The following is a 144,179-nucleotide window of genomic DNA, read 5'->3' on the forward strand; positions in this document are numbered from 1 at the left end:
TAGGGCAAGCCTGATTAGGTTTTAGGGGGCATCCATTGTACACACAGCTCTATTGGAGACCAATTGTACCATCATGTGCAATGTACATATGCCTAGGGCTTATAGTTATGTATATACATACAAGTTTATTTATACACTATATGTATTCAATGAAAAGAGCTGAAATCCTGCAGTCTGCAATGTGGTGGGTGGTGCCAGCTGAGAATTTCAGAACGCTCAAGAAGTTTCTATTCAGATATTGCTTTATTTCCTATTTGGGATAAAAAGCTATGGGCCCAGACACAAGAATAATATATTATGCATGCTGAGACTTTAGCTTTTATTCAAAATATATAATTTTATAGTGAGTGACATTTTCTAGAGAGATTTATTAAACAGCAAAAGCAGTGCCACTTAACATCATGTAGAAAAACATTGAAGCACTGTTTTTCTGAGAAGCAGGTTATTTGATTTTCAGCCAGAGATGCAGAATTTCCCCACAGGTCCTGAGCAGCCTGGGGTTTGGTTTAACTGTTTCTTCCACTCACCACAGCAATCTTTCCCACAAACTGAGCTCTGAACATCAGATATGGCCTTATCTCAGAGCTTTGCCTCTGGCTGGTGTGCTGATAACTGCCATAGCCAACCAGCATCACTGCAGAGTTCATAGAATCATAGAATGGTTTGGATTGGAAGGGATCTTAAAGATTCGTATTATTTGCTCCATAATTACAGATTAAAATATTCTAAGTGGACATGAAGAAGTAGGAACAAAGACTTGTCTGGTGTACACCATGTGTATTCGAAGAACATTAGACATATTTCTGCTGATGACATCTTTTACTTTCCCTGTGACCAAATATTTTGTATCTCAGTGTTACCTCCATAGGCTGCGTTTCTTGCTCCTGTGCTCCGTCTCTCCTGTGTCCCCTGCCTGGACACTGCTCCTGCTTGGCCTGGCCAGAGGCGAGGGTGCTGGAAAGGACATTTCCCCTGGCTTACGGACAGGGCTTCTCTTCAGCCCCACATATTTGCTTTCTCACACCAATTGGATTTTCCTGAATTCTGGCCCTCTTAGACGTTGAATGAGTGCATAGATCCTCTTCTAAAGAGCTGCTACTGAGCCAGGCATTGACCAGCTTTATTTTTCAGGTGATTATTTCCTGTCCCATCCCAGTCTATTCTAATTCTAACAAAAGAAGGAACTTTCCATTTGTCCCCTCTCAACTGGACACTTGCCTTTTTCATACAATTTTTCCAGTTCATTTGGCTGAAGGCAGACCAGAAAATTTCCTCCACAGCCTCCTACACCAAATCCAAAGAACCTGGCTAAGGCAGAACACACTGTTTCACCAAATGACATGCAGCCTCATATTAAAAAACTCACATGATAAGAATTCATTCATATCTCTTGGTATAGAACAGATTAAGAGTACTTATATTTTATCCAGCTCTCTTCCAGCTTTGTGTGTTCTGTCTGTTACATTAAGCTCACAGCAGCTGGTTGGGGGATGCTGCTTACGCTGTAGCTCTCACTGGGGTTACCACACCACCCTCACTTGAATAGGCTGTAACAGGCTGTGATTTAGCCTTTTTCTGAGATGCAGGTTTTTCAGACCCCTCTGCATTTTGCAGCTCTTTCTGAATCAGTTATTTTTAATTCTCAATTAGTTCATGCGAGATACAAGTAGTTACTTCTTAGTGATAAGAAATTACTACTTCTTATCTATTTCTTCAGTAATCCAGTAGAGCAAATTAAGGGCAGCCCTGCTGTCCTACACAAATAGATGAGCATCCTGACATTGACCTCACAGCAGCATCTTTGCGTACGGTACATATTGAACATCCACTGCCTGAAAACAGGAGTTTCTTAAGCCTCTGGCCTGCAGTGGTGTGGCAGTGCTTAAACAGTTGCAGAAATTTCTCTAGAAAATGAACTTTCTTCAGTAGTCCTGAGCAACTTGTACCTATGGTGTTGCTCCACCATCCCAAGGTTGAGCAGGCAACACATGGGATAATGCCACACTTCTATTTTTCCTGAAAAAGGAAAGAAAAATAAATTAGTGACTTTACTTAATCTCCAAGGATTCCAGCTTTCTGGTCATCAAAAAAAGATGGAGTAAAAAAGTAAACCATTTAAGGGCAAATGCTGTTACAAGCCCACTACAGAGAGGCTTTTCCACTGGAATTCTTCTACATAGCTGGCATTTTATCTCAAGATAGGTAGGTAATTTTTCACTGGTCAAGGGTGCAGCTGTACAAAGAAGAACATTTTTCTTGCAAGGGTTACAAGGTGATAGAATTTTCCTTTAATTCAGTGCACAAAGATTAAGATTTCAGTTGGCAGACAGTGAGAAATTAGTCCAATTTGCACAGTAATTACTGGTTACAGGTGCCACAGGTGTTGCTTCCTGTACTCACTATGCCTCATTTCCTCAGAGCATTTCCTGCTATGCAGCATTAATTTAACCTTGTTCATAATCTCAGGCAGTTTCAAAATATCTCTGCCAGAGCTACTCCCTTCAGCTTCCTGAATTCTGCTGTGTCGGAGGCTTTCACACTGTTTTTTGCATGGTGTATCATGTCAGTGATTGGTTTCTTACCCTTTCAGTTTATTTTAGCTGTCCCTAAAAATCACTTCAATCACCCCACTTTTGACAGAAGGCATCTCTGACGTTTAGACTGGATCAGTTAAGTGAGCCAACAGAATAATTATTTCAGTGCTGAATATTAGATATTGCTCCAGGACACTGATGCCTGGACTCTTGTCCTGATGGTTGTCACAAGGACATGAAGACAGCCCAACATAGCTGATGGAGACACTTGAATACAACATGCCCTAAGCTCCACTGCTAAGAGACAAGTGGTGCTGGCAGCAAATGCAGCACGTATCTGTTCCCCTCCAAAGTCAGGGACTCCAGAGCATCCTCACAGACGTGCTTCTGAAATCTCCCCAGAGCTGCACTCCTCCTTGACTCCAACTGCCTTTCATTAGCAGTCGTGGGGGCATAAGGTATCCTGCTGTGACATTTTCTTGAAGATTTTTGCTGCTGTATTTTCAAAATGCAGTTCTGGTTGACACGCTTCCTGTCAAAGTTAGGTTGATACAGTATCACTCTTCTCTTTACGCTGATATTGGAGGCAAACCTCTGATCAGAACCATTATCAAGACTGTTTAATAGTGTTCTGTAACAATTTATGTGCAACCAAACCGCAACTGAAGCCAAATGCCCTTTTGTGGAACAGCAACCCTGTAAACTTTGGTGTACCTCTAAAGAGGAAGGATGAAAAATCCACTCTTCATAGGGTGATAAAGATAATCAAAGCTGGGAAGTTTTAAGTGTATCCCAGGTTCCTGCACAGAAGACAATAAGATTGATGCAAGGAAAAACCTGCCTCTGTGCTATTTTTAATTATGATATAGTTTTGGTGTTCCCAGGCTATTGTGAGATGAAGAGCAGTTTTCACACCTGTGTCTGGGCAGCTAGATTTGTGACAGGAAGTCTGAAGACTTGCTCAGCTGTCAGTACTGAAGTTTGTTCGGTTGGGTAGATTCTGCGTTCACTATATATATCCCTTGAGCGAGCTTGGCCATACACATCATTGAATCAGAGTAAGACTCTTCCAGAAGCTGGAAGAAGTAACAGCCTACAGACGTTGCATCGCCCACTTTTGCCATATTTTGTTTCTAAAGCACGATAATGGCTGCAGAGTGCTGAGTGTCTGAGAAATCATTTCCTTGTGCCAACAAGAAACAGTTCTGTGTTTTGGTCACAGAGCTGGAAGATGTTGAGGAATAGCACTGGTTTTCTCACCCTCTGACAAATGTTCAACAATCCACTGCAAAGTGCTGAACTCAAAGATGAGCAGAGTTGTGGGGTCATAAACCAGAATGGCCATGCAACATTCTGCTCCCCAGCATCAGGAGGAATTTGGAGACTACATGGTGCAAAGTTCAAAGCGCTTCTCCACTTGGTACTCTTCCTGCGCTGCCAGGTGACCCAGACGTCAAGGACTTTCTAGACCAAGGCAAAGGGAAGATTAGGCACAAGTGCTTAAGAAGCATTCTTAAAGATTGCTCAGTGGAAACAAAATGGTTGTCTTCAGGCCTGAGGTGAAGGAGTGTCAAACGCAAATGCCTCCCCAAACCAGATGCTTGCAGGGGTCACTCCCACCTGACTTGTCTGAGACTGGAAACATCAGCAGGAAGGTCTGCCTTTTGCCATTGTTTTCTCATTGCTGGAGCACTTCAGATGTCAAAAGAGGGTATAGAAGCACAATACTGCTGAAAAGCCTGCACATTAGTTGACAACATCAGGATACATCTGCACAATGCTGCATCTATTCTCCTGCCTGCAGCCATCAATACTTTCTGGTATAATTGATTCCATCAGGGTGATGATGACAGATATAGATCATTCCCAAGTGCAGCAGATGCATGTGATCTAGCAGTTTTTATACCAGACTTCCTTTCCCAAATCTGAACATGGATTGTTTTTAAAAAAGAGCAATGCAGTTTAGAGCTGAACAGCCTGTTACGAGCATAATCCCTGCACCCCAGCATTAGTGATAAGCCTTTGGAGCTGCAAACAACCTAAAGGCAGGTAGCAATATGTCCACATCAGGATATCAGGTAGTGGTTTTGGATTTGCCTCTCCATTAAAGACATTATAAGTATTTACATATTCAGATGGATGTTTTTCCCTGTCTGGTTTTCTAGGTTTCATGTAACAGGAATTCTGTATAGAGACCACTTCAATTACAGACAGGAGCCATAGTAACTTATTGAGGTTCCACCTTTCAGTTCCAGACCTGGTAAATGCAGGTCCTCAACTTGCTGCAGGGGAAGCAAATAGTGGACCCCATCTTTGCAAACAAAAGGATTTTTAGGGAAATGCCAGCCCACCCATCCATTTTAGTCCCCTTCTTTTGCCATACCTGATGGGAGCCGAGACAAATGTCTGATCTGCACACTTGCAGAGCTGGTGGACATGACATTGGGTTGCCAGGGATTGCTATACGATTTATTCAATCTGCTTTTATTACCATTTGCTTGTTTGCTTGGTTTTTTCCAGTCATTAATGGGATGACCTGAAGACTGAAAGGAAATCTGAAAATTCATTTAAATGACCTTCAAGGAAATGTGAACTGCTTCAGAAAATCTGCCTCAAGTTTCCACCATCAGCTGGTGAGCAGGCAGATGAAGTGTAGAATTGTCAGGCACTGGTATTTACATATTAAATTATTCATCTTAATTAGTATCTAAGGCTTTGCAATATTTGTTAATTTTATAAGAATATATTCAATTTTTCTTTCAAGGAAGCAAAGAGCATTGAAATATTAAAAAATGAAATAAGGAAAAGGATATGTTATGCTTCTCATTCTAGGCATATTCACTGGAGACACACAAAGTTTTAATGTTAATGTCTCTGCATCACTACTCCCTGCATGCTAAAGTAGGTTTGGAAATGCTTGAAACGTTAAAGATTTTGCAAATTCTGAAACCAGACCATTTTGGAGCTATAAATCCTGATCATCTGGAATAGTTGTTCTTGTGTAAAACCTCATGTTTTCTTGAGAGACTGAGCTGAATATTTATGCTTAGCACATCAAACACAAGGAAGGCACAGAGGTTCACTTGTCTGCAGTGGGTATTTGAGAGTTTACTGTTGGTAATTAAATCTGGAGATTATAATTAGTCACTTACCCACACTGGAGTGCCCACTTTTTCCTCATTTACCTTTCTAGCATAGGACTGGTATTAACTCACCAGTTGCCCTGGAGCAATGTCTTTGTAAATCCAGCTTTTGTCATTTGTGGTTTAATTATGCCCTGGTGGCTCCTGTGTCCCCGTTGCTTTGCCGGTACATGAACTGCTTCACACAAGTTCACACCCTGGTGCATGCTCTGATGAACTGAAAAGGAGACTTTGGAAAGCATCTTCCAACAGTTAGTGCCTTGAACAAATCCCCCAAGCCTTGACAAAAGGGTGTGGGACGGCTCTTGGTAACACAGACCCTGTGTTTGAAGCTGGAGTTTGGTTTGGTAACACAGACCTTGTGTTTGGAGCTGGAGCTTGGTTTGGTAACACAGACCCTGTGTTTGAAGCTGGAGTTTGGTTTGGTAACACAGACCCTGTGTTTGAAGCTGGAGTTTGGTTTGGTAACAGACCCTGTGTTTGGAGCTAGAGTTTGGTTTGGTAACACAGACCCTGTGTTTGGAGCTGGAGTTTGGTTTGGTAACACAGACCCTGTGTTTGGAGCTAGAGTTTGGTTTGGTAACACAGACCCTGTGTTTGGGGCTAGAGTTTGGTTTGGTAACACAGACCCCGTGTTTGGAGCTGGGGTTTAGGTTTGCTCATAAGTGACGCACCAGTGGCCTTGCTACAACTCAACCCGTTGTTTTAAAGAGAAATAAATGCACCCTGTCCATGGGAAAGTGAGACTGAGGAAGGGGAGCACAGAGGACCACGAATGAGGTTGTGAGCCAGCAAACAAGCAAAGGAGGGGAACAAGCATCCTGGCCAGTGACTGAGGAGGCATTTGAGGATGGCCTCAGAGCCAGGCATGGAGAGAATACATCTCGATGTCTCTGAGGAGCACACTGATAGCTTTGGGTGGCTGCTAGAGCACAGCCAGTTGTAAGCAGCACATGGGGATGGCATTTTTTGCCAGGAAAACTCTCGACAAGGCAACCTTTGCGGGATTTCAGACATGCAGAGAAAAAGCACTGGTGCATTCTCAGGCATGGTGCAGTGACACCCCAGAGCTGCAAATCCAGCTGACAAGACACCAGACCCAGTCCAGGGCTGTGCTGAGCCATCACAGCAGCGCTGCTGGCCCATCAGACCTAACACATGAATGCAAAGCCAGGGGGAAAGGTGGAGCAGCTGACAAAAGAGAAACCCAAATGTACTGGGAGAATCTGGTTCTCAGTTCAGGCTGCAATATCTGAAAGATGAAAAACACCTCCTGGCACAGAGGGTCTGCTAAGGGCTTGGAGGTGACCTGGTGAGGGGTCTGACTGCTTCAGCAGGCAGGCTGTGCCCCTTCCTTCCCACAAGGCTGTGGCAGAACCCTCATCCTCACTGCTACCTTCACCTTTCCAGCTCAAACCAATCCGCCTCCAGCTCTGCTCTGCAATGTCCCAAATGTTTCTACATGTACAACCACTACCATAGCCGCACAGACCAGCCACCAGTCATTCCTGCCCCACGCTTCCCAGAGCAATGGCAATACCGCAAATAAGGTGCTGTCCAGACCTCCCCACAGATACCCGAAATGCAATCCCTCTTAACGTGTGCCTTGCAATTGCTGTTTTCATTTTCCCAGTTATGTCAACATTTTAACTCTCACAAAAGAGAATTTTGTAGAAACCTGCTTTCACCAGTTTTCTGTGTTTTTCATTTCCCCTTAAATAAACACCTTCCTCGTACAGTGAAACAAAAAAAAAAACAGGGAGAAAAAGAAGAATAAAATGAACATAAAACCCCAAAGCCCAGCCTCTCCACAAACACCTCCAACAACCAACAACTATTTGTGGCTCTTGTGACTCCGATAAGCCAGAGCAGAACATACAGCTTTATTGATTTGGCTGTTGCAGGGGGATTTGTAAACATTTTCTTGGCTCAGAGGAGGCTTTCAATGTCTCGCTTGGTTTTACTGCTGCTTGCCAAAACAGAAACAAAATAATTCAAGGCTTTGTTTAGGAAGTTTAACCTGTCATGTACTATTCTGGCCCTCATGTCACTCCTGGACTTTCTGATGACTGAGTGGCAGGTTTGGAAGACACAACAGCCCATTTCTCCTTGTTTTGCCTTTCATGTCCTGCCTCTCATTCAACTTAACAGAACATGAGCAGAACGCATACATGTAAAAGCATCGGAACACTGCACAAGTCACACCTACACCTCACCCTAAAAGCAAACGCCTCCTTTCAAAATTGCATTCACCCACCTGCAGAATAAATTCTGCTCTTGTCTTCTCCTGAGCTCTCATCTCCCTTTCACCTACAAGGCACAGTTCAGCAACCATGGGCAGCACACTTTACTGCCGCAACACACAGCACATCTTACTGGTAGATAACACTGAACAGCAAGGGAGCACACAGAGACGGATGCCAGAAAACATGCGAGAATATTTAATTCACACAGGAATATCTAATACCACTACTAGCAACACAGTCAGTGTTGAACTGTAGAATGCCAGAAATAAGGACTGTTATTGTAACTGCTGGGAACAGAAACTGCCTGTAGCATCTTGCCAGGGGTCACTGCTTCCTAATTGGTTCTCTTAGGTATACAATGACACAGAACCACTGCCCCGGCTTCAAAAATGCAGATACAAAAGTCTTGCATTGAGCCCATCTTTCTGCTTCTGAGCTAGGACACAAGGGATGAGGATTCAGGGACGTTCTCAAGCCATGCACCTAGAAGCCTCTTTACATGGGGGGTGCTCCAGCATTTTACCCCAGACACAACTGATTTAAAGTCTTGCTGCCATAGGCAACTTTTCTTCATTTGCAAGCAGAAATAAATTATAATCTTGAACCACTTCTCACTCCTGCTCTGTAAACCCAGACTGACTATTTTCATGTCAAAAGAAACCCAGTCTTGTCACACCAAGATGGAGAACAAGTCTCCCACAACAGCTATGAACAAGTGTAATTCCTCTTCCCTATATAGGATGAGTAGAGAAACATTTTCTCTGGAGGAAGGTGAATGTTTGGCTGTGTGGGGGAAATCCAAACACTTGAACTGCTGCGGGATCCCTGCTCAGCCGGAGCTGTCAGGCTGCCTCCACCTCCCCTCTGAGATGAGCATCTTAACATCACTAAAAATAGAAGTTAATGGTTAGGTATTATACAAATAACAGCTGGAACAAGATGTGGTTTAGCTACAGAATTTCAGCTCTTCTAGAGGAGAGGAAATTGATTGAAAGGAACCTGTTTCCCCACACCTAGGGTATCCTTGCCAAGCTGGTCCCCTTTGCCCATGTTATTTAATTCTATAGCATCTATACCAGGTGTGTTCTGCTATCACCTAGGTAAAGCATAATTTGTTTCCTTCCCATCACAATATAAACTGTTGCATTTTTTGCTTTTGTGTGCATTTGTATGCTTAAATGCATGGTTTAAATTATTACAATTGTAGCAAAATTATTCTGAGTCAGTATGTTGTTTTACTTAAACAATTTGCGCATTAAGAAATGGGAGAAGCAGTCTCAGCCATCATACCAATAGCATCTGCAGATCTTGGTCCCCAAGGAGCCAATTCACTATTCCTGTCACACCACAATTCCACCAAGGAAATCCCCCCACTCTCACCATGCTACACAAAGGCAGCACATTAAAGAAAAGTGGAGACTTCTCGCTTCCTATTGTGTCCAGTGCAGGGTTTGCAAACCTCAGAACCTACCCATCCAGCATTCCTGTAGTTCTCTTTCATAATTTAACTAGCAGCAGGGATTGGGCACAATGGAGGCCAGGCAGGAACACAGGGATGATGTGAGGTGGGAAGATGCACAGAGGTGCAGCAGAACCCACACCAGCCTTGCAGCCCTTGGCTTGGCACACAAGCTCCAGCCAGGCATCACCTCCCACTCACTACCCCAAGGTGTCAGGAGCCTCCCTGCTCTTACTAATCAGTGCAATTAATTTCTAAACTGAGGGCAGGGACAGGTCTGAGACACCCTTCTCAGCAGGTGATTCCTTATGGCTTACCTCAGCAGTGACGGCAGTGCTAAGCCCTCACCTCAGCCACTGCTGGCTGCAAGTGGAATGAGGAGAGCCCCACTTCATACAGCAACCAAAGAATGGTCTTGCATTCTCCCTGCCCTATGGACACCTCTGGCTCCACAAACAGCTGTTAAAAGCAACCAAAGAGAAGGAAAAAAGCTAGAGCAAAATCAAAAAATAAACACTGCATGGGAGCAAAGGAGAGTACAGCTATGACCTCAGGTCAGGGACATTCAATTGTACCCATTAATACAAAGACATAGCCTTTGCCTCTTCCCTACTCCTGTCCAGCTGAGTCTGAACACCAAAACTTCTTCTTCATATAATGATCTCTGACCACCATTTGTATGTCTCATTCCTCAGCTCCATCTTCTGAACTCTCCGTCTTTTTTGTCTGAGCTTAAATAAGCATCATCAGTGATATATCTGTATCCACCCATTTCTCTCTCTGTCTGCCTATGCTGAGTGGCTAACAACACATCTGTCTGCTTTTGCCCTTGCCAGGAGTGCAGGAGAGTGTGTGGTGCTTCATCCTGAATTTTGAGCCTTTTTTCTTCTCTAACCCCAGCCACATAGTTTCACTGTGTTTAATGCATGGGACAGACGCAAGGACTCACTCAGCAATCAGATCTGCCTAAGGCTGAGGGCAGCAGTGAGTAGAATAGAGGTGTCCTCCCTGGCAGAATTCCTCGCTCACCCCTCAAGGCACCCTGGACAAGCCAGCAGGCCAGGGATTCCTCTGCAGCATCAGGAAAAGCAGACTCAGCTCTGTACTCACCCACCCTTTCCACCCCTGGTCCCAGGTGCAACAGTCTCCTACAGCAGGAGTGACCAAGCTTATCTGCTTCCCTGGGCATCCCTCACATGGTTGCAAAGCCAACCCCAGAGTGGTCTGATGGGGCAGGAAGGTGGCAACTATCAAAGCACCACAGGCCAGGTGATAGCCAGCAAAGGGCAGCCTGGCTGATGGCACTGCATTGCTGCATAACCAATGGTGGGCTTACAGTGAGCTTGTGTTGAGGTAATGCTGGGGGGAAAACCATGGCTTCAGGGAGCTGTTTTGATGGGGAAGCAGCCAGCAGCAGTGCTGATATGAATCACTGCCAATTACCAGGGTATCTAAAATTACCTGAAACATCTACACATAGTCTGAAGAATTACAAACTAAGTAGCAGGCAGTTTTCTCCCTGGTGCCAGCAAGCTGCAGGCATGATTTGATTTGGTTTTATCATTTCCAAGCAAAAAAAACCACTACGGTTGCTCTGCCTGGGTTGTACCAGCAAATGCCTTACCAGGCTGCAGCCGCTGTCACAGAGCTCTTCCTCTGCCATTGTTCCGCTTCCATGGGCTACTCTTGTGATTCTCCCTGCTACCATACAAACATCTTGTATGCGTATCCAAGTGCTTTTCAGACCCCTTCCTCACCCCACTTACCAGGGTGAACACTGCAGGGGAGTGAAGGACCGTCGCTCTCTGGTGTCCCCTGACCCTTATGAGTGTTGAGCCCTAGGAGTGCAGCCACCACTGCCACAGCACTAACCCCAGGCTCCTGCAAGGGCTTCCCAGGAACTAACCTGGTTAAAAGTAGGTGATGTTTCTGAGCTCCCACATCATTTCCCAGATCAGACACAATTCATCCATCACAGTTCATTCCTGGATGGGTATCTCGTCCTCTTCTTCAGGCAGGAGGAGCGCTACTGAGCAGGCAGTGATTTGCCTCTCCAGGACCTTTTGAGGAGATGCTGCAGCACTGAGACCAAGCTCTCTTCTCCCCCATTCCTTTGCTGAGGCTGCACAGGCCAGCACCTTGACCCTGATGGGGACCCCACAAAGTACAGGCCTCAGCAAAGAGCAGGGCACTTTGTCCTGGTCCTCATGCTGCAGTCTGCAACCAAGTGACATTGTCCACCCCCTTCAGGGTATCTTGCTCTCACCCATGACACCATAACACATAGTACTAGTTTCTAGTAAAACATACATGGACAGAAATGTTCTGTAATATGTTAAAAATAAGCCTATATATTTTTAGAATAGGTAAATCAATAGGAAAAATGCAAACTCTCAGTTAAACATATATATTCTTGTTAGAGCCAGCCACTACATCTGTATCGGGATAGTTCTATGACTAAAACATAACAATTCAACATCTTTGATGAAGCAAATAAGGAGACTTCATGAATCTAAAAGACCAAATTATTAGATTTCCTGGCACAAATAAGTGTTTTGAATGTTTTCACCCCTTTACTGGAAATATTCAAGGAATGAATTTACAAAATGTATTTGTAGAAACCACACAGAAGCATGCAAAAGAGCAGATGGAGCCAAAATATAGAAGGGGCTGAAGGCACCCTCAGGGCATTCCTGTTTGCATCCTCAAGCATTCACGGGGAAAGATTTCTTTTAGTCTTTGCACTACAGATTCAAAAATGTAAAACTCACTGAAAAGATTATCTGTGAGAAAAAAATAACCTGTTTAATAAAATTACACCTCTCTGTCAAGGAACAGAAACACAATAATTCAACATGAAAAATCAATTATACCATGGAAAAGGCAAAGCTCATGAATGCAACGTTGTTAAAAAGTGTTTTCACATACTCTGTGAAGTAGCTGTAAAAGCAGATTGTAAGTTTTTAGAAACATGGTTGTTAGCAGATGAAATCTCAGCCAGTAGCAGGCAACAGCCAAGTAGTAGGAGCATTATCACCACCGTCCCTAATTTAGGAAAACATTCTTGAAGAAATCGCTCCAGCCAAATGTGTGTAACATTTGGCTCTGATTTAAATCTCACCAAAAGCAATATGTTATAGGCAAGGCAGGATGGAATTTGAGATCTTTGCTCTTAAAACTACCAACCTTAAGTTTCTCTCAGTTTGGCAGCCACCCTTCATAGCCTTTTCACGGGACAGTGTGAAGTGAGGATGTGTGTGCTTTTTGGGGCTCAGCTTTCTTTTCAGACCCCTCAGGGCCAAGGCGAGAGCTTCTGGCTCCCTGAATCCCTCCAGCCTTATGCAGTGTTTCTCTCCCAAAAGCTCCTGTGCTGCTGGAATCCTCCAGCCCAGCTCTGTGCCTGTTGCATCGCAGGAAGCAGCTGCCTTGGCTCAGGCTCTCAGAGCCCTCATTCTGGCTTTCAGCTCAAGCTCTGGCTTTGAGAACACCCAGCAGCTTTCATATCTTCAGGACAGATTCAGATTTTTTGTATCATGCTTTGTTATGGAGATTGCCACATTGCAAAGCAATTAAAAATTGAACATAAGCAATATAGCAAAAATGAAACTACAGTCTCTGTCTTGAGGACAGAGAGTATTTCCCCACCATTCCAAGTTATTTTGCGATAGTGGCTCCTCCCTGGGAAGACAGGCCTTTACTCAGTATCACAGACAGCAGGTCTGCCAGCTCCTTTCTGTCTGGATAGTCCCATCTGCATGTTCAGGCTGCAGGATACCCCCCTCATCCAACTGAGAACTGTGAATTGGAAGCAATAGAGGCTTGCTGAAAAACATGTGGTTCTTCCCATTCACTACAACAGCCACATGCCAGCTCCCCCTGGAACAACCTGCATCCCCCAGGTCTGCTCCAGACTTGCACAAAGGGATGCACAATGTGATGTTTCTTCAGCTGCCATTCACCAGTGGGCAAGGAGACAGGGTCAAGTACTCAGTCTTACCTGGAGTTCACACCCTCTTCAAACCCCACAGCTGTGTTTACACAGCTGTGAAGGAACACAGTGGTCCTTTGTCTTACTTTGAGATGGCAGTATTTCAGCCAGGATATAGAGACAAAAGTATGAATACGTTCATGTGGTTGAGGCAAATATTAGAAAAGGCAGTAAAAGCATTATACAGCACAAAACTCTTACTGACAATTCATACTGACAATTGTGTGTGATAATCACGCACACATATAGAAAACAGGAAACTTAAAAACTTCATTAAAAATATGTTCTTTCTTTCACACTTAGGTCTACCTACAATTTTAGGGAAAATTTGGTTTAAAAAATACAGCATATCCCTATGCCTCTAAAGAACTCCAAAATAAAAGCAGGAAACAGGTTCTAAAGTGTTAATGCAGAGGAAGCTCTTTGCGACACAAAATTATTAATTTGTGCTATGACTGCATAATTAATACTTGGTCTCATCTCATTCTCTTTTAAATGTATTCCCACATTGCATAGAAGTTGTTGGGTAATGAATTAAACAGTTTGATGTTGATGAATCACAATTTTGCCTACCAATATTAAAATAATGCCAGAGGTATGTTTTTCAGTTTGAGTCATGAAAGTTTAAATTGCGATACTGTCAGAAATGTAGATAACAGTGCAAAACCAGCCTCAGTGCAAAATCAGAAGAGCCCAAGTTTTGTTTTCAGACATGGGTTTTTTGACTGTTTTTATTTGATTTCTTCCATTCAAGCAATGACATGAACATACGGTATCTTGCAAAACTTCAGACTTATCAATAATAGCATCTGAAATGGAGAAATCCAGTTACTCAGGAAACCTCAAGTCATAACTAGTTTGTTCCTTGAACTATGATTAATGTGGTAAGTGATACCAGATGGTAAATGCTTTGAGAAGCCTCTGCACTCAAAAGAAGTGTTAATTGCTTTCAAAGCTGCAGCAAAAGGATAACAGAGAAGGAGCAAGTCTCAGCCGAGTGTTGAACAGACATAGGAGCAAAGGGCACCTCAGCACAGTCTCTGCCAGGAGGACCAGTGAGAGACCCCATGGCACTGGGTGCTCCCAACTTTCAGGCAGGACCAGGGTCTTCTGGTGCAGCTGATGGCCATCCTGCTTGACTCCCACCTGCTACCCACACACCACAAAAGCCATCTCCTGTCTCCAGAGGAGGAGGGTAACTGCCAGTCTAAAACAGATAAACCCTTTATGCTCCCTGTGATAAAAGACAGAAAACACTGGCCTGATAAGAGGTAAGCCTCATACTTGTCCATATTTTGCATCACAATGCCTTTTAGGCACTCTGTCAGTCTGGCAGTGTTCATAGACTTTTGTGGCAGGCAACACTTCTCCATTAAACTTAACTGCTGGGCCAGGCTGTTGCTGTGATGTTCTCCACACAACACCATGGGCTTTGTGCTATAAGCAGTTTTCATCAAGGGGACTGTAAGAGGAGGAGGACATATGGCTGCTAAAAATTATTTGATAGGCAAAATACTTTCTCACAAGCTGAGCATCTCAGCAGGAAAAGGTAGAATAGGCCATACCCCTTTCAACAGCTCGGGAGACCACTGAGGAATCTTCCTGTTCTGCATGGCAGACAGCAAACCCTACTGAGACAGCCACTTGCACATATAGTCATGCTCTGTTTTTGCAGACCTACACCAGGACCCAGCAGTAACACAGACCATAATGCACATGTGCATTTTTCTGCATGCCTGGGAACACTGCAGCCGCCCCCCCCCCCATCCAGTTTCTGAAGGTACACTGTGTTACTCTGGCTGACCTTCACTTCAAAAATGCTATTGGGCTGTCCACAGGAGAGTGTGTTAACTTACATTGTGAAGGTAAAGGCAAAAACAAAGACAGAAGTGAAATTCCCAAGTCATGAATAATATCAAACAAGGGACACCAGTGTGAAAAGACACACCACTGTGGCATGTCTGCTCTGCAGCATGAGTCCAGCAGTGCAGGTAGCAATGCCCAGCCACGCAGGCAGCAGAGCCCATCTGAGGGTGCCTGCTTGGCCCCTAGCCCACTAGGGACATGAACCGCAGCCATCAGCAATCACTGCTCTCTGCCCTTCAATGCTAACAGCCCTGGCCACCTCAGCACCAGCCATCTCTCTTCTTTATTGCCCAATAAATGCAGTTCTTGCACACTTGCAAGTCATACACCTTGCTTCTAAGTCTCTGTGAGTAACAGTGCCCAAGGAAAACCCAGACAAGGCAGAGGATTAAAGCTGAAAGCCCTTGAGTTGGAGGGTGGAACAGGTCTGAGAACAGAGCTCAGGGGTAACAAAACTGGGACTGAAGCTTGTTGACTCTGATCAAGAGCCACATGGAAAGAGGAGGAAAAGCCTGGGAATGCCTGGCTGCCTGGGGAAAGCTGCCTCCCTAAAGACCCCTGCAGGGCTTAGGCTAAATGGGGAGATGAGGGAGTGCAATTCACTAATGATACCAGTGGCAAGAAAACGGAGGTGTTGGTTTTGCACAGCCTTAGCTGAGGTGGTTGAAATTCATCAAGTCCCAAAGCCAGACAGGGCTTGTGGACCAATGCCATATTTAGTGGATTAGAGAGGAAAAAAAGCCAAAAAGTTTAAAGACACAATTAAGGACATTCAAATACCATCAACACCACCTTTCTGAAGAAAGCTGACCTAGTGTGTCAGATGGAGACTTCTCAGAGGTACAAAATAAACAGTTGAAAACCAAAGTAGAGCAGATATGAATCCCCAAAGCAATGAGAAATTGCTGCTTCATCATGGATATCCTCCAAGGGAAGAAGCAAATAAATGCAACTAAATCATAACATACCACAAATAAAACACCAGCAATAAATGTAAGCTCTCTGTGAGGCTCAGCACCTGCGAGCTCTGACTGTGACTGCTGTCATGACACACAACTGCCACTCTTCATGTTGTGAAGAGCAAACCAAGGACATCTTCAGATCCAATCAGGAACACAACAGGATCTAATATTGATTATAAATGCACATCTATCAGGCTGACAATGCACAATCCACAGGGAAGCAGGAGGGCTCTCTACAACTATTTAAGACAGTAAGTGAAGCTTTACTTGGATTATTTTACAAGTAGAAAGAATAAGTCTTAAAAGCGAGTCTGATGAGAGGTCTGCCACTTCCGTAATTTCACTGCAGAAAAGTCAGTTCTTCTAAAAACTCCTACAGAGGTGAGGCTCTGAAGTGAGTGCGAAAGCAAAGTGGCTGTTAATGTACACTTAACCTCTACACCACTGAGAAGGTAATATCTGAGAGCAATTGCAGCAACAGCAGTCTTGAAAAATGTGAATTCATCTCCACAAGATGTTAGTTAAAACTTGAGCAGTCCCCATTGATACTTTTGGGGACTGCAGTGTTGGTCCAACAGCTCTAAAAGCAAAAGCTGCATCTGGAAAAAAGGTCAGTCCTTAGTTTTACAAAACTTGTTTTCTTTCTTCTGCAACACAGTGAAAGATGGAGACAGCTCCTTGCTTGCAAGGCATGATGTCCAGCAGAGTAGGAGCCCTTTGGCAGTGGCAAGAACGGTGCTGTCTGACCTGCTGTGATGCCCAGCCACCAGCCCAGCAGTCAGCTCTTCAGAGCACAGTGAGGATTTCAGTGCACGTATCTCTACAGCTCCCCTATACAAAGAAACACTGAAGACTGAGAAAAATCAAAGCCCAAAGAACATTTCAGTACTGCATGCTAGCACTTGCATTCAGCTTGCTCCCACTGCTTGGTGAGGTGTTTTTGGAGCAGTCCTGGGCTCTACTGACTGGACCTGCCTGCAGAGCTGCCCTAAGGGACTGTCAGACTGAAACACAAGGAGAAAACACACAACAGTGTCGGGGCAGTGATGGTTTGTGCAAGCCTCCAGCAAGGCTGCTGTTCTGCAGGGATATTCACTGAAGTCCTGCTTGGACTTCTTCCAAGGGAAGTTCCATTTCACTGTTGGGATTAGCATAGTACAGCAGGAAAGTTACACCTCCTGGATGTTACTTTCCTGGTTTAGTGGAAGGTGGTCCCTTCCCATGGCATAGGGGTTGGAACTATATTATCTTAAGGTAATTTCCAACCCAAACCATTCTATGATTCTATTTCAATTATTAAACTGTTCTTATCACATCCCATGGCTTCTTACCTTTTTTTCTTATTCTCCTCCCCATCCCACTTCGGAGATGCCATGAGCAAGCAGCTGTGTGGTGCTGAGTTGCTGGCTGGGCTTAAACCACAAGTGCACCCTTGCTGATAAAGGCAGCACATGCTGCTTCCTTTGTCAGGGCAGGAGCTTTACTAAAGACCTGGCTTTAAGGTTTCTGGCCTCAGCAAAGCTAGGAGCCTAGACAGTGGAAGAAATGGTCCGAGGAATGGACTCTCAGCAGCCACTCTGTTAAAATTGATTTTAGTACACATTGCCAGCTACCTGGTCCGCAGCTGGGGCTGAGGTTCTGCACTGCAAGAGCTGGCAGCTTGCTGTGACCTGCATCATGCTCCTGATACTATGTCCCTGCTGAAGGTCAGGGATGCAATGGAATATTAGGATTATTTATTATTATTAGGAATAGTTAGTAGTGAATTCCCTCTGCAAACCCAGGTCTGCAGCACAGACTTCTCCATGACAGAATTTAGTGTATCTGCAAGCACTTAACCAGGCTAACACCAGCAACCCACTTTTAGAAGGATTAAGGATCTTTGAACTTACCCCATAGGGAATTTTAATTGACATTTTAGTCCTAAGGATATATTAAGCAATATAAAACTCCATATCAATCTCAGATTTAGGAGTATTCTATTTTCAGTTACCTTAGGGATTACCTTTCATTGACACCATTACCAACATACATGATAGGGTCTAGGTTCTTCACCTACATTGAGGAAAACATTGTAGAAAGTACTGACTACTCACCATCTAAGTACATCAGATAGAAAACAATGTGATGTATCAGCTTCTATTAACATGAAAAAATATATATTAACTAATCACCTCAAATTTCTAACCTTGTTCGATAGTACTGTGTGAAATGATTTTAATAAATAGAAACTTTAGACAAACTGTGGTCCTGTATAACCAAAAGTAGATGTAGTTTTGTAATGTGCAAAACTATCAGACATATCAAAGGCAATCATGAGGCAGGGAAAGAACAGCCATGAAGTGAGCTACTAATGGCAAGGCTGAAAAAGCTTGCAAGGAGGAAAACAGGAGCTTCATTAAGGCAAGAGTGTTGAAATTACTGGGGTGTGATGTCTCCTGAGGAAGAAGGACCAACTGCCTTGTATCACCACTCTTCATGTGATATGTCCCCCATCTTCTGAAGCATGGGGGATTCAGCTCTGGGATCTCTCACTTGCTATCAAATACACTGCATCTGTAGTTAATCCACCATCCTGATGTATCACAGAAGAAAGATTGCCAGTCTCCAGTTCATCCTACTGTGCATTTCAGCCATCTTTCAAAGAGAGGGTCAGTAACAATCATTAAACCCAAGGAAAGAGGGAAACAATAAAAAGTCAAGATATATATTCCTCTACCAGCATTCGAGTCACAACTGCTCTGAACCACACTAAAATACAGCTGGCTGCAGTTTGTCCACTGTACCAAACCAGTCACTGCTCACCAGGCTCCTAGGGGAAGTATCCCCAGATGGGTAAGGAGCAAAGTCCTCTCAGCCTCAGAGCTTTGTCTTCTATGAACCAACCCACCCACCCACCAGCTCTCAGCTGTTTAGAGACATCCAATTCTGATGTAAAGATTTCAAGTGACAGAGATCCAGCTATAACCCAGGGTGAGCTGCAGTTCTGGTTAATCTCAGTCAGCCATCAAAACCTGTGTTTTATGTCTAGTCTGAGTTTATCAGGTTTTAGCTGTTAAAAGATGTTTATATTTCTATCTGCCAACTCTGCAAACCTCTCCAAGGCTCTGACAATTGAGCCAAGTTTCTTCCTGGGTATAGGGGAAGCATGAGCTGCAAATAATAGACTTCATATATTAAACTTAATCTTCAATCATACCTGCACAAACAGAATGCCTTCAAAGGCACTGGTAAGATATAATTGACCAGCCATGCAAGTGGAAACAATTGAAGATGCAAGAGAAGACTCAGCTCACTGCTCCCACTGTGTGGAGTCTGCAGCAGCATCACATTTTGTGTCACTCTGACACCAGGGTGAGACATCTTTCTGAAAGGTGTCCATTCAGCACATTAGTGCATCCATCTCCCCCCTCAAGAGGTGATCCACAGCTGACAAGGATGTTGGGTCCGCCCTCCATGAATGCAATAGCCCTGTGAGGATGCAGTAGAGGCAAGGGAGAGGGCACAAGACAGCATGGGCAGCCCTGTGAGGCAACTCGCCAGGCTCCACACACCCAGTTTGGCCCTGGCAGCTGGAAGACAAGCCACACTGATCTCCCCAGTGTGTCTCCATAAGCACCACAAGCAAAAAGCAGGGTAAGGGTCCTGCCCCAGGGCTGCTCACTGTTCACCCACAGCATCACCCAACAGACCCAGCTTCTCTAGACACTGTGATTTCCAGGTACTTACTCAGAAAAACACAGTCTAGCCAATTATTTTTGTGTCTGTGCCTTTGTGAAATGCTCCATTCAATCGACAAAATGACCAGAAAAACAAGTGAGGTGCTTCCCACCCTCCCCATGCCTTCAATTGGCAGCTTGCTCTGTGCACTGAGCTCTCCTGCAGCAGGGAGAGGAGATCCTTTGAACATGCAGTGAAGTGTTACCCATACCTGGAAGAAATCTTAATTGGATATAAGAAAAGATTTTGTATATTCAGTGTTAAGGAGACTAAGCCACTTAGGAAAGGATCAAACAAATCCTCTGAAAAGGGCCAGTACCGTTTGATCAGCACTTGGTGCCTTCAAATTGAGATTTTTTTTACCTCTGGTTTCTGAAGGAGGTGATCTAGTTAAACCTCAGGTTTGGAGCCTATTGTGACTGTTTATGTAAGTGGGAGAGTATTATCCCTACTGCAGGAATTACTAGCCTTGTATGCAAAACCTACACACACAGATGATAGGTGCGGTTTACAAACACAGCTGGGGGATGCATTGCAGCGTGTGAGTGGGGAAAGGCTGGGTTCACCAAGCTCAGAACCCGGGAAATGGGGCAGTGTTAGCTCCTTATCCTCACATCCCTTGCCACTTGGAGCAGGGAGCTGCAGTTCTGCTTTCAGGATGATGCACAGGTCTGCAACTGGCAACTGCACAGGCAGCTTGGGCCTCAAGATTCCCCCATGGCATGCTGCTGGTCTCAAGCACCAGAGGACCCCCTTCCAGCCTGGTATGCACCTGCGCAGCTCTTGAGCTGAGCACTAAGAGCACTGTAAAGGCAAGATGACACTGTTAAGAGGGCAGAATGAAGCTCGTTCCAGCATCCCTAGTTCTGCCTCTGACTTGCTGTGGCAGAAGCCATCCCTTCACACTGTGCCTTTCAGCAGTGAGCGCCATGGTCCCTGTGCAGAGCTGGGCCCTCACAGCACCAGGGCTTGCAAAGGCAGCAGGAGGCAGGCAGCACTCCCTAAAGGAGCTGGAGCTTTTTTCAAGACCTCTGCTTTCTGGCTCAGCAGCAAAGCTTTACTTCAGCAGAGATGGTTTCCTTTGAGAAGGCTTGAGCAATAACCACCACCAGTTACCAGCCTCAACAATCCTGACAGAGGTGGAAATCATCAGCACAGCCACCAGAAAACCCTTTGCAGGTTTGTCAAGGTAATCGCCTGTGCCCCTGCGAGGGGATGCCACATCTCCCTGCCCAACAGACCCCACCAGGTGCTCCAAAGCAACCCAAGGGTGGCTGAGGGAGGTGCTAAGTGGTCCTGGGTGCAGGGCTGCTGGGCTGACACCAGGACCACCAGTGCAGAACAGAACAAGCAGGGGACCAACTAGCCCAGGAGAATAACACCTGTCCTTCCTCAAGCAAGGAGAGCCAATGGGTCTTTCAAGATTAAAAATTCAAGTATAAGCAGTAGAAATAGTGGAATGCTATAGTAGAGCTGAGGACAGAACCTTGGCACTGCCAAAGGACAAGCCCCTGACAATTCCCTTCTTGTGTCAACGAGTGCAACTGAATTGCTCTTACAGAGTAAAAGAAGCAGCACTTCTCTGCATATACAGAACTAAATGCACTAACTCACCTGGAGGTAATTTTTAGTAGACACTGTCTCTTCTGCACACAGACAGTAGATACCACAGAAAATTAAGACCTGCTTTCCAGCCCACATACACTTCCCATCTTCACACACATGAGAAGCCTTACCTTGCAGAGCTCAGATTATTTATTTTCATATGTGCTGAGCTTGCAGCCTGGCAATTCATCAGAGTATTTGTTTCATGAATGTCCTGATCCCTCGAAGGTGCCAGGCCCTCTCCAGCCTCAGGAGGCAGCTTTCTGTATAAGCCAAGAGCATAGCAGGTATTCATAAATTCCTATGCAAGCATAACATATTATGTTAGAATAAGCAAGTCTCACTATGATCTCCAAACACAAGCAAGACCTAAAGAACTGACTAAGGGGAGCAAAAGCAGCTGGACCCAGTTTTATAGAATTACCTTTGAGGCTGGTAATTGCTGAGTCAGGAGATGCGTAGTTAGCTGGTTTAGCACACCTGTGTGGTCTCTGCATGTCTCTCCTTAACAGCTGAGAGTGCATTTGCAGGCTGCTGGAAGTTGTGTGTGTGTCTGTCCTAGTTTAAACCCTGTCAGCCATAAATCATGCAGTCTCTCTCTCACTTCCCCCCCCCCCTTTCTTGCCCTCCCCCTGTTCCCAGAGGGATCGGGAGGAGAATCAAAAGAATGCAACTCCCATGGGCTGAGATAAGAACAGTTCAGTAACTAAGGTATAACACAAATCACTACTGCTACCAACAATAATAATAATGGTAAAGGAAATAACAAGGGAAGAGAATACAACACCTCAGCACCCGCTGACCAATAACTCGCTCACCCTGCCTGACCAAGCACTGACCGATACCTCATCCAACCCCACAGTGATCTAGCCCTTACGGGTAACCCTCAGTTACCTCCTGGGCATGACGTGCTGTGGTATGGAATACCACTTTGGTCAGTTTGGGTCAGGTGTCCTGTCTCTGCTTCCTCACAGCTTCCCCTCCTCCCTGGCAGAGCATGAGGCTCACAAAGTCCTTGGCCAGACCAAACATTTGAGCAGTAACTAAAAACATCGGTGTTATCAGAGCTATTCCCAGGCTGAAAGTCAAAACCACAGCGCTGCACCAGCTACTAAGAAGGAGAAAAAATGACTGCTACTGCTAAACCCAGGACAGTGCCTGAAAGCAGTTCTGGGTGAAGCTCATTCTTCTGCAGGATGTGCTCCCCAAGCCCTTCTGTTTGTATGGCGTCAGCCCATGTTGCCCAGTCTAGGGCAGGATGATGCCCAGAAGTGACTTACTTGCGGAGTCAAGGAGCTTAGAGATCTGCGGCACCACCCTGACTGTGCAAGAACACATTACCAGTGTTGCAGCAACGTCTGCACTGCACTATGGCCAGTGTTGAGAACCATGGTGCCCACTGCACATCATGTTCAGGGATCTGCCAATGATCTCTGGCCCATTTAGCAGGTTCATATCAGAGTAATGTTGGGGAAAAATGTTACTTTAACATTCCGGTAAGTGAAGGAAAGGCTTAATTTCTTTGTTTTCAGATTAGCAGGGGGAGAAAGCACACCAGACTGCCCAATTTGAAAGAAAGAAAGAGAAAAAAGAAGAGAAGAGAAGAGAAGAGAAGAGAAGAGAAGAGAAGAGAAGAGAAGAGAAGAGAAGAGAAGAGAAGAGAAGAGAAGAGAAGAGAAGAGATGAGAAGAGAAGAGAAAATAAGAAAGAAGAGAAAATAAGAAAGAAAAGGGAAGGGAAGGGAAGGGAAGGGAAGGGAAGGGAAGGGAAGGAGAAGGGAAGGGAAGGGAAAAGAAGAAGAAGGGAAGGGAAGGGAAGGGAAGGGAAGGGAAGGGAAAAGAAGAGAAGGGAAGGGAAGGGAAGGGAAGGGAAAAGAAAAGAAGGGAAAAGGGAAGGAAAAAGGGAAGGGAAAAGGGAAGGGAAGGGAAAGAAAAGAAAAGAAGAAGAGAAGAGAAGAGAAAAGAAAAGAGAAAAGAAAAGAAAAGAAAAGAAAAGAAAAGAAAAGAAAAGAAAAGAAAAGAAAAGAAAAGAAAAGAAAAGAAAAGAAAAGAGAAGAGGAAGAAAGCACCTGTGCCTAATGCAGTGCCATTACAAAGCAGTAGTCTCTGAGCTCAGTTTATACAGGAATTTGGTCTCCAGCTGGTACTTAAATGAGGCATCATGCTCAGTGAATGCCTTTTTGGAGGCAGTCCGTGTTGGATAGGTTTTATATAAGTGTTTTAGCAGAGCAGACCTGAGTGCTGGGATGAAGTTGCTGCTTGCATTTGAAGTGTATGTACTGAAAAGCATTTTCCGTTCCCTCTTTCTTGGAAAAGCCTTCAGATGCACCATTACCATAATGGCACAGCATACCTGCTGTGTTGCACAGGCACACAAACCAGAGTGTTTCCTAAAAACGAACTAATTTATTGGGCACAGGGTACCGCACAGACAGGGAAGGAGGTCTTAGCTGAGCTTCATTCCTTCCATTATGAAGGCTCTTGCCAGGCTGCCCCCGGCAGAGCCTGCTTTTGCCACAGAACAACAGTGCCTCAGCAGCCCACGCTCCTCTCTTGGGAAAAGGAAAAGGGGGCTAGGCTGCTCTGCATAGCCACCGCACTGGAGCAATGTCATCATCAACTGAAACAGAGCAGTAGGGGATAAGACAAGGGGTTATGGGTTCAAACTTAAACAAGAGAGATTTAGGTTAGGTATAGGGAAGACGTTCTTCCTTTTGAGGTGGCTCCTTTTGAGCCCAGAGAACCTGTGGCTGCCCCATCCCTGGCAGTGCTCAAGGTCAGGTTGGACGGGGCTTGGAGCTGTCTGGTCTGGTGGAAGGTGTCCCTGCCTGTGGCAGTGGGGCTGGAGCTAGATGATCTTAAGGTCCTTTCTATTCCAAACCAGTCTGTGATTCTGTAAGTCCTAAAAAGCAGCTGCATGGGGCTTGGGTGCCGGCTGGTGTTAAACCATGACACCCTCACTGACTTACCAGCCTCAGCCTCCCTCTGTTTTGGATGAGCTGTCATGGGAACCAGCCAAAGGCAGGATGTCAGCCCTACCAGGAATACAGGCAGAGAGCAGCGCCACAGCTGTCCATGGGAGAGACAGTCAGTTTTTGCCCTTGGCATTGGAAGAACCACAGTGATACCAACCATTGAGCTGTCACTGCACCCCACAGCCAGTTTGCAGCACGTGCTGCACTGCACATGGACTGACACAGGTATAAAGGAGAATGACTGCCAGGATCATTCTTTTTTTGAAACCTTATGTCAGCTAGTATAGCATCATTCTAGATAATAACACGTCTCAGGCATTGCCTATCAGTTCTCAATGCAATTAATGAGTCTCTCCTGTGGCATTAACAAGTTAATATAAACACATCAACTGTCAGCTGAGGTACATTCCCTGCTCAACACACATATGGCGTGCACAGTGTCCTACACTACCACTACACAGCCAGCTCTTGCCCTGGCTCCAAGGCAGGGCTGGTCCCTTCAGGCTGGTCATTAGAGGAATACCTCAACCAGCTTGCACCAGCAACTCTCCTAAGCTGAGACAAGACTTACTTATTCCATGACACCCCTCTCCCATGTCCAGAGGGGACATTGCTGCATTGCTGCAGGCCCTGGAAGAGGACCGCAGCCTTTTGCCCAAGCTGGGATGCAGATTTGGTTGGACAAGTTCTCTGCTCTTTCAGTGAGCTACGGTGGATGAAGGCCCCTGAGGCTGAAGTGAAGTCCTTTACTGTTCAGAAGTGAGATTCTCCGAAGCACCAGCTGCTACTTCCAGCAGCACTAGGAATATCCCCACAGTAACACTTAAACACAGTCTTGGCATAGACACAGAGTACTGCATTTTCTGTCCCTTTTATTTTAGTCCCCATCCTGACTACCAAATAGTCACTGCACGCATACAACCCCTCCATCCAGGCCCTAGAGCAGGGCTCAGGGAGCACAGGTTCCCATGGCCTGTACTGTGACTTCATTAATTCCCATTTTTCTTAGGACTAGAACTCTTTTGTTTCTCAGATCCCATGGTGTTTGACTTACTGTGCCATCTCTTACACTCCTGACAGATGCAAATGGCTGAGATGCATTTTTCAAACAGTTTGGGGCCGTCTTATCACAGGTTTTACATCAATGAGTGGAAAGTTTTGAAGGATTTGCAAAACATCAATTCTGTGGCTTTGTCTTGTGTCTGTGTGTTCTTTACATGTACTTTACTCTGCATCTGTTTTCCTATCAAAAAAATTTCAACAAAAACAGAGTTAAACAAAACCTTAAATTGCAGATGACTTTCCTAAGCTCTTAGTCTTTATATAACTTAACATAAACCAGATAGTGAGAATGACTGATTATTCATACCCTTAAAATATGCTGTATTTCTTCACTGAAATGCCAACAAGAACAAGGAGAAAAAGAAAGCATTTCAAAGAGGAAATATGCCCCCAGTAGGAGGTACAGCTGTCACACCAACCTCTGCAAATCGCATTTTCTGTTTATGTATTCCATGTGTGTATATAACCATGCAAACAATTACTTTCACATGTTTACAAAACAATCCTAACAAATGGATTGTAACTTATGAATCAGAGCTGCTGTGGGTTGAAAATCCTTGCCCTTCAAGAGGATGCTGAGTGGTCCTGGGCAAGCAGCTCCCTCCTTGCACACAGCCCCTGCAGGGCTCCATCTTACCCTGCTGCTGTTCATCCTCACCCCCTCAATCATTATTCTAGTAATTTAGAAATATGAAGATAGTTTTCTACCAAGAGACATTCAGAAGACAAGCCCCACTCCAGGCAGATGACACAGTAATGATAATTATTGCCTTATATTAGCAGAAACAAAGGAGGAATGCCAAGATATTAAATACAGGACTGTGCAGTAAGAATTTCTGACAGGTTATTGCCATTGAACGGCCACTTTCACTGTCTAAAAGCTTTAGTCATTTCAAATAACAGAGAGTTTTCTCCATAATGAATTCAAGGACAATTAGCTGGAATCAGCTAGTAAAACCTAAGATACTTCAGAGGAAGTGTTATGCCTTGCCATAAAAATATATACACTTCATTTGTTATACTCAAAACTTGTTATAGGCAAGAAGGAGTAACACATCTGAGGTACCAGGAATTTATTGCCAGTCCAATTACCATTTTACCAACCTAATCAAAATATGAGAAGCAGTTATTATTAGTCCAGTTACAAGAGCACTAACACACTCCAAATTGCCTAACCATTATTATAAAAAATCTATTAAAAACACAGCTAACACTTTTTTAGGTAAATTTCCTGGTGTTTCTGCAAGGGGGCTCTGCTCTCACTGGTACCCATGGGCACCCCAGGTTGCTGGCACCCACCTACACCCTGTCTGCATCAATTGTGGGTTTACAGATGGGTCACTCAAGCCAGCAGAGTTCCTCATTAGCACTAGCAAGTCATAAATAAAAAGCAAGTTAAAGTACAGCCCAAATAAACTCAGGCAACAGGCACCCAAGCAGCCAGGCAGTTGCTGCACACAGGCCACCTCCATTCACACCACCCAATGCCTGTGCATGACTTGGGGCTGCCAGGTCAGTACACATTTATGGTAATATTGTAATGATATTGGACAGCACAGAAGAACAAGGAAAGCTCTGGCATAGGAGCATAGCAGGCATCAGCCAGCAGCCTGCCCTTTCAGATTTATTTACCGTTAATGATGTAAGACAATGAAAATAACCAGTCAGGTGTTGCTAGATGAGCAACAGGAGTTCAGAAAGCTTTTCACATGGGTGCTTAGCACTACAACATCACATTTTACATCTAAGCTAATTGTTGGACTAATTAGGAATTTTCTTTGGTTTAGAAATCTTTTAAAAACAATATACTCATAATTTTAGCCCAACTATTTTGGCAGCAGCATTTCAAAGAATGCACTCAGTGCAAACTGACTTGTCACATAGAATTATAGAATCATATCCACGGCAAAGCTTTCAGAGCTGCCTCGCCTTGTGCTGGCTCCAGGTCTGATCTACCCAGAAACTCAGGCAGAGGGTATAAATTTAAATTTTGTCTTTTAAGAAATTCATACTGTCTAGTACCATTGATATCAAAGCAACTGGATGTAAATTTGGTATTTGGTATGTATTCTCTTATGGAAAATATCTCCAAAGGGATGACTAAATTACTTTTCATTCCAGCTTGAATCTATGACTTTCTCAAACATCACATTGATGCATTTGCCTGCCTCTGGTATTTTTCACCCTTCCAAAGTCAGGAAATATTGTTAGTCCAAGTTTACTCGTAAACAGCCAGGGACACAGCATTTTAGCATTCTACAACGGAATAACTGTAAACAGCATGCCAGAAGTTTCTGCACAGAACTAAAACATTAAAGTAGTCCATCGCAACATGTTTCCAGCCCAGAATTACCTTTGATTCCACCCCATGTGAGGTCTCAGGCCAGTCAACAACCCTGATGACTGCCCCAGCACAGCCAAGGGCAGCTAGATGCTGTCTTCCACATTGTGTCATACCCCAAGGGACACACCAGCTGCTCCCTGCACTCACCCAGCCTGACTTTGGGGCCATAGGGCAACTCATGGCACAAGATTTATGTCTTGGACTTGAATGCAGCAGGAAAAAAATGAAGCCTGTGCAGAATAACAGCTCCAGCAGTGCAGTGACCTCCTTGTTCCCTTTGCTAGAAGCCAGTACCTTCCCCAAAACTGATAAAGAGCAACTAGTGGAAAGTCAGTTCATCACCAGACAGGCCAGATCAGGGGGATGTGACAGTACTCAGGAGCATGTGCAAGTCATCACATACAATCATAGAATCATAGAATAATTAGGGTTGGAAAGGACCTTAAGATCATCAAGTTCCAACACCCCTGACATGGGCAGGGACACCTCACACTAAACCATATCACCCAAGGCTTCATCCAACCTGGTCTTGAACACTGCCAGGGATGGAGCATTCACAACTTTCCTGGGCAACCCATTCCAGTGCCCCACCACCCTAACAGGAAAGAATTTCCTCCTTATATCCAATCTAAACTTCCCCTGTTTAAGGTTTAACCCATTACCCCTTGCCCTATCACTACAGTCGCTAATGAAGAGTCCCTCTCCAGCATCCCTATAGGCCCCCTTCAGATACTGGAAGGCTGCTCTGAGGTCTCCACGCAGCCTTCTCTTCTCCAGGCTGAACAGCCCCAACTTCCTCAGCCTGTCTTCATACAGGAGGTGCTCCAGTCCCCTGATCATCCTCGTGGCCCTTCTCTGGACTTGTTCCAACAGTTCCATGTCCTTTTTATGCTGAGGACACCAGAACTGCACACAATACTCCAGGTGAGGTCTCACAAGGGCAGAGTAAAGGGGCAGGATCACCTCGTTCGACCTGCTGGTCACGCTCCTTTTGATGCAGCCCAGGATGCGGTTGGCTTTCTGGGCTGCAAGAGCACACACTGAAGCCAGCTCATGTTCATTTTCTCATCAACCAACACCCCCAGGGCTGCTCTGAATCTCTTCTCTGCCCAACCTGTAGCTGTGCCTGGGATTGCTCTGACCCAAGTGTAGGACCTTGAACTTGTCATGGTTAAACTTCATGAGGTTGGCATCAGCCCATCTCACAAGTGTGTCAAGGTCCCTCTGGATGGCATTCCTTCCCTCCAGTGTATCAACTGAACCACACAGCTTGGCGTCATTGGCAAACTTGCTGAGGGTGCACTCAATCCCACTGTCCATGTCAGCGACAAAGATGTTAAACAAGACCTGTCCCAACACCGATCCCTGAGGGACAACACTCGTTACTGGACATTGAGCCATTGACCACAGCTCTTTGTGTGCGGACATCCAGCCAGTTCTTTATCCATCGAGTGGTCCATCCATCAAATTGATGTCTCTCCAATTTAGAGACAAGGATATCATGTGGGACAGTCTCGAACGCTTTACACAAGTCCAGGTAGATGACATCAACTGCTCTACCCCTGTCCATCAGTTCTGTAGCCCCATCATAGAAGGCCACCAAATTGGTCAGGCAGGATTTCCCCTCAGTGAAGCCATGCTGGCTGTCACCAAGCACCTTGTTGATTTTCATGTGCCTTAGCATGCCTTCCAGGAGAATCTGCTCCAAGATTTTGCCAGGCACAGAGGTGAGACTGACTGGTCTGTAATTCCCCGGGTCATCCATTTTCCCCTTCTTGAAAATGGGGGTTATATTTCCCTTTTTCCAGTCATTGGGAACTTCACCTGACTGCCATGATTTCTCAAATAGGATAAACAGTGGCTTAGCAACTTCATTTCCCAGCTCTTTCAGCACCCGCGGATGGATTTCATCATGTCCCATGGACTTGTGCACGTTCAGGTTCTTAAGATGGTCTCGAACCAGATCCTCTCCTACAGTGGGCCCAAGGTCTTCATTCTCACAGTCCCTGCGTCTGCCTTCCAAGACTTGGGTGGTGTGGTCACAGCCTTTGCCAGTGAAGACCGAGGCAAAGAAGTCATTCAGAACCTCAGCCTTCTCCAAATCCTGTGTAGCCAGTTCTCCTGAGAGCTTCCTGAGGGGGCCTACATTCTCCCTAGTCTGTTTTTCATTTGTTATGTTCCTGTTATCCTTCATAATTCCTGTCTTGCTCACGTGGGTAAAGTGCTTAACATAACCAGGCAAGCGCAACTCAATCTCCCTTTTAGTCCTAGCTGCTCACTTTCAACAACTCTCTGCCAGCACACACATCTTCCTACAGGTCCTTCCTCCTGTCCTATCCAGCACTGAGGGAGGATGCTCAGCACTATCCTGCTCCTCGAGCACCACTTGCTCCTACCGGTGCTCACACTGACAAATGCCTGTGCAATGGCACACTGGTTCCCATGTTAGGGGTCTGAAGCAACCACATGTGACATTAAATGTACAGGTGACAAAATTAATACTTGGTTTGCATGTCTCATGCATCATCATTTTTGCCAAGTCCATGTGTCCTAACACCAGAAGAGGTGCTGGGGGAACTCCTCACTTTAGCTTAGTTAAGACACTGAAGGCAAAAGTCCGCACATGAACAATGGCGACTTATTTTCTTAACACATTTGGATGGGTAAAACACATTTGCAATGACTTTGATAGCAAGAACAGCAGTGAGAAACATATGAGACTCGAACAGGTTCCAGACAGCAAAGGAACTGGAAAAAAAGCAAATTCTTTTAGAAATCAAACAGAAATACCAAGTGAGCTGGTTATCCCACTTTTGAAATACCAGAGACCACTCTCAGAGGAAGGCTTCAAGTACCCTTGCTAAAATAACCAGACTGATTCTCATGTAAATCTCCCTTTTTTACTGCTTTATTGATTCTGAATAGGGTGTAAAGATGAACATTGCTAAGATAAATTTAAAGCAGAGGAAGATATACCAAATAGGAAAAACTAAACAACCTTTTAGGGAGGGGGAGAAAAAAAAAAAGGTAAGAAAAGATAAGTTGAGATGAAAAAGAGAGCTGGTAAAAACAATAATTTCTTTTTCCACATCAAATAGTTACATTCACCATGGAGATAATCTGGAAAAGCAGAAAAAAAATCACTTCCTCCCTCTTATGCTATTATTTCTTAAATGTTTTTATTGCTTCAGACATGGACTTGCAGCTGTGAGAGAATGGAAAGAGGCTTGATATGAACAGCCACAGCATGAACTAAAGCCTATTTAATGGCAGCTATTAGTAAGAAAGGACAAGCGAGAAACCTGGTCCTCAGGCCACAGGTTGTTGGCACAGCCTGGGCCAGGCAGCCTCAGCTTCAGAGCAGCATGATCAGAGATGGTGGTGGGTTGGTTGGTGCTCTCCCCATCACCTCTGCCTCCCTGAGCAAAGGGAAGCACAGTGAGTTCAGAAGCATCTGCTTGAGGCTCTACCAAGGATGCTCCGAGACAGCAATGCAGAGCAGCTGGGTCTTGTCCTCTCCCACTAAGACACCTTGCATTTCTTGGGCTGGACCTCAGCAGGGTGATGGGAGTGGAACCAAGACACCCCTGTCCACAACACAAGCCTCCCCTCCCTCCATTGGACACTGCCAGGCCATCAGCTGTCTCTCCATTTTTTGCCAGGCTCCAAAGCATCTACCTGCTCAGCAGCAGGCAAACGAATCAGTACCCTGCACACTTAGCAGGAGAAAAATAATGAGGATTTAATGTAAAAGCACACTGCTAAAACATTGTAGATTCTGCTCTTCCACCTCTCTCCCCCTGTTTTGTTTTTGTCTCCTTTAAAGCATCAGTATGTGCTTAGAAACTGGAATGTGTGTGCCTGGGTCAGAGTGCTACTATTTCACCATGCAAGGATGGAATCTAACAGAAAAAAATCCCTTACTCTTCTCTAGTTCCTCCACATCAAAAAGATTACTAGCACACAACCCAGTACAAACCTCTGATCAGAGCTGCTCAATTCACAAGAGGTTTGTTTTTTTTTTTCCAATGAGAATAATCAACCATTGGAATAATCTCCCCAAGGAAGTGGTGGATTCGCCAGCGCTGGGACACTTAAGGTGCAGCTGGACAGGGTTGTGGACATCTAGTCATGTTTTGCTTATAAAGGTTGAACCAGATGATTCTTGAGGTCCCTTCCAACCTGGAATTCTGTGTTTCCATGAATTCTTGTTTTAAATTACATTTATTTTTTGATTTTGTTTAAGGAACCATGGGGGTTTGGGTTTTCAAAATGACCCCTCCATCCCGGCCCCCTGAGCTGCATGCATCAGGTAAACAGAAGGCACCAAGGGCTCGGACCCTGGGGCTAGCAGTGCCAAGCCACTGCCAGAACCAGACTGTGCTTCTTGCAGACTGGAGACACAATGAGCCTTCTAGGATCCTTGTTAATGATCAGGCTAAGGGGAGGGGGGAAGAGAGCTTATTAAAACAGAAATCCTGGACAACTTCATTGTGAAATCTGTTGAGCAAAAGAAAACCATCATGATTGAGCACCCACTCAGTATTCTCCAGTCTTCATGCACTGCTTCACAGTGGCCAGCACTGCTGTGCATGGTAATCAGTACTTTATTATAAGTGACAGTCAGTGGCTGTTGTTTCATGCCACAAACAGACTTTATGTAAAGCAGAAGGAAAATGCCTGAAGAACTGCAAATGCCTTTTGATGAGATCCCCGTAAGAGCCTACTAAGGACACTTAAATTTGCTCCACAGTTATTTTTGATATCAGAAGCAAGTGAGAAGAATGACTGAAGTGGCAGCAAGCTCCTCCCCGGTGCAGCAGACGTATCTGACCTCAACGGTATTCCAAGGACAGACAGCACAAGTGGAGGCAGCTCATAGGGAGGTACGTGAACACACAGGTGTGTGCTGTATGTTGAAATGTGAAGCTGCTACACATGCACGGTCCAGGACAGCTTTGCCTCCATCCATACAGAAAAACCCCAGAGCCTTCAACCTGGAGAAGTCACATGAGCTGAAACTCAACCACGTGGTGACCATGACTATTCTGAGAGTTCACAGCAGAGCATCACAGGCACTTGCCTTACTGTCAGTACAGTTTAATTATGCTTTAAAAGGGGCCTCAAGATTCATGCCCAGTTTTCACAATGCTTCCCACATGGTTTCCTTGTAGTCACTGTCAGCATCTTCCAAACAAGCCCAAGGTGACATACTACACCTGGAACAGTAAAAGGTGACAAAGGAAAGCCTTTTTAGCCAAAGAGCAGTGCTCGCCTGGTACACAAGCACTTGGGTAGTGGGGTCTTGTTTCACAGCTCCGTAAGTGCCTACATGTGCACCTTTGTCTTCTGAGGAGAAAACCACCATTCACTTAGCAGCTGAACTTACCATTTCCATACCTCCCTTCAAAAGGAATTAAGTGTGATTTAAGACTTTTCCCCTAGATCTACTTCAAGGAAACTTTGTAGCTGGCTCAGTGGGACAAGAGGCTTCATCTACTGGCTTGATCTTCATGTTGCATGCTGGGCAAATAGCTATTTAAAAGCACCAAAGGAGTAATAGTCCCTCAGTTCATTTGGTTTCCCTCCGAAGTTAGAAGACTTCTGCTTAAAAGGAAGTACTTTTCCTTATCACAGATGACAGAATCACAGGAAAACACCTCAGAGCCTCCTGCTTTAGCAGGACCTGTGTTGTCTGTGGCAGAGGTCTGCCATGGAAGAAGTTCCTGATGACCTGACAGTCCCCCAGGCAAGCTGCCCCAGGACCCCAGTCCCACTGCCTCAGGCCATTTGAGGTCTCTCCCTTGGGCCACCCACTCTGCAAATCCACAGTGCTTCCCTCCCCACCACAGACGCCAAGCAGATTATTCCTTTCTTCTTTCAATTGCGCCCCCTCCCCCACCTTTTTCCTTAAAGCACATTTGAAGACTATTACCATAATTGATAGCCCTCAGTCCCAAAATGTCATTTCTTGGTTTACATTTAATCCAAATATTAAACTGCCTGCTTTTTCCTGAGAGACTGTCTTTCACAGACTGCTGATCATGCTGTCCCTGAACCTCCCATCTCTAACAATAGAGCCACAGAGGGACCTGAAGCCCAAGGAGAACTCCCAGCCCCTGTAGTGCTCTGGGGAGCAAACGCAAGCTTGTCCATCCTGCAGGACCGACGTGTCCATGGCCTGTGCCCTCTCGCTGCCCTGTGGGGATCTCACAGCAGTCCTGCCTTCAGCCCATGTCCCCCACCACTGTGCAATGCAGCACTCCTAACCCTGCTTCTCACACTGCTTTCTTTAGCTCTGCAGCCTTGCTTGGATCATACACATGCTGTTTCGGATCAGCCAAAGTCCTCTCTTGCTCTCAGCTCACAATGCAGGCTGCATTCAACTCCCAGAAATCCATCTATTCTTCCTTCTCTGCCAGAGCAATGTTGACACCCAGTCTGGCTTATGGCCAAGGGCCCGGTACTCCTCTTGCTCTGGGCTGGGACAGGTGCCACCCTCTTGGGGACAGGATGCAGAAGTGTCCATCCTCAGCCAGCCTTGCCTAGGATTGCCCACTCAACACCAGGTATGAAACTGGGGTGTAGACTCTGAGGACAGTCAGCAGAGGCACTGAAACCCAAGTTCTGCCAGAAGACAAACCCAGATGAAGCCCTTGCCCCCCAAGCAGAGGGCTGTGTTTTGCCTGCCTGTCAGCACTCCAGAAACGCAACGGCAACAAAACCCACACATTCCTCCAGCACAAAAATACCTCTGTGTGGGCTGAGCCGAGTGAGTGCTCCTTCAGCACCAAATCCATGCCGCCACAATGGGCAGGCAAGATGTAAAAATAGGGCTGTCCATCTCCTGCTGCCTCTCTGCAGGCTGAGAGCTCAGTTTGCAGTGGGGTTACACGTGCTGAGGGGTGATCCAGCACTGGAGAGGAGGAAACATCAGCACTCCTGCCAGTGTAACTCCCCAGGCAATTGAGCTCCCCTTGACATTGGTTAACACAGGTTATCTTGGTGGTGGAGACAGAACCAAGTATTCCAAGTACTTGATGCCACAGTAGGAAACCTGTTAATCTCCAAATTGCACCAGGTATGGGCCAAAAAAAAAAGAAAAACCAAAAAAAAATAAAAATGAACAGGCAAAACAGTAGAAGGGGAAACAGCAGAGGCAGAGGTAGGAGCTGCAGAGCTGCTGCCAGCAGTGCCACTGGCCCAGGCGCCACAGGTATCAGGGCAGGAGGAGTCAGTGCCAGTCACCACTGGCATAGGCCATACAAGATAACCCATCTGCTTGCTCTCACACAGCCCTCAAACCAAAACCACCTCTCCCCTGGAGCTGAGGACACCAGGCAATTGGCCAGAGTCCTTCCTGTCATCTCCCCAGGGTCTGTTCCTCAAGCCTCCCTGTGTCTCTCAGTATGGCATTTACCTTGACATATATCAGATCATGATACCAGTCCCGCTGAGCAGGAAGTGACCCTGACCATGTGCTCTGCAGCACTGGCTAGTGAGCAGCTAAGAGCCTGCCCCAGCCCTGACCTCACACCTCCCCTGAAGAGTGAGAACTGCAGTGTTTGCTCTGCACCATGCAAATGTTATGCAGAGCCAGCATTTCATAAATTCCATCTGCCACCACACAACAGCAGCTTCTGCTGTTGTTTATTTACATGGGTGAAGGTAGAATATATTTAGCATCTGGATGGGTTTTCATGGAGCAAACACAGAAAGATCAGAGCAGAGCAAAGCATGCAACTTACCCAGCACAAGTGACACATGCACAGTGTGCTAGGACTAGTAGCTGTCCAAGAGGACCTGCCTGTGTCTCAACAGAAGGTCAGGTGTTTGCTACTGTGTGAGCAGAGGAAGGAACTCTCACTTGGTGTGTGCATGAAGCTCCAAGTCAGCTGCTGCACCCCTGGACAGGAGATGTCCACATGCACATGTGCTGTTGCCACTTCCTTCGGCCTCATCCCTAGCAGCCTGGTCAAACAGCATGCCTTGTGGTGTGCTGAGCACACAGGTACAGGACCCTGCACCCGTTTCAACCACAGCGAGCACAGCAGCTCCTGCAGCTCCTCACAGCCTGGCACCCATACCTGCATTTGTGGGGTGATGTTGAATATAAGCAAGTAGTAGAAGCAGCTTAACACCAGGAGCTAGCTCATGACACATGCAGAGCCAGCTGTGCTTCTCCTGGTGCCCCAGCTGCACCACATAGCCATGCATCTGCCAGACTTGCCAGGACCTGGCCCTTTGCAGCAGCACTGAGGGAACTGCACTCTTCCATGAGGCTATTTCTGAGTGTTCCCGTTCACAAGATCTCCCTTCAGTATCACTAAAATCCATGTGTTCTGAGGCATTTAGGGATGAAGCTGCACAGCTGAACCACACCAAAACCAGCATGCCCTTGCTGCAGAAACCTCCTCCCTTCACCTGCATTACATTTGTCCTGGGTTCAGCAGTAGCAGTCATTTTTCCCCTTCTTGGTAGCTGGTGCAGTGCAATGTTTTGACTTTCAGCTCGGGAACAGAGCTGATAACAAGCGATGTTTTGGTTTGGCCAAGGACTTTGTGAGCCTCATGCTCTGCCAGGGAGGAGGGGAAGCCAGGAGGAAGCAGAGACAGGACACCTGACCCAAACTGACCAAAGGGGTATTTCATACCACAGCACGTCATGCCCAGGATGTAACTGGGAGTTAGCTGGAAGGGCTGGGAGTCTGCAGGGTTGGAGGAGGTATCGGTCAGAGCTTGGTCGGGCTGGGGGGGCGAGTTATCGGTCGGCTGGTGGTGAGATGATGTATTCTCTTCCCTTGTTATTTCCTTTATCATTATTATCACTGGTGGTAGCAGTAGTGATTTGTGTTATACCTTAGTTACTAAACTGTTCTTATCTCAACCCGTGGGAGTTGCATTCTTTTCGATTCTCCTCTCCGTCCCTCCGGGAGCAGGGGGAGGGCAAGAAAGGGGGGGGGAAGTGAGCGAACGAATTACCTGACTGAGTTTAAACCACGACAGTTCTTTTTGGCGCCCAACGTGGGGCACGAAGGGTTGAGATAACGACAGATTTGACTGGATTAATAGTCACTCATCACAATGACGATTTATTGGCTCTCAGAGTTGTTTCGCTTGATCTCACAGCTTCAGAATGTTGTAACTTACGTAGAGCCGGTATTTGCTGTGTTAGTGTTTATCAAGTGTGGGGCTTGGGCTAAGGCTATTGTCTCACTGTGCTTTATGGCCATGACTTGTAATACGGGCGGGCTCCAGCAGCAGGGCGGGACGGACGTGGCCGTGGACTTGTACCTGGCCTCCGGCTGCTCTTCACCGTCCTGGCCCTCGCCCTCGCCTCCATCTTCGTGAGGCTGCGGGGAGCCGAGGGGGAGCGGCCTCGGGAGCCGGCGGCAGCCGAAGCGGCCCGGGAGAGCGGCCCCGGGCACCAAGCGGCGGCGGGAGCGGGGCCGGAGGCCGCGAGGGGACGGCTGCCGGTGGAGGAGGTCGGGGCGGTCGAGGAGCAGAAGGAAGGGGCTGCCGAGCAGCGGGAGAAGGCGGCGGAGGAGCCGAGCCCCGCGGAAGAGCCGAGCCCCGCGGAGGAGCCGAGCCCCGTGGCCGAGCCGAGCCCCGCGGCCGAACCGAGCCCCGCGACGGCCGAGAGCGTTTCCCGGAAGCCGCCTGTCTAGCCCCAGGAGGATGCAGGAGACCACGCAGCATTTCCCAGCAAGGCAGAGGAGGAAGAGCCGGACTCAGGAAAAGAGAAGCTGGTGGTGGGAGAGCCGGCAAGTACAGCAGCTGCACCAGCCCCAGTGACAAGTACAGCAGCATCGTGTGAGAGTTCTGAAGGTTTTGAATGGCCTTTGGGTGTCCTTGGGACCTGCCTGCTGATTGTGATGGGGATCAGCATGTTGGCACACACACAGACTGTGTTCTACCCACCACCATTTTGTCTGATCTCAAAAGTTAAGCAGAGTCAGGTTTGGGTCTTGTCTGGGGTTAGACGACGATATGGGGGGACCAAGAGATTTTCCCCAAGGCTGGACAGTCATGAGTGGCAGGGTGTGTGGGACAGTATGGGCAAGTATCTAGTCCACTGGGCCCCTCCAGTGCTTTGGAAGCATCGGAGATGGAAGGCAGCTGTATGGAGTCCCCAGCAACAAGCTGCAGAAACTGCTTAAGGGGACAGTGAATTATTTTAAGCCTGGTGGGCCCATGGCACTTCAGGCCATCAGAGCAAAGATGCAACATAGATATGGACTCATGATCGAGGGGTGGACTTAGCAATGGACACTATTGCCCAGGTTATTCACGAGTGTGAACACTGCACACAGTCTCTCCTGCTCTGGAAGGCTGTTACAAGAGATGGAGCCTGACATCATGGACCAGATGGACTCAGCAGCTTTATAGGGACTGGTCCATGCACTAAGATAAGAGTGCACTGAGATAAGAGTGATGGTATATTGAAAATGTGGGATCTGAGCATGACGTGAATGGTATGGAATAAGGGGTGGATAATGTCCTGGGTTCAGCAGTAGCAGTCATTTTTCCCCTTCTTGGTAGCTGGTGCAGTGCAATGTTTTGACTTTCAGCTCGGGAACAGAGCTGATAACAAGCGATGTTTTGGTTTGGCCAAGGACTTTGTGAGCCTCATGCTCTGCCAGGGAGGAGGGGAAGCCAGGAGGAAGCAGAGACAGGACACCTGACCCAAACTGACCAAAGGGGTATTCCATACCACAGCACGTCATGCCCAGGATGTAACTGGGAGTGAGCCGGAAGGGCTGGGAGTCTGCAGGGTTGGAGGAGGTATCGGTCAGAGCTTGGTCGGGCTGGGGGGGCGAGTTATCGGTCGGCTGGTGGTGAGATGATGTATTCTCTTCCCTTGTTATTTCCTTTATCATTATTATCACTGGTGGTAGCAGTAGTGATTTGTGTTATACCTTAGTTACTAAACTGTTCTTATCTCAACCCGTGGGAGTTGCATTCTTTTCGATTCTCCTCTCCGTCCCTCCGGGAGCAGGGGGAGGGCAAGAAAGGGGGGGGAAGTGAGCGAACGAATTACCTGACTGAGTTTAAACCACGACAACATTTTATATCTTATTTTAGCATTTACATTTCAGATCCTGGCCAGTGAGGGCTGGACAGAAACTGCTAATCTGCCTTTAACTACAGCAACAGGAACTGTTTGCCAGCAGCTGCAACAGCTGACGAAGCAGGAGGTCCCCTCTGAGGCACTGCTGTCCCACCTGCCTCACCTCCACACTCTCTCAGCCAGACTTTGCATCAGGGGTAGCACACACAGAACTGGTGCTAATCATCATAGTCCAGCCACAGGCACATCCTCTGCCACAGCCCAAAAGCAGCGTGCTGAGGTTGTGCGCACACAGCAAGATCCAAGCACCGTATCCAACACCAGCACACAGAGCAGACTCCTCCACATGGTCTCACCTGAAACCTTCTCGTGCACTGTAAACCAAAGTCCCAGTTTTTATTAAGGAAGTTGTTCTTCCCTATGAGGGTGGTGAGGCACTGGCACAGGTTGCCCAGAGAAGCTGTGGCTGCCCCATCCGTGGGGCAAGTTGGACAGTGCTTTGAGCAACCTGGTCTAGTGGAAGGAGTCCCTGCCTGTGGTAGGGGAGTTGGAACTGGATGATCTTCAAGGTCCCTTCCAACCTAAACCATTCTGTGATGCTATGATTACAGCAGGCAACATGAACTGAAGGGCTGAGGCAGCAATACCTGCATCCCCTCAATCTATCTGTTTCATTTAACCTGCCTTTTATTAGTCAAATTCCTGTTTCATACCTCTAAAGCATGCAATAGAATAATGTGTTCTTCTACAGTGTGATTAGGCAGAAGTTTTGGCTAATTGCTGTTGTGCTAAGGACAGGGGAATGGGACCACACACCCAACGGCACTGGAAATGCCAAAAGCAGGGCATGTATTCACACCTCTTCAGAGACAGCACACAATGGCCAGCGTTCCCATGTCCCTCAGGCCAGGCCATTGCACAATTCATAATGCTGCCTTTATTTCCAAACAAGAAGCAGAAACACAGCTTCAGCTATTCTATATTGCAGGGATTTTTTAAATTCAGTTTATTGCTGCCTGTCACAAGCATTATTTGCAATTTGTACCCTGCTGTATCACTTTGAAGTATAACCTCCATCTTCACATACAAGCTACAGTAGTTATTTGTTCATTTAATGTTAAGGAGTAATAGGGACAGAAGAGATACTTGTGCACAGCATTTATCTACTGTATCAGCAAAAAATACACAAATATATTTCAACCCTGTTTAAAACAGTACAATGCCGCTGTTTAAAGAGCAGCATTGTTATTCAATGTACCTACAGAGAAAAGTTTATCCAGCACAAGTAACAGGAACTACTACGCAGCATATTCTAAAATAGCAGTCTTCACAGTTGTGCTTTATAGCACAATTATTCACCGGAGGTGACTCTAATTGTGGTGTCAGATATATTCACTATTTAATGACTTCAAAAGCTTCACAGCATGTTGCTGGCAAGACACTGCAGAGCATCTGAGCACCAGGCTGAGAGCAGGCAGGGACTGTCCATGCACTAAGCACCACGTTTCCTCCGGCAGCCCACCCTCCACTGCCCTCCTGCATGTATTTAACAAAGTGCTGTGCACGGGCCAACAGGCCAATCTGAACCCCTGGTTAGATTTCATAAGGTAAGAAGCCTTTGAGAAAGCTACAACTATTTTTTTTTTTCCTTTTAATGGCTTTAAACTGACAGAGGGTAGATTTAGATCAGACATTAGGAGGAAATTCATCCCTGTGAGGGTGGTGAGGCACTGGCACAGGTTGCCCAGAGGAGCTGTGGTTGCCCTATCCCTGGCAGTGTTCAAGGCCAGGTTGGACAGGGCTTGGAGCAACGTGGTCTAGTGGAAGGTGTCCCTGCCCATGGCAGGGGGTTGGGACTAGGTGAGCTTTAAAGTAACTTCTAACACAAGCTATGATTTAATAATGTTTTTCAATGTAATTACAAAATAAATGTTCTATTAAGTGTTGGCTTTCCACCTACCTATTATAACTGGTTTTCATCTGACACAAATGCTAGACATTTAAGTTTTCTCTGGTTTCAGTGAACTGCACAACAAAAGTGCACTTGTTAGGAAATAAATCTTTCCTGTGAAAGGTTTGAAGGCTGCAGGCTCTAGAGGGAAGCACATCAGCTCTAAGCACAGAGCACTGCACACCCTGACAAGCAGCACCCTGGGGATAAAACACTTCCAAGAAACCAGCCAAGGACTGCGCTGGTTTTGCAGTTACAGCTGGATGCAGCTAACACTCAGGGTACAAGAAGAGGGATCTGATGCAGGAGCTAATCTCTCCAGGCCAGTGTCCTGAGGTGTTCTTGTCCAGCTGGGCCTCTTCCCACACCATCCCAGTGAGCCCAGTGCTCACAGACCCCCGGCGCTGCCGCCCTCCCCACCTCCTGAATGCAAAAGAGAGCAGAGACAGTTAAAAACCAGAACAACACTCAGCAGAACAACCTCTTACCCCGCTTTTACACCCAAGGAGACAAAAACTCAGCAGTTTGGCCTGGGAAAGCAAAAGATACCATGAGCCGTGGATTTCTAGAACTGAATACCGCCCAGCAGCAAAAGCCCAACAGCCTTAGACCATTCCACCAAATGAGGCAACTGATTACACCTGGTAGGAGGGCAAAGCCCAGACAGAGAGAGCTGTTACTCTTGCACAACGTAACTATTTCTGCAAAGCACCTGAAACTGCAGCTTTAACAGAGCCGAGAGCCCTGATGTCCCTGCAAGAAACCACACTGCCACGGATCTTCCAGCTTCCTGCAATCTGGCAACACCAAAAAATCCATCAGCTTTGGGAATGTCTGTATAGAAAAACCTAAGCTATTGACAGCAGACTGGCTTTTGAGCACTGCCTTTGCAAAGTTCTCAGCCCTCAGGGCTGCACAAGCCACTTCCTGGAAGGGCTCAGCTTGCTGAGCTGCGTGGTACGAGTTGTCCTCAATGTACGAGTGACCCCTTAAGCCAGGGCAGAGCCCTGCTGGCACCCACAGGGTCAGGGCTTTTGTGAACACCAAAACACAGGGAAGGAAGAAGCTGCTAGCAAGAGGAGCAGGACTGACTCCCCCAGGTAGCACACGTTTTACAGGCTTTCCTCCCTGCTTCACTGCCGGGGGGGGGGTTCTCCCCACATCCAGCCCAAGCCACTTGGTTAGCAGCTGGCAAGGCATTCTGGGGCCACACAAGTTCTACCTCTCCCCTGTTTTTTCCAGAGGCCAGGCAGAAAATGCTAGCACACAACAAACTGTTCATCTCACTAACATTCAGGAAAGGGTTGGTCCCAGCAGTGAATTACCCACTGCTACCACATTTGTCCTCCGAGATGGGTGACAGGACATCAGCCCAGACACAGATTATATTTCACTGAATTGAAATTCAGTAGGGTTTTGGGACTTTAAAGGTCAGACAATTTTTTAGGGATGAATACTCCAAAATAATGAAGATGAATATTAAACCACTTAGAAAAGAATGGATGTTTAAGAGCTATATAATTATTGCTATTCAGAAGCATGAGCACAGATGCAGCAGTGGGTATTGCAACCTGAAATAATTCCAAAGGACTACATTATTTCCAGTATAACTGGGAAAAGTGTTGCCATGTCATTAATCAACAGGGAAATATCTGCATCACGGCAGATGACAGCAGCATGTTGACGTCCTCCTTATCTCACACATTTTTTACTGTCTGGTACCCAGGGAGGACCTCTTTTAGGAACCTGTTTGAAAAGCATTATCCAATGGCTTGTGTCAGTGCTGAACCTGTCCATCTCAGGTCTTGTGTGTAAAGGATAATTTATGGAAGAAAATTACTGGAAGAAGTGGTAACTTGAAGGCAGCCTGCAATTCAGATGTTAAAGGGTTTTCCCATTGTCCTTGGTTATCTCCGCCAGGTGGGAACTGAAGGGTGGGAAAATGGAGGGTGCCCTCACCTGCCTCTGTGCAATCACTGACATCCAAGAGCTCTCACCCTGGACCCCAAAGCCTGTGGTAATGCAGGTGAATCTGCAGCTGCATGTTGTGACTCCTCCAAGGAAGGCACCTTCTTGGGTGTTTGCAGCATCCTTGTGCTGTTGGGAAGGTCTTTGCTGCCTCTCCTAAAACGTGCTGTCGCAGCCTGAACAGTATTAGCCAAGCTGGGAAGCTTTTTGATCCTGTGAGCCATCACCTCAGTGCCCCTGAAGGGAGCTTGCCCGTTGCTGGAGTTTCTGGTGTCATCTCTCCTGGGCAGTATGGATTTATCATGGGTACAGAGGCACAGGGACATGTTCTGCTCCAGCAGACTAATGGGGAGTTGCAGCTTTTCATGTGCTCCTTATGGAGGCTCTAACTCAGCTTCCTAACTTCAGGAGCCATCTGGAAAAGCAGACACCAGAGTGGAGCTGTCAGCAGGATGGGAAGAGATGGCGCAGCCTGGGCAGCACCAGTGGGGCATGGGGATCTGTGACTGGACCACCTGCTCCTGCCAGCTCTGCACCGATAACCAATGCTTCATCATGAACACCTCCAGTGCCAAACCAGTGCACAGAGAGGTGGTGTTATTCACAGGCAGCAGCTGCAGTTAACATGGTGACTTGTGCCTTGAGCATGGTGCCTTGAGATAGTCCCACACTGAAGCAGATGCACAGGGACATGGTCACACACCACGACACACGGCAACTGCACATCCTGTAAAATGCACTCTCCAAATGGGTAAGGGCAGGAGGATACTTATCAGTGTTGCAGTGATGAGGTCTTGGCAAGTTCTTTGGCTATTTGCTTTCCACACACACGCTGAACAGACAACAGCCAGTGGCACTGGACATGTGAACAAAACACAGTGTTTCAGATTTCCGTGAAAGTGGCTCTGGAAATCTCATAGGGCAGCAGCAGGAAGCTGGCTTGCTGTGCATACAGCTCTGGCAGAGTCCATCTCCCTGCCCAGATGGAAACATCCCAAAGGAGCTGACTCCTTGCTGCCCCAGGACCTCGCTGTCCCAGGGTAGATGGACAACCTGGAAGTGCAGCCTGGAAGTGCTTCAGTAGTCTTATAGTTTCCAGGAGATTAAAAGCAAACAAAAAAAACCCTAAACCAACCAACTAAACAAAAAAAATACCAAGACAAAACAAGCAAAAAAGAGCAAGTTGTTAGCTGTGTCTATTAAACTTGGTGTTGTTTAAACCTAAGGATGCACCTCAGCACCAGTCCCTGAGCATTAAACATGGAAAATTGAGATTCAAATTCCCACTGCAGATCTAGTCAAGTCTGGGTTGCCTGCTTCCCAGGAACTGATGCTCCACAGGCTGCTCTAGGGTTCAATTTGTCTCTGAACAGAAATTTTTTCTTCAATTAATGTTTCCCCTACTGTATACAAAAAAGAAAACAAACCAAGAAACAACAAAACCAGAACAAGACCATGATAAATCTGTGTATTTCTGTGAAAGCGAGGTTTACTCGGAAAACTCCCAACTAGCTCTCCCTATTGCATTGCAGGACTGCAAGAGCCAAGTGCACACTGGAGTAAGGGGTGCCAGCAGGGTGTAATGTCTGGGTCTTTCTAGCTGAAATGCCCTGGAATAGCACTAAGATGTGACCCATCACACCACCACTGCTTGGGAGCCAGAGCAGCCAGGAGGCTGCAAGGTCAGAGGGTACTGCATCCCTATTTCCTGGACCACTGATGAGCCACCAGCTCCTCAGTGTCTACAAGCATGTTTTCCTGACCCTTTCTAACCTATGAAGAAAAACACTTTCCAGTGTTAACCCGTTCACTTACTTTGGTGAGTACCAGTGGTGAGACATTGACCATGGAGCTGTGTCAGGCCTGTGGAGTCACTTGTAGAAAGAGCATTCAAAACAACACAGCGTCTGCCTGTACAGCAGCCCACCTGCATCCCCAGCAAGGCAGAGGGTGCTTAATGCTTGGAGGTGTCAGCTGTTGCAGCACTCACCAGGACCTAAGAAAACACTGTTTGTGGGACAGTACATCCTTCAGCTTTACGAACCAAGGTGATCTGCATGATTCTTCACTAAGTATTCAAGCTTGGGTCCCTGTAACGTCATCTTTGCTTCTGGACCAAAGATAACAGGTCACCTTTGCTTGTTGATATTCTCTTTATGTGGGTGAAATGCTGCTAAAGCCATTCTACGCAAAGCAGCTCCTGTTGCTGGTCCACCAACAGGATTATTCATCCCAGTATACAGCTGGCATGCTCTACTCCACAGACTTTCCAGGGTTTTTTTCCAAAATTTGATCCACGACTTCGGCACATTTTGCCCCAGTGAAAGCTGGATTTCTAACAAACATTGAGCTGACAGGTGGAACTTACCTTGACAATTAATTAAAAGAATGTAGAAAGGAATCGGCAAGGGAAAAGCAGCTCTGCTATGTGCATGAAAGCTTGAAATTGGAGCCACAGAATGAGGGTAATAACATGATATTAATGTGAAATGAAATCCTGAGAGCTGATATGGTCTATGCAGTGAGTTTGGAACTTGTGGGTTTAATAAGGGTTTCAGCAGCTGCACAGCCTAATGCGGGATGTCAAAAGGAAGCAGCAGCCCCTCAATTCTTCTCATAACTCACACTTCTGAGTCACAGACTCACTCTGCCTGTCTGTTTCACCAGTGTTAAGTGGCATCTGCTTGCAGTAAGAAAGGTCAATTGTCCTGTAACTGCACCAGGGAAGTCACTTCAGTCTGCAGTAAAAGAGGTCATGAGCTTGCGGACTCAATTTCCATTAAAAGCTTTATTGAAAATTAGTTTATTTTGGGCTCATCCTCTTCCAGAATCCAAACCCCAACTACACTATACAGTAGGAAAGTAAAGAGCAAGATGTGCTGTTACTATAATCCACATCAAATGTGCAGCGCCAGAAAGACCCTTTCCCATACTTTGTGAGAATAAGAGCCATGAGTCCAGCTCCTTATCAAAATAGATATTTTTACCCCTTGAAGTCTCCATTGGCCATGACATTCTTGTGCACTGGATAAAACAGGGACCACTCATTCCCATAGTCTGTGGAACCAGACCTGCACCAAGTTTTCTGCACATGCAAAAGCTCTTGGGTGCCTGGCCCACTGGTGAGCTCAGGGTGCTTGTTGCCAATGCCTTGAGTGAATCCTGCTGCTCGCTCTGCAGCCAACAAAGGAGAAAGTGTAAGAGAAAACCCAAGGGTGAGGCTACTGGCTTAGCTCAGAGACTCCTCCCATGGGCTGCCTTGACCTGGGGAGATTCTGGTGTCTCTGCTGGTATGGGAAATCATGCTCAGACAGCTGCCCAGTCTGAGGTCCATCGCCTGCACACTGTGGCAGAAGCACCAGTGGCACCAGGTCCCCCCATGGGGAGCAACTGGGCCAGGGGAGCCACGTCAGGCAGCTCCATCTCCTGCCCTTCGCACAGCCAGCATGAAGCCAGTCCCACCAACAATAAATGTTTATACTGGCTGTAATCTGTTCCTGAGAAGTTGTATTAAAGCTGGTCGATTCACTGTGGGTTTCATGGAAGCTATAATTAGATCTGTAAGCCATATGGGATTCTTGACAGAGAAAAGAAAAAAAACAAAAAAAATCCCTGGTCTTGTTTGAGAAGCAAGGCATGACAGGGAGACCTGCAATCACGCTGCATTGGCAGCATGGCCAAAGGGGTTGGTACAGCCACATTGGGGGTGCAGCCCCAGCTGTCCCCTGCCCAGCTTTCCCGTGTTAGGGCTGGCGTTGCACAAGAGCTTGTGGCACGCTGTGTTCCATGTTTGGCCTGTTTCACGCCACTCCTGGCACCCAGTGCTCCAGGAGGCCATGGTGCCATACCCCACGTTCCCCACCTGGCCTGGAGAGGGGCAGCCTGGCTGCAAGAGAGGGGGTTTTGTGGGGCCAGCAGCCCCCCAGCTATCCCAACCACAGGCAGTGGCAGATGGGGTGCTCCCTTCCTGCACCAAGCTGTCACCCAGAACCATAGGTCAAAGCGGGGTGGCACTCCTGCAGCACCAGTGCCTGACGCAGTCGGTTACCCTGGGCAGGCAGCACTTGTGGCTGCAGACTGTGGCCAGCACAGATTAGTGCTGCTCATTCAGCAGAGCAGAGCCCCCACACTGTACGGATGCAGGTACTCCACTGCTGCAGTGCCCAGCCTGACCCCACTCAGCAATGCTGGGCATGCAGAACACAGGCAGCACAGGGCCCTTTTGTGCAGAGAAGCAGCACTGTGTACGGACGGGCATGCCTGCTGCCAGGCAGAACCCTCCAGATCAACCAACATGCCCATGACATCATAGTAAAACATTTATTTGTTCAGGTGATATAAGCTACCATGTTTACAGTTTGTGAACTCACCATTGGAGACATTTAACATGACTCGGGACTGCAGCTGTTGCCACCAGATTTTTCATTGTAATTTTTAAGTTTTATAAAAACCTTGGACACCAGAAAAAAAGGTATTTAGACTTAATGTGGCAGATGGAGATGGGCAATCTGTGAAAGGGGGAAGACAGTTTATCGGACGCAGCCAACCTCGACGGCCTCTTGGCTTTGGCTGCAGCTTCAAGTAAAGGTTTCGGTAGGGTGAGTGTGGTGCAGCACATTAATCTTCAGTGAGTTGGAATCGTATTGTTTTCTGCCGAGTAAGAACATCGGTTGCAACGTTTTCAGGGAGCAGAGGAGGGCAGGCATCCTGCGGATCAGCCCCGGCTTCTGTGCAAAGAGACAAAACAGAGACAGTGAGGGAACAAGGAGCAGGATCCGGCCTTTTGCTGCAGCCGAAGCTGACCTGCCATAGGGATGCACTCAGCGGGGCCAGCCTGATCACGGCACTGCATCAACAGCTAGGCAGGGAACAGGCAGCAGAGCCTGCCCTCAGCCCTGCACCCACTCCTTGGGTGCCAGCAGCACTGTGGGACTAGGGCACAGCAGGCAGAGCATGGCAGCTAACAAGAGAAAGGGTTAATGGCAGCTGGCAACCCCAGCCCAGCTCAGCCAGCCATCACCAGCTTCCACACCAGCTGGATGTGCTGGTGCTGCTGCTAAGGGGAAAACCAAACTAACAAAAAATCTTCCCAAACCCCCAAACGGAATCAGTAAAGCTCATTGTTCCAGAATCAAGAGAAATTTATGGTTTCTATATTTGCTTCCACCTTCATTGAGGCCAAGCTTTTCTCCATGGCAGGGGTTTCAACCCTGCATGGTTTCAGAGATTTGCACAGAAGTGAAAAACATCAGCATGGAGCAGTGGCTGGGCACAAATCCAGCACTTGCCTTCACGAGGTGTACATGCGAGACAAAAGATCACTGTGTTGAGAATGTGCAGATTTTTCATGGTCCTGCTCTGAGGTCCCACATCATTTGCATCAACCCATGGCACTGCGGATAGCAGGACTGCTGCAGGAAAAGCATGGTCCCACCATGCCTGGCCTTGCTCCCTGCCACCCCGGCACCACCACTTCACTTACCTTAGCGAATGCAAAACTGCAGCTGCAGTACATAAATGCAAACTAAACACCACGTTCTAAATTCATCCTTGCTTGCTGGGGGTAGCAGCTCCCAGCTGCCTACAGACCATCCGTGTGAAGCCAAGGCCAGCTCTGGTGGGGTTCCCTGTGTGACCACATCATGATGCTGTCCTCTGCCACCCCCAAAGACCCAGGACCACAGCCCTTAATGGTTTTCCTCATCTGTCCCTCCCAGTGCAAGTGTTCCCTGCAGAGAAGACTGCACGGCTGGCACACAAAACACAGCGCGCACCTCTAGAGAGGCAGTCTAGCACTCACATGTAAAACTGGCAGACCAGGAAGAAATGCAGCTCAGCCCCAAGCTAGGCACACCAACTTGGTATCTACTTCCAGATCTATGACAGGAATGCTTTCTGAAGTGCGACGCTTGAAACAACCTGAGGTGACGCAGCTTGTTCCAGAACAACAAAACCAGAAGCTTGTTCTGGTCATATTCATACAGTTGCCATTGTGGGACCTCTCAGCAGCCAGTGATGAGCCATGTTTGCTTTTTTCCCTTTTTAGTTTCCTTCCTTCCTTCCCAGCTAAGTTTCCTTCTTTGTACAGCAGCAGCCTTCACACCCAACTTTGTGAATAGATCAATTATATTAAAAGTCTACAGTCAGCAAGACCCATACAATTTGCCTTTTCTTGGTATTGTATTACTGATGACAGAGCACTAGTGCCTTAACCCTTCAGCCCTACTAACCTGTGCACTTTTATTCATGGACATCTGTACTGGTGTGAAAGCATGACTACAGCCCTGTTCAAACAGTAAAAGTCACCGTAGGCCATGTGTATTATTTAGAGAGCTGATTTAATCTGATACTCAATGCCTAATGCAAGGTACCTGCCCGCAGCCTGTGCAGAAAGGAAGGCAGCACTGCTGCCCATGAGGGGTGGGCCAGGGCCAGCCAGACCCTTGGTGGGTGCCTGATGCCCAAAAGGGACAATTCAGCTCTGAGGCGGACGGCAGCAGCAGGGGTGTAGCACTACAGAAGGACCCGCAGAAGGAATGGGCACCTTGTTCCTGGAAGCCCTGGCTGGCCAGAGGTGCTGCGGTGCATTAACTTACCCAGCACAGGCCAGATCTGGCAGCATAGGCTCTGACACCAAGTCCAGGCACCCCAACACACAGCAAGGCATGCAGAAACACATTTGCAAAGGGAAAATACGGAATACATGTTTTCTGTAAGCAGCACCCTTTTGACCTTGCCATGATTTGCTTCTTTTAAACCAGAACTTTGACCAATGTTAAAATTACCATGTTACCAGGGGAAAGGCACTGTGTGATTTTGTGGCTGTTGTTACTGCTGCTTTAGGAGAGCACTAGCAAACCCCTGGTTGTGAGCAGCACCCTGGAACAGGACAGTAAATGTTCCTAAGCTATTGCAGTGCTGACATGATGCCACTCTGCAAGCAGTACATTCAAGACTCTAGTTTCTCTCCATTAATAGGAAGAGAAGCAATAATAAGTGATAGCAGCTGTGGCCATTACTACTTCTGGTTCCCCCAATTACTGGGGAAGCACCATACTCCCTCTCCATGCAGGGTGCCTGCTGTAGCTCTGGGTATAGTTCCGCAGTGGCAAAAGAAGGGCTGTGCTGCACCTTCTTGAGGGCACATGCACAGCAAGCACTGGCTGTGTCAGGACTGTCAGCTGTCAGGGCTCATTCCACCGGCATGCAGTGCCAATGCCAGCATCCACCTGGCTCAGCAACCATGCTAAGAAGGTACCACGAGACGCTTTGTGCAGTCCCAAAGCAGTGACCAGGAGCAGGGCTTTCATGGTCTCCAGGAGGCAAGAGCATCCCGGTGCTGCTGGCAGTAAGGTGCCAGCCTCCAGCAGCTTTGCAGGGATAAGACAGCCTTGGCAGGCCCCCTTGGGCAGGCAGCATGCCCAGCAGCAGCCACCCCATGCGGGTTGCGAGGCCCTTCACAGCCTGGGCTGCTCGTCCCCAGGACCTGTGTCCTCTCTCCCAGGCACCGGACACATGGCTGTTGCTTTCCAGTTCACTCTTCCTTACAACAGGGTGCATGGGGAAGGCCTTCAAACACACAGGAACACACTGGCAGAAATAAAGCCACATTGGCACCCAGAGCAGAGCAGTACCATATATTCACTGTAAAGAACATGCCCAGAACACAAGCTGAAAAGCAGCACAGAAAACAACTAACACAGCAAACGTTTAACCCACCAAAGCCCTGCTTCTCCAACCAGACATTGTTTGTACCAGCCCTCTTTAACACAACACGTATGCTCTGAGAAAAGGTTTAGGAAAAGTTTTAAGAGGAAGCATGTGCCAGCAAATTTAACAAGAATAAACAAATTTCTGAAGTCGTTTCTCCTCCTCCAGTGCTTGTCCAAAAAGACACCATCTCATAGCTAAAACCTGGGTTTCTCTATTATTGAGAAGCCTCTCAAGGAGCAGACCCGCAGGTGGGTGATGCTCCAGGGGCAGGTTTGCATCTGCTGGAACAAGTCTTTGCTGCCTAAGGTGAAGCCGGAGTTGCAGCACTGGGCTAGCATCCCCTGGCACCCCAGTACTGCCCTACATGTCAGCACCCCCATGATCCACAATGGGGAACATCCTGTTGGGGTTTACTGATATCCTCCATTCTGAAGCATTAGGAAATGTTGCAGTACTCACTCCGACAAAAGACGTACAAATGTTATTCTGATCAAGGAGTTTCTCAGCACTTTTTCTGCCTCAAACTGTTGGCAACCTCTGGTTTTGCAGAACAGAAAGGACAGAGAATTTCCTCCTTCATAAGGCTTTTCCACACTCTGAATAAAATGAAACATCCTGCTGCACAGTTACTCCAGTGGAAACGGCAGATTTTACACCCAGTGCATTCCCAAGGGACACTCCTCTCTGCCAAAGAAGCGAAAGCTGCACAAGATGAACCCCCAGCTACCCAGGTCTAACCATTCCTACACTATTAGCAGAGAATTAGATCAAACGAAGGGACATATGGTCCTTCTAAGCTGCTTATACATATGCACTGTGGACAAAACACTCAGCTAATTTTCAGTTTAGAAAATTATTAGGGTAAAAAAATCAAAAATATAAAAATAAACCTCCCTAAACCACAAGAAGCTATTAATATTTTAGCACTTTCACAGAACATTAGACACATTTACGTCCAATTACGACATATAAAGCATTTTCATTGGGTGTTTTTAAAATGCACGATTAAAACAAATACCTCAGCAGAAAACCTTTGAAGCTATCTCCATACCCAAGTACTGGTGCTGTCTGCAGAGAGCAGCTTCTCACTGGGCCATGAGAGCACTTGCTTTTACCATGTTTGACAGTGCCTTTGGCATCAGACTACTGGAGGTTGGACAAATACTCACTGCCTCTGACAGTGTACTATTTTAATAGCTAGCTTCTGTGCACACAGCCTCTTGAGAAGAATGTAGTCTTCCAGAGAAATCTAGGGAGGGATTTTTTTGGGGTGGCTGAGGTTTTTTTGTTACTTTTGCAGTAAGAAGGGGGCATTCTAATTTTGAGGCTTCATTTCTTTTTTTGTCTCCGCATTTCCCAAGGGAAGTTAAAAGGGCTCTCTAAAAAAGAAACAGCCTCTTCTGTTTATGTCCTTTGCACCACTCCCACCCAGACTTCGTTTTTCCACACCAGGCAGTAAAATCACAGAGAGCAACCCACGATGGCTGAGAGGAAGAAGGGTCACCTTTCCTGCGCATCAGCCCTGAGCTTCAGGGCCTCAGAGACCAGGGGCCTGCCAGATGTCCCCAGACACAAGACATCCCCATCCACAACTGCTCTCGAGCTGGCCCTCTGCCCTGGTTAGAACCAGGGCATCTCCAGGCATCTGCTTGGGTTACATTGCCCTCAAGCGCAAGCACGCAGGGTGTAAAATGTAACTATTCTAACATTTTAATGGCCACAATGCCCCAGTCAAACCTGTTATTTGGCATTTGAGAATGCACTATGTTGCAGAGTTAAGCTGTCTCTAATTTAAACATGATGACCACATGAGTTTAATTAATATGAATGGTAGACTTTTCTTTAGAACAAGCAGAGCAGCAGAACCCCTCACACATGGGGGTTTTCAATTGCTATCACCTATTGCCAGATGTTATGTCTATCCCACAGGCACTGCAATCAGCAGGTTGAAGATGAGACCATCTTCCAGTCCCATTATGCATGGGGATTAAACAGAACTGGAATAAACCATAGAGTTTACAAGAAATATGCCCCAAAAGTCCAGGAAAGACAGAAATAACCATTATCATCCTCATCAATCACCACTGTGAGGCACTGAATGGCTACGAGCCCGTCTGCTGCAGCCCTGCCCTGCAGCTCTGGGATGACCCACCAGCCCTACTCGCTGCCCCTGCTTGGCTTCCTGTCCCACACCCCAAGATGCCAGCACTCTGCCTGGTGCCCCCCATCACATCTCCTGTCCCAGAGGAGTCCTGCGGGACTGCTGCAGTGCCCATGCCGCAGGGCTGCTCCCACACTTCCCGCAGGCTCCCATTTCCAGCGTTTCACGCCTCATGCCCCTGTGCTGATGGGAAGGAACAACCTTCACTGCACTGACTGCCAGAGCAGGAATCAGGTCTGAAAACGGAGCAGCAAACCAAGTCCCGCATGAGTTGGGCACAGCATCCCTGCTGCTGAACACAATGTGTTTTTCCAGCATTGGCACTAGGCAAAGCCATTGTGGCAGCAGGACCAGGCTCTCGGATGGGGCTGAGAAGGGTGCGCAGTGAGTGGCTGGTCACCACTGCCAGACCCAGCACCACAGGATGAGGGTGGTCTACATGTCAGGCACTCTCTTGGTGAGGTCCAGTGGCAGAGTCCTGCTGCTCCACCAGCACCCAACCCCAGCAAGCCAGACCCCAGCAGGAGGAGAGGGACCCCGGCACCCTCCTCCTGCTCCTCCTGGCCCCACAGTGGGACCCACTGAGCAGCAACCCGCAGGCCCCAGCACAGCTCTGAGGTGGCAGTTACCGTGAGGCTGGCTGGTGTACGGAGTGAATAGTTTATTTTACACAACATAACAACACAGCGTTGCTGTTCTTGTACAGCATCTGCCTAAAAACAAAGGCAACACCATTGTCACGGAAAAGAAATATACAGTCTGACCGTTTTAAAAAATATCATTTTACTGATTGATCCAGAAGTGGTTATTTGTTAGCTTGGAGGAAATTTCATTTCCTTTATAAAAGGCTTTTTCTGTGAAAACTCTCTCTTTTGTTTTCTGCTACTGCAGAACCAGGAAGCCAGTCCTAGAGTAGGGAAGGCACTGGTGCTGTTTCATGCTTCTTTTTCACCCCTTAATCTTTTTTTTTCCTTTTTTTTTTTTTTATTTTTATACTTTTAACCTCTAAATGTTGCCTTCGGTTTTGATATTAAATAAAACCAAATGAAAACTAAATAAAACCCCATGTGCACTGGGTGGCTTATACAGAACCCTGCATGAACAAGCCATTAATCAGCGAGACAGCAGTGGACTTCCAAATCCAATTCCCTGGAAGATGGAGATTCACACGTTTGGCATTTTTTCATTGAAATAAAAACTAAAATAAAAAAAGAAAAATAATAATAAAAAAAAAAGGCAGGTCACACAGTGCTTTCCAATATCCACTCAGAACTGGAGAAAGTTGCTTTTCCACTATTCACATCAGAGCTGTCCGACTGAACTAGCATCCCATTCATGGACATGCTCCTTTTGGACCGCAGTCCGCCTGCGCCCCAGGTGCTGCTGGGGCAGCGGGACTCCATCAGCTCGCCGCCCAGGGAGAGCCTGCGCTTGGCTCGGGATGCGTCAGCTGGCAAAGTGAGGAACTTACTTGGCTTTGATTGTGCTCTTTTGTACGTGGGGGCCCCTTTGACAGAGTCAGGGGGACGGCTAGCTAACTGCAGGGCAGTGGAGTTATTTCTGTTACTGTTTTGGGACTCGATACTGCTGACAGCTTCACTCTGCGACTCGCTGCTTGGCTTTGGCCCCGACTTTCGCTTCTGCTTCTGGGAGACAGAAGTGCTAGAAGTCCAGGTGGGAGGCAAAGTGGAGGTAGTAGTGGCCGAGTCCTGGCTGGAGCCAGTCTCTGGCGACTGCGTCACGCCATCGCTAGCAGCCTTGCAGCACTGGATGCCCTCTTCATGCCCAACAGCCTGCTTGGACATCGACTGCGACAGCACCCCACTGCAGCCCTGGATCTGAGCCCCGTTCGTCTGTGAGTATACGTTGCTGACCTTGGTGGCCTTCTGCTGCCCGTTGTTGTTACACACCTTGTAGCGGATCATGAGGATGATGATGAACACAAGCACAGAGGCCACAATGATCCCACCAATGATGATAATCATGGTCCCACCCAGGAACTGGGACTGCATGAAGTGGCAGCGCACATAATCCTGCTCAGTGGTGAACTGCGTGCAGCCCACCACCCTGGTGGCGGTGAGCGAGGTGATCCCGTCGTCGTAGATCGCCAGAACGCAGAGGTCATACACAGTCCCAGCAGCCAGGTTGTTGACCAGGAAGGTTTTGCTTGTGGGAGGTATCATTCTGAGGGAGAAGGAAACTAGTGTGAATGAACCCAGAAAACCCACAGGCACCTCCCTGCTGTGTGTCACGCTCCCTGGCAGCAGTGAGGACCACCAAGCAGGCCGCCAAGAGAGTGACCACGTCAAAAACAGAAAAGAAATTGCCAAGCAAAGACAGTTTTGACCAGTGTGACTGTGACACCCGGTAGCACAGAGCCCCTCCGAACTCAGCTAACACACCAGCATGGACACTTCCTGAAAATGCTACAAGGAATGCATTTCCAGACACCTTTCTCGCTGTGTTTTCATAAAGCTGAGAGTGTTATGATCCATTTAACTCATCTAAACTTCACAACCTTTCTGCCAATCACATTAGTTCAGAGGATTAGAGATCCATTTGCATTATCTAAAAATAACACTGTTCAAGATAATTTCCCTATTTGGGATGAGTCTTTCCCGCAACTCCCAGCATCTGCTCCACAGGCAGGGTGCTGCGTGGGAACCTGCTGCTCCAGTGGGGAGGCTACCTGGAGTCAGGGGCAGCACATCGGTGCTGAGCAGCCTGGTAGGGCCCAGCACAGCAGGGCTGGGGCTGCCTTACCTGTAAACAAGGGAGTCATCATAAGTACCATTGTACTGGATTTGGAACATACGTATCCCAGGTATATTCCTCTGAAAATTGAATTTCAGCAGAGCAGTAGAAGATGTTGCTTCCGCAACGACCACCTTCTTATCTTGGCTGACTTTAGTATCCCCATTGCTACTGCTCGCGTTGGAGCCTGACTTGGTGGAAGTAGAGATATCCGAGGAGCCAGGGTCAGGCTCGTGGATGTGGTTCGTGCTGTTCAGCAAGTGGGGGAGTTTGATTATGTGCAGGTCCACTGTCTGCGTGGCCTCCCCAGCTGGATTGGAAGCAATGCAGGTGAAGGAGCCTGTATCCTTCACCGTTGTTATCAGGATGTCAAGTGTCCCGTTGTCATACACTACAGACCTCGTTGCATTTGAAATCAGTTTGCCCTCAGGTGAAATCCAATGAATTGCTGGCTCAGGGTCCCCCCGGGCCTTACACCGCAATGCTGCCCGCTGGCCCTCCAGCACCCGCAGCTCATGGGTGTGCCGGGTGATGAGAGGAGGCTCACACAGGAACTCCTCCTCAGGGATTGACCAGAAGTACCGGCCAGACAAGAGCGTGGGAGAAGCACAAGTCTCCAGGTCATCCTCCCTTGAAAGACGCCTCAACCACAAAAGCTCACAGTTGCAATGCAAAGGGTTCCCACCAAAGCTCAATGCAAAAGTCGAGGGGCTGATAATTCCTGAGGTTGCTAGTACTTGAGCTCGCTGGAAGAGAGGATCAGGTGGTAGCTTCTGCAGTTTGTTAGACGTGACATCCAACCGGGTCATCTTGTGCAGGTGGGAGAAGGTCCCCTTGGGAATATGGTCAATCATGTTATGGTCTAGACTGAGAGTGTGCAAACTAACCATCTTCTCCACGGCATCCCAGGGGATGGTTTCCAGGTTGTTGTAAGACAAATCCAATTCCTCAAGAGCTAAAACATCATCAAAAGCTGTAGAAGAAATTAAAGTCAGCTGGTTGTTGTTAAGTATCAAGTGGTGAAGATTGGAGAGTCCACTGAACATGTCATTTGTGATCTTAGTCAATCGGTTGCTGTTCAGATGCAAAGCCCGCAAATTACGCAAGTCAGCAAATGCGTGAGGTGTAATAAAACTGATTGTATTCCTGGACAGCGTCAGGTCCACCAGGCTGGTCATATTGGCAAAGTCCTTCCTTTTAATGTTTGTAACAAAGTTGTCTGCCAGCCGTAACTCCACGGTCCTCCTGTCAATATTGGGAGGAACAAATAAGAGCCCTTTCTTGGCACAAAGGGTGGCAAGGTTCGGAGACAAAATCTGACAGACACAGCGCTTTGGGCAGATCTGAGCTCTCACCGCTATGCCAATGAACAGCAGAAACAAAAGCAGTTTTTCCATTGTAGATCAGGTTCAAGAGCCTGTAAGGGAGAGCAAACGTTTGTTAGTCTCTGCAAGATGAGCAAATGACATTATAAAAATCAAAAACAAACTGTCTGTGATTAAATCATGAAGCTGAGGTTCATGTAATGGTGCATCATCCTTATGTTGTTACCTGATGTCTTTATCATTCTCCATATCCTGACACAACAGCTACAATACTACATTCCAGAAGAACATTGAGAGACAGGTATCTTTGCATACACACATATATAACCACAAACATCCAGACACCTATATACAGATGGTGTCAGCAGTGTCCTCTGGGGCCCTGCTGCTAGAGCTCAGCTCTGCTGTGCAAGGTACCTCCATGCCAAGCACTCCACTTTCCGACAGAAGCTTCTGACCTCACTGCCTGGAGTTACTTTGCCATAATGCCCTTTATGTATTGAAAATGAGAGGTTATTCATGTGCACTTCACTTGCTAGGCCAAAGCTCCCAGCGGCCTCTAAATCATGGCAATTCAATGAGTTTACAGACATCTCTACCAAACAACTAAGCTCTTAACTCTATTTTCAGAATAAACTTGGAAGGAGCTAATTTTGTGTTATTCCAGACCCAAAAATGGAAATAAAACAATTAAAAAAAAAAAAAAAACAAACAAACAAAAAAAAAACCCAACTAAAAAAAAAAAACAAAACAAAAAAAAAAAACAAGAAAAGCCCCCCCATAACAACAAGGGTCTAAATAAAAATGGAACATGAGCTAATTTTAGATCATCACTGTTTTCCCTGCTCCCACAACCAGTAGCACTGAACTCTTCTCCCAGAAAACCTGACAGTTCAATTAGCCTTATCTCGTACCCTGCCAGATCCAGGATGTTCAGAGTATGGAAACAAGGAAGAAAACAACAGTGCCCACACCAGTTAAATGAAATCATCCATCATGACTGTGCCAAAAATTCGGTGAGCACAGCGGTGCTGGTTTCTGCACCACGATGCGTCAGCATCCCCCATGGCACAGGCAGGCAGGGAGAAGGCGTCTACTCCTCCATGGAACAGGAGGGCTGGAGGGAGCATAGTCCTGTGGAGGAAGGGAGACCTATGTGTCTGAGAAGAAACTTGTGCAGTCGTAAGCAACGGAGCACAGAGGGACTCACATCAGAGATGAAGCTCCCTTCAGGACTCATAAAATTATACATATACAGATAGGATTACTCAGATGTATTATCAACATAGAAATGTACTAATGAAGCTCATCTAAAATAAAATTAACTTTCACAACCATCAAGCATCTTGAATCGTCACAGATATTTAAAGACATTTAATGTCAGAACAGCAATTAGTCCAGTCCATCCATAGTCCATCACCAGTGCCACGCAAACTAAGAGGAGCTAACAAGTTGCAAAAAAGATGAGTGAAAACACTAGCCTCTAAACCCTGCTCTTTAGCACTATCTATTTATTTTTTTCCTGCTATTTCTGGGGACTGCTGGGTTTCATAACAACTGGCTTCAGTCCTTGAGTGGCCACTGGAAAAAACCCTCAAGTATTCTACAATACTCATCAACTGAGTATGCTCCTGCAGCATGGCCTACCACTACTGTAGTCCTGGGAACCATTACCATAGCCATTACCATTACTCTTACCATTAATTCTGGCAGAAAACTGTTTCGTGGGTTCAGTTTTGTCCAGCCTGTGCTAGCACTGCAGGTCAGGGTCATTCTACAGGTGAAATGGACTTGGAGGAGAACAGTGATGCTGAGATTCATGTGGAACCAGCAGCTCAGGGCATCCTCAGCATGACTGCCAGGGTCCCCAGACAGCCTTGGCGGGGGACACTATGCTCATTTAGATTTGCTAACTCAATAATGCTAATTTAGATTTGTAGCTGTGATTAAAGTAATGTGCTTGGATTCAAGTTCATCTGAAGAACTATACAAGATTAAAACCAAATCAGCAAGGTGAATTTACACTTTGGAAATACTGTTACAAGATGAAACAGAGATGTAAGGAGACGCAGACTTAAACAACAGCTGGAACGACAAGGTTATGACAAGGTTACCCACCAGTGGACGTAGGTTTTTTGGATTTCAGGAGAGCTTTTGATACAGTCTCTGACACTATTCTCTGGACAAAATGCCCAGCACATGGCAAGCACATGGCAAGCACAATGCAAGAGTCAAACACTCGGCTGAAGGGTTGGGCTTTAACGGTTGTAACAAATGGGGTGAGATCCTGCTGGTGGCCAGTCACTAGCTATGCCCCCAGGACTCAGGTTTAGGTTTAGGGCCAGTCCTGTCCAGTGTTTCTACCAGTGACCTGGACAGGGAGGTGAGCACACACCATGTAACCCTGCCAATGACACTAACCTAGGAGGAGCTCTGCAAGGGTACTTATGGAGAGGTCTTGGTGGATGAGAGCACTAGCAACCACCAGCCCTATTGATTGTAATGGGGAGATTCATCACCTGGGACCTGATCTGTCTGCCAGTATACCTCAGCCCTCTTGCATATCTGCCAGTGGCTGCTGGCACCATGATGGGCCCCTCGGCAGCCTCACCTGGGGAGGGAGGACTGACCCCATGTGATGGGGACAGGACTGTGCCAGCACCCACAGGACTTTTAAAATCCCTCCAGGTCCATCAGCTCTCTCACACTGCAGCTTGGGAAACTGCTGGGGGGGAAATGAGGAGGGCAGAAAAAAGCAGGCATGACATTTCTCTTGGACCATGTACAAGCCCTGCATGGGAGCTGGTCTCCACATTGAGCTGCCTTAACCAAAGCCAGAGGTGCCTGTGGGCTCCCACTGCTGCCCAGTGTCCAGCTGTTCCTGGTAAATAGTATCACAGTATCACAGTATCACAGTATGCTGGAGATTGGAAGGGACCTCAAAAGATCATCTAGTCCAATCCCCCTGCCAGAGCAGGAACACCTAGATAACGTTACACAGGAATGTGTCCAGGCGGGCTTTGAATGTCTCCAGGGAAGGAGACTCCACAACCTCCCTGGGCAGCCTGTTCCAGTGTTCCGTCACCCTCACTGAGAAGAAGTTTCTCCTCAAGTTTAAGTGGAACCTCTTGTGTTCCAGTTTGCGCCCATTACCCCTTGTCCTATCATTGTTTGCCACTGAGTAGAGCCTGGCTCCATCCTCGTGACACTCCCCCTTTATATATTTATAGACACTTATAAGGTCACCCCTCAGTCTCCTCTTCTCTAAACTATAAAGACCCAGCTCCCTCAGTCTTTCCTCATAAGGGAGATGCTCCACTCCCTTAATCATCTTGGTTGCCCTGCGCTGGACTCTCTCCAGCAGCTCCCTGTCCTTCTTGAACTGAGGGGCCCAGAACGGGACACAATATTCCAGATGGGGTCTCACCAGGGCAGAGTAGAGGGGAAGGAGGACCTCTCTCGACCTACTAACCACCGCCCTTCTAATACATCCCAGGATGCCATTGGCCTTCTTAGCCACAAGGGCACAGTGTTGGCTCATGGTCATCCTGTCGTCCACTAGGACCCCCAGGTCCCTCTCCCCTACACTGCTCTCTAGCAGGTCGTTCCCCAACCTATACTGGAACCTGGGGTTGTTCCTGCCCAGATGCAGGACTCTACACTTTCCCTTGTTATATTTCATCCCGTTATTCCCTGCCCAACTCTCCAGCCTGTCCAGGTCTCGCTGGATGGCAGCACAGCCTTCTGGCGTGTCAGCCACTCCTCCCAGCTTAGTGTCATCAGCAAACTTGCTGATAGTACACTCAATTCCCTCATCTAAATCATTGATGAATATATTAAATAATACCGGTCCCAGTACTGACCCTTGAGGCACTCCACTAGTTACAGGCCTCCAACTAGACTCAGCCCCATAGACTACAACTCTCTGGCTTCTCTCCTTCAGCCAGTTCGCAGTCCACCTCACTACCTGGTCATCCAGTCCACACTTCCTCAATTTAGCCGTGAGGATGCTGTGGGAGACTGTGTCAAAGGCTTTGCTGAAGTCAAGGTAGACCACATCCACCGCTCTGCCATCATCCATCCACCGTGTTATTTCCTCATAAAAGGCTAAGAGATTGGTCAAACATGATTTCCCCCTGGTGAAGCCATGTTGACTGCCCCTCATAACCCTCTTATCCTTGATATGCTTTAAGATGGCACCAAGGACAAGGTGTTCCATCACTTTCCCAGGGATGGAGGTGAGGCTGACCGGTCTATAGTTACCCGGGTCCTCCTTCTTGCCCTTTTTGAAGACCGGAGTGACATTTGCTTTCCTCCAGTCCTCAGGCACCTCTCCCGTTTCCCAGGACTTGGTAAAGATGATGGCGAGTGGTCTAGCAATGACTTCCGCCAGTTCCCTCAGCACCCGCGGGTGCATCCCATCTGCACCCATGGATTTATGGACATCCAGATTGCTCAACTGATCTCTAACCCATTCCTCATCGACTAAGGCAAACCGCTCCATTGACCTGACTTCATCTAAGGTCTCAGGGGTATAGGGCTCTTCAGGACTGCCTGCAGCAGAGTAGACAGAGACAAAGAAGGCATTTAGTAACTCTGCCATCTCTGTATCTTCTGTCACCAGGGCACCCATCCCGTTCATCAGTGGGCCTACATTGCCTCTGGTGTTAGTTTTGTCTGCCATGTACTTGAAAAAGCTCTTTTTGCTGTCCTTGACCCTTCTTGCCAGGTTTAATTCTAAGGAAGCCTTAGTCCTCCTAGCTGCCTTCCTACATCCCCTAGCAGCAGCCTTATATTCCTCCCAAGTGGCCAGCCCCTCCTTCCATGACCTGTAAACTCTCCTCTTCCACTTGAGCATACCCAGCAATTCCCTATTTAGCCACACTGGTCTCTTGGCCCTCTTCCTTGACTTCCTAGTAAATTGTTAACCAACCTTATCAGGGTTTTTTTTAAGTGTCACATAAGTTGTCATAGAATCATAGAATACTAGGTTGGAAAGGACCTCAAAAATCATTTGATCCAACCTAGGCTATATGTCCTAGCACCCTGGCCAGCTGAATCTTGAAAGTGTCCAACACTGGGGAATCCACCACTTCCCTGTGGAGATTATTCCAATGGCTGATGGTTCTCATTGGGAAAAAATTTCCTCTTGTGTCCAGTTGGAATGTCCCCAGGAGTAACTTGTGCCCATCACCCCATGTCTGTTCTATGTGACTCCTTGTAAAAAGGGAGTCTCTTTGTTGTAGCCACTCTTCAAATACTGGAATATGGTGGTAAGAAGTGTGAGCAAAGTTTAAAAGAAGTTGCGTGTTTGCACAAATGCTCACAAGTGCTCCAAGATCTGTATGTCATGCAAAGATATACTGACACTTGCAGCCGAAGCTGTACTGGACACTTCAATTGATAGAAATAGCAAAACCACACATGGATCTCGATGACTGCACCCAGCCTGCGTGCCCCCACTGTGTAGGGACAGGGACAACCCATCCTCCCCAGGCTGGACATCAACCCTCGCCACAGGGGCAGCAGAAACTTTTCACCACCTTGCTGAAAGAAGCCAGAATATTTGCCTGTGGGTATGTTCAGTGTAGTGAAGTCTCATGGCTATGGCCCACAACCGAGATACTCTAGAAGACAGCAGGAACTGAAGGATCTAGTGGCTTAGAACAGCTGCCATAAGAAGGCATGACTTTTGAAAGTCAGCCAGGCCATGCATCCTCTCCTGTCCCAGCACACATCTTCCTGCACACAGACAACTTGCAGTGACAACAGCATTGACACAGTTTACAGCTCATTGTAGAAAACACCTTTTTGACATAGCAAAGAGTTATCTGATTATCATCACTTAAAAAAGAAAGAAAAAGAAAGCATATTATTACCATTAAACAAATAGAGATATGCTAGTATCCTAGTATCTTATTCTTTAGGGACTGTAGTGATAGGACAAGAGGTAACAGGTTAAAACTTGAACAGGGGAAGTTTAGATTGGATATAAGGAAGAAGTTCTTTACTGTAAGGGTGGTGAGGCACTGGAATGGGTTGCCCAAGGAAGATGTGAATGCTCCATCCCTGGCAGTGCTGAAGGCCAGGCTGGACAGAGCCTTGGGTGGCATGGTTTAGTGTGAGATGTGCCTGCCCATGGCAAGGGGTGCTGGAACTAGATGATCTTAAGGTCCTTTCCAACCCTAACTATTCTGTGATTCTGTGAAGGTGCACACTGCTTTCATTTACTACTTGGTGTCTGCAAAAAAGATAGGGATAGTCAAGCTCCTACGGTGGCATTTCTGATTCACACACACAAAAAAGCTCTCATATACCAATTATAAATCAATTTTGTTACTACATTTAATAATTTGAGTTATTAAATCTATCTATAAAAACTAACTACAAATCACAGTGGGCTGTATGGCTCATTGCCATACAGATGGGAAAATTGTGTCTCTGAAGAGGAAAGGACCCCATCAGCCTCTGGTGCATGGTGCCTTTGGGACTGGGGCCTGCTACTTCTCCTACTGATTTGAAATGGCTAAACTAGGGCACTGTCCCCACACTTGTAGCCCCTGTTCCAGAGCAGAGGAAGTCCTTCCCCTTATTCATTTTTCACAGCTACATAGTGGGTCTGACACCAGTTCAGCAGAGCAGAACTCTTCTTTCCTGTCAGCCCCATTCCCACCTTAGCCATGCCCCCAGTGTGGACTTTGGTCTCCAGATGCCCCAAGTCCCTTTGGCTGTAAACCAGCCATTCCTGCACAGAGGAAGTACCTTGGGCTCATCTGGGCCAAAGCCCGTGCTATGCCCAGGGCACTGTGTCTGCAGGGGAGAGGCTGTGCCTGTGCACACCTCAAAGGTACCCCATCAGCAGCAGGGTAGGAAAATAAATGACCATCTACTGGTTCTAGCACCAAATTGAGGTCATGTAAAGGGCTAATGAAGTTGAAATTTCTGCCTGGAATTGATCCAAGAGATATGAGAATGAAATGTCATGATGTACGCCAAGCTGAGATTGCTCCTCTTTCCTGATGTGCTGCTTGCTTTTTGGCTTTTTGCCCCATCTTCTTTGGGAGAAATAGGTTTTCTGATACTTAGTACAGCATCTGCTGCCATGTCCACTGCTATAAAGGGTAATTTACATATTGTGAAGTACATAACATACGGAAGCAGCGGGATCCAGGAGACAGTAATTAATTAGCAAACGATTTCCACTGCATCCGATCCAGTTCAGATGGTAGGTGCTACATAGAGTCAATGCACCGGGTAAACCCAATACAGCACTCTGGTAGCTGTTCGGAGTCAGCTGCTAATACAGTGCTTGGCTCAGACATAATCTGTCATCACTGAGGTCATGACAGAAGATATTGACCGCCTTTCCTAACCCTCCAGGCCTCAGCAGAAGTGGTGATTTTAAGGTCTTTGCAAATGCAATTTCATGGTGGGAAAAAAAAAAAGAGGTCTAGCAGCTGATGATGTTCACCTGCTGGGAATGAAGGATGGGGAAATAGCTGGCACCAGTTACCAAAAGCATCCTGCCGCCATGCTAAAATGGGCACATAGAAATGAAGATGCTGTGATATATGGTATACCAGTTGCTAAAACTGCTTAAGTAGAGAACAAGGAGCTTCAATTTCACAAAGGTCAAGGGTTTGTAAGCACGCCTGAGTGTTTTGCTGAATTGGAAACACAGTGCCTAAAAAACCAGAAACATTCAGAACAAAGAACCTCCCACAGAGGTTTCCCCAGGGGCTCTGCTGGCTTCAGCTGCTGCATGGACCACAACCAGGGACCAGAACCACAGACCAGGACCATGCTCTCTCACCCCAGCGGTATGCACTATGTGCTCCACCAGAGGCAAAGCCCTCACACACTGCTGAAGGGTAACATCTGAAACAGGCAGTAAGGAGCCCTCAGCTGCAAGGCAGCTTCTGATGTCCAGCCTGCCTATTAGCACTGCAGGGAGGACATGCTGCTTTGGTGCTTTGACACTTACAACACTTCCTGCAGGACTGAGCAGGGGAATCACCATGTGGAGACATGCTATGAAGGAAATAGTGCAGCCCCATCTTTGTTAAAGGGCTTCAAACACTGCAACAAATACATCTGCACCCCACCTAACACCTGGGAATTTAACAAACTAGAGGACATCAAATCCTGCTTGCTCCAGGACCTCCTTCGGCCTGCCTGATACTGCAGCAGGTCAGGTGTACTCCAAGGTGGTGGCCCCCTGTAAATACTGAGGAACAGTGCTGGAGGCTGGCTGGCTAATGAGCTGTGTTCACATAGCTCTTCTCATTTCCCTCTAGCCTTAAAGCTGCAAGCCACACGTATGCAAAGCAGCTCATCCTGGGAGGCAATTTTTCTCCCCGTAACGAGGCAAGATTAAAGTGAACAATAACAATTATATTAATTAAAGAGATTTCTAGAGAAAGCAGAACCAGTATCAGTAAGCTCTAGACCGTGCCGCGTGTCTGCCTGGCTACCTAAGAGCAAAGCTTCCACTATTTTCCCAGTTGCAACAGCACAATGGTGTTGAAAATGAAGAGTGAGGCAGACACTGCCCAAGAGCTCGTGGGGGTCTACACCCCTTCCCTGGGGGGTGCAGAATGGCAGGGCATAAGCCAGACAGCTGCAATAATGGAACAGTCATTATAGCAGGACAAAATGCCCACCCTAACAGTATATTAACTTCTTAATTCCTTTATTAATTAATTAACCATTTACTAAATTGGCACAGTTAAGTTTCTGAGGAAGAGTTCAAATATTAAACTGCTAGAAAAAATGTTGGCTGCTGCACAATAACAACAATAGGATGTGCTACCAGGACTCTTCAAGCATTGCATGGGGAGTCCTGGTATTGTGGAGACCTTCCACCTACCCTGCCCTGGGCTCCCTCCCCATAGCTATCCAGAGGGAAGGTCTGCCCTAGAAAGTGCTAGGTGTGAGAACAGTAAGTAGTAATTACATTATCCAGGGAACCGAGTATAGTAGCAGAAACTATACAGATAGTAGCATGAAACCACTACATAGCAGCATACACTGAAACAAATGCATGAAATCCCAACAATCTCCAAGTGATTAATGGTTTGATTCACAACACACTACGTTTGTATTCTCCTGTGCAGAGTAAGCCTTTCCCTGAAGGAAGGAGTGATTATGCAAACTATCAGGGAGTCCTTCACTCAAGCAGTACCAATATCACTAAAGACACTTTGTAAGAAAAACCTGTATCTTGAGAACATTTGCCTGTGTCTGGTTATAGACAGGCTACGACGAACAGCTGATGATACAGCACATGGGCACTGAGATGGTTTGTCTGACACAGGGGGGACCACAACCAGACTGACCTGTAACCCAGGAAAACAGTGTTCCCAGGGGAAGGGACCAAGCCAGAGGTGACATAGAGCAAACAGGGGGAAATGCAAGCAAACTGGAATGAGGAGCTCAGGGAGAGATGTGAGAGCCAGCTGCCAGTCACTGGGCATGACGGACGATCCCTTAAAGCCAGGGTGTTACCAGGCAACCGACCCACAGCTTATGTGGGACTAATGGAAACAACAAGGCACAACTGCAACTGTCACACTGCCACTGCTCCTACTAATGGATGCCAGCCCCATGGAGCCAGCACAGCCCTGGGCGCAGCACTGCTCCCTTGTGCCATCCTTGCAGGGCTCCACACCTCGTCTTCAGCCTAGTCTCATTTTGTAATGCATCTGAATTTTCTCGTGCTGCATGCTGATGGGCAATAGCATCCCACCAGCGTTTTGGCATGTAGGTAAGGTGGATGGCTGGGGGTATCCTGATACCCGAGTCTGGCATATGGGCCAGACAATACATCATACCACATTTTAAAGCTTAGGCTGAAGGCCTAAACCTTTCGCAGAGAGGTTTGACATCTCTGCTGAAGGACCACCAGGAGGATGTGAGCCATGAGCACCCATGCAGACAAGGGGTCCGGCATGGGCATAAGGGGAGGCACTGGCTGTTTTGGGGATGCAGCTTCTCAGCACACAGACAAACTCCTGACAGCCCAAAGCAGCCTCGAGGGTTTGCTGCAGTAGGAGAGAGGCTGTGTCTTGAACTGCAGTAAAAGGATACTATACTCATTATTACTGTCAATTTTATACATTCCTCAGTTGTCCATCTGCCTGGAGACAGCCAAGCAGGACAGAACTGTCAACTGCCAGAAGAAAACTGAGGTGCTGCAACAGTTCAGCTTTTTATACCCCACAGTTCATCTGTTCCATCAGTGACTCTATTGCCTTCAATTGCTTGTAATCTTCAACATTGCTACCTGCACTTATTTTTTTGTGCTGGTTTTATTATAAACCATAAAATCAAAGTGCTTTGATCTACTATGTTATTTGAAAGTCTCATCAGTGTAAAACAGACCAATGGTGCATGAGGAGCACCAACATCATTGCAAATTCAGGGTGTCCTGGCCTGTAATCCACTGTGCCTGATCCCTGTGTAGTCCTAGTGCTGATCCCTGGGAATGTGGCTGCTCCATGTCTTTCTGTGATTGTCCCAGAGCCTGGGCATTCACTGCCCCAGCCTCTCTCACCGCCTCCAACCTGGCTTTGGAGCTGGCAGGGGACAGGACACAGGTGGTTTGCAGTTCTGGAGTTCACTGGCTGCAAAGTCACCTGGTGAGCACCAGCATCGCTAATGGGGAATGCAGGATTTGCTACAGTCACTGGTACATCTCAGCCTGAACCCTGGTGCTAGAAGCAGCTGATCCTCACCCACTTTCAGAAGGCACCCTGGAGCAGACAGCGCAACCCTTCCTGGGACAGACCCACACCTCCTGCATGCTTTCACCCTTCCTATGCATGCCCTGCTACCTGGGATGTGATTATCTCAGCCTGCAGTGCCACTAATGATGTCAAAATTACACACCCCGCTTCAATTCCCACACCCTGTTTGGTCACTGACCTCAGTAAAGGACCTTCATATATACTGTATCGCAGTTCTCCATCCTGAGTAAAAGTCCTCCCTTGTGTCATCACAGCTGGCCAGCTTATTTAGGAAATAAAGGGGAAATGATGTGAAGGCAATTCCATCAGGTGAAGGCACACACCCCTGCAGCAGACAGAACCACTGAGAGTAGCAGGACCTTGGAGACCACCTCATCCATCCCACCCCAGCTCAGGCAGGGTGGGCTGAAGCAGCATCTCCCAGCACCCCAAACCTTGCTACAGCAGGCACAAGGGGAGACCCAGGCTCAAAGAAAGGGCCCTGGGGAAGCACTGCAAATTCACACAGGGATGCTGCCTCTCCTTGCATGATGTATTGTGCTGTTTCTCACATGTCTTCTACACAACAAAATGTTTCAGCTCTTGCCTTTGCAGAGTACATCTTAAAAACATGCCCATAAAACTCAGAAATTGAGCAGAAAAATACAGTAATTATGCTTTATTTACTTTTAAAGCACTTTATCTTAGAATTGTTTGGTATTCTGTGGAACAAACAACTCTCAAAAAATGCCAAGCCCTCAAAAAGGTAAAAACGGTGCTGGGTTCCCTACGCCAGTGCAAATGGAGCGTGGCTCCCAAGTCACAGCTGAAGGGTTTCCAGCAGGAGTCAGGGAACACAGACACTCTCCAGGCACCCAGTTCCCCCCCTTCTGCTGACCCAGCTTTGTGTCCTGGATTTCCACAGGAGAGCCAAAGCCTTCCTGGGATGTGTGGGGAGGCTCAAGATCCCAAGCCTGAGGTTCACCATGCCCAGGGGCACTGCCAATGCTCACAAGCCATCCAACGAACCCCCTTGCCTTCAGCAGCAGGCTTACCTGGAGCACGTGCCACACCAGCAGCATACACCCCATGACACTGGGTGAGCGCTGTTAATGCAGCAGAGATGCAGGGATTTCTAGGAATTTGGTTTGATTTCCTTTCTGGTTCTGCTCCTGCTACTTCCCACACTGACCGTCCCTCTCACATACACATGTTCCAGCAGGCTGTTCTGAACACACAGTGGCCAGCACCCTCACCGCATGGTGAGTCCCCTGCACTGGGCTGATAAGGAGGCAGCTTCCAATATGCTTCCAGCACGCCCACTGCTGGTGTGGCCCTGAGCCCATGGCCACTCACAAGAGCTACACATGGCACTGCTCAGCTAAAACGAATGCACATGAAATACACTGAACTAAATGCTGAACAAGTCATGAGGAAGGCTGGTCTGACACGCAGGGCTGTGGCGGAGGCAGCTCATTAGGCATTTGTATCACAGACAAGGAGCCGAGAGTGATACACGGGATGACTCAACACGGCAGCGCAGGAACACGACTGCAGCTCTGGAAGTTATTAATAGCTGTGCTGTGAGAAAAAAGAGCCTGGCAATCCTCAGCGGCCCTGATCCGCAGGGCTCAGAGTGGCACTTCTCCCTGGCTCTGCCATGGCTTGGGGAGACAGGTACTCTAACACTGACTTCTGAGGAAAGCATTGTGGTAAAAACACAGGCTGTGGAGAATGGTAAGATATGTACTGTGGCCACGGGCAGGCTGTAGCAGCCTCTATAAAATATGTGCATCATGAGTACCTTTTCTTTCTCTCCGTTCCACAGTAATTATTATAGAATCAGAATCATAGAATGGCTTGGGTTGGAAGGGACCTTAAAATCACCCAGTTCCAACCCCCCTGTCATGGGCAGGGGCACCTTGCACTAGACCAGGTTGCTCCAAGCCCTGTCTAACCTGGCCTTGAACACTGCCAGGGATGGGGCAGCCACAGATTCTTTGGGCACCCTGTGCCAGTGCCTCACCACCCTCACAGGGAAGAATTTCTTCCTAACATCTAATCTAAATCTCACCTCTGTCAGTTTAAAGCCATTCCCCTTTGTCCCATCCCTACAGGCCCTTGTCAAAAGCCCCATGCCAGATTTCTTGTTTACTCCTTTAGGCACTGGAAGCTGCTCCAAGGTGAGACACCAGAGCCTTCCCTTCTCCAGGCTGAACAACCACAGCTCTCTCATCCTGTCCCCATAGTAGAGGTGCTCCAGCCCTTGTAGCATCTTCACAGCCTCCTCCAGACTCTCTCCAACAGATCCACATCCTTCTTATGTTGGGGGCTGCATAGTTGAGCAATGCAGCTGCGTGCAATACAGGAAAGGCAGCATAACCACTCCCATGACCTCCCACTGCCTCCCTCCTTTAGGTCCCAAAGCTCTTGGCCCCGCAGTGCAGAAGGGACTGTGCTGTGGGTGAGCACAGCCCTCTCCTGCATCCAGCTCTGGGGTGGTCTGAACCCAGCACCCATCACCCTGCATACCCTGAGCACCCCACACACAGCAAATGAACTCCTGCTGTGGCCAGAGCCCTGCAGCAATGGATCTCACCAAAAACCATCTCAAGTATGGCAGCAAACAAGCACTGAGTTTTAAAGTCAGGAACACCAAGCTATTGCATTTTCCAACTCCTGAGGCATTGCCACACAAAATACTGTACAAATATGCTAAATACTGACTCTAATAGCAGCATCAATTGTACAGCTTAAAAATGCAAGCAAGCCTAAGTGAATAAACTGAATAATTGTTTAAACAAAACAGCTTTTAACTTATCAAAACATTTTTGTTGAATTGGGAGATCGGCGTTTTCAAAACTAAGTGTTTTTTGCAGCATCAAAACAGAACACAAACGTGAAAGGATTTGCTTTGACAATTCTCTGTCACCAAGTTTGCCAAAGCAGCATGTTCCCCAGCTGCTGTGCTTGTCCCTGCAGAATCCACCCTGAGTTATCCAGCCAGCGCGCTCCCCGTGGACACTCACAGCAGGCAGGGCTGTGCATGGAGGGCAAGTGGCAAGGCCTGATGCCGCGGGGACAATCTCCTTGGGGCCACCAGCACCCTGATACCCTGTGGCGCAGTTATATACTTGCACGAGCATCCTGCGGACCCATTCTCAGGAAGGATGCACAAAGGATGACAGGCAGGAAGCCAAAGAGAAGGGAGACTGACACAACCTAGGATGTCTGGCCAAGCAGCCGATGCTCTCACAGTAAAACGTGTAACTCACACAGCCACATCTCCTGTGCAGGCTGCTTGGCTGGCACTCATGGCTGGGTGAGGGCAGGGGTGCCCTGTCCCAGCAGCCTTTCCATCTGACAGGGCTGCTCCTGGTGCTGCACGTGCCTGAGTAGCCTCATCCACCCCACCACCAAGTGTCAACATCTACATCTCCTTGTCACCTCAGGGTGGGAACAAATGCAGCAGCACAAACCGCTCTGCAGCATGGATGCTCATAGGCAGAGATCTGAAAAGTTCAGAACATGTCTTGAAATTATACATTATATTAAATTGAACAGAGGGTAAGAAAATGCCTGACATCTCCCAGTTCCAGCCAATTCAGCATGCCCCCGTGCAACGTTCAGCATCCCAGCATACTAGTGGATTGTGCCTCAGGCTCAGGTTTATCTTCCTCCCCACCCATATTTTGGAGGCTGCAGCCCAGCCCCAGTGTCTGACTCAGAGGCTCTTGCCTCTGAGTTCCTGCTGCACGTCCAGCGTCATAGTCAATGAGTGAGGTGGGGAAACCCAGACAGCACAAGAATACTCACAGGGATCTGATCATTTATCCTCCAAGGAGTCAGGAGAGCTATTTTATTCAGGTATCCACGTGGACCTGGGGTAGCAAAAAGGATCATAAAAATTATATATCCCCAAAATAGGGACACCAGAATGTCCTTTCTTCCCTCCACATGTGGATGAGGAGGAGCCTCAGCATGAAAATTATCTAGAAGGATTATTCCATCTGTGATTGGATCCTAACAAAAGGTGGGCACTACTGCACACTGAAACCTGGAACACACTGTGCCAAACCCTGACACACATTGCCACAGACAGGTACATGGAAGAGATGGTGCAAGCAGCAAAGCCAGAACAACATCTACCGGTACCAGAGGCTCTTGGCAATAGGATCCCAGAGAAGAAGCAGGACACATCCTGTAAACCTGGATGCAGACACGGCACCAACTGGCCACCAGCCTGAACACTGCTGCTTGAAACAAAGCCATGGCAAGAAAGAGAGTGAATGCACACCATGGTGCTGCAGCAGGCTCTTGCAGCCCCACCTAAGCACTCCAGCTGTGGAGATCCTCGCCTAAAAACAGCAAAGCAAACACCTCCACCAGGCTTTAGATTCACTTCGGAGACACTGGTTCACTCCTGGAAACTGCAAAGAACATAAGAGATGGAGAAAGTGTTACCTTACCAAGGGCTGTGTCACATGAAGGCTTTTGGAGCTGGGAAAGCTCAGATTTACCCAAAGTCAAGACATCCAAGTGCAAAGGCCCAGGGGCACCCAGGGTCCCCTGGTGTTTTAACCAGGGCATCAATAGGAACTGCTCCAGCTGCTCCAGCACACAGATCGACCTGATGCTGTAAAACTCCCTGTCTGCTTTCCTGGTCAGCCCCACAAGGACTCTGTGCCCTTCCCTCAAATTCAGGGGATTGCTCTTTAATAAAAAGGCTACATTTTCAAAAGTGTCTTCATACTCCTAAGTTTAAATGCAGTGCTTCATCCACAATCACAAACATTATCTTTGCCACAGGACTCAATCCTTCATCCTTCGTCTGGGGACCATCCCAATGCCCACGCTTGGGAAGGGACCTACTTCTGCCACTCACTGCTACCTTGAAGGACAGGAGAATGCTAGCAGAGCCCCATCCCATCACTGGCCAAACGCCCAACCGATAAGTGCCCTATGGTGACAACACAAGCTCACATGAAGGCATTGAGTCGCAAATTCAAACCCCAGGTCTGGCACAACTTCTGCTCTGTCCTTAGGATCAGCTTTGCAAGTGGGATTGTTTATTGCAGGAGAGAGGAAGACACCTGAGGAGATTTTCAAAACAGCTAATTGCCTCTGAACCCATCTGTGTGGCTAAACCAGCTCCCTGGAGAGGCTAAGTGACAACTACCATGCTGCAGAGGGGAGCAACAGGGTATACACAAGAAAGTGAGGCACCAAGTCACTCCAGAAGTTGTGAGCAAATGGGTCCCAGGACAGACAGATGGATGTATAACCTCCAGCTACTCCAGAAATGGTGAGCAAATGGGTCCCAGGACAGGCAGATGGATGTATAATCTGCCTTGCAGAGCTTGCTACATACCCTCCTTGAAGTCCCTGGAATTATCTATTCCTGACTGCCATCATATTCAGTACAGGATGCCCAATGTTGGGAATTTCTAACTTACTGCTGTGATAAAAATGTAACAAAATTATTCCTAAGGTTTCCTTTACCAAGCAAACACCATAGTTTTTAATGGACTGACACCTGCAGGCACCTGCCTGGAGCCCGAAAGGGGACAAGCACAAAGGGGGACCCAGGTACAGCACGCTATAGCCAAACCCAACATGCCCACCAAATACACGTGCAGCTTAATCAGGAGAAATCAAAAGCAGAGGAAACAGCACTATCAGAGAGGGAGACATCAGTACAACACATCAAAATAATATTGGAAGGCTTAATCATAAGTGGATTTCCAAGCCTAAACAGTTTGTAGGTCTCATCAAGCACTGCCCCACTTCTGCAGTCTACAAAATTAAACAGAAAGTAAACTAACAATTATTTACTCCAGATGGACATTTATTATCCTAGTAATAATATCTTACAAACACTGCAGGATTAACTGATGCCAATTCTTTTCTCAGCCACTGTACTCTCACATAAATATATAGTAAATTAAACAATTTAAAACAAGACAGACATCTATTAGGGCTGCCTCTACACCTGCCTGAACATCACTTATCAACACGAGCCATAAAATGTAAGATGGATTTAAGTTCTAAAGTTTAATTTAACATCAAGTAATACAAATCGTAGATCTCTCTCACGAAAAGAGTATCTATTTAGTATTTAGGTCTGGCCAGTTACCCGGTAAATCAAAACAGATGTAGTCAAACTAGCTACGTTTCACCTATAAAACATGGCATTTCTACAGCAGCCTCAACACGTCACAGGCAAAACCAGGGGATCTCAAGGAGATAAAACATTTTCATCACAATAAAGAATGATGCACTCCAGCAGAATACATGTAATAAAAGAAGGACAACAAGAGCCGAAATGGAAATTTGTTTTGCAGAAGCCAAGAATAGTAAATGATTTATATGCACTTATTTTAATTTATTTCAGGCTGAATGCAATTTATCTAAAGTCATCAAAAATTAATAGGCCATACAGAAAGGAGCTTTAATAAATTCAAACTTAGGGACATGCAGCAAGTGCATCTCTTCTCAATTGCTATTAGCACTTAACTATCTAATTAATCCACCATGTTATCTTGCCTGGAACCCTGGCAATTCCCCTTTGCAGGAAGGGGATTGACTCCCATGGCCCTGGCTCCTGGCACAGCCCACTCCTCACTGCCCTGGAAGCGACAGACCAAAGTTGAGGGTGCCCTGGGGCATGGGTCGATGCAGAGAGAAAGTGCTTTGGAACACTAAGGTGATCAGGGCTGCCTGAGACCCCCCAGCTGCTTGGAGGATCTGCAGCCCAGCCTGAGATGACCACACAACCCCCAAGCTCTGAGATGACCACACTGGCTTTCCCCAGCCTGCCCAGGCCATGGTTCAGAAAGAGCATGATGAAGTGGGGCAGCAATGCTGGTGTTGGTGGGCTGCCCCCGGGAAGGCAGCACATGGGGCTGAACAGCCCCACTGCAACCATACCTAGCCTCCCTCAAGGAACCCAGTCCATCCTCAGACAACTGTGAGCTTGTCATCCAGGTCCCAGCCAAGGGCCTCTTCTTGGCGGAGCAATGGGCCGGACCATCTGGATGGACAGTACCAAGAGTCAGGAGGAACTGTGTGATCATATGAATAAAGCCCAAGAAATGGGATGGTGGGGACAGGAGCTACTGCACTTGAGGTGATGCTTGTGATCCCACTGGGCCCCTCTGTGTGAGGGCAGGCTTCAGTGGGAAGGAGAGCCCCAGAAAGGACCTGCTTCCCTGGGAACTGCTGCCCCAAAGCTGCCACTTCTTCAGCCACTGGCTGCCCCGATCATGATGCTGCAGTCTGAGCACTGCATGCCCCAGAGAAGGACGCTCCCCAGGGTGAAGGTTTGGGACACTGCCCCATCAGGCAGGTACCTGGCAGAACCCTGGAGTAAATTCCGAACACTTCCAGGAGACGGTAAACTCCTAGGATGTGGAAGGGTTCAGCAAATACCCAGCATCTGAAAACCCAGTGTCAACTACATATGGCACCATCACAGGGTAGCACCCACAGGGCAGTGCGGGGCAGCCTTGTCCCTAGGACAGGTTCCCATGCCCTGGTGACGCAGCCAGATCAAGAGAAGCAGTGCACAGCCCATCCCAGAACCCCTGCTTGATGGGGACCCTGGGGAGCAAGGCTGGGAGTGGTGGCTGCCTCCCCTTGGCTGAAGTCAGGGAAGAAATGGAGTTGATCATCACAATCATAAAATCACAGAATGTTTTGTGTTGGAAGGGACCTTAGAGATCATTTAATTCCAACCCCTGCCATGGGCAGGGATACCTTTCACTAGACCAGGTTGCTCCAAGCCCTGTCCAGTCTGGCCCTGAACACTGCCAGGGATGCTGTTCCCAGCAAAAAGTCAGCACCAAGCAGAAAACCCTGCCTTGCCCCATGCTGATTTGGAGTGCATGCACTGAAGGCTCAGGACAACACAGAGGATGATGCCCAGATCTGTGCACATGCTCACGCAGCCAGCAATGGGACAGAGACCACAGCAATCCCTCTGGCTATGCCAGAAACTCAAAAGTGAAGCTCAGCCATAGAAACAAGCCTGAAACAGCTCCACTCAAAACATGAACACAAGAGCTTACTGACCTCACATACACAGCTGCAGCAGGTAACCAATGGATGCTGGTCTGTATCTAAATCCAAAGGAAATCAATAGCATACTAAAAGGAGCATTTCCCTTCACCTACCAAGGATGGCAGTTCCAATGAAATACTGGGAGCCGTATTTTTTAAAACTTCAGATACATCTGTCAGGGTTGGGCAATTTCGCCTAAAAGAGAAACTTTCCGTCTGCCATAAGGGAGAAACTATTTTTGCAATCTTCCCTTTGGCTCAAAATCTGCTGCTGCAGAAACTGACGGCTCTAAAATACATATTTATGGTGTCCTGATATAGAGGAAAAACAACAGAGGAAAGTAATAAGTTGCACGAAACGTTAGCAGAGCTCTGGAAGCCAGATAGACAATAAACTGGGGATCGGTGGCAGAGTGAGAGAGTTGACCCTCCCAGAAACCATGCAAAGTGAATTTGCAAAGGACACAGCAGAAGATCACACACTGCAAAAAGTCATTAAGCCTATCTCTGTAGCGCAATCAGGAAATTATATGAGAAGCCTGTACTATCAGTGCACATCAGTTCTTTCCATAATTGCTAGCTTTACTATTTTGAGGAAGCAGAATGATGATGCCAAAGCTCTTAAAAAACCTGGTATACTTCAGAGACTACATCAGGTCCCTGGGTGTAAAGAAATGCGTAAGGAAAGCTGCACTGGGCAGGGTGGAGACAGGAGAACCTGCAGAAGCCTATGAAGTTTAAAGCCTTGCTCTCGAACAGAAGTCTGTGAGCAGAGATCAGGCACATAAGAACCACTGAATAGGCCTCAATTGTATTCATGCTTAGGGACAAGGGCTCATTGCTAGGCCAGGTTGGAACCTGCAACTGCAGCATCAAATGGTACTGTCAAACAGGTGCCCCATCAGCAATTACCAGGCTTGGGACATCAGACTGTTGAGAGACAAACTTTGGAACAAGATGGGAGAGGAGACAATTCAACTTCTACTTCTAATGTGGAAAGGGAAGCCATGGGACTGAAGTGTCTGAGGGTAACCCCAGAGAGAAAACAGGAGCTGGGCTGGACAGCAAGAGACCCTGAGCCCCTGTAAAACCAGGAATGCTCCTGAAACAGCACTGCAAAATACAGAGCACACTGACAGCATCCCTAGCTGCCAGGACACTGCACACACCATATAGCACCACTCCTGCTCATGGGCACCCTGCACCCCAGCCAGCACCTGCCACCATCGGCACAGCAACCCACAGAGAATGGCTCACTAGCATGGGGGTGTCTCATACCGATCGTCTGCCGAGGGGGGCCACAGGACTGTTGGCATCCCACTCCCCCCAGTTCACTGGCACAGCCAAGATGGGAAGCAGGGCCAACACAGAACTGCTGCCCCAAGGTGGGCACACATCCTAAGCATGCATCCTGGGTGGCTTCACGGGCTACGGCTGCTACAAGGGTGCCTTGGAGAAAGCAAGGACCAGAGAAGCCCATAAATTCCACAGCCACCAGTCACCAGCAGAGGAGGGTCAGGGCTGAGGAAACAGAGGAAGGCAAAGCATCCCGGCAACACCAGTGTCCAGGCAGGACCAAGTGTGCAGGCAGGACCAGCTGTCAGTATGGGGCATGGGACAGGGGGCTGAGCATGGCCAGCCACTATCCCGGCATTGTATCCCAACAGCCAGCTTTCCAGGAGAGGGAAGGGTAGGAGATCCCACTGCTTCACATCATCAGGTCCATCGGAAGAGCCAGTGGTGGAAATCATGAGGGTATCTGAGTGAGAGAAGAGCAAAGCCAGCGGGAGGCTGGCAGGGAAAGGACAGGCATCTGTCTCAGGTGGAGCTGACAGCACAATTCCCCCTGGACCCAATCATTTTTAATTCCTCTTATCATTTTCACTGGCCTTCTTCTATTCCTGCGGTTCACCCAGTGTTAAAAATAAACCATTACTATCTTAGGGAGCTCCTTGGCCAATCATTTTAATACTTCTGGGTATTAGTTATCTAGTTCTGACACTTTTAAAATGCTTTACTTAAACTGTCACTTTTTAACCTTTTCTTAGTTCCTGTAGAAGTAGAAAACACATCACTGTCTCCACGAGTTTGCATTTTTCTGCTTCTTTGCAAATGGCTAACAGAAATAACCACTGAAAACTACTTTTTCTTCTGCATCACCCTTGACAGTATTTCGCTCTTTTCTTACAGTTAGGTCCAGTCCTATGGTAGGTTTCTATTTGCATCTAAAATGTCATTTTCCTTCTGCACTGGGTACTTGACCCAAGGATATTTAACATTTTAATTAGAAAACTTCCACTGATCTCAGAAGACAGATATTCAGGCACAAAAAAGACCCTCACCATGCAGAAATTTTACTGGGGAGCTGCCCAAGAATGAAAACCATGGTCTGGCAGAAATGTGGCTCATAAAAGCATGGCAATAAGGGCAGCTCCAGTAGCAACTGCTGCCCTTCATTCAAGGGACAGCCTGTGCTCACCAGCCCAGCACACCCCTAAGGAATGGGCAGTAAGGTCCCTCAACCACCCCACAACCACCCAGCTCCTCCGCACACCACAACCACCCAGCTCCTCCAACACCCCAAATCCACCTCAGCTCCTCTGCACCCTGAAGCCACCCCAGCTCCCAAGCAGCTGCTCTGGGCCCACAGTTTTAAACAAGTCATCGCCTAAGCAAATGCATCCTTATTTCACATGTTAATTGGCCAGTCTTCCACCCTCCGTTGCTCCGTATTAATACACCACATTGTGTGGGCTACTTGGGGCAGTGAGGACACACAAGTGTTTACTAGTAATTAAACACCAAGCTTTGTCTAATAAATACAGTCTACAACTTAACAGGAGGCTCTTCTTTTTAATAAACTGCAACTCAGAACTGGAAAATACACCGGATTTCTGATGAAAAGCACCACTAAAACATGAAGAAGCTGTACAGTGATTATTTTTATGACTTTACCTCATTTCTGAGTTAGTTTTGAACAGTTTCTAAATCTAATTATCACAGATCATTTTAATTAATCAGGGAAGGGCTGAAAGAACCATCCTATATCTTTTTGTCTTTTTCCAAAGGACAATCATAGAATCACAGGATAGTTAGGGTCGGAAAGGACCTCAAGACTATCTAGTTCCAACCCTCCTGCCATGGGCAGGGATACCACACACTAAACCATGTCATCCAAGGCTCTATCTGACCTGGACTTGAACACTGCCAGGGATGGAGCATTCACAACATCGTTGGGCAACCCATTCCAGTGCCTCACCACCCTTACAGTAAAGAACTTCCTCCTTATAGCCAATCTAAACTTCCCCAGTTTAAGTTTTAACCCGTTAACCCTATCACTAAAGTCCCTAATGAAGAGTCCCTTCCCAGCATCCTTATAGGCCTCCTTCAGATGCTGGAAGGCTTCTCTTCCCCAGTCTGAACAGCTCCAGCTTTCTCAGCCTGTCTCATAAAGGAGGTGCTCGAGCCCCCTGATCATCCTCGTGGCCCTCCTCTGGACTTATTCCAACAGTTCCATGTCCTTTTTATGCTGAGGACACCAGAACTGCACACAGTACTCCAGGTGAGGTCTCACAAGAGCAGAGTAGAGGGGCAGGATCACCTCCTTTGACCTGCTGGTCACGCTCCTTTTGATGCAGCCCAGGATACGGTTGGCTTTCTGGGATGAATGCACACACTGAAGCCGGCCCATGTTCATTTTCTCATCAACCAACACCCCCAAGTCCTTCTCTGCAGGGCTGCTCTGAATCTCTTCTCTGCCCAACCTGTAGCTGTGCCTGGAAATGCTCCGACCCAGGTGGAGGACCTTGCATTCGGCATGCTTAAATTTCATGAGGTTGGTGTCATCCCACCTCACAAGCGTGTTGAGGTCCCTCTGGATGGCATTCCTTCCCTCCAGTGTATCAACCGAACCACACAGCTTGGTGTCATTGGCAAACTTGCTGAGGGCGCACTCAATCCCACTGTCCATGTCAGCGACAAAGATGTTGAACAAGACCGGTCCCAACACCAATCCCTGAGGGACACCACTCGTTACTGGTCTCCAGCTGGACATTGAGCCATTGACCACAGTTCTTTGTGTGCGGCCATCCAGCCAGTTCTTTATCCATCGAGTGGTCCATCCATCAAATTGATGTCTCTCCAATTTAGAGACAAGGATGTCGTGTGGGACACTGTCGAACGCTTTACACAAGTCCAGGTAGATGACATCAACTGCTCTACCCCTGTCCATCAGTTCTGCAGCCCCATCATAGAAGGCCACCACATTGGTCAGGCAGGATTTCCCCTCAGTGAAGCCATGCTGACTGTCACCAAGCACCTTGTTGTTTTTCATGTGCCTTAGCATGCCATCCAGGAGAATCTGCTCCAAGATTTTGCCAGGCACAGAGGTGAGACTGACTGGTCTGTAATTCCCCAGGTCATCCATTTTCCCCTTCTTGAAAATGGGGGTTATAGTTCCCTTGTTCCAGTCATTGGGAACTTCACCTGACTGCCATGATTTTTCAAATATGATGGACAAACATCTTGTAGGACAGAAAAAGTAAAATAAGCAAATAAAGTGGGCTTCCCTTCAGTGGGATGAGATCAAAAATATTTTACGCAGATTTTGGGGAAAATAAATCCTTAGAAGCTTTCAAAACTTCTAGCCCAGAGGAATAACTCTGAAAGGTCTTTTCCCTCCTTTTCTACATCTTAGTGTAAAAAGAAGATACCATCAAATCTGCAGTGTGAGATCCAGTCAGTTTGCAGGTTTTATAGCTATCTGTTCTGTGCCAGCTAATTTAATGGGTCTCTTGGTCCTAATGTTCTTAATTCAGCAATGTGTCTGAGCATTTTAGATAAGAGATGTACTTAAAGCTTTGGCAAAGAAGTTTACATCTTAATTGCCGCTCCAAAAATTGATCAACCCTGCTGCTGCTGCAAGATTTCTGTTGAACTCATGAAATGAAATGCCGATAGATGGACAACTATCTCCCCAAATCCATTCACACAGCAAGCTGAGATTAATCCTGGCTCGAGTCACCAGCAATAATTCAGATTACACAGCCCTCATGTAATAAAATTAATAATATAAATTTAATATTATAATTCATAATTCAGCTGTACCCAGCTGTGGGTCAGCTGTGCAGGAGCCTGAACAGCAGCTGACAGGGACCATGCCAGGCTCTGACCATTGCACTGCATGCCCTGCAGCCACACAGTGGGCTCCTCCAGCTTGCGTCACATCGCCACTTTCAATAGTGGCTTGGAGAAGACAGCGATCTTGGGTGATCTTTTTTTCCCACATCTTCTCTCCCAAACCATTTTCATTGCTTACTCCAGACTGATGGGAAAAGGGAACTCTCACATGACATCAGTTGTGAACAAAACTAGCTGGAACTGCACTGCAATCTGCAGCTTGCCAGCTCAGAAGAACAAAGTCCTTTGCTGATTTGCAGAAACGAATTCAAGACATGGAGCACGCAGAAAGGAATGCAACACATGGACTGTCCTTGGGCACTGCCCGTTCCACCACATGGACTCCCTAAAACCCGCACCACCGCGATGAAGCAGCAGCCATGGCTTTGTCACCACATGAGGTCATCACAGAAACCCCGCTGGTCGGGATGTCTGGACTCAGTCTGTGACCAGGCCAGTGATTACAATCTGGAGTTCGGGCATGTTTTAAACTTATTTATGTTCAATTGAATACATTTAGCTATAATTCTCTCTTATCTTAATTAATATCAGGAAAATTACACAGTTCCATTTTCACAAAAGGAGAAAGAGTAGCATTATGCAGGAAAGTGCTTGTAGAAACAAGATACCTCAGGTAAATTAGCATGACTTCACTAAAGTTAATTGAGTTATCCTTAAATTATGCACAGAAATCAAAGGAGGTACTTTGCTCTCTCCAAAATATCCTCTTTAAAAATGCATTACTTTCCCTCATTCTGGGCTTCTAGGCACAGAAATGCATTTCTCTGTGATGCAGTTCATAGCATATCCCACTCACTGACCCCAGCAGGTATGGCAGAAAGGTGCTTACAAGAGGGAGGAAGGAGGATGCCCAGGAGAGCTCATTGCCTGAGCAGGCCGAACATCCCTGAGTGTCACAGCAAGGAGCAGCGCCTGGATGAAACTCCCACTGGCTCCAGGTCTCCCACACCTCGCTCCTTATGGTTGCACAGGGAAGTGAGAGAAAGTGAGAGACAACCCCAAACAGGCCGCCTCCTCAGTGCGGCTGTGGTGGGGACCACCCTGCCCAGAGGGACCCTCTGCAGGGTGTGCAAGGGGAAAGGAGCCTCTTGGTGCCTTTGCTGTTGCAGGTGACTGAGAGGGGTGAGGGACAGTCCATGCTTATGGAGATGTGGCAGAATTTTTTTTCTAGTTTTTCATGTTTGTCTGCTATAACTAAAAAGAATGAGCCCCCACTTGCAAACCAGCACAGGTGAGCCAGAGATGACAACAGGGGATTTTGCAAGGAGTTCTTTAACTTTTGTTCCACTCTGAACTGAACAATAATCAATCCTTTTTTTCTGCAAAATTGTTACTGGGGTGCCTGAACACCTCAGCATCTGCACAGGGCAACCAGGCCCCCCTGGCTTCACATGGGCTCAGAATCTCTGGAACAGCACCACACACTCCAGGTCCCCACAAAACATGTAATCCTGGGGCAGGTCATCCCAAAACCTGTCCCACATGTAAGGCAAAGTCATCAAATTTGAAGCATTCTGAGGAGAGCATTTTTGTAACAAAAAAGGGCATTTTTTAGCAGATAACTTTAATCAGAAAACTTCTGAGGTATTTTGTGACACAGAAGCTGCCCATTGTCTACAACTGCAGCAAACACCCAGATGCTCAAATGCAACTAAAACATTGATCCTCTGGCCCTAGGGATGGGGACAGCAGGGTAGGTCCCAGTGCAGTGGAGGGACAGCAGGGAAGGTCTTGGTGCAATGGGTTCCAGCTGATCCCACCAAAGGATGGACGGGGCAGGTTGTTCAGCAGAAGCTGGAGCTGGCTCCCACCCAGCCACGCGAGCAATCTGGGGACACAAGCAGTGACTTGCTGCTGCAGCAGAGCGCCATGTCTGACACCAACCATGTGCCACCTGCAGCCGCCACAGCCCCAGCACCACCTAAGGCCAGGATTGCTCAGGGAAGAGACCCTGGAAAGCCAAGGATTTCAAACTACCTTGAATAAACTGCAAGCTTTGTGCAGCCCCTCTGCAACAAAGGTGAGAGCCACCAGCTCCTCCGTGGCAGGGACGCAAACCTCTGCTCTGGAAATGCTGAGAATGCAGCTCTTTCCACAGCTACTGAAGGTGTACCACAATCACTTACCAACATTTCAACTTCTGCTGCTGACTGCTGCTTTTGAATGCTTTATATACAAAAGAAAGCAACAGAAAAGCAAAACCAACTTACTCTTTCTGTTGCACTGAAGGCTTTGAGATATGCAAATACTTTTTCATGTGCTAAATTTCTGATGCAAAGGACTGATGCTAATTGAATTTCTTTTAATAAGAAAGCCTGTTACTGAAAATAAAATTGCATTTTAAGGAATCCAAACTTTTTTTTTTCAGCTTTGATATCAAAGTACTTCTTCCATCTCTTTTGCTTTCTGGTCCTCTTGTTTAACTTTATAATTAAAAAGCGGGGTGGAGAAAAATAAAGTACTTCCGTTTTCCAGCATGGGGACAGATACAATAAGAGCAATGCTGTGGGCTGCACTTTCAGTGCTCACAGGACTGAAGATCATTTTCCCCTTAGTTTGCCACTCAGCAGTTCAAGTACCACTGATTTTGTGAGCACAATAATATTACCTCTCTCCCAGATACAGGATTTGTAAGTCCACTGAAAGATATACGCCTTCCACATATTGCAGTCATGCACCATTGTCAAGATTGCACATTTTACTCATCAAAAGGCCTTTCTGTAATAACAATGCCACACTATTTGTCTCACACATGCAGTAGGGGGGGAAGGTCACCTTCTTCCCTGGCTGGCATAAGCCTTTCCAGCCAGTTCTTCGTCCCTGGCTTCCACAGACACCTCCAAAATTCCTTGCAAGTCACTGAACTGCTTCAGAGCTCACCTCCTACTCAAAAAACTCTGTCCTGACAGTTTTACCTCTCTGGCTGCAAGCCCTTCAGAGCACAATTGTGTGGGCTGTACATGGGGGACTGAGCATCCATCCACCCCCAGATCCTGGTACAAACAGGGCAAAGACAGGTCCCAGTCCCTGGCACAGCCTCACCTAAGCTGTGTCACACACCTGAAAAACCATCACCTGAGGAGGCTGGTCTGTCTGCAGGGGCTGCTGCACCCATCCCAGGCTGCTGCTCCTACTCTGCCTCCCTCTTCATTGCACTCGAGTGGGAGGGGCTTCTCTTGCCCAGACATTGCTCTGCATTGGCTCCTCTCCTCAAGCAACAGCTCTGTGCTCCAATACACTTCACCATCCAAGTGCTGCCTTGAGGGCAAAGGGAAAGCCACCCCTCTTCATCCCCTCCAGCAGCAGCACCACACCTCCTCTGCTTCTAGCCCCAGAGATCAATGAACTGGCTGCTATTATTGGAAAAAGGATGGTCACAGTGACTGACACTTGCCTGGCACTACAGATGAGACTGACTATCACATCAGGATCCATCAGAAACCACCATTTCAGAGGAGAGATGCCAGAGGTCCTGGGAACGTCCCATGGCATCAGGTGGTCCTGATGGGAGGGGAGAGCCATGCTGACCACGTGCCCAGGCACATGCTCAGGGCAGCACAGAGGAGCTGGAACAACACACACGCCTGCTAAATCTCTGCCAGAAAATAGCTCTTGCTGTGCCTCCCCCATTCCTGTGCAGACCCCCACAGCAAATGAATGAGGCAAGGACCTAGGGAAGCTTGCTGGCAGCAGCAGCCCCCTGCTCTGACACATATATACACATTACTTGCTGGTAATCTCCAGCCTGCACCTGCTTTGAGCAGAGGCGCATCCTGTAAGCCCATCACCTGCAAGCAGGATGAAGCCCACCAACAGCTCCCCTGGGCACCAGGAGCACTGTGTGCCACACTCATCTGGATGCCAGAACCAAACCTTGTTTGCCTTAGCACCCAGTGAGTGCCTAGCACTTGCAGATCTCTGCCAGCAGCAGCTCTCTGCCTGGTTTGGACAACTCTGTGCCACGATGTCTCTCATGCAGTCCCCTTACCATGCCCCCAGCTCATGAGCAGCAAATTCCTGAAATGCCTCTCCTCATTCCACAGCCCAGCTGTCTATCCCATCTCCTCTCAGTGTCCAAGCCTGTCCCCAGCTTGTGATTCTGAATCAGCATCTCACCTCCACCAGTGCCAGGTTTCCACCAGCACCTTTTCCCCAACATCCAGCAGCACCTGCTAATTAGAAGCTTTCCAAAATAAACTTCCTTGAAGTGTCTGAGAAAAAAGTACCCAAAAAGAAAAAAAAAAAAAGAACACCGGTAACAATAACTTATTGCTACAGGCTGCATCCCCACCCAAAGTGGGTGCAGGCTGCAGATGATCAGCAGTGACTGAGAAAATTTGGGCTGTTCAGCCTGCAGAAGAGAAGGCTGCGTGGAGACCTCATAGCAGCCTTCCAGTATCTGAAGGGGGCATACAAGGATGCTAGAGAGGGACTCTTCATCAGAGACCACAGTGACAGGATAAGGGGTAATGAGTTCAAACTTAAAACAGGGGAAATTTAGGTTAGATATAGGGAAGAAATTATTTACTGTTAGAAGTGAGGCACTGGAACAGGTTGCCCAAAGAAGTGCATGCTCCATCCCTGGCAGTATTCAAAGCCAGGTTAGACAGGGCTTTAAGCAACCTGTTCTAGTTGGGAGGCATCCCTGCCCACGGCAGGGGGGTTGGAACTGGGTAATCTTAAGGTCCTTTCCAACCCAAACCTATCTATGATTCTATGGAAAATATCATGACAGATCATGGAGACACGTTAACACCCAATAGCAGCAGACCAGTATCCCCTGACCATCACTGGAGGCAATCACAGTGCTCCCAGGACCTTGACAGAAGTAGCAGCACGTTGGACAGCTCCTGGGTGACACCGGGACACCGCAGCGGCAGCAGTGTCTCTGCTCTGGCACCAGCACCTTGGACAGTGACAGGACAAGGACCGACCCGCGCAGCAGCAGCAGTCCATCATCACCCTAACACGCTCAGAACTGTGACCTGGAGGCATCAGTGACAGGTCCATCGCTGCTCAGCCGCCACCAGTACCACCCAGGAGCTGCTAGGAGAAAAGGAGCCACAAACTGGCTGTGTCAGAAACAGCAGGGAGGAGAGCAGCGAGGAACATTGCCCAGGAAAATACAAATTCTTTTGTCCTCAGGAGCGATGCCCTCAAGGCATGAAATTGCTTTCTTTGAACTGAAGGAGTGGAAGAAAGTGGATGTTTCCAATCTTCTGGATACTCTGCTCCAGCAAAGTGCCTCAGTGCCAGAGCCACCCCTGAGGAACTGCCTTCTGCCTTGCTCAGGGAGGCCCTCCGAGCTCTGGGTGAGGCTCCCCTTGCCAGACTACATTAGGTGCCAACCCAGCCCCACAAGACACAGTGGCTGCACCTCAGCACAGCAGAACCAGGAAAACAGGCTGCAGAAGATAGGAACTGGTAACAAGCAGCACAAGCACAGTGTTATCCACCAGGCTCTGGCATTTAGAGACGACACAGGGGAAATGGGTTTCTCACCCAGCAGTGCAGCAGGGCCACAGCATAAGACAGCTCACACTAGGAGAAAGGAATATTGCAATGCTTCACTCTGCTCTACTCATTTAAATTAGGGGAATGTGCTACTTTGCTATTTGCAATCAGTTAAGTTCTCATTTACATATGCACACAGAAAAACAAACAAATCCCCAAAGCACTGAGCAGTATCTCCCAGTTGATACCATGGCAGCCTTTCTTTCACACAGTCCCTGAATGCGATCTGACTGTCCTTACTGTATATTCTCAGCATAAAGAGCTGTCTTTATGTGCAATTTCCTTCTAACACATTGACACTCAGCACAGGCACCCACCACCAGCATAGCTGAAAATACATTGGAAAAGACTTTTTGAAAAGCAGTGGTTCCATTTTGAAGCCTGGTGCCCCTCAGTAACCAAGTCTAATGAAAAGCTGTGTAGCCCACACTCAAAGTGCAAGGGTTCAGCCATCAGCTCTGTCCTCTGTGATAACATATGTGAATACACTGATAACAATGTGAAAAATGGGCACTAAGTGGGACACAAGCATCATCACCTCAGCAGCAGCACTGAGAGATCACAGCCTGAGAGGTTTCCTGACCAAGGATGCACCTTGCCACCTAGCCACCTACACTGGCAGGACAGACACATGGGAGTGCATCACCCTGACTGGCACTGTCACACACTGAGGCACGTGTTGGTGCAAATGTTCATCGTCCCTCCATAGGGCAACTCTGGTGAGGCACAGGCAGTCAGCCAACTGCACAGAGTTAAACATCACAGAGCAGGGTTTGGGGCGTCCTGGGTTCAGCCCCTGGTTTATTGCTGCACGCATGTGTCACTGTTGCTCAAGAAACTGAATCCTAGGCTGCCAGCACAGGTGCTACACAGGAGGCAGCCCAAGCCTTGGCCAACCCACCTGGGATTTCACTTGCCCTCTCCTGACCAAGTTAAGCAACTGGGAGGGGTGCAGTGGATGCTGTCAGCTAAACCCTGCATGCTGCAGCACGCAAGGGGCCTGGTGGGACTGCCCTAGGAATCACCTGACCAACCCAAAATTTGTGGCCACACAGAAGCCCCCCCCATCCCTGAAGGTCAGGCCCAGTGTGATGGGCACAGGCAGCGAGGGGCAGTGACTGGGGCACGGGGACCAAGCACATCCAGACAAGGAGCTGCAGCCAACACACAGCTGGGACCGCTGCTCTGACAGCACAGAGACATTTGCAAGGCTGGTAACATCAACTTTAAACCAAGCTAGAAATGCAGACAGGTTGTCGTTTCCATTCCTGTCCTCATCTGCTGGAGAACTGACTTTCCTCCATTGTCTTTTTTCCCCTTCATTAACTGGTAATGGGTATCCTCCTTCTCTCAGCACCTCCAACTGCCATTAACTCCTTCATACACCATTATCTTGGCTGCACAAGTGTCAGCTGGTAATTAGGAGCATTGCAGACTCTCAAGGTGGTTGGTGTATTTGCTATTAATTTCATGATGGAACAGCATTCATGCATCAACACAAACTGACAATCAGAAGTATTCAGACACTGTCCTACTGCAACACAACTGTACCATATTAGTGTAAAAACTTCTTTATAGGAAGGAATACCATGTCAAAGTTACAGCCTTAACCAATGCATACTTGGGGTTGTTTAGTCCAGAGAAGAGGAGGCTCAGGAGAGATCATCTCACTCTACAACTACCTGAAAGGAGGTTGTAGTGAGGTGGGGGTAGGTTTCTTCTCCCAGGTAACAAGCAATAGGACAAGAGGAAATGGCCTCAAGCTGCAGCAGGGGAGGTTTAGATTGGGCATTAGGAAAAATTTCTTCACTGAATGGGTGGTCAGGCATTGGAACAGGCTGCCCAGGGAAGTGGTGGAATCACTGCCCCTGTAAGTGTTCAAAAACCATGTAGATGAGGCCCTTAGTGACACAGTTTAGTGGTGGACTTGGCAGTCCTGGAGTAAAGGTTGGACTTGATGATCTTGAAGGTCTTTTCCAACTTAGTTGATTCTATGAATCTATGTTTTAGAAGAAATAGCAGGGCACAGGTAAATAGAAAATATGCTACTGCATCAAAGGATGGGAAAATTAAAAATGTCAGGAGAGCTGACCACTGCCAGCACACATAAACTCATACCAAGCATCACAGGAGAGCTGCTAGGCTGTGACTAATCTCAGGGATCCCAAGATGTCACTTTTGCCCTCCAAGGAAACAGCCTTCACTCTTGTTAATTTTGGGAAGGACTGGAAGAAAACACTTGAGCTTCACGGAAAGAAGCAGCAGCTGGAAGGTTTAAAGCATTACAAGTGGTGTAGCTGAAGGCATCAGTCCCAGGAGAGCCAGATGTGCTGCTGGTGCCTGCCACCCTGGGAGTGGCAAAGACCCTGTGTTTCCCCAGACACCCATCCTCCTGGGAACAGGCATCCAAAGGACTGTCCTCTGCAGATACCAAAGCTCGGAAACCTGTGTATTAACCCTTGGTCTTTGAGACCCAGTTGCCATGGTTACCACAGAACAGCCTCACAGAAAACCAGCAATTTCCCCCTGTGCCCAAAAAAGTGTAAGACCCTCTCCTGCAATGGGTGCTCCCCAGGGAGAGGCAGGAGGTTACCATCTTGTGTCTCATGAATTATCACCATGGAAACAATGCCTTTATTCCCCTGGGGAGGCCTTGGGGGGCAATGGGGAGTGTGGACAGCAGGAGGCAATGGGGAGTAATGGGGGGCCAAGGCAGCAGGGGAATGGGGCGCAATGGGATGCCAGGGCAGCAGCTCCTCTGCAGCATCCCCACTCTCTGCTCCGCTCCCTCCACACCAGCCCAGGGCCGTCATTCTCTGCCTTTTGCTTTTTTTTGCAGGGGTAACAGTTTACTGCCAAGGCCTTATTTGTTTTACCTTCAGTGCCTAGTTTACTGTACAGACAGCTGCCAGACTACTGGCAGTTTGGGATTTTCCTTCTGACGAACAGTAACTGGCAGACAAGCAAACTCCCGGCAAAGTGCAACTGAGAAAGTAAGTGCTACAAAATAAGAGCAATTTATTCCAGGGTTTACAAGTCAGTCCTTGGTCCTCAGAGATAATCTCTTCTGCTGTCAGGCACTTCTATATCACTACCAGGCTCCATGAGCTGCTTTCGCATCTGTATTTGCACACGCGTGTAGATACTCCATTTTCCCCTTTTCACACTTCATCTGAATTCAGCATGTAAGGAGGGAGGCACTGCCTGATCTGTGCTGCAAACTGAGTATACTTTTGTTGGAATTGCATGGAACACCTGAGCATGCTTCTGAACAGAATTCATTATTTTGGACAGTGAAACCTACTGATCTTTCTGGAAAGTTCTGGTAGTCTGGAAAATGCTTTTTCACCCACCTGGTCCCAGATACCTGCTGGAGCTGCACAGGCCAAGTTTCATGGTATATCTTGCCTGAGAGCAGATCACTTCTTACCAAGGTTTAAATAATGTCTAGATCCAGTGAATCAGCTATATTCTACTCTTGAGTTACTCCTGTGCAGCCTTACTGATGTGAAGGGGTTTTTACATTTCTAATCCTTCCCCACTCTGTTGGAAGAGGTGTGCCCAGCATTGCTCTGATACCATGTCACCACAAGTCACAAACACCCTTGAGCTCCCTTCTCATAGCGTGGCCATGCAGCCACCACAAAAAACACCCGCAGTCCTTTGTCTTCCCCAGACTTCTGGGCTGCAACCACACAGCCCAGAGCCCAGAGCCCCTGTGTACACGACTCAGATGTTTTAGCCCCCATTTCCATCTCCATTCACATTGAGGCACTTGAGCAGGGGTTCCCAAGCCCCTGCTTTGGTGCCACAGGCTGCTGGAAACACGGTGCAGTACCAGCGTCAGAGCCTGAGCTGGGGACACGAGGGGAGCATGGTCACCCACGGTCACCCAGGAGAGGGTACAGAGGGCACACACCATGCCCACAGACAGAACAAGTTTTGGACACTGCCTGGTGAAACAGTGCTCTCTTACCCATGCTAGACATTAAATACCCAGCCTAGCTTGAAACCACTTCATAAAGGAGCATGGAAGAAAAGCCTAAACAAAACCCCCTGTTTTCACAAATGCTCAGCAGTATGCTGGGCAGCTATGCCAGCAAAGCCTTGTGCTGTGGAAGCCCAGGCAAGCCAGGTCCTACTCTCCCTGCTCCCATTCCATGCAGCCATGGCCCATGCATGGAGCAGCTGCTGGGCAGCACCTGGGTTTCACCTCCCCAGCAGGCAGCACCAGAGGCTGCAGCAGGCTGATGTGGTGGGATGAGATGTGGTCACTGTCGGTACTACTGCTGCCTCCATGCTCTGCACCAGGGCCTCCCCCGGGGCAGCAGTGAGCAAGCACGAGTGCATGGAAAGGGGAAACAGCGAAAGTTCCATCCAGGCTCAGCTCCTGCTAGGAGATGGACAGCCAATGGCAAACATTAGGAAGAGGGTATAGCAGAGCTGGCATCTAGCCGAGTCCCCCTTGTACTGACTTCCCCCTCACTCTGTGCTGGGCAGAGGGAGCTACCAGAGGGGCACCTGCTTCCCTCAGCTCTGGCTGTTCTGGCTCAGAGGGCACATGCAAGCAAGCCACTGTGCTGGAAAGCAGAGCTCAAGACTCTGACCTGGCTGGCATCCACACCTTGACATCAGCAGGTCAGCCTGTCACTAATTGAATTATACCTGCATTACTTAATAAACAAAGAACACTCTCCATATTAGAACAGTGTAATCCTTTAATTGGTTTATGAGTGCAGAGTCCCATGGGGAGTGTCACAAATCCATCAGGATGCCCCAAGCAGTGTACTTCTGAGCTGCAGAGATAACGAGTGTCATATGCTGGAGTTCAGCTCTGGGCTGAGCTGGGAAGCAACCCGAGCCAGCACTCTGCTCTGCTCCACACCACACCATCCAGGACCAGCACTGCTCCTGCAGCCTGTGGAGCAACCACCACAGCAGGAGCAGACGAGTCTGACGCTGTGCCCCCAGCACAGCACCCTGCTCACAGAGGCACCATCCATCACAGGCTTCCTGCCCACCCCAGTGTGCCAGGGTGTGACCCCCAGTGGCACACACCACAGAGCCATCCCTTGTTGAGGTCAAGTGTAGGGTACTGCACTACCCCAAGTACCATTACAGGTTGGGGGCTGACCTATTAGACAGTAGTTCATAGAATCATAGAATCATAGAATTAGGGTTGGAAAGGACCTTAAGATCATCTAGTTCCAACCCCCCCTGCCGTGGGCAGGGATTCCTTACACTAAATCATATCACCCAAGGCCTCGTCCAACCTGGCCTTGAACACTGCCAGGGATGGAGCATTCACAACCTCCCTGGGCAACCTATTCAAGTGCCTCACCACCCTAACAGGAAAGAATTTCCTCCTTATATCCAGTCTAAATTTCCCCTGTTGAAGTTTTAACACGTTACCCCTTGTCCTATCACTACAGTCTCTAATGAAGAGTCCCTCCCCAGCATCCCTATAGGCCCCCTTCAGATCCTGGAAGGCTGCTATGAGGTCTCCACGCAGCCTTCTCTTCTCCAGGCTCAACACCCCCAACTTCCTCAGCCTGTCTTCATACAGGAGGTGCTCCAGTCCCCTGATCATCCTCGTGGCCCTCCTCTGGACTTGTTCCAACAGTTCCATGTCCTTTTTATGCTGAGGACACCAGAACTGCACACAATACTCCACGTGAGGTCTCACAAGAGCAGAGTAGAGGGGCAGGATCACCTCCTTCGACCTGCTGGTCACGCTCCTTTTGATGCAGCCCAGGATACGGATGGCTTTCTGGGCTGCAAGTGCACACTGAAGCTGGCTCATGCTCATTCTCTCATCAACCAACACCCCCAAGTCCTTCTCTGCAGGGCTGCTCTGAATCTCTTCTCTGCCCAATCTGTAGCTGTGCCTGGGATTGCTCCGACCCAGGTGTAGGACCTTGCACTTGGCATGGCTAAACTTCATGAGGTTGGCATCAGCCCACCTCACAAGCATGTCAAGGTCCCTCTGGATGGCATTCCTTCCCTCCAGCGTATCAACCGAACCACACAGCTCGGTGTCATCGGCAAACTTGCTGAGGGCGCACTCAATCCCACTGCCCATGCCACCAACAAAGATGTTAAACAAGACCGGTCCCAACACCGATCCCTGAGGGACACCACTCGTTACTGGTCTCCAGCCAGACATTGAGCCATTGACCACAACTCTTTGTGTGCAGCCATCCAGCCAGTTCTTTATCCACCAAGTGGTCCATCCATCAAATTGATGTCTCTCCAATTTAGAGACAAGGATATCATGTGGGACAGTCTCAAACGTTTTACACAAGTCCAGGTAGATGACATCAACTGCTCTACCCCTGTCCATCAGTTCTGCAGCCCCATCATAGAAGGCCACCAAATTGGTCAGGCAGGATTTCCCCTTAGTGAAGCCATGCTGGCTGTCACCAAGCACCTTGCTGATTTTCATGTGCCTTAGTATGCCATCCAGAAAATCATCTGAGAAGGACCTGGGAGTACAGGTGGACTGTAAGTTGACTACAAGCCAGCAGTGTGCCCTGGCGGCCAGGAGGGCCAATACTATCCTGGGGTGCATGGGGAGAAGTGTGGCAGCAGGTTGAGGGAGGTGATCCTTCCCCTCTACTTGACCCTGGTGAGGCCACATCCAGAGTGCTGTGTCCAGTGCTGGGCTCCTCAGTACAATAAAGACAAGGAGCGATTGGAAAGGGTCCAATGGATGCCACAAGGATGATCAGGGGTTTGGAGCATCTTTCTGAGGAGGAGAGATTGCAGAAGCTGGGCCTGTTTAGTCTAGAGAAGAGAAGACTGAGAGGGGATCCCATTAATGCATGTAAATATTTCAAAGGCAGGTGCTAGGAGGATGGTAACAGACTCTTTTCAGTGGTGCCCAGTGACAGGATGAGGAGCAATGGCCACAAACACAGGAAGTTTCACCTCAACATGAGGAACTTCTTTCCACTGAGGGTGGCAGAGCAGCAGAACAGGCTGTCCAAGAGGGTTGTGGAGTCTCCCTCTCTGGAGACATTCAAAACCCGCCTGGACATGCTGCTGTGTAACCTGCTGTAGGTGGCCCTGCCTTGTCAGGGGGGTTGGACCAGGTGATCTCCAGAGCTCCCTTCCACCCTAACCATTCTGTGATTCTGTGATCCCAGAGCAGGAACATGAGGCCCCTTCCAGGCAAAATGCAAGGGGCAGGTGAGCGCTGCAATCTCCTGGACACACACCAGCCCCTCATACGCACTCAGTCCATCAGACCTTACCAACACAACTCCCACCTAATGCCTGTCGTTGTTTAAGCCCAGCCAGCAACTCAGAACCATGCAGCCACTTACTCCCCACACACACACACATGGTGGGGACATCAGGTCCTCATCACCCATAATCTCACCCTAGAAATCCTCTTCTGTTTCACAACTTGATAACGTAGATGTAAATCAAGACTATGTCCATGAAAGCATGCTTTGCAAAGGCAGCAGTGCCTTGGCAGAGGGAAACCACACTCAGCAGAACTCAGGTGTCCTGCTCCACGATGTTCCATTCATGCAAATGTCAGTTCAGCATCAAGCTTTTTGTGTAAAAAACCCACCTTCACATATTCATATTCAGCAGCACTTCCAAAGCCAACCCAGAGCTGAGGGGAGGGTGCGACAACGTGGCTGCGGCTGGAACCCTGCATGCATCAACTGCCCTCCCTGCTGCACCATGCCATGCTGAACATGGTGCTGCCCACTCACAGGAGGACATGTGAGCTACTCCAGAGATGTTTGGTTTAGACTGTCTGCATTACAGGAGAAACACATAGTGCCCTTGGAGTGTGAGTGATTCTCATAATTCATGTGGCAGCTGCAATGCTCTTGCCCTTCACTCTCCTCTTTTATCCTTCACCTCTCTTCACATTCTCAGTATAAATCAAGGAAGCATTACTGACAATCAGGGAACCATTTGGGTATCCAATTTCACATACAGCCTCAATTTCAGCTGGTGTTGAATAAGTCTAGCCTTTTCGTGGCATTCTGAGTCTCACATCCTGCTGGCCACAATTTCACTTTTTATTATTTTAACTTTCCAGACGCAATTTAAATACAGTCACCTGGTCAGTACATAGGAATCTTTAGTGCTTAGAAAAACTTAAGCTTATTCAGTTCAGCTCTTTGTTTTCTTCAGAGAAACAGCGGAAGACAATAACATAGCCTGCATGCGAGCAGCAAGGGGCTGCAATGTTCAGAGCTGCTCAGGGTCACGTGGCTGAGCAATACAAGCAAGCAAAAGGCATTTACCTAAGCAGTTTATCTTTTACTCATTTATATACTGCACAATGCTATGGTAGTAAAGCTCATTAAAAAATTGTTTTCCTAATTTGTTCCCTTAGAAAGTAATACAATCTTCATTTGGAACTGGAATCAGCTGCAACTATCCATCCTGACCTGCTGCGTCTTTTCCCACAGTATTTATCATGTTTTCTTTCTATGAACAGGGAAGGACATGGGCATTGCTTCAATCCACACAAGGTGTTTGTTTGCAGAATCCTTCCTAAAGTAAGTTAGAAGCAGAGTCTCTGACCTGGAGCAGTAATGGGCAGTAATGAATACAACAGAATGAATACAACCTGTAGCACAGCTACAGGTTGGGCAGAGAAGAGATTCAGAGCAGCCCTGCGGAGAAGGACTTGGGGTGTTGGTTGATGAGAAAATGAACATGGGCTGGCAGTGTGCACTTGCAGCACAGAACGCCAACTATATCCTGGGCTGCACCAAAAGGAGGGGGACCAGCAGGTCAAAGGAGGTGATCCTGCCCCTCTACTCTACAGGGGAAGTTTAGATTGGATATAAGGAGGAAATTCTTTCCTGTTAGGGTGGTGAGGCACTGGAATGGGTTGCCCAGGGAGGTTGTGAATGCTCCATCCCTGGCAGTGTTCAAGGCCAGGTTGGACGAAGCCTTGGGTGAGATGGTTTAGTGTGAGGTGTCCCTGCCCACGGCAGGGGGGGTTGGAACTAGATGATCTTAAGGTCCTTTCCAACCCTAACGATTCTATGATTCTATGAAATGTGAGCCCTGGGGGAAGTAACCTCCCATTTCCACCACCACATCAAAATGCCTATAGGTTAGGCTGCTCCAAAAGGAGCAAGAAGCTGGAGCACACTCTGCTTGCTATTTACAGCCAAGCAAACAGAGCTGCTGCATCGGATGGCAGGAGAGAAAAACCCCATGCCATGATATTCTCCACTGTCCCCACACTGTGACACCCACTGCCATCCCTGTGCTTGTGCAGCTGACAGAGCCTCAGCAAGGGCATTCCCTGGCCCCAGGGCTTCCCTGGTGCCCAATGCTTTGCTGCAAGTCAGAGGGGACACCCCAAGACCCTGCATCTGCAGCAAGGACTAGGGGGAAACTGTGGAGGCAACCCGATGTCCCACAGCCAGGCCTGGAGGCGCTCCAGGATCGGGGCAAGCAGGTGAGCTCTGCTTTTGGGGCTCTGGCTATTCCCCCTCTGACATCCACACCCCAGAGTCTGCCAGGTCAGTGGCACCTCCAGGCCCTTCTCTGCAACCCCAGGACCATGGTGGTGGGTGAACACGGCTCCAGCATGGGGCAGACCCTGACAGGCACCAACCACAAACAGCCACCAGCAGGGCAGGCCACACCGCTCAGGGTATGCACCAGGGCATCACACCACACTGCCAGGCTGGGCACCACGTCGTAGAATCACAGAATGGTTTGGGCTGGAAAGGACCTTAAGATCATCCAGTTCCAACCCACTGCCATGGGCAGGGGCACCTTCCACTAGACCAGGTTGCTCCAAGCCCCGGCCAGCCTGGCCTTGAACACTGCCAGGGATGGGGCAGCCACAGCTTCTCTGGGCAACCTCCGCCAGTGTCTCACCATCCTCACAGGGAAGAATTTCTTCCTAAACATCAAATCTAAATCTCCCTTCTGTCAGCTTGAAGTCATTCCCCTTTGCCCTGCCACTACATGCCCCTGTCAGAAGTCCCTCTCCAGCCTTCTTGTTGGCCCCTTTAGGTACTGTAAAGCTGTTCTTTTCTCCTGGTTGAACAAGCCCAGCTCTCTCAGCCTGTCTCAGGAGAGGTGCTGCAGCCCTTGAAGCATCATCAGGGCCTTCCTGGGCCTACTCGAGCAGGTCTATGTTTTCTTATTGTCATTCTTGTATTTTACCAAACCATGCACTGAAATATCTTCTGTCTGGAACAGGACAAAACCTCCTCATCGTAAACAACCAAAGAGATGCTGTAGGGCACTAACCATGTCCCCATGGGTATTTCCAGCATGCACTAGACCCTAACGGGAGTGGTCCTCACTGCCTGCCAACATGGAGATGTACAGAGGGGAAGCACAAGTGGGGCGTCTGTGATGCCCAACTACAGTAAGAGGAGAACTCCACACAAGGGAACAAGTAGTACTGGAAAGAAGACTGCACCCTCAAAACTGGTCACTAAGTGAAATCCTTGCCCCATGCCTGGGGACAAAAACACGTGTTCAGAGTGGCCCAATCCATTGCTGCTAAGGCCAGGTCACCAAGGGATGAGCATCCCAAGACCGTGGACACACTGCTTGATAATACTGGGCAGAGCCTCTGCAGCATCACAGCAGCCGGAGGTCCAGTCCTCTTCATGAACACCCCATAGCCCTGGTGCCCAGCTCTTCCCAGCCTGAGAACCAGCTGCCTTCCCGTAGTTTTCCCCAGAAGCAGGGCACACACAGAGCTCAAACTCAGAGAAAGAATTTGTGGTGGTGCAGCATGGAGCTGGGATGTGCAACAAAACATCTCTGGGATCCAAGCTGTAACCTATGGGGCCCAAGTGCTGCCAGACCCACAAGTGACACTATGAGCAAAGGTTGCCATCCAGATCTACCTGCAGCACAACCATGCTGTTGTGCACTGGCTAACACCACTGGAGAATGCAGTGGGGCTTGTACTTTTCTCATCTCGTCTCTTTACACTGTACTGGTAGAAGATCAGTTTTCTGTATCAGCTCACACAAGTTCAGTCACAGCATTCAGGGCTTCACTGCTCTCCTGACCAGGGTGCCATTGGTCTGCAGACCCCTTCCAGTACACCTGCAGAACAGCAAGCTGTCCCCAAAAATGGCCACAGCCAGAGCTGAGGCTCGACTGGCAGCAGGCAAGCAGCAGTCACTGCTCTGGAGCTGCAGCCTGGAGCCTGGTCCTGACCCACAAGAGCAGCATCGCTGCATCCAGGCTCCAGTGGAACTGTGATGCAACACTGATGTGTCAGGAGGAGCCCCGTGCACAGCAAATCTGCCCACAGCACAGCAAAAACAGCTCCACACAGAGCTGAATCACAGTCCTGAATAGAAGGCTCTCTGGTGAAACACCACGTACCCGGCAGAACCACTGAGTCACAGCTGACAAGGCGACAAATCCTGCTCGCCTTACTCAGACCTGCTCCCACGGAGCCCTATCAGGGAGTCTTTACACAAACTGTTTTAAAAGTGCATTGGTGAAAACAAAAACAATGCAGCTACAGCACACCGACAGTGCTGCCACCTGCATGTGTCTTCCGTTGCTGGGGCAGAGACTGCACATAACAGCTAAACTCTTGACTCAGGCTAAACCCCAGAGAAGGTTAATCCACACCTCACCCACATGCAGCAGAACATCTCTGCGTTACTTCTCAGTGTTAAAGGAATCCTATCCCAAATCCTGGGACCAGCACTGCTGTCACCAATGTACTGAAAACAGAATTTGGAGCTTCCTCTTGGCGTGACTTTTTCTACCATGCTTTTTCTTCCTTGTCTGTGTTTTACTGACGTCTTCTGTATTACAGCTGGAGGTCAGTCCTTTTGCTCCAGGAAGCATATGGCTGATAGTGCTCCCTGCCACAGGCTCCTGTGTCAAGCTCAGACTTCCTGCTTCTCTGTCCCCCTTGGCCAAGTACAAATGATAGGTAGTATGAAGAATTAGAAATGAATACTCAGGGATATCAGGTATCTGGAAACATAACAATGCTGAGGCAAAGAAAACTTATGCATTTTATCTGTCTCCAATCCAAAAGAAGCCCAGTGTGATCTTGACAGAGAAGCCTAAACAAAAACTTCAAGGGAAAAACAAGATATTCCACTTTAAAGCTAGATAATCATGTGTTCTCATAGAAATGTTTTCCTAAGAGAGAGTTCCTGGTGAGAATCTTCATCTACAAGAGCAACCTCAAAAGTAAAGTGTTGGACATGGGTTTTGCAGCATCAGGAACCAGCTTCAAACTCTCAGTGTTACACTGGCCAGATGATATGCAATTAGGGAGGAATTTACCAAGGTTTCCCATTATCGCTTGAATTACCATTTGACAAATCACCTTTTGCATTATTCAGCCTGCTCGGGGCAAATATTATTTGTAGAGCTATTTATTCCATGGGAATACGAGAGCTGCTGCCCAGTTGAGGCTACAGGCATAGCACGCCCAACATGCACCCCAGCCAGCCTCTCCAGAGCAGGGGACAGTGGGCAAGCCAGGACAGAGGCACACAGGCAAGGAGCCTTCAGACATTACCCACTGTCTAAACAATGGGACAATCTGGCAGTTAAAGCAGCTGCCATGTCAATCTATGCTCGCTGGTCCTTGGCAGAGCATGGCTCCTGGCACCACACCATTTCACAGAGCCCAGACTAAGGGGCCAGCATTAGCCCAGAGGCACAGCGCCCATCTTTGAGTTACCCGGGGCATGCAGCAACCTGACTTAAGGAGCTCTGGGCCAAGATCTCCTCCAAGAGCCCTGCCTTCACCTTCTCCTCACCCCATCTCCTCCCCCATGAACACCAATCCCTCTCCCTTCCTCTGCAGCCTCTCTTAGCTCTCCAAGAACCATCAGTGGGAGCTGTCACCAAAAAATTATTTCATGACAGGCTGCAGGCCAGTCAGACAGCCATTACCATCATCACCACAATGCAATGACCGATCCTGTTTGTTACTTAGGAACACATCCCTCCTCAGGAGCCCGACAAGACTTTCACTAGCTCCACAGAAATGCGTACATGGACACAGACTCACCCATCTGCAGCAGGGATATGTGGGAATACTTGGGATAGCCTGGAATTAGGGCACTGTCTTTCACCCCTGGGTCTTTAACACCATTTCCAGAACACAACCTGGACAGCCATCACCATCCCTCTCCACCCCAGCACACACTGAGACCGTATGTTCCGTCCAGCTCTGCCAGCAGTTCCATGCCATGCCACTGTGGTGGGGTGCCACACACTGCAGGCTGCCTGGAACCATGGATTCTGGGTTGCAGCCACCACAGCTCTGTGGGAACGGACCACTGAGCTCATCCACAAAGGAGGATCCTTCTTCCTTCCCTCTGAACTCCTCCCTGTTTTCATCAGAGCGCCAATGGGATGGGACCATGCAGCAGGGGCACCCATGGGTCCCCTACCTGCCACATGCCCTAGCAAATGAGAAGTTACTCCTTCAAGATCTGTCATTTTGTTTTCAAAACGATGCCTCAGACTTCGGGGTACCAGAAGGCATATCTGAGTAATGAGAAGCAAATGTTTCTGTTTTGTTGCAAAGTGCATGATTATTTGATACGTATTTCTAGAAAGAATGGTTCACTCTTAAACAACAGTACATCGGTTTGGATTTGGCTTTCCAGGCTTGAGCATGTCTCCAGTATTGTCTCTGTCCAACCACATTTCCTTCTGCTATCCCTCTACATCGATAACATACTTTTATATTTTAGGCAATTACCTCAAGAATAGTTTTTATTTGACACACACACCTCTTAGCATAAAACTCATCAAATAGTGTCAGCAAGCACATTTTAATAGCATGATATCGAACTGTAATTTTACTACTAGCTAGAAAAGTCTGAAGACTGCAGAGGATATATTTAGACGTGTATAAATAGACAACACTCAGCGATGTCTGGTCAAAGGAGTACAAATCTTTCCTAATGCATGGAATATGCCTGGCCCAAAATGCTTCAATAGCACTTAGACAAGCCTAAGCCCTTTCTGTTTGGCTCAAGTTCTGCAGGCCTGTTAATAACAAAGCTATTAGAACGATTTTCTGGCCTCATTGCTTGCTCAGAGAATATTCGAAAGATTGCTCTTTAAAACTGAACCTGTTACCACATCTGAAAGCATAGGCAATATTGATCAGCAATGGAAAGCCATTAGCTCTCTGGCATCTGAAACATCTCCACGTGCCCCAGCAGTTGACAAGCCTTCCAGGCAACTTGGGGTGCTATATCCTTCCAAGACGCTCCCCCTTGCCTGTCCCTCCCAGCAAACCTGCCTTTGCCCCTCTCCTCAGCTCAGGGGATAAACCCCACACCCCACCGCTGCAGTGGTAGGAGCCCACAGGGGGTCCGTCTGGGGAAGATCTGGCTCCCTCTTGCCATGCTGCTCTCCCAACACTGCTTCTCCACCAGCCACCCCTCACCTTTCTCATCCTATCTTGTGACCGCAGCCCATCACCGTTTGTACCTTTAGCGGCAAACAGCAGCCTCTCCAGACAACAAGAGCTACACAAAAAATTCCAGCTAAGCCCGAGGGAAACCATCCCAAGCAGTGTGGCACCCTAGAGCCCAGACCTCCTCCTGGTCACCAGCAAGACAAGGGAACCTGGCCCACCAGCCCTCACTGAAGCAGGACAATCTGGGGTCCACTCCTGCAGCTGCATGTACTTTGGTGAACTGGTGCTCTGAACTTATACTAGGCACCTGAAACACCCAGGGTTTACTTCCACTGACTTGCACTGCCATGATAAACTCAGCAATTGCTCTTTCTGAAAACAGGCAAGCTAATAACGCCAGGAGAAGCTTCTTAGTTAGGCTTGTGACTTGAGGCCTAACTGGCAAGCTTTGGTATGCATTCTGATAGAGTCTTACTCATTTTAACGCATTTATTATGCATTTAAACAAATGCATAATCCCTTGAGTACAGTATATATTTAGAAGCATAGATCGGGAAGGTGTTTGGGCACTGAGAACACTCAGGCTCTGGTATGGCTCTTCATGAAGAATCAAACCTGACTCCTGGATCAGCAGTGGCAGACCTCCATCTGCCAGGACAGACCACAGCAGCATCATAGAGCCTAGAGCTAACACCAAGGCAGAGCCTGTACATAGCCCACATCATGTGGGGAGTTCAGCCAGCATCCCTGAGGCAGCACAAGGATCACACAGCCCCGAGTACTCAGGGCCAGAACAGCTCAAGTGTGCTGGACATGGCTCCACCATACTGTGGTGGTACCGGTCCCAGTACACGCAGTCCATTTGGGCATCTCCACACCTGGACACATCCATGGGCAGGACTGGTGCTGCCAAAGCTGGCCAGGGCCCTTCCATGCACGACCCGTAGACATGCAGGGGTAACCAAGAAAACCCTAAAGACCTGGGATGGATCCATCTCATCACACCAGTTTGTTGTCTGGCTGCACTGACCCAAGCTGGCCTACACATGCCAGCATTCAACCAAGGATGCTCAGAAGAACTGACACCACACTGATCTGGAAACAAGAAAATGTAAGCATGGGTGGGAAGGGTGGGAGACTGCTATCACAGCACAGTGACCAGGCACAGGGACCCCTGGCCCACCCCGTTCCATGAGGGTCAGCTGGAGGCTGTAAAGGGTTGGGCTTAGCTGGGGGCAACCAGCTTCCCCTCCCAGCTGGGGGACTGGTGAGGTTCATATCCACAACTGAAACCACAACATCCTTCTGCTCTAGGCACACACCACCATGAGAAACAGTCCCTGCCCCAGAGGCATGATGGACCAGGTGAGAGGGAGAAGGCAAAGGTGCAGGAGGGGGAACACTGCTGCTCAGTGCCACAGACAGAAAGGGCAGTGCTCAGGTAAACACTGATGGCAGATCCCAGGGCTGCAGACCCTGTGCCTCCCTGCCTGTGCTGGCAGGCAACAGCATTAGAAGGGGCTTTCATAAGTGCTTCCAGCCTAGCCATGCCATGTCTTCCAAGGTGTGATGGCCCTGAACCAGGCCTGTGCCCACACACACTCCCTTCCACCAGCTTCTGCTCGGCCCCATCTGCTCCAAGAACCAGGACCTTTGTATGCTCCTGACATCAACATGGCTGCGAGGTTTCTGCTGGCTCTACAACTGCTCTGCCATCTCCTCTAATGGGAACCTTCCGGCAGGAATGAAAAGGTTTATCTTGTCCTACATTTGCTTTCCTGCATATGAGAATTGTTAGCTACACGGAGGATGGAGGCGAGGGGAAGGGAAACAGCACGCACCTATCCCGCGATGCTGGGGACCAGCGGCAGCCCCCAGGACAGAGCAGCAACGGCAGAGGTGTGTGCGGGGAGAGGACTGCAGGACCGGGCGGCCCTCGGGAGGACAGCGACCGCTGCGAGGAGGACGGCGGGGATCCGCGGACCTCCCGCTCCCCACCGGGGGTATCTGCACTCCCCGCGGCCGGAGGCGCCCAGCCTCCCGCGACCTCGGCGCTGGCGGCAGCGCCCAAGGGTGGCTCCGCTCACGGCGGCAGCCCCGCGGATCCTCCGCCCGGGCACGGGCAGCGACCGCCGCGCCTCTCCCCGCCGCAGCCCTCCCGCGGCACCGCGCGGGCGGAGGCTGCGCGCCCGCGGCTGCACCGGCTCTCCCCGGGCGGCGGCAGCACCGCGCAGTGGCGCGGAGCGGGCGGCGGCCGCGAGGCACAGGCGGCCCCGCAGCAGCCTCGGCCGCCGGCGCCGTCCCGCGGGCAGCGGCGGCAGCGCGGCCCGTCCGCGGGGCGCCCGCCCAGCCGCACAGCCTCCGCGCCGCTCCGCGCCCCTCGGCCACCGCCCTCCCGGGAGGAGCGTCCCGCCGCCACCATCATCCTCCCCAGCTCCGTCCCGGTGCCGCCCGCCGTGCTGCGGGGCTCGCCTTGCCCGGCGCGGGACACCGCCGCTGCGGCCCCCCCCCCCCCCGGCCTCCCCTCTCCCCGTCCCCCGTGAATAAGCACCGCGGGCTGCAATGCAGATGGAGCCGGCACGGCCGCCCGCCGCGATTACCTGGCGCCTCCCGGGGAAGGACGGCGTCCGGAGTGCTTCCCCTGCAGGTGCGGCCGGGCTCCGGCGGGCTCCGGGGTCTGGCGGCAGGCAGGCCGGCCGCCTCTCCGCCCTGTGCCGGCGCTCACCAGCCGCATCCTAGAGCGGCTTCGCGGCGGCCCGCGGCCGGGGCGGGCAGGGCAGCCCGCGCGGACGGCCCCATGCGGCGCGGCGGCGCGGCTCCGGCGGCGGGCGGCGGCGGGCAGCGCACATGCACACACGCACGGGCGGCGGGCGGGAGGCGGGGGGACGGCGCGGGGCACGCAGCGGCGCAGCCCGCCGAGCCCGCTCGCATAGCCCCGCCGCGGGCAGCCCCGCTCCGCGCCCGCCGGCCGGTGACCTTGCCGTGTACCTGCGCCAGGTTGATCCTCGCCAAGCGCTGCCGCTCCGCGCCCAGCTGCGTAATCCTGGGCGCTGCCGCTGGACGGACGGAGGGACTGGCGGCCGGACAGACGGACGGGGCCGGGGTGGAGAGGAGCGCGGCCGCGGCCAGCCCCGCCGCCGGGCCGGCGCCTTCCCGAAGGGGTTGCTACAGCGGAGCGGCCGCGCAGCCCGCAGGGGCGGCCGGCGGCAGGGCCATGCGGGCTCCGCGCCGCTCCGCTCCGGGCGCGCTCAGGCGGAGCAGCCGCGGCGCCGGGCGCTGCGACGGGGCAGGGCGGGGTGCTCGGCGCCCGCGGCTCGCCCCTCCGCCGCGGCTGCTGCGCCCATCCTCCGTGCCTCTGCCCGCCGCCCGGCCCCGGGCAGCCGCGCCGCTCGCTGCAGCATGGAGGCAGCCACCGCCTCCCCCGCGCCGCGCCGGGGCGGGCTGGAGGAACCGGGCGCCTCCCCGCCCCGCCGTACGCACGGATGAGCCGCAGCCGCCCGGCCGCCGCGCAGACGTGCCGCCGGCCGCCCCCCGCCTCGCAGCGACCGGGCAGCGGGTACCGGCACGGACACGGTCACGCCTGCTCCGCCACACACCAGCTGCGGTGGCGGGGACCGAGCGCGGCTGGGACAGCCCCTTCGCGGGAGTCCCCGGGGCAGGGAGGCGGTTGCGGGCCCGAGGGGAAGTGCGCCCGGTTTTGACCTGGTCATTTCTCCGGGAAACGCACTGGCAGCATTAGCCCGCGGCGCTGAAGCGGAGACGCGAGGGTGAGAGACGACGCTTCTGACCTGCATGGTGGATCGGCTCCTGCGCACCCTCCGGGAGGCCGGCGACAGCCTGCCCCTGCCTGTGCCCGGCCCGGCCGCGGAGCGCCGGTGTGAGGCCGTGGGCTGCGATACCTGACTTGTAGGAGGGGATGACCCTGGCAGGAAAAGGAAAGGCTGGGTTAGGTTTGGGGTCAATAAATTTGAGAGCTTTTAGGGATTTAGAGATCGTTATCCGTCTCCGGGGCTCTAACGGGGAGAAGAGTGCATTTCACGCTACGAAATACTGACACCTTTCTCTGATGCTCTTTTGTGAGAAAATGTCGGTGATGTTGCAAGACCCGAAGCAGAGCAATGAGAGCTGCCAGTGGAGCCTTTAAGAGGAGCTAATGAACCTCATCGGCGGCTGTGACCCTGAAATTGGAGGGAGGCATGGGCAGGGAACCCTGTGCCCACTGGGCAACAGGCCCAACTCCTCACCCTCCTGCTGGGACCCTGCCTGCTCGTTCGTGGCTGCCCGGCTCTTTTTGGCTCGTCCAGCCTAGGCACTCAGGATGCTGTCTGCACATGGCCAGCACACAGGGCAGTCACAGCTGCACGGAGCAGTGGAGAACTCATTGACTGCTTGATGTGCTTAGAAGCAACGGAAGCAGTGCTGCTGGGACACATTGGCATTTTGCTGGGGTTGAACATAGGGAGAGCCCCGTCCCAGAAGAGGAAGGGTTCAGTAACAGTAACCCACGTCTCTCTACTGACGCAGCGCAAAAGACTTTCGTGCCTTCGATGCAGCATGCGGTGTGGGTGAGGAAGGGGAACGCAGCAGTACTCCCAGGCTCAGGTCTGCCCATGCAGCCTGAGAAAACTCTTCTTGCAAACTCTGAAGTGGAAAGGGAGTTTGTTTCTGTGGTCTCCACAGCAGTGTGTGACCCTGGTCTAGGGAGGAATGCACCTCCCACAGCAGCAGTCAGCCTCTGCCCTTCTGGCAGCCTCTGAAGCTGACCAGGGCTGGCAGCTGGGCTGGCTCTCAGAGGTTGGTATTTACCTCCAAGTCCCAGGTGCTATTTCATGGAGCTGTTTGAGGTTGTATAGAGGCAGAGAGGCTCAAGTGCTGGTGGGAGAGGATGAGTCCAGATCTTCTACTCCCTTGAGGGAAAACTGCTGTCAGAAAGTGGATTTTGCCAAGGTTGGCTCTGCAGGTACACTCCCTGACAGTTCTAGCACAGTTGTCCTTTGGAGCTGGAGACAGTCTTGTGCTCAGCCCTGATTCAGCTTTCACAGTGTGATCTGCTCTGGAGAGAGCAGAGAGGGAAGATGCTCTGTGGTGTAACATCTGTTATCTTGGCTGATGGCTACCAGATCAGGCGGTCTTCTTGGGCTTCATGTTGGAGCCATTGCTGCTGTCAGTTCTCCTCTGCCCCAGGAGCAGAATAGCTGGCATGATGGTGGTACCACCTGTGCAGCTGGCACTGGGAAAGGAAGCGAGCATCTGGGTATGGCTTCCCTGGCAAAAAGAAGATGAAAAAGCCCAGTGGGAACTCGGTATAAGCTTGTGCTTGTGCTGAGCACCACACACCATGAGGACTGGTTCAGGACCACTCTGACGTGGTACCATTACAGCACAGTCCCAGACCACATCCTTGCTGACAGCTTTAGTGACATGCTTGCACTCTGGCCTCAGTGGTCTGAGCAAGGGCTGCTGCAGCTTCCTTGCCAGCCTGAAATCTGCATTGAGTGTGAGACTGAAATGGCACCACTGCCTTAACATATCCAGTGGAAAAACTGTTCCTTCCTGGAGTCTCTGAGAGCATGGGGAACTGGGAATGTGCTGGCGAGGTTCATGTCCAGGTGGGTTGGATGGATAGCCAGTCTGCCAGGTCACTGGATGTGTCTGTGGTGATCTGATGCACTTGCCACAACTCTTCCAGCCATTGCCCACTCCCTTGGCCTCTTTGTCAGGCTGCCTTGTGGGTGCTGTTCCATGGCAGCAGCACTGCAGATGCTGGGGTCTGTGTTTAAAAGGGAAGCCCAAAGGATGCTCTTGGCTGTGATCTGCTTCAGAAAGCAAGACACTGCAGCTGCAGGATATTGTGTGTCCCTTCCTGGGAGCACAGTGATGATGATGAGAATGGACCCATGGTTATGTGGTGACTTGCTTTCAGGTGCTCAATGGGTGGTGCTCCTGTCGTGGAAGCTCTTTGTTCTGCTGTAACTGGGCACTTGCCCACGGCCAAGGATGGCCCCATGGCTTGTTAGAAGTAGAGTGAAACCCCAGCAACTTTCAAACGGGAGCAGTCAACACTGTGATATGTCTGAGTATGGAAATCAAACTGAATCCTGGACCCAGACCTAAGTGACAATGTGTGATACTTGGGCTGTTGCAGATCTTACCCTGAGACCTCCCTCTTATGCCCCTCTGCTGGGTTCTTTCCCTGTGGTGCTCGCAGCCATCTGGGGTGATGCCACAGGGGTGCCCGTGCCTGAACACTACTTCAATGCGAGGGATGGGCTGTTTCAGGAAGGACCTCAGTGTCCTAAGGGGCAGGTTTGTGTCTTGGGGGAGTCCATGCATGCCTGGCAGCATACCCCCACATATGAGATTGGCCTCCATGGTCCCCAGGGCTGAGGATGCTCAGTATTACACAGCTGAGCTCCAGTGTAGCTCTGCTCAGGACTTGCCCTGTCTTGGGGACCCCTTGCTTCCACTGGGACAAGGGCTGAGCCACCCTACCCATTCCCTATCTTAACAAGCACTTCCTGTGAGTTTTGACTTCCTCTAGCCTCCAAGCATAGCATTAATGGCTTTTTCCTGGTAGAGCCAGTAATGCCTTAACCTAAAATCTCTCTTCCCTCATAGGTGTTAAAATGATTTCATCATTCCTTTTCTTTTGGCTGAAATGAGAGCTTCTTGATGAAAGTGCTTTGTACAAATAATACATAAAACTGCTTTTATGCACTGTTTCCAATCCTTATGGCACAAAGGAGGGACCTCAGGCTGGGCATAGTGCCACCTCGTTGCAGCTGGCTTGTGGGGTGCTGCGCTTGCTGAGTTGGCTCCCCACACCTTCTAAACCCACTGCCTGCCCTCTGTGGTGGTCACAGCAGGGTGCTTGTCCCCCCATCTCCTCCAGGGCCCCACCTCATAAACCAGAGCCATCCTTTGAGCTGCAGCTGATGCAGGCAGCACCCTCAGGACTCATCACCAAACTACCGGGCAAGCCAAACCAAACACTGTCATTGGGGTGTGAAAGGAGAACTCTCTCTCCCCTGAGGTGGTGATGGCTATGCAGGAGGCTGAAGGTGTGACTTTAGGCATGCATCACTCCTGTCCTGGGTTTAGCAGTAGCAGTCAATTTTTCTCCTTCTTGGCAGAAGCGAAGTGCTTTACACAGCCGTCTCTCTCTAAGCAGTGCCGAACATTGGTTCAGCGTGCTGCGTGTACACCCTAAAGGAAGCTGACAGCAGTGCAGCGTAGTGCTCAGCACAGTGCGAGTGGCTGCAGGTTGTAGCAGCCATGCTAAAACTCTGAGGCGAGAGGTGATAAATGTTCCTCTTTGAGACAGACTGTTGTACCGCATCAAAAAGTATTTGGAAATTGCGATGTTTACTCATCCTTACAAGACGGAAATTCAATGCCTTAATCACTGAAATGTCAAGTGCCGCGCTGTGTGGAGAGGATCCCCCTCTCCAGAGCACCTGGGAAACAGGAAACGCTGCCGGCACTAGCGCAGCACCAGCCTCTCCATCCCGCAGAAGCGGTGGAGCGTGTGGAGTTGCCCTGGTGCTCGCTTTCTGGGGATGTTTTTTCCATTTTAAGTTCTTTCGTCTGTAAGATGGGGGAGCTGTTGCATTGTACAAAAAATGGCAGAGACCATTCCTGCTAGTTTCTAGGCATTACGTCTCCTTGTAGCCAGTCTGCAGGTGAAGCTGCCGCAAGCGCCGATGCTTGCCGGAGTCGTGGTGCACCCGGTTACAGCCCTCACAAACCAGGGAGGCACATGGCACGCGGTGTGTAAACCTGGCCGAGGCAAACAGGTTTTAGAGAGGCCCCTTCCTCCTCCCTAGTTCTCTTTTTATTCCAGGTGAACTGCCGTTGTATTTCTATCCAGGGTACGCTGGCGGTGGAAAAGCATCAGCGCAACTCAATTCACTTCCCGGCAGCTCTGCTCTACCCGTCCTGCTGGCTCCCTGATAGTGAATCAGACCTTGTACCAAAACCACCATGGGGAGAGGGTGTTTGTGCTCATACAGACTCAGTTCATTCATTGAAACCAAACCAAGAAATACTTCATAGCTGAAGTGCATCTTTTTTTACATTTTTAAATCTGTTTAAAAAAATCCCAGTTCAACTTAAATTTAAATTCATTATTACAGTAATTGCACTGTTTCCTTGTTTTTTTAACAGTTTTGCCTTTTGAGGAGTAAAATCATGCACTCCTATACTTTGGATTTAAAAAAAAAAAATCTCCGGATTGACTGCATGAGGATTTCTACCAATTGGTTTGTTGCTTTCAAAAAAGTAGTTGATATGAGTACTTTTTAATCATAAATATGAGCTAGGGAGTAGCACGGATTAATTCTGGATGTCCAGTAGTGAGGTAGCACATGCAACATTTTGCACTGTATGAGCAAGTTTTTGTCTGGGAAAGACCTTAAGGCACAACTAAGAAAAGTTTGCTGTGCTGCCTAAGAGCCTTTCCCCACTGCCCCAAACCTTATGGGCAGGGTTCTGCCACCCTCTGCACCAGCACACAAGCTCAGGATGTGGGGGAGCATCTGGCTGACATGCCATATAGGCCTTCAGAGAGCTTTACACTCCGTGTGATAGCTTTGCTCACCCCCGTGGCTCTCTGGCCAAGTCAAGCCCTGTGGCTGAGAGGCTGCTTCATGTCTGGGACCCAAGGTCATCTGAGGCACAGCTTGTATCAGTGTGGAAGGAAATACAGCAGGTGAAGACCCTGGATGGGAAATGGGAAAAAAGAGATTTATTGCACAGCAGTGAATAAAAAACAGAGAACTCACCCAGCCATAATTTAAAAATTATACCTTAGTCCCCCAAAAAACCTGTTACCTGCAAAAGATTGTTCTCTTCTGCTAGGTCTTATTGTCAGCTCCGGGCAGTGGGACAAGAATTCCCAGGGCAGGCAGGGACTAAAGCAGTAGGGAAGTGCCAACTGTAGCCCAAGGGTAGTGCCAACATGGGTGTTGGAGCCAGTGTGGAGGTTAAATGAAAAGGAAGGGGTTGCTGACACCACCGGTAACCCAATGTTTCCAGCTGTAAACAGACATACAAGTACTTGTATTCTTGAGCGAACCAACACAACCTTCACAAAGTCCTTTCCTTGACATAGGAGTGCCTTCTACTTTCTCAGCTCAGCTCACTGCATGAGCAAACCAGTACCCCCAGGAAAAGACTCTGTGCTGCAGTGCAATCCTGCTGTCTGATGGGCTGTTTGGGGGAAAAAATGGCTCTAAATTTCTTCCTTGGAGATTAAACCCACTAGATCCAGCAGCAGCAATTGCCCATTGCTGAATGAGGAATTCCCATCACCCATTTTTGAATAGGGTTTCCCATGTGCATAGCAAGGAGCCCACCAGGCTCCTTTGTGATGTTGGACCTCACGCCACTGTCTGCCAGTGGCAGGATTGCCTCGCCTTGCCTGGCATAGTGAAGCCTGCCAATTTTTTCAAGCCAAGACAGATGCAGAAGGATAGGTGGGATGATGGAGAAATGGCAGAACACCACTTGACATGCTTTTGATCCAAGTTAGCATTGTTCAAGCCCACATACCATCAGTTGAGTAGACTTCTGTTGCTTTTAGGGATGTGGTGCAGCAGTGGACTTGGCAGTGCTGGGTAAACAGTTGGACTGGATGATATGAAAGGCCTTTTCCAACCCAAACTATTATTCTATGAATTAAGCAGACTGAAGTGTTGGGTGGCACGCGAATGGAATGGGCTCACCTGGCAGATAGTGCAGGTGCCCTGTTCTGCCTCATCAGGGCTTGGCATCCTCTTCCTTGGCAATTTAACAGAACAGAGCAACTGAGCAAAAGATGTGCACCATTTCCTGTCTCCTCCTCTCTTCTTCTGGTAGTATTTAGATGTGCCCTTGATAATTTAATAATGTGCTCCCTTAACACTTGAACTCTCTTCATGTTGGGGTTTTGAGTTTTGGTCTTTTAAAAATTCTTTCTTATCCACATTTCCTCCTTCTGCTCCGTATTGCTTTTTTGTTGAGGTGACTTCTCAGTAGAAAATAGCAAAATGAACATCACCAGTCTGCTCAAATTCCCTTCACATGCTTGCTGCTCTGTAAGAGCCACATGAAGGGCCCATTTCCATAATAGACTGGAAAACTGCTCTTCTACCTGTTGCTGAATTAAATGTTTTCCTTAAGCTAAATCTTGCATGAAAAAGTGTATCCAATAGTTCAAGCCATTTTCACTTCCTTCTTCTGCATGTCCCATCTCTCTTATATTGAAGCTCTCTTATATCAAGGACTCGTGTTCAGCTGACTGGTACGTGAGAAAGAAGAACTACCAGAGACCCGATTTATGCACACAAGACAAAAAAAAAAGGAAAAATCATTACAGTCTTTGCAGTCTTTAATTTGCAGTCTTTAATTTACAGTCTTTACAGTCACAGTTTAAATCTTGCACTGGCAGCTCAGTGCTGCAAAAACACACTGAAACAAAAAAGCTACACCAAAAATGAGTCAATTGTCGCTGCAGACTGATGTTTTCCTCCCCAGACAAGGAATGCAATATTCCATTGGAACAGGAAGAGAAAGCAAATTTAATGATTACTAGGCATAAGCATCCCAAACAAGCAGAACTGGAAAAATAATAAGATAACTGATATCTTTGGGAAGTGGCTAATTGGAAAAATTACAGAGACACACAGGCAAAAGAAGTCTAGTAATGACTCTTCAAAAGAGAGAAAGCTGCAGTCTGGCATGTATCCCCACAGCTTCTGAGCTTGTTCAATTAAAATCAGCAATGAATGCGTTTTCTTTCACTTCCATTACTCAAGCTGTATTCTTCAAAGGGATAGCAAATGAGTGATATGCATATGAAAGAACCATGGAGTATGAAATTACAAAATGATACAGGGTTTGGATATTTGCACTTTGAGATATTAAATCTTCTGAAGGAAAATATTTGAACAAATTCTGAATAAAAAGGAGGAAGGAAGAGCTGTGAGATAAACCTACTAAGGAAGAGGCTAAGCAATTTCCAAGCACTATTGAATTACTGGGTTTAACTATCACACAGTGTTTCCAGTCTAGGACTTACTCCTCTGGGTGGCCAGAGCAGCAAGTACAGTGCAACAGCCTTTCAGACCCATCTCCCTATAAACAACTGCTGTGGGGCAGTCTGTGGAGAGCACTCGTGTCCTTCGCGTGTGGTTTATCCTGCCACCACCGTGCCGCCAAGTTTCACTTGTGACATTCACCAGCTGGGTCTTCTTTATGTTTGTAACACAAACTGGATTCAAGGTCCTGATTCAGATGTGGATTTAACTCTTTCCAGAAGTTGAGGTGTGAAAAGTCACTTTCTTGCTCCCTGGTGCCCACCCTCCTTTCCTTCTTGCATCCACTGCCTCTCTGCAGCACCTCTCCAGGCACACCAGACCCATACATCATCTCTGTTCTGCACAGCTCTCTGCATCATGAGACAGAAGACAAGCAACTGCAGGCCTTACCCCATTGCATCTACCACTGCACTGTAGAGCACATCTCTGCTTTGGCCTTTCTAGCTTCTGCCCAGCACAGGCAAAGGCATGCTTTGTTACAGCTGCTGGCTGGCAAGGAGATCTGACAGAGGTGTGTGACGGTTCATTTGGATCTCTCAAACTTACCATGACAATGTACTCTGTAAATTAAGCTTTATTTTATAAGCTCATTGAGAAATAACAACAAACAAACACCACAAACAAGGGCTGAACCCCCTTTACCCAGGCTAGTGTTTCACATGAATTCACTTATTCACCACTCAAGTCATGAGGTTTCTTAACTTGTAAGCTATAAGCCTTAGCTCATTTACCTATGAGCAAAACAGTTCCCCTGCCAAGGCTTAGTGCTCATCCTTCCTCCTCTGTCATGGTGCAGGTGTCCCCTGCACCACACCAGCTGCTGCTGCATCTGCTTCAAAAGCTTTTTGGGTAAGCTGATGTTCTATACCTTCCAGCTTGGAGGTTTGGGATATCCTATTTCCAAGAGTTAGCATATTCTGACAAACCTACCCAACACTCGCTATGCACAGATGTTGGTTGCAGGGGACGCCCAGGGGGAGGGAACAGTGGTGGCATACAACCCTTCAGCTCTTTCTGGCCACCCTTCCTGCCTAGCTGATGCTCTCACTCTGACCCAGTGGTGTGCTCACAGGTCATATGGGGCTGTGGCACTAGCTGTGCTAGCCAAAATCTGAGCAAGAGTAATGAGAATGGTCACAAGCTCCCAGGTATTCCCATCGCTTCTTTCCTTCGAAAAGGTGCAATGGGAGGCTAGGGTTACCTGTTGTGCCCGTTCTTGGTCTCAGTCTGCCAGCCTGCTTTATTTTTAATATTATATAGAGATTGAAAGGAATTGGAAGGCACCTCATTGGCACTGCATTGTATTTTCAGGAGTATGCTGCATGGCAAACACTTAGTTGTCTCAGAAAATTCCTAGCCCTGACAATCTCTCTAATCACACAAGACTTTTACAGTGTTTAAAATCCTCAGAATGCCATGACTTGATGGTAATTAGTGTTGAGTTTCACACACAGGCACTGTGTTTGTCTAATAACTCTCTTTACAGGAGTCAGGGAGACCATGGACGCCTGGGTCAAGAACTGTCACTGTTAATTACACTTTTACTCCTCCTGTTGCTAACACAAACTTCTCTGCAGCTTCTGCTGGTGTTGACCTTTCAAGGACAGGATGCTTGGTCCTTCAAGCACCCCAGCACTACACTCAGGTAACAGAAGCAGGTTCAAGTGCTGCATCCCAGATCCCCTTCAAAGGTAGCAAACACAGATTTTCATTCCTTAAGGAAAAAAGGAAGGTATATCATCTCTGGTCCGCCGTGCTGCAGGCCAACAGCCACACACTCTTGCCTTTTGCTGCTGTTTGAAGTTTTTCTGCAGATGATCCCAGGATGGGTTAAAGAAAAACAACTTCAATAGACGAAACTTGAGTGGCCCCTTGGGTAAGTTGCTCCAATGACTTACCATCCTTATTGTTAAAAATGTGCATCTTCTACTTTTAAGTTTCCCACTGTAGCTTCCAGGCATGAATTATTTTTTTTTTTTTTCCTTTTTTAATGTCTAGACCCTAACAAGAAATATTTTTCAGGCACTGGATAACATTTGCTGATGTGCTGTGAATGGCCAGGAGATAGGGCTGGGAGATAGAAAGAGCTGTACTGCCGCCTCCAGCCAAACACCCCTCTCTTCCTACTCAGGAGCCGTCCTGCCCTGCAAGGTCACGTGCCTGCCGGCTCTTGAAATTCACATAAATGAAACAGGCAGTGCTGGTACCACACAGGCTTGAGACAGCATAGGGTGCAAAACAGCGGTTGGTCATCTGAAAAGCTTGAGACACTCTGAAAGTCAGAGGAAATGAGTTATTTAGGGGGCCTGCAAGGATGCCTGAGAGGGACTATTCATCAGGGACTGTAGTGGTAAGACAAGTGGTGATGGGTTCAAACTCATACAGGGGAAGTTCAGGTTAGATATAAGGAAGTTCTTTACTGTGGGGGTGGTGAGACACTGGAATGGGTTGCTCAAGGAAGTTGTGAATGCTGGCAAATGTTGTGAATGTGAGTGTTCAAGGCCAGGTTGGATGGGGATTGGAGCAACCTGATCTAATGGAAGGTGTCCCTGCCCATGACAGGGGGTTAGAACTAAATGCTCTTAAGGTGCTTTCCAACCCAAACCACTCTATGATTCTATCAGATGGGTTTCCCCTTGTGTCAGGATTGCCAGACTGTGCTGGACTTGCACCATCACCCCTTCTGGGAAGTGGGTTTCCTTTGTACGGTAAGACCCCACTCTGGGGCACTTTTTCCACTCCAAAAGGCACTGTGTCCGCTGCTCAGAGGGCCACCCAGCCCTCCAAGGGGGGAATTGGTCACTTCAGCCTCTTGGAAGAGACTTCTTGGGAGCCTCTGCCCAAGCACAGGGAGAAGCCAGGGGTTTCCAGGGTTTGCCTTGCTGTGATGATGTGACAGCAGGTGCCTGTCTCCACAGTCAGCTGCCTTTCCAGAAGGTCAGGGGCTCCTGGGGTACCGGGTGTGCTGGCATAGAACCCAAGAGCCAGGCACCCCATGGGCACCCCTGAGTGGGGGGCAGCCCCTTCCCCCCTTCAGGTTCTTGTTCCTGAAGACAGGTGCCTGTTCTGGCCTGAGCCCTCTTCCCAGTGAGGTCCAGAGCTGCCACCACGCTCCCCACTCCTGAGCATCCCTTTCCTCTGCACACAGGCCCAACAAAGCATCTCTCTGGCCTCACTCCCTCTCCAGAAAGTGGTGTGTGAATATCAAACAGTTAATCAGATGCTCTGACTTCTATAAAAAGGAAAAAAAATGCAAACCCACACCTCCACCACTGTTATTTTATAGACTCAGAATGCAAAGATGCTGTGCCCTTATGAAATCAATGAGCAATATGAATATGCAATATGAATATGCATTAAGTGTGTACAAGAACATGAACTTACACAGGAAATGTGAACTGTATCTCCAGAAAGTGTCCTTTACACGGCAATGACCAAGCACTTCAGATAGCTCTGTTGAACAGCAGTTGTCCCTATGCACTGAGTAAAAAGCAGCTCTGGAAGCACTTCCCTCTGCGTTAGAGATAATACCCTTCAGAAATGCATTTCCCATTACCGAGAGACTGCCCTGATGCAGTGGTGTCTCCCCATCTCAGCCTCTCCACTCACAGAGATCTGTACATGTTACTGCAGCTCAGTGTGAACTCTGCAGTGCCAATGGCAGACATCTTAATGAAAAGCATCTTCCCATCAGCAGCAGCTCCTGCCTGCTCTTCGCAGTCATGATGAGCCCGCGCAGGAGCTGTCACTTGGCACTGACCTGAAAATCTGCTCACCTGATATCAGTTTAGGAAGGAGCTCAGGGCAGCTAAAATGTGAACACTAAACACAAAAGTTTCTGCTTGGCTTAATGCCTTGCTGGCCTTACACAGCCCCAGGCAGAGTGGCATCAAGGTGCTGGGAGCAGCCAGAGGCTTGCCCACGTTTCAGGTAGCTTGCATCATGGAGTGGCAGGCACGCCTGGGGTGGGTATCCTGGTTTCTTCTCCTTTGACAAGATGCACCCTTGGGTCCCCTGAGATTTCTCTTCTAAATAGGGCCCCAAAGGTGCTTGCTGTGCTCAGGTACCGCAGAGAGATGGCACAAGAGCATCTGAGGCAGGCACTCTTTTGCCCCTTGCAGCACTTTTCACCCACCGAAATACTGCTCTAGTGCTCACTGAGTTGATCATTCAGCAGTAAAATCTGAAGGTGTTTTTTCCCATGTCAGTGCTACCAGCTTCTGTTTGCACTGCAGCAGACTGCACCTATGTCCCCATGGTGCTGGGCAGACACATCAGAGAGGCGAGTCACCATGCTGAACTCCCAGTCTGTGAGACAAGGCTGCCAGGGAATGGAAAAGTACCAAGGCTGGGAGCTGCATTTACAGTAAGGTTCACATCTGGTCACGCTGTAGTTCCCTACTGCGGAATGGGAAACAGAGCCCTTTTTTCTGTGTTAAGACCTTTGTCTCTATTGAGAGTTACTCCCTGCTGCTGTCTTCTCCAAGCACTGCTGGTGTACTTTGTTTCTTTGTGACAGCTTCTTTTGCAGACTAAACATGATGGCCGCAGGTCCCTATGCTGCAGCTAACCCAGGCCAGCTGCCCTCCAGCTCCTCCCCTGCCCAGTATGTATCAGGTGTGTCTCCACCCTGCCAAACTTAACACTTTCCCGTCTGAAGGCCATGTGCATTAGGTCTATACATTATAAGGGTCATGATAATCCCACCCAGCAGTCAGTCGTTAAGAAAAATGTTACTGGCTGGAGAACTCTGCTGCAATGTGCCTTTCTGCAGCCCAGCTTGTTTGAATACCAAATTACCCACATCCACTTGTCTTCAGCTCCTGTTTCCTCTCAATTTCCCTGCAACTTTGCACACTGATGTGGAGTCACTTCAGCCTTTCTTAAAATACAGGAGCAAGTGCAGCTTTTTTCTGTACCTGCTGATATCATTCCCAGTTTGACAGTTATTAAAATCATCCCTTCTGGTCTGTTACAACAGTGCCCTGGGATGAAGACCTCCTCTTTGTGCATCGGAAACTCAGTAGTCTGAGCTGCTCTTCATCCTCCTCTGTTTCCACAGCCTCTGTCTCCATAAACTCATTTCTTTTCCTCACCACCTGTCTGCATAGATGTTTAATTCAACATCATAGCCTTACCAACACCATAAAGTCAATTAGTCATTCTATTCGTGTGCCTTGCAGATTTCCTTTAGTCTTTGCCCCAGCCGTAACGCAGGGTAGCCTTCTTACTACCCTCTATGGTGCTCATCAACCTTTCATGTGGCACTCTACATGCTTTGCAAAGACCTCTTTTCTTCTGGAAATCCCTTCTCCAGCATTTCCACTGTCTCCAAAATGGAGTTCCCTTTAGTGGATAATCTTTCCCCCACACACACTCTTTGCAAGTTTTCTCACTCCTTATGTTCTCTTTAAAACTGCTCACCCATTTGGGGCAACTTCACTCAAATTCTCCCTTTTGTGGAGGAACCTAAATAAAGCACTGCACAGTTATGTTTCAGAGAGGCATTTTTCAATATTCAAGTGGAATTTTTATCTTTATTCTGGAAAGATCACATATGCAGTAAAAAAACAGGTACTATTGTCTCCATTTAGCTTTCTCTCACCACTCCTCCAGTTTCAAACTACATAGCAGAAGGAGCTGCTGCCAGAAAAGCTTCTTACCTTCTGGAAAACCAGATACTCATGGGTAAGATGTTCTCAATCAGTAGGACCAAAAATATGCTCCATGTATGACCATCAAAAATCTCTTCATTTCCGAGACAAGCTTGTTGAACTACTGGCTGAGTGCAGGACAGGATTATGTTGCTAGTCACATCCGAGAGAGCTGCTTTTCAAGGAGAGCTCCAGCTATGAAACAATAACAATGAATTAATTTTCTTTAAAAAAAAAAACAAAAAACAACAGAAGAAAAATAATATTTTACCTTGCTCATCTGACTGGAAAAGCATTTCTAGAGATTTTATTAACTGTCTGATTTTAGATTAGGTTTTTAAAGCAAATTTATTATAGCAATTCAGTAAACCTAAGTACATTTCCAGCAGAACAGCAGAAGAGAGCTTTGTCAATCCTGTTTTTAACTCCAAACATGAGGAACACCAAAATGTGCAAAAGAGCTCACACATGAAATACCAAGTCTCATTTCTGCAGTATTTCCATATTTAACATAGGTTTAATGAAAAATGTGTAAAACTACCCTGCTAGCCAAATGTGGTTTTGCTGCTTCCCTTGCCTGCAGTGAGGCAGGCACCACTGGAGACCGTATGGTCCTGCTATGGTGACAGCAGCTCCCAGCCCGGACCCCAGCATGTCCCAGACCCCCTCCTACCACTGACCTGCAGGGCCAGGGGCTGCGCTTGGGCCAGAGGGACCCTGACTCCCACTGCAGGGCCCCAAGGCAGCAGGGATGCAGGCTGCACCCGCAGGCTGTGCTTGTTCCTGGTGTTGTGGGCCAGGCGCAGGAGTCTCAGGGCAGTGACAAGATCAGCGCAGTGAATAGCCATAATCAGCCTGTGCAGTGCACCTCCGGACACCAGCCCAGCACTGGGCATGGGTCTTGATGTGCCTGGCTGTGATTTCACACCAGTGGGCAGCTCAGGCCACACAGACGCTCACTCTCCCACAGTGGGATGGAGAGAGAATCAGCAGTGTGAAAAACAGCGTGTTGAGGTACAGACAGTTTAATAGGTAAAGCAAAAGCCACGCATGTAAGCAAAGTGGAACAAGGAATTAAATCACCATTTCCCATCAGAGGCTGGTGTTCAGCTGTCTCTAGGACAGCAGAGCACCGTCACTTCGAACACCCCCCCTTTCCTATTCCTTTTTTATTCCTTTATTACTGAGCATGACACTATATGTTATAGAATATCCCTTGGGTCAGTTGGGATCAGCTGTTCTGGCTGTGTCCCCACCCAACTCCTTGGGCATCCCCAGCCTGCTCACTGGTGGGGTGAAAGGCAGAAAAGCCCTTGACTCTGTGTAAGCACCATTCATCAGTAATGAAATCAACCCTGTTGATCAACAACTCTGTTTCTGGGCTGGATCCCAAACACCATACCAGTTACTATGAAAAAATTGACTATGGAGCTACTACCAGTAGCTCCATACTAGCTACTATGAAAAAATTGACTATGAAATTAACCCTAGCCTAGCCAAATCTGGTACAATGGCTAATTCACAAAGAGCTACTCCATAATCTTCAACACTGTTTCCATGCAACTAGTAAAAACATATAGGCTATTCCTGGATTAATTTTGAAGTTAAATTCCCACTAAGGACAGAAAATTGTACCAAGAAATGCCTTCTGGCATCTCCTTCGGCCCCTCACTGCAGAAGAAATATAGCATATCCAGAAGCAGAAGCAGGACAAGGAAGAGGTGGGTGGCCAACATCTCCCCTTTCAGTAGTAACCGGCTGGTGGAGCCACTTAGCATCACTTTGTACTTCATCTACAAATACTTTATTCTTTTAATCGTTAAAGTGTTTGTATATTAAGCAATTACCAAATTCTACATTACAGTTCTATAATTAGCAGGTCTCCATTGTTAATAATGAATTTAAGAGTTGTGTAACAACTCTCAGGATTTTCCATTCCAAAGGATCACATTTGCAGTATAAAAATGAGGCTATACACTGGTCAGCCAGTTGCGAGCTTTGTCGAGGTCTGAAAAGTGTTGGTATTTCAATAGTCAAGTCAAACTCAGTGACCAGCATCTTTTTGTTAGTAGGTAAATAGCAGTTCAGTCCTAGAGCTGTCGTGATGAAGGCTCACAGGAAAGGTGGGATGAGCCAGTAAGACCCAGAGGGATGCCAGTTTGGGAAGACTCTCATGGCAAACAAACAGTATCTGGGGGTATTTTTCCCTTCCTCCCTTCCACTGAGCCCCAAATAAAAAGGATGTGCTTCTCTCCACAACCATTCCCAGGCAGCACCGACCACAGCCCCATTAAAGGGCTGTCCAGGACACACAGGTGCTGAGAACACTCACAGATATCTTGTGGCCTTTTCCAGGAAGGTTCTGAAAAATCTTCGAGGATGGAAACATGTCTGAGAGAATCCTGTGGAAACAAATAAGGCAACATTGCTAAAGCAAATGGTACTCTGCACACTATTACAGCCTAGCCTTACGTTTTTCTTAAGCAATGGTTTGGAACAACTGGATTTCCTATTAGTTCTGCAGAGTAAATTCTGTGGGCATTTTGTGGTTTATTTAAATAACCCACCAGCACGGTTACAGTTTAGTCATGGTGAGAAGGTTGACATATTGAATAAAACTTAAGATTTTTTTTCCCTATTCCACTTTCCCCCAAACCAATACTAACAAATGAGAGAAATCCATCCATGAAGTTGTACTTCTCTCTTCTTTCTGCATTCTTCATTGTATCACACACAAGATGTTAATTTCTTCCCTAAAAAATGCTTGTTGTCACTGCTCACTACAAAGTTTGGAAATAGAGGAGTTCTTGGTAAATTCATTAGCATCAAAATGAGTGTAACAAAGGGATCAAACTTAGATATTGGGAAGAGGATGATGAGGCGCTGGCAAAGGTTAACCAGAGAAGCTGTGGCTGCCCCATCCCTGGCAGTGTTCAAGGCTGGGTTGGATGGGGCTTGGAGCAACCTGGTCTAGTGAAAGGTGTCCCTGCCCATGGCAGGGGATTGGAACTGGATGATCTTAAGGGCCTTTCCAACCCAAACCATTTTGTGATTCTGTGATTCTATATAAGTCAGCAGCAGACTATGGGCTACAATTAATTGCATGGTAATATCATATCTCAGTGTCACAGACCTCGTGGGTGCAAATCACTTAACCCTTTAAGTTTTTCATTAATTCATTAATTTTATTCATCTTAACTAACAATTTTGCTCCTGCTTCAGTGAGCTACATGAAATAATCCTATTCCCATTACAAGGGACAGTCTGTCTGCTTCAGTAATCGTAGGTAATGTCTCAGGTCAAACCATACCATAACTGTGATAGTACATAGAACTGTTACCTGTCTTGTAGGAGGACAGGTTGCCAGTAATTTCTAGCTAATGATTTGTCTGCCTACACTGTCTTCATGACAGCTCTGAGGAAGTGCTCTGACAGTGAAAGCCAACAGCCGGCCATTCACATATGGCAATGTGGGAACAGCACATGGCACAGTGCAGCAGCCCATACAGGCAATGGATATACCTCATTCTGATCTGATTCAGGGCAGTTATGTAGTACAGCTGACCTTAGTCCTGCCTTTGGGTCCATCTCTAATTTCCAGCCCACAAGGGGCAGAAATGTTGAAAAGGGAAGAGCTGAGATTAGTGAGAGAGGTAATAGGCAGTTGTTCCTACACAGAGACAGGGAGGAGATCTCATGGGATGGAAGTGGTGATGGAAGTGGCGACCCAGCACCCAGGGAGGTTATTTGTGATATGGGAAGGCAGAATCATCTTCCAAAACCTGTGATCAGGCTATTATGTTTGGTGAAAAATAATTCTGGGCAGGGGCAAACCTTTTTGTGAACAGTGGGGGGAGTGGATCCACAATGACCTTCCACTTCTCAAATCTTCAATATTCTTTTTTCATTTTCTATTCCATCCATTCTTTTTTCAGTACCCCTTTCCCAGTAGAGATAGCTGGATATGAACTCTATGGAAGGAAGACCTGAAACTGCAGTGGAAAAGGGCTTGGAAACAAAAAAGTTTCTGGAAAAGAGAGAAATCTTGATTCTTATTTAATAAAAAGTGCATAAAAATATACTGAAGTACATCTTCTGTGGTGGGCTGACCCTGGCTGGATACCACCAAAGCTGCTCTGTCATTCCCCTCCTCAGCAGGGTGGGGGAGAGAAAATAGAATGAAAAGCTGGTGGGTTGAGATAAGGACTGTGGGAGATCACCCACCAGTTGGCATCACTGGCAAAACAGTCTTGACTTGGGAAATCATTTTAATCTATTATCAATCAAGTCAGAGTAAGATAGTGAGAAATAAAACCCAATACAAAAACACCTTCCCCCACACACACACCCCCCCTTGGCCAGTGGTGGGTCTATCTTGGAGCTGACTGACATCAGCTGCATTGGACATGGGGGAAGCTTCCAGAAGCTTTTGACAGAACCCCTGTAGCCCACCACCACCACCAAAACCTCACCATGCAAGCCCAATGCACTTTACACTGTATTTGTATGTTTGTTTTGCAGAATTATGTCTTTATTTTGCAGAAAAATAGGGTGCATTTCTGAGCAGCCATGGTGGCTTATGACTTATGTTCAAGGCAAACGTGAGACAAATGAGGTACCTCCAGACAGCTGAATACTAGCCAAGCAGGGTTCACTTCCATGTGGTCTTGGGATAAATAATCACCACTATTTGGAGGAACTGAATAAATGCATAAAAATTAGGAAAAATAACTAAATCATGAAGGAGACACCTGAACAGGCAAAATCCGCACAACATTGCGGCTCATAAACTGGACTGTGAGGTTTAGAAAAATGTACAGGACAAGTCTGCAATAAGTAATAGTTTCTCTGATGTGTGCAATATATCACATCTTGTTTGATGTATTGTATGATTCAAGGTATGCTTTGTATCGCATTAATTATGTCTCCAATTGAAAGCTTAGAATAACATTTGTATCATGATAAATGCTAGCTTCTGGAAGGCGAGGCTTCTTGCAAGGGCTGCGTGTGGTTCACCTCCTTCAGCATGCCACAGGGATGCACCCTGTGGATGTGCCATGTGGATGCTCCATGGCGGTATGCCAGGGGGATGCACCATGGGGACGCACCCTGTGGATGTGCCATGGTCATGTGCCATGGGGATGCACTATGGGGATATGCCACAAGGACTCACCATGGTGATGTGCCTTGGGCTCTGCTCCAGCTGCTGCTCATGGCCAACTTTCTCTCACTATGATGCCTCATGCCCCAGCAGTGTGCCCTGACCCAGGACTGCCTAGGCAGGCGTACGCAGGCCTCCTCCCACCTGCAGACTTCAGCAGGTTCAGGCTGTTGCTTTCACATTTTTCATACCCAGCTGTGGCAGCACAGCTCTGCAGGTTCAAACTGATGAATTGAAGATGACATGCTGGAGCACCAGCCAGAATCTCCCGGCAGATTCCCAGCCCTCCCCATTCCATGGCTTCTGCAGTGTCTGGCACCTCTGAGTGGGAGCAGAGGAGGTGGCTGGAGGGCAACTGCATAGTGAGGGATGCAGCACTGCTCCAGTAGCTGCAACAGCTGTGTGTTTCCTCCGTGGAAGTTCTGCAGAGCTACGTGGGCAATGTAACAAATGGTGCTCATATTCAGCACATCCAGTGTTAGAGCAAAGGCAAATGTTGCTTCAGCAAACGTTAAGAAACCCCCTGAAAAAAAAATTTATTTATGGCATTTCAGCTTTTTATCCTTGTTTGCAATTAAAAAGACCTTGGAGCATATAGTTAAGTGAAATAATCTTTAATATGTGTAAGGCTTACAGGCATTATCAACAGCTCAGTGCAGCACCAGACATAAAAGGAGTTTCTTCCTGCATGCATTGTTACATAAAGCTAAAGAAAGGGAATGAAAACATTTCTGTCTTATGGGGGACTTTTTATCAAATAATCATTTACATAAGCAGCTTCATGAGACTATTTTTAAAACCATCGATTGAGATTCCAAACCTGCCATGTTTTTCCTCAGAGGACAGAAATGATGCTGCCTGTCTCACGTGGTAGGGCTGCTGTAGCCACAGTGCTCTAAGGATATAAACAAGGGAGTTTTATAGCAGAGACAGGATATTTTATCTTACCACCTTACCTACAGCTGGAAAAGAAAGGCAGTATTTCAGAAACAAAAGCTTTTTAGATCTGAAATTTCACCTATCAGATATTTATTAAAAATATGACCTCTATCTACAGATTTTACCTTACTTATATCATTAGATTATCAGGGCTATAAGATCATTATTTCTGCAACATGGAAAGATAATCACATTTTCCAATGTGAAAGATATGGCAGAAGACACAAACAGCTACCGGGTCCAATCAAATGTCCATAAATGTCCATATAACCAATTATCCAGCAGGAGCTGTATCAGAAAGCAGGGGGGGTGGAACTAGATGACCTTAAGGTCCTTTCCAACCCTAACTATCCTATGATTCTATTATCCTATGAACTTCCTGATCCCAGATCCTAAATATCTCTGCAAACCAGAACTAAAACCCATTGCTGGGAATAAAAGAACATATGTCTAGAAAACATGTGCTGACTTGCAGGTGAAATCCTGAAGCAACAAAATGTGGCAGTCTTGTTTATAAATTCAGAAAATGCACCAAAATAAATACAAAGTGTGGAGAATGCAGGAGTGAGAAAGACTAAAAATGACAGACTTGCACTCCGGCTGACAGCACTTAACTGGTGTCCTGCGTTTAACAGTAGCAGTCAATTTTTCTCCTTCTTGGTAGCTGGTGCAGTGCTGTGTTTTGACTTTCAGCCTGGGAACAGTGCTGATAACACCGATGTTTTCAGTTGTTGCTAAGTAATGTTTACCTGACCAAGGACTTTGTGAGGCTCATGCTCTGCCAGGGAGAAGGGGAAGCTGGGAGGAAGCAGAGACAGGACACCTGACCCAAGCTAGCCAAAGAGGTATTCCATACCACAGCACGTCATGCCCAGGGTGTAACTGGGAGTTACCCGGAAGGACACGGGCTTCTGGGTCGGACTCGTTTTTCGGCAGGTGGTATCGTATTCTCTTCCCTTGTTATTTTCTCTTATCATTGCTGTCATTGGTGGTAGCAGTGGTGATTTGTGTTGTACACTGTTTGTTGGACTGTTCTTGTCTCAACCCATGGGAGTTGCACTCTTTCGATTCTCCTCCCCATCCCTCCAGGAGCGGGGAAAGGGAGAGCCCCTGGGGGGTGGGGGACATGGGCTTCGACTGCTTCCAGCCTGGCACCACTCACTGGGAGTGAGTGAACGAGCTGTCTGGCTGGGTTTAAACCACAACACTGGAAAAGAGATTAAACCATGCAATCCCAGAATATTCTTCCAGCTTCCGCTGATTTGTGGCTCAAATGGTTTTGTCTGAGAGCCAGCAGATGTGCAGAGCAGGGCACCAGGAGTGGCCATGGGCTTTCATGTAAAATGTGACCACATATACTGGAACTCTGTAGCATGAGAAAGAGCTGTCTGCATGGAAGACATGATGATCACAGTATCACAGTATCACAGTATGCTAGAGATTGGAAGGGACCTCGAAAGATCATCTAGTCCAATCCCCCTGCCAGAGCAGGAACACCTAGATAATGTTACACAGGAATGTGTCCAGGCGGGTTTTGAATGTCTCCAGGGAAGGAGACTCCACAACCTCCCTGGGCAGCCTGTTCCAGTGTTCCGTCACCCTCACTGAGAAGAAGTTTCTTCTCAAGTTTAAGTGGAACCTCTTGTGTTCCACTTTGTACCCATTACCCCTTTCATTACCCATTTCATTTCATCCAACAACAGGATGAAAAAGATGCATAAGGAATTATTAGCTAATGTTTCTCATAGTGTATGAACTAGGCAGGAGACCAGAAACGATCCTACAGCAGATTTAAAGGACAGACAGGAAAGTGTCACCCCTTGAAGCAGTGACACAGCCAGCGCTGTGCTGTTAGAGGAATGTGTACAGCAAGGATGCAGATTATTCCTGCTTTTTTTTTTTCCTTATGGAATAATATTGAATTATTTGATTTTGAACCCTTTCCTGTTTCATCTCTGCCAAATTTAGTGCTCAGCTGGGTTGACAGGTAAATGATTTACAGAAGGTCAGGCAGAGGAGCTGCAGCTTCCATCACAGATCATCTCAGTCCACCCAGTTACCTGGTCAGAGTCACACGGCTATCCTTAGGCTTGGAGGAGGGAACAGCAGCAACCTGGGATGAACCATGGATCCTTGTGTTTCCATGCATATTAAAGGTTAGAGTAGTCACTCCCACCAGGATCGCTTCTGCCCAGAGTGCTCACCCAGCCACAGCTCTCGGGCTGGGACATCACAGGTCCCTAGCCAGGATGCAGGAGATGCCCATCCCCTATATCAGTAGCCATGTGCTGAGTGCCCAGGCTCCTATCAGCCATGATCCACTGGACTTGGTGCAGGGACCCAACTGAGGAACTCATCTGCTCGCAGGTGGAAGTTTGCCATCTGCAAGGTGATGAATCCAGGATGTCCATGTAACTCTGTCAGAGCATCATTTAACACCCAACACTGAAGTGAAATGCTGTTGTAAGGCCCGCTATCCCAGTATGAAAACCAGCCTGCTTCTAAGGCCATAGACTCCCATAAGACTCCCAAAGCAACTTTCTTCAGGCAGCAGAAAGATGAAAGGTCCTGGGAAAACTGCATTCACATTCTCAAGACAAATCTTCAATAGCACAGCATCAGTCCCATGAAATGAGGACCGCTTCTCTAGCCAAACAGAGAGTTCCTGTGACCCACTGCCCAGAGGAATCCCTGGGAGCGCAGCCATGGTGAGGTGCCCTCAAAGCAGGCTGTTAGGCACACTGCCAAAGTGGGTATTTCATTATGAGAAGGATGTTCCATCTTTCCCCTGCTTGCACACTCAGGCAGGGTGTGCTGAATGCTGGCACACAGACACTCTCAGAGCTTCTGGTACTCTTTAAGCTTCCTGATTAGCTGATGTCTTTAATATTTATACACATAAATCACATAGTTATAGAGATCTAATCTTCTGACTAGATTTCTTTGCATGCAAGAGGAATCTATAGAGTTATTTCAGCTGGAGTTAACAGTTATATCTCAAGCATGTATTTTTTAAAAATTATAAACTTAATTTACCACAGCTTGCTATCAGCAGGGGACTCCATGCTCTCCTAAGCAAATGGAAAATTGAGGAGGTAAAATGAAAGCAGGATTTGACGTTATAAAATCAAACAAGGAGTTTACAGTGATTTTTTAAAAATACTTATATTTTGCAGAATATTTGAGATTCTCAGTGCTGACCTGACCAAGCTGTTCAAGGTAACCTATAAGGACAATAAGCTGGCTGCAATTTATGCCCGGCTTCATTTTTTTCAGTGAAACTCAGAGAAACCTTGTGTTTGCCAGTGGCTAAAGTTTTCAGCCAAAGTTTTATCATCTCAGTGAATTGTCATAGCTCTCAGGAAGGGCATTTTATATGTGATAGGGTTTGTAGTTCTCCACATCAATATTACACTTGTCTAATTATTGAAAAAAATGAAGATTAGGTGGGCTTATTATGGAAATTCATTAAACTAGATCTGCTGGAAAAGAGTGAGAAAGGGATTTTTTTTTCCTACTATCCCAAGACAAAATGAGCTATTAGTTTGAAATTCCAAACTTCTTCTACTAGGTAATTTTCTTTACCTTTCCCCTCACTCATCCATCCAAATTTTTGTCCTGATTCTTATAAAAAAAAAACAAAACAAAATAACTGAGCATGTTGTCTTGCTCCATTGTTTAAAGGAAATCTGGGCATTTTCATGTACATGTGGTCATGTACATGCTTCCTGTACATGTGTACAAGGCTATCCCTTGCCAGTGCTGTTCTGCTATTGGTGCAAGGCCTGGAGACAGCTCATCTACAGAAAAAAGGACTTCTATTAGTAACTGTGATGGATAATCTGGTTTACGTCTCATATTTCTTAGTGTTTTAGCTTCCTTGGCAGAACTTTAACAAGGAGTGATCCTTGGGTGGGAAACAGTGGAGACAGCCTAGAGTGGCTCCAAGTCAGAGACACCCATCCCTGGAAGTATTCACAACCACGTTGGACGGGGCTTTGAGCAACCTAGTCTGTAATGGAAGGTGTCCCTACCCATGGCAGGGGAGGTAGAACTAGATGGAAAGTCCCTTCCAACCCAAACCATTCTGTGATTCTATGATTCTTTCTCCTCTTTCAGGTAGAGCTGATAAACGAAAGTGATGGATCACTTCCCTCTCATCAGGACAGCTTCTTCTGCTACATTATTTATGACTTGTCAGAAATAATAATAATTGCAGAATTGCGCAGTGAATTCTCTGTCGTGACTAATGCACATTTACTGTTTCTTCAGTACTTTCATCTTGCTTCACTGGAAAGAGCAATTTGTTGTTTGCATTTAAAATGGAAAGACTGTTAACAAGAGGCACATTTAAGTCTATTTGCTCAAGATCTGCTACTGCATGATAGTAGCCCACAGTCCCGTAATGCCCATTTATACACCAGTAACCCTTGGGACAGTGAACTTAAAAAGTTTTCTGTGAAGAAGGCAGGTCACCCAGAAAGTGTGGAAGGTACAGACTGCCAGCCCCCATGGCACATATGGAGGGCTAAGGGCTTGCTCTCTATGTTTGCCTGAGATATCCTGATGTCAGTGCACCTTCACCACGGAGCTGATGGCTTTTCCAGAGCCAGCACCACACAGCTGCTGAGCCCAGAGGGATGGGTGTCACAAGGACATGAACTCTGTGTAGAAGCAGCTCCAGCCACATTCCAACTGAACAGCTCCTCAGCACCAGCCTCTGTGCTAGGTTTGGCAAACCCCAGTGTAAGTTCTGATCTCTGGCAGTTATAACTGGACATAAATAAAGTAGCAGTGCTCTCTTAGGGTCACAGATAGGAGTGTAAGCTCCACTCCTGCAAAGAGATGGCTGATGGAAACTGGTATGATGCATTAGAGACATGTCCATGGCACACTGATTTCAAACACCCATGGAAGTCCACCAAAAGCAAACATAACTTTGTGGAGGGCAGCCAGCAGCAGCAGGAGCTGGTCCTCTCCATGATTCCCTGTGCCTGACAGACAATGCTCACTGCATACAGTGCTTTCTGCAGATGGAAGCTTCTCAGTTAATAGTGATCTGCCCTCCTGCCATTTAAATATCTGGAAATGCCACTAAAATCATACTGTAAAGCCGATCAGAGGGTATTGCTATAAGCTCTGTCCAGTGTGAAGGAGCTGAGCAAGGCTGAGCTGGGCACACAGGCACAGGTTGGAATGGTGGAGTCAGCAAAGCCCGTGGCTTGAAGCAGCCTTGGAAGAGCAGCACAGGCTGGGGCTTTCCCTACTGCTGAAGCTCCAAGATTTTTCCCAGTCACAGCTCCATACATATGATGATAGTTTAGTGCAACATTGGATTTTTGCGTGAACATTGGATTAGACTGAATTCTGTCAGTCTTGTGGGTGTGCTTGAAAGTATTGCATTTCTGCATAGAATTGAGACCTCGAGTTTGAAAACAGTCCCCTGGAAGCAGCTTAGTTGAGAATAGGTGGAAATCCGGGAATTTAGCAACTCCTTCTCCCCTTTGAAAAAACAAAACAAAACCAAAAAAAAAAGCTTTCATTTCTTTCATTTTATGGAAGGGTTTAATGGAAATTACTTCAATTTTTTTTTTTCCTATGAGAAATTTCCATGGGAGAAAACATAATTGCTGATTAGCTTTGCAGGGGATATTAAATTTAGAGATTACCAGGCTGGGTCTGAGCTCAGTGTGCTTGTCTCCAGCGATTTCCTCTGCCTGCTGCACTGCAGGAGGGTCTGGTGGAGACAGACAGGATCCCACCTGCCCTGTGGAGCACAGGAGGACCCTCCAGGGCAATGGGTCATGGTGCAGCCTCGCCTGGACTCAGCACCTCCTCAGCTGTCCAGCTGGACCAGGCACCTTGTTGTGCCCAGCAGCACCCAGCTCCTTTCTAACCTCAAGTTCTTGACCAGAGCATCTGCTCTGCAGTGTGCAAGGAAATCTTCCTTTTATTTACTGCTATATTCAGTTATTTCTAGCTTCTGATATATGTGATCACTCTCGTGTTACAAAGCAAATAGTACTGGCTGTCTCCTCTCCCAGTATTTTACATACTCACATTGCACACACTCTTATGGCTATTTATTGTGATGTTGATGCTCCCCATTTTTCTATGTTAGCTATACCCATACAGGTGTCACACTTGCATAGTGGGAGAAGTGGCCACACAGCACAGGGCTCTACAGGTGAGGCCAGACTAATGATTTATATAACAGTGATACTCATTATCGCTCCATGTTGTACACATCCCCAAAATCCAATCTCTTCCTGGCATGCAGTTGCACAGTGATCTTTAATGAGAGAATAAGAAAAGCACCATGCTGGTTTTCTTGATTCAGTACCTGGAGGGGACCAGGAGCTGTTTCTCCCCTGGATGTGTCTGCCCCAGTCAGGCTGTGTGGTGCTGCCTGTGACTCTGCTTTGCCTGGGCCCTGTGGATTTCTTCACAACCCTCCCCAGCCCCAGCTCACTGGAACAGCGCAGCATCCTCTGCTCACCCCAGCACCACCATGCAGTGGTCCAACAGATGAGCATTTAACCAGTTCCTGGGAAATGGCCCTTGCTGTTATTACCTTTTTAACCCCCTTTTAATCTCCTGCTCCTTTCTCACTGTGTTCCTCACCAAACCCTGGAGGGAGATCACCATTTCCCCTGCAGTTGCCTTCTGACCAGTGGGATGCTACAGCCACAGACACCACATTGTGACCCCAACATCCAGCCTATGTCTCCCCTCAGGGAGAGTTTTCAGCTTCTTCTGGGTCCCTCATCTCCCAGTGTAGTGTTGCTTCTCTGTAGAGTTTTGTGCTGCTGAAGTATCCCTGTCAGTGTTCTTTCCACTTCAGAGATTTCATAAAGACCACTGGAACTTTTGTAACAAAGAAAGAAAATAAAAGGAAATGTAGCTTACAGATGGAAATGGGTACATGTGAATAGGAAGGGCTTGTGATTTAACAGTTAAAGAAGTGAGAGAAATCAAGTTTAAATTGAAACTGTATGAATAAAGCCTCAGGCCTGGAATGAGTTATTTTGCAACCAAATTCCATTTTCCTGAAAAAGAGAAGCAAAATCATATGGACTTTATTTGTAAAACATCACTAATATTTAAATGTTACCAGAAACCTAACCAAAAGCATCACCTAGTAATACAGCTTTTAATTCTTGTAACAGTGCAATAAACAACCTGTAACATAATAAATGGGTCATTTGACTTTGTTCTGCCATTTTCAGTAGCGCTGTGCTTTTTTCAACAATTAACACATGTAACAAGAGGTCCATGGGTTGCAAGAGCACCAGAGGCAGACAACTGCTGTGCCTGCAGCATCCAGAGCAGCACCAGTGGGAACGAGCCTGGTTCTGGACCAGCAGGGCCCAGGTCTGTCCCCAACTCCCTGGCATGGCTCATGCCTCCCAGGTCTGCAGTGCCTGGCCACATTCAATCACTACTGCCATCACTTTTGTAGGGAGTGCGGGAAATTCCTGTTTCTAATGCTTTGGGCTTCTTCATTCCCCAGTAAATTAGGCAAGGTGAGCTTGCACATTTTGGGTGGCATGCTTTAGTGTGAGGTGCCCCTGCCCATGACAGGGGTTTGGAACTTGATGATCCTAAGGTCCTTTCCAACCCTAACTATTCTAGGATTCTATGTAGCTCATATGCTCGATTAGCAGCTTTATATACCCCTGGCTGCTGCTGCTTCCACATACCTGTGCTGTGGATGATCAGCTCTCTCCTCATCTGAAGGACCAGTGATGTATCACTGTATTATCTTGTTGGAACTTCAATGGTTATTAGCTTGCTTGAAGCCACAAGGTCACCTACACAGGATGCAATTGGTTTTCATAAATAATGCTTATTATGCAAATTCATTATTTACAGACACCATTAGGCAAAAGTGGATGTGAGGAGCAGAGTAATAGGAACAGTGAGGAAAACATATTTGATGGAAGACGAACTATGGTTTTGCCAAATGAGGAAAAGAGAATGCAAATACAGGACCTTTCTGGTGAAGATGCAGTAGAGAGCCCTAGGCAGGAGCCAGAGCTGGAAGCAGGGTGAAGGTGGGAGCTCAGGCTTGGCAGGGCTGCTGCCACAGAACTGGCTGCATAGTGCTGGCTCCTGTGGTGGTTCCTCCTTGGGAAGGCTCATGCAGCCTTCAACTACCCCCATACTTACAGCCACAGCTTGGCCAGGTCTGCAGGGAAGGGGCAGACAGGGCACCTGCACCTTGCTAAGGGGAACAGGGGTGTCTGCCAGATCTCCCTACACTTGTCTGGAGATGCACTTCAGCACACACATCTCTATGGGAAAATTGTATAACCCATTAAATTAATTCAATTTGAGGAAGCCTGTAGCTTCATGGTCTAGAAACGTAAGTGTGGTTTCCACTCCTTAAAGCAAACCCATTTACTGTTGTGGCTGTGTTTCTTGTTTCGTTTTTGGCTTCTTACCTGTCTTCTGTGGGGAATCAGAGTAAAACTTATTAATTCACTTTGCACAAAATCATCAGCTGGATGCAATCTTACAGACAGGCTGGCAAACACTCAGACTGCTTTTCCTCTGACTGTGGTTGCCATTAAACACAGCTGTGGGTCCCATCCCCAGAGCAGCCTTGAGGAAGCCTTAATCAGACACATAATTCACATTAAATCAGGACACTGCATGGACATGGTTTGGGGAGCAGCAGTTAACGTAAGCGTGCATGCTTTTTTAATACATTTCACCATTTCAGTGGTGGCTTGTCCTGTCAGCTTTTTGATGGCCATGGGAATTAAATTCTTAATTTCTTAGTCTGTCACTGGTGGAGGAGACAACTTTTCAGTTGATCGTGGACTCAGTGAAGGTATCACCATTACTTACAGCTTTCATGCCCCGGTCTTGTCTCTGCCACCTTTAATGAAATGGAGACTAACCCTCAGTCTCACTATCCTTCTCTTCCTTCCTCCCTTCAGATGCTAGTTGTCCTATGAATGTTGTCACAGCTGCTGGCAGGCATATTTAGACAGCACAGACTATCTGTTTACCTGGTTCTGGGCCCAAGACACAGGCAATTAGCTCCTGACCCTGCTGGGTTGGTGTCATCCTTTGGGCAGCATACAAAGCATGTACCAGGGAGGTGCAGTGGCTGCTTTTGCCACTGCAGGGGTGCTGCTGAGCAGACAGTCACCCTGCACCCACACAGCAAATGAGCAATGTTGCTATTCATGAATCAGAGTGAGGATGATGGAGTTGTTGATAAGTGCTTGTTACTAAAGCCATAATTAACTTTGGAATATTTTTTTTCTTGCTGGGTGCTAATGGTATGGCTAGAAGCAATCCCTTTACCTGTGCTAGCAGTGCCCACATGATAATTGACTGCAGGAGACTGCAGGCTTTTAATCTCCAAAGGAAAATAGAAACCTCTTTTTTAGATGTCAATGTTATTTTTGAAAACTTAGCAAACAAAATCTCTTCCCCAGAAAATCCTTAGCATGCATTACAGAACCATTTTGCATCTTATCTCCTTTCACGCTTCCCATGTGCCTTGGAAGTGTTGATGTCAACATGCATAACAGCAGTGTATGCTCAAAATCTTATTATAATCTCTTCTGTAGGATTCACTGGAGAAAAAGATGAGTTTTCTCTGTATGTGTGCAGGTGTGTATGTGCACTCAGCAGAAGAGCTAGGTAGCGTTTCACTTGATTACCAGTTTCTTCTTCATCCTCAAGGCTGAACAGCGCTGCTATAAGGGAGCACCTTGGGCAGAGACATTCCATAATTGCCTTCATACGAGTACCTGTGTTTCCAGATGAACAAGGAATCCCATCTGTCAGTGCCTCAGGCAGCAATTGTTCTCATACAGAGGAGCACAGGGCCAGGCCATGATGGCCCAGGACAGGGCTGGGTACCCCAGGGCTGCCATGCTGGGGGTGCAGCTTGCTCAGAGCTTGTACCAATACTGAAAGGGCTCAGGAGTGCACTCAGCAAGAATAGCTTTCCAGTGTAACTCATGATTAAAGCAGCACACCGAGGAAGTAATAAGGCTTGTCGTGGTTTATGAGTCTCTCTTCTAGCACAATAGGAATGGGTAATTTCCAAGGAAGCTCTGAGTCTCAAAGGGAGGACAGAAGAAATCTATCCATGCTTTTGCTTAAAAAAGAATGTGCTCTTCGTTATAAACAACAGCATAGGAACCAGGAGGTAGAGCTCACGGGGGAGCTCATCTGACCCTGGGACACAAGGATGTCCAGACACCCCTAAGAGCCCTTTCCATAATGAGTGGATAGGAAAGTCCATAGGGTATTTACAAGGTCACAGATAACCCTTGTGGAGGATAAGCATGAGCTGGGAACCACAGGAAGCCACAGGTTCATTATGTCCAGAGGAGCCATCAGCCGTGCATTTTGTAAGCCACAGAGACTAGTGGCCACAGAGACAATGACTGGCACGGTCCCTGGACCTAAAGCCTTCTGTGCAGCTGGATGGATCACAGCGTTGCAGGAAGGACCTAACCACAACATGTACACCATGTGCACCACCCACCAGTACAGGAACGGCAGTGTGGGCTTCCTCTGTCTGCTAGAAAAGGTTCTACCTGCTCTTGGTGGATTCATTGCAGAGGCTGACCCAAAGTTAAACTCCAGCACTTTCAAAACTCATGCCTTTTGCCAATCCCATTAATTCTGCTTTAGCTCCCAGTCAGGCTCCTTTGTTTTTTTTAACTACATTAAAAAGATTCTTAATACCAGACAGTATCTCCCTGAAAACATGTACACAAAACACCATTTCACTGCATTTCAGGCAGACATGAGGAGCTCTTTAATTCTTGCCAGATACAAATTTTCTTTCTACACCCCTCACATCATTTTGATGATGCAGTTGGAACATTTTTCTTTAAAATACAGGCAGCAGAACACTGTACAAAAGTCCAGTATTGGTCTTACGAGAGGAGAATTGCCTCCTGCTTCATCCCACTGCTCTCCTGGAGTGTCAGAAGCCCACTGATACTGCACTTGCTGCAGCACTGCACCTATTCCTGCTCTCCATCAGCTCCAAGCCTGGCCTGGTAACTCTTGCCTAGATGGGATCAGGGCATCGTGAAATCAGATCACTGCCTGTGGCTGTAGCATGGGAAGCAACACCCGTCTATAACTGGGCATAGCCTTCCACACAGGTGCTGATTTTTTAACAAGATCCAAGTAGTTTATTAAAACGCTGAGCAGACAGAACTCGTTTGTTTTTTTCCCCTATATGGTTTTATGATTCTCACTGCACCCCATGGTCTGGGTGAGCTCCAGGCTGTCCCAGATCACTCCCGTTCTGGAAAATTATTTGGAAAGAGAGCAGCTACCCATAAATTTTACCAAAGGCTGAAGCTGTGCCATGCCATGGCCTTAAAACCTCTGTGGCCTGAAAGGACCACTGCAGAGGTTTAATGTTACAAGGAAATCCACTTTCCATACTCAGTCAATTTTCACCTGTAATTATAACTCCAGGCTTGACAGATGAATCACTCTTCATCACTGGAGCAGAAAACATCTCCCATTCATTTTGGTATATTGTAAGTCCAGACAAGTTATGTGTGACTTTAAAACACAATTTTGTCTGTGAGCTTTTAAACTGCAGTGGCACCATGGGGTTTTATTTATCAATACTGTGGTCAGAACAGAATGGAGGTAGGAGTTATCTTTTCCTTCCTTCGTAAGCATGTAGACCAGGAGTTTACCTCCCTTTTAACCCTGCTCAATTTTACTTTAGTAATCCAAAAACACTAAACCAAAAACACAAACAAAAACACAACCAAAACCAACATAATGGTGATCTAAAAAGGAAGGCTGAGTTATTCTTTGCCCAGCTACTGGTAGTATTTCTCATTGATCAGTGACAATACCTGGAAAAGCTGGACCACGGAAAATATCTCATAAATTTCTCATTTTTCCTTGTGGAGGTGGCAGCATATGAACTTTCATAACCTTCTTCTAGCTTTGAAATTACCTGGAAAGCTTTGGGTTTAGTGAAACTGTGGCAAGTGGAAGTCACATCATAAATCATGACATCCTGCTTTTGCCTGCCTCTTTGCATTACTGACCTGGCCTTAGCAGTCCCTAGAAGATGGGCTGTGAATTCACAATACTCACAGTGTGATGAGAAACTGCACAGGTCCCCTTCCCACCAGGACTGCTGAACTGCCCTCTGATCTGGTAGGGTGCTGCTGACTAATGACCTAATTATCAACAAGCTCTGTTAATTACACATCTAAAGTAACACACAGTTTTTCTTCCCTAATGTTTGTAATGTTCAGCACTTTTCAGTGACAGATCTGTTCAATGTGGGGTGCACATGTGGCTTCATTGTTCAATTGAAGCAATGGAGTATCAACCTTTATCAAAAATGCTTTCAGACATGTAGTATAAAAGATTTGCAGAGTGCATAAATACTGCAGTCCAGCATATCACCCTTAGCCTGGATCGTAAAGCCCATTTAAAGAAAGCAGATTTTTTACAGAGTACCAATTCCAGCTTAGCAAATGGTGTAGCCACAAACCAAGGTCTGCTCAAAAGCTAGGACTACTGGCCTTGGGCTTTAATGCCTGCCACAGGTCTGGTTTGTGATTCTGCTGCATTGCCAGGAGCAGTAGCAACATGAACAGGGGGAATATTTTTGGCATGGAATCACCATTGCTGCAGAGAGTACAAGGGTGTGAAGTGACTTATGACTCAGAAAATGTACCTTCTTGTCATACAAACCTATCTAACAGCCACCTGTGTGGGGCACATTTCCTTTTCCTTGGAGGTGTCTATGCAAAATCCTATTATAATGAAACAGTAAAAAACAAGAGTATGCTATCTGCAAAATTGTCTAAAAATAGTTCAGTAATAATGCTGCTGCCTTCTGCAGGCTTAAAAAAGAAGACTTTTCAAGTCTATAATTCACTAATACAATCAAACACAATCATAAGCGAAGTTATTCACACTCACTTGATTAGTAAGAGATAGTAAGAGAAGTGTATGCTAATGAGATGTATCCTACAGCATCTTTTGCAGTGTTTGAATATGCACTTCTGTGCATAGATTCATCAGCTGTGGGCAAACGAACCCCTCCTTCCTCTTCTCTTAAAATTTGCTGGTTTCTGGAAGATGAGTGGATTTGGGGTTTGCACCATGGCCAGTCTGCACCCACAGTGGCTGCTGCCACGTCAGGGCCATGCAGGGCTGCCCTCCCCATTGAAGAGGCTCCCTTTCTTTGCTGGGGCTCATCATGTCTGCAGGCCCAGTCTGGGGGACCACTGGTGGACAAGGGTGCAGCTGCGCTGCTCACAGCCTTCCCCACCACAGGAGACTGCATCCAGCAGGAAAACATCCAAGAAAGATGTTCTCTCCCAGAGCAGAGAGCAGGAGAAAGCAGGATGTGCCCTGGCAGGGATGAGCACAGCTCCCCTACAGCCCTTCACTATACACTATAGGGCTTGTGCTGGCCAGACCCTTCTGTCGCAGCATCACTCTGAGCTGAGTCCCCGGCATGTTCAACACACCCATTTCTCATAGGAGCCCATGATTCCAGGCAGGATTTGACAGGGCTCCAACAGGACCGCACATGGGACCCTCGGAGGCACCAGAAGATCCCCTTGTCCTCCCACCTCTGCCAGTTCCTGGGCTCATTCAGCCGAGCTGCAGGGACCCTGCTGTCAGCATCAATGCCTCAGCTGCATTTCAAGCTGTAATAAGTTACCAGCATCACTGATTGCTCTGGGCAGCAAAATAAAAGCACCTATACAATTAAAATGGCAGGGCCTCGAAAAGGCAGACAACCCCTGCAGTGTCAGTCTGTCCTTAGCAGCTCGGTAAACGTGGAGCAAAGACCCTGCTGAATTGCCACAGTCCTCACACTCCACCAGCATAAGACATGCTGGCTGTGAGCCGTCTCGCAGTTGTTTGAAAGCAGAAGTGATGGCTACAAATCAGAGAAATAATTCCCTGCCATTTTCACAGCCGCTAGCACAGCAGTCCAAAGGGAAGCCTGATCAAGGTTTGAAAACAGCAGGGAAACCCATTTTTGTTGCAAGGCACAATGGCAAAGTAATGCCTAATTACCATTACAAAAACCTGTCTATACAGAGATAAGCGGATAGTCCTCAGCACTACTGAAACTAAAAGCCTGCTAAGTCTTTGTAATTCATTTAATTTGCTTTATTTTACTCTGTCTAGTAGATAAAAGGAATTGAACCTGCAGTATACCTTATTTAGAAAGCACTCATGGTCTCCATGCATGGAGACAGATACAATGCTGGTTTTCCCAAACCCATTGCCAGCTAGCATTTCATAATAAGCCTCAGCAGTGCAGTGAAGGGGAGAACTCAGCACGTCTTGATGAAGACTCCAGTGCTCACCATTGGTTCACGGAGGGGATTGCCAGCACACAGTGCAAAGCAGCACCCTATCAGCAGCACCCACGTGTAAGCAGACAACTTTCTAACAAGATAAAATGTGGTACAAGGGAAGAGACCTCGGCTTTATCACAGTGCACAGCAGTACAAGAGCCAAGGCACTGAGAGCTTTCCAGAGAGCCGTTCTGGTTACCCCTGCCTGGTGCATAACAGATCCACCGCCAGTGCAACAACTTGCTGAAAAAGAACTTTTTAAAGGCAAAGACTGCATGGAAGAGCTCTGCCAGGGACCTGTTGCTGCTGTTGTGCAGATAAATAACAACATTTTGAAACTGGTTTATATATGCACCATCATGTCTAATGATGGCATATATACAACCAGCCATAAATACAAGTAGTAGAGTGACAATGCCATGTTCAGGCTCCCACCTTATTTGGCCCCACATGCTGCCAAGCCCCTGGATTTTTAAAGGCTTTTAGGAGCCTAGAGTTGAAAATTATTAGTGAATGGGGAAATTCAAGTCCCCGCAGAAGAATGAGGGAAACGCAGCCCTTGAAGTACAAATCACACGCAGGACTCAGGGTACACAGGAAAGGCTGTGGCTGTTAGGGCTGTGTTATCTGCACCATGCAGCACGTACACACCTACAGATAGATGTTACCACAACAGCAGGATGAGCTATGAACAAATGAAGGAACAACTCCAGCCATGTGTTCAGTCCAGATTTATCTCCTTAGACATCCCTACGAAATGCCTCAAGGATTAAAAACCTGTCATCAGGGAGATCAGAAAATACTGTGCCGCCTGCACTGCGAATTGCAGTGATCAAAATGACTAATTAAAAGAGAAATCTAATACAGTGTCACTCTTCTCACTGCTTTGTCAGCTTGCCCATTTGAATTTATCCAAGGAGGCACACAGCTGCCTTCTAAGTCAGTTGCTAGAACGTGAAAAAACCCGGGTTACTTCCCAGGCCCAGATGTCCAGGTTTTAAACATTCCTATTTCCATGATGTTATACTTTTCCAGAGGTATGTTATAAATGAGTCTTATTTTCTAATAGATAAAATTTATAATGAATATGATGTTTTGATGCTTTGACAATCAGCTCCTTACAGCTGTAGTTGACAGTGCATGTGCAGCACCATTTGGGCATCTTATATGCACCAAGGAGAATTTGGGGTTAGAAGACCAGGAAAGAAAACACTTATTTTCACTGCATTTCTAAATTAATATCAGTTACAATAGTCAACCTGTCACTTTCCCTTTTAAAAGCAAGAATAAAACAAGCTATAGCAGAGGGGGAAATTATGAGAGGGAGCAGAACTGTCTCACTGAGCAGAGACTTCACTGCTTAATATTTTCTATACCGAAATGACACTTCATGAGGGACTGGGCCTTTGTAGGAGGCTAATCTTGGTGAGCCAAGAATCAGTTGTTCGCTAGGGTATTTGACTGAAGTTCCCTTCATAAAACAAAAATGAGGCTGTTCTTCCACTCTCGCATCCTTACCACACAGAGATACCTGAAACTGGCCAAGACATCCCTGCTGCACACAGGAGCAGCAGTGGTGGGTGAGCAGAACAAGAGTACAGGGGGAGGACAGGCTACAGAGCCGACAAGCTGCAGGTCCTGCAACCTGCAGTGACTGCGCCCAGCAGCTTCCCCCAGGGTTTCTTCAGTGTTTTCAGATTATTTAAAGACTCCAGTTCTGTCCGTTAAAGCTGTTTGGCAGCAAGTCTTCTTCCTCACCCTCTAGCACAGCAGCCATTCAGAAGTGCGGTGATGGAGATGCTGGGAGACAAGCCAACGCCTGATCTGTGTGTTGCCCACAGTGGCCTCAGTTTAGCTGCCCACCACTCAGATTATAAAATTGTGCCCAGGCTTGGGACTGCAACTTGCTGGCACTGGTGGGATGTTGATTTGCAATCTACAATTAACCCAAGGCAGCGGTTTTGGTTGTTGAGGATGACTGCAACCTCTGCCCTGATGGTGACCCATGGCCTCAGGGATGGGTGTGTGTGCTGCTTCAGGCAGTGAAGGGCAGAGGATGCCCACAAGCCCCACTGCAGAACAAACAGGCCTCATTGCACAAGACTGAATCCTCCAAAAGCAAGAAGAGCTGGTGCTAGTGGCAGTGAAAGCAGCCACCCTTCCAGCCAACATGCTCTCTTCTCCAGTGTTGCACAGAGAATTCCATCGCCTGGAGTTGCATGTGGATGCAGGTGTAGCTATAGGGCCTCATGTCCTGTGAAGGTGGGAGCCAGAGGGGATGGAACAGGGAAGTGAGGGGACCAGTCCCAGGGATGCCTACTATGGAGAGGTGGGTAAACAGTCTAGCTGAGCGCATTCTGGGGATAAAGGCATTTTTGCCTCCCAAACACTGCACGAACACTCCTGAAGAGTTCCTGTGGCTTTAATGCTGCATTATTCAGGGTGACAGTAAGACAGAAAAACAGCATGTGCTGCATAATTTGCAGCCAACTTGACCCAGGACGGGCCTCACCTCTGGCAGGTTCAGAGAGGTGCAATGCAGTTATTTCTCAGTTTGGGTTTCTTTTTCTTTCCACCCCAGTTTCCTTGTCACAGGTTACAAAGCCTGCTCCACTGCAGATGTTGCATTAAGTGTGCAACATGTTAAAGGTGTATCTGCTTTGTTATCAGCTCCCCATCCTTGGTGTCCTTTCTCCCTCAGGTTCTGGGGACATCAGGGCAATTTAGAGATGATACCTTAACTTCCGTGTCAGGATCCTAATATGGTCTTTTCTAGAAACAAGGGGAAATGTATATTCTGACAGTGATGTATTTTGCTCATTTGTACACAGATATAAATAGGAAGCACCATACAGCGCAGTGGAAAAGCTCTGCATTTATGATGCTGAAAGGGAAACTGTGATTCCATTAGCTGATCCCTCAGAAGGGAGATGCAGTAGCACACACTGTGTTACTGGGCAATAGAGAAGTGACTGGGGGCTCCTCCTGCCCAGCCCTCATCTGCACCCCCAGCAGCACCCACGCAGAGACCATGCCCAGCTCCCTTGCAGGGCTTGTCCCACTGCCCATTTACCACATTCTCTCTGCCCACAGCAGTGCTCTGAGCAAAGGGCTCTTCAGAAACCCTGGCATTACAAATGCAATGGGATTATGCTTTGAGAGTATTAACCACATGGAACCACAGCAAGTGTAAACTGTAACCTAAAATCCAAATCTTCTTCCAAAGGCAATAGTACTGGTACGAGTAAAAATGACATTTTTGGACCCAATGTGCAATAGTTATGAAGAGCAACTGCAACAGAGTCCACCAGCTCCATGTCTAGTTTGCTATGGTAATGGTTTCCTCAGTTCTCCTGTCTTAGTTCTAATAGTCATTCTACTCTCTTGCAAAGTTCCTGTTTTACTTCATCCACTCATGAGTCACGAGCAATTACTAAGAATCAACAATTACACTGTTACTTCAGACTGTTGAGTAATCATAACACTACAGCATAATTGTTTCCCTTGTTCCTTTTTAGATTTTGGCAACTAACAGCAACAAATACACTATGTTGGCCGACTGTACTTCTGTCCCATTGTACGTGCATGTACGTATATACACACTCATGGACAAGCCAGGCTGGACAGGGCTTTGAGTAACCTGGTTTAGTGGAAGGTGCCCTTGCCCACAGCAGGGGGGGCTGGAACTGGATGAGCTTTAAGGTCTCTTCCAACCCAAACCATTCAGTGATTCCATGAAGCACGCACACGCAGCACTGGACACCACCAGAAGTCAGAGGTGACTGCACAGGAATAGGTGTGAGGACATCAGAGGGCATTTTGCACTAAGGCTGTGCATGCTACAAAAGTAAAAAGAACAAGTTTAAAAGTACCAAAGTACTCTGACCACTGTGTACTATTTCCAGGAACAGTAAAATGCCTCCCGAAGAGCACCAGGAGGTGTCCCAGCCTTGGGTGGCCTTGTGCCTCTAATAAGGCAGGGACCATTTCACGCATTCTGCTCAGGATTAAAAAGGAGGAAAAGTCAGTATCCTTTAATAAAACCAAGGACCAATAATCTGCCAGGTATATGACAAATCTAGACAGCAACCTACCAAATGGGTAGATTAGATTTAACAGCATATTAAAATCTGAGAAACATTTAAAATGGAAGCAGTTAAAATAATTTTTCTGGAGCTCGTCAAAGGAGACAAAATCCAGGTAAAGTTTGTGAAGGTGGTGTATCAAAATTAAGTGAAAACAGATTAACTTGCCTCTAGAATAAGAATACATTCAAACATTTCAAACTGCCTTGTACAAATGAGTGTAGTTCGTACAAACGGGACAGTAACAATCTCTAAAGCAGTGGGAAAGGGCAGCAATGCTGCTGAAGCAGTGTTGCATTCACCTACCAGCATCAGTGCATGCCATCACTGGGAGGCAGTCACAGAAAAGGCAAATTCAGTGCTGAGGTACATTCAGAGCAGAATATGTATATAATAGAATGGAATATGAATATAAAAGTATATGAATTAAGTTGAACAGCACAGAATACAGTACTTACGTCTAGAGTTACACATGGCAAGCTACAACCTAGTAGGACCTAGCAGGTTTGAGAGGCTCATCCAGGATGGCAGCTCTCCATAGTGTGGGTCCCAGGCAGAGACAGGCACAGCTACTACATCACTTGGGAAGGGACTGAGTCACGGCCTGCATCCTTGGCAGGAGATGGGGTGTGTGTCCCAGAGGAGGCCACTGAGGCGTGTGAGCTCCCCCAGGACTCTGACAGAAGTAGATTTGCACTGCTCATGTGCCCTTTTTTAAATACTTATTGTTGTCCAGTTTGAGCCGAATGAGCTTCCACTCTGATGGAGTACTGTTCTTCTTGGGTTCTTCTGTTGTATTATGTTTTTCCAAGGGAAATGGCTCAAGCATTTCTAAAAATGAACACAAGAAAAAAGAATCCAAGGACAAAAAAGCAGGTATTGCTAACATCAAAAAAGATCTGTGACCATCTAGTTCAGGATCATTTCATGCTTCAGATTTAGAATTTGATCTTTGAGCCATGCTAGTGTCAGAGATGTGGTTTTTTTTATTATTCTGTGGAAACCCAACTAAACTGGAGGTAGCGTGCAGACACTTACATGATGACCACACAGGCAAGCTTATCAGCAAACAAGTCAAGGCCAGCACCCTAAAGCTAAGTGTGCACCTTCACCCACATCTCTCAACAACAAGAAGGAAGGAAGACCCACAGCCATGGAGAGCAGAGCCTGCCAGAACTCCTCTAGGGCTATGGATCAGGTCACAGCCCAGCTTGCTAAGGAAAAGTTAGCATTTAAACAATAATCAACATTCCCTGATAGACTGAGTAGGCTGAAAGCTTACATAAGCAGTAAGATGAAAAGCAGCAGGAAAAAGTAAATGAATAGAAACCCCATGGGCAGCAGATCTGATTCTGCGACCAAGCACAAAGTAAGAACAGACTGACAGTTCTCTAAGACTAATTATCAACAAAGAGAGCGGCCATGTGGTAAGGAGCTTTCCTGAAATCTCCTCCAAATGAAAAAGCAAGATACTGGAGAACAGTGGAAAGGTCTGATGCTAATGAATGTGTTATGTAAAAAAGAGACCATGAGTCTCATTTACAGCCAAAGAACGGTGGAAAGAAGTTACAAAGAGTTTAGAAGACTTCTATTGTATGAATTTGATCAAAACACTGCCTTAGGCTCCAGATACTGAACATTTCCCATTTTTTCTGATTTTCATGTGGGAAGCCTACTTCGGTCCCTGCAACAGGATCTCAGTAACTAGCTGTTTTCCAGCTCATTCTGCTGCAGTTTGTCTAGGTCCAGACTCTGGCTGCTGGGGCTAAACATCACATTGTAGATGGATTTGCATTTCTGTTGCAGGTCCAGCCCCGCTTGGGTTCCCCCGAAATTCAAGGTGTGAGGGTTTCGCGAGGGTTTTCAGCCATTCCAGATTCTGGTTTCTGCAGCTCCATGCAATGTGGCAGTGAACATGGCAGGGATGAACACAACTGAGTAGGGGAGACTTTTGTCCCAGTACGTGGGAAGAGTAAGGTGTTGCCACGGACAGATGCACCGTTCTTGTTTCATGCTTCATTGGACCCTCTGACAGAGAATTAAATTTTAATGAACTGGTTATCAGCTATCTTGGGAAATCACTCTGTAATTTGCTTGGAGATGTAAATTACAGACCCAAACTTCACAAACAGCATATTAAGGAATTAGAAAAGCAGAGGGTTTTTTTGGGTTCGCTG

The 144,179-nt window shown here is 47.8% G+C and overlaps 1 protein-coding gene and 1 long non-coding RNA gene across 5 annotated transcripts; one reads left to right on the forward strand and one right to left on the reverse strand.

Annotated features, from left to right (window-relative positions):
* Nucleotides 1-47,198: 47,198 nt before the first annotated feature.
* LRFN5 (leucine rich repeat and fibronectin type III domain containing 5) lies at nt 47,199-104,605 on the reverse strand. 4 transcript variants are annotated; one of them, XR_009967948.1, is made up of 4 exons: nt 104,520-104,605; nt 55,530-56,937; nt 51,624-54,950; nt 47,199-47,619 (listed from the first exon to the last, which is right to left on the reverse strand). XR_009967948.1 is itself a non-coding variant. In XM_062635635.1 (4 exons), the coding sequence occupies exons 2-4, from the start codon at nt 56,915-56,917 to the stop codon at nt 47,510-47,512; spliced, it is 2,211 nt and encodes a 736-aa protein (XP_062491619.1). In that variant the 5' UTR covers nt 56,918-56,937; nt 103,332-103,542; the 3' UTR covers nt 47,199-47,509. The 4 variants fall into 4 exon arrangements, 1 of the variants encoding a protein (XP_062491619.1); XR_009967947.1 differs by lacking the exon at nt 104,520-104,605 and adding an exon at nt 103,720-103,966; XR_009967946.1 differs by lacking the exon at nt 104,520-104,605 and adding an exon at nt 103,332-103,543.
* LOC134172459 (uncharacterized) lies at nt 66,354-67,192 on the forward strand. Its single transcript, XR_009967933.1, has 2 exons — nt 66,354-66,611; nt 66,973-67,192. It is a non-coding gene; the product is annotated as an uncharacterized LOC134172459 (long non-coding RNA).
* Nucleotides 104,606-144,179: the final 39,574 nt, after the last annotated feature.

Source organism: Pezoporus occidentalis, unplaced genomic scaffold (assembly GCF_034315485.1).
Source record: "Pezoporus occidentalis ecotype Australia unplaced genomic scaffold, CSIRO_AGI_Poc_V1 ctg46, whole genome shotgun sequence".
In the NCBI taxonomy this organism is placed as follows: domain Eukaryota; kingdom Metazoa; phylum Chordata; class Aves; order Psittaciformes; family Psittacidae; genus Pezoporus; species Pezoporus occidentalis.

Excerpts from the sequence above, each read along its gene's own strand:
- LRFN5 (XM_062635635.1), bottom strand. The coding sequence starts at position 56,917 with ATGGAAAAACTGCTTTTGTTTCTGCTGTTCATTGGCATAGCGGTGAGA. Across the intron at positions 54,951-55,529 it reads GATGACTCCCTTGTTTACAG|AATGATACCTCCCACAAGCA; the intron begins GTAAGGCAGCCC and ends CTTCTCCCTCAG. Across the intron at positions 47,620-54,237 it reads AAGAGCACAATCAAAGCCAA|AAGCCGGGGCTGATCCGCAG; the intron begins GTAAGTTCCTCA and ends CTCTTTGCACAG.